We start from the raw sequence: 107,730 nt of genomic DNA on the forward strand, positions 1-107,730 counted from the left end.
TACGATAGTTTGCTGCCTGAGCAAAGGATGAGATGTGCTCTCTCTCTCTCTCCCTCCCTCCCTCCCTCCCTCCGTCCCTCCCTCTCTCTCCATCCTCAACTTGAACAAAAACTCAGTGGACTGGCAACTAGTAGGTCATTATCCTCCCTTAATTAACATGCAAAAAATGGAGGGTAATAAGGTATGGGCTTAGGGTTATAAATTATGCCTCCCTACCACTCTTTTCATTACTCACTGTTCCTAAGTATCTGTTACGTGAAGTAGCTGCCTTAGTCTAATTCAGCAGTCATCAACTGGTAGTCGGTGGACTATTGGTGGTCTGCGAGAAAATTTTGGTGGTCCACATAATTTTTTTTTAATTTTTATATTGCACTAAATCAGGGATCCTCAAACTACGGCCCCTGGGCCAAATACGTACAATGAACGTCTGCAGAGACTCTCCCCTTTGAGGTCTTTTTGTGTAGGTCAGAGGGGGGGTAGAAATTCCAACTTGGGGTCTGCTTCAGCCTCCTTGTGTGGGGCTTTGGACAAAGGCTGGAGGGAAGAGCTGGAGCACCTCGTTCCAGTGGGACTGCCTCATGGCCTGGAAGTGGCTGACCATCTCAGCCCGCTGAGCATCCAGGAGCTAGTACCTGGCCTTGCAGTCCCACAGGTCTTCCCTCTGCTTGGAAAACCTATGCTCCTAGTGAGGTGCTTCTGCTGAGCCTCCTTCTCAGTGAGATACAATTTGAACTGAGCTGTTTTGCCAACTCTTTCTTGTGGTGACTGCTTAGCTCCAACAACTGTTTCCTGTTGGGACACTATGGAGCCTGGGTGGGCAGGTGAGGAGCGGCTGGGAGGGGAAGGGCGAGTAGAAGCCGGCGAGTCACCCCTTAACATGAGTGACTTTGAGTTGGCCATGCCCACCCAATCACATGACCAACTAGCCACGCCCACCCAGCCGGTCATTAGGCAGATCATATTAGTGGTCCGTGGGATTTAAAATTATGAATTTAGTGGTCCCTGAGGTCTGAAAGGTTGGTGACCCCTGGTATAATTGACCATAGGGCTCCCAAGTCCACATCAACATACCATACCCAAAGAGAATGCAAGGATTTACCAGCGGGGCTCAGTGAAGTGAGGAGGGGGCTGCTCATTACTCTTCAAAGGTTTATTGTTTGTTAGATTTAGAGGGTTACCCAACCATAAGAGTTAAGGCATCATGCAACACTAAAAAATATAGAAACCAAAACAATGAAAAAATAACAATGCACCTCTAAGAACAAAATTGAATAACATAAAAATACCAAAAGAGGTGCACCATCCACCCAGACGCAACACCTGTGGGAAAAGTCAGGTCTGCAAAGACTTTTTAATAACAGTTGCAGGGGCCAGGCACTACGTATCTCTCGAGAGATGCTATTCCCGAGATACAGAAAATGCACTTTCTAAATCTCATCATTTAATCTGTGGGACTTGGAACATGCCCACTTTGTCCAATTATACAGAGCAGACAAACACATTCAGAGATAAGCAGGCGCTTAGACAGTCAGCCTCTATGCCATGAAGGGCTTTATAAGTGATAATCAGCAACTTGATTGTATCCAGAAGTTAACTAGCCAGTCAGTGGTGAAATGTAAAATTTGTTACTACCTCTTCTGTGGACGTGGTTTGGTGGGGGCGGGTGGGGGGGTAATGTGACTGGGTGGGTGTGGCCAATTTTTTTTTTACTTTTAAAAGCATTTTTTCTACAACCTCTTCAGCTGAAGAGGTTGTAAAAAAATGCTTTTAAAAGACTCCTCTGATGATCCCAGCTGAGTTGCCTGATCATCAGAGGCTTTTCTTTTCTTTTAAAAGCAGGGTTTTTTTGCCTTTAAAAGAAAAAAAAAGCCTCTGATATTCAGGCAACTCTGCTGGGATCGCCAGGGCCTTTTAAAAACATTTTTTCGACCGAAGAAAAAATGCTTTTAAAAGTTAAAAAAAACCCTCTGATGATCACTTGGCTCAGCTGGGCATGCAGGGGGTGGGCAGAGAGTTTTGCTACTGGTTTTCCGGTTCGAACCGGGAGCATTTCACCCCTGTAGCCAGTGCAATTGCCAACCACTGTTTGTACCACTGCATTCTGAACATCTGCATCTTCCCAGTGATCTTCAAGGGCAGCCCCATGTAGGACACATTGGAAGAGTCAACACACAAGGCCCCCCGAGTTTAAGATCAACTGGAATCAATGGAAAAGTCCATTAGCCTGTCTTCCGGGATTGTGTATGGTCTGTTACCAGAGGTTTTCAAGAAAAATTTGGACAGCCATTTGTTCAAGATGGTATAAGAACTTCTGCCATGGGTAGGGGGTTGGACTAAAAGACCTCCAAGGTCCCTTCCACCCCTATGATTCTATGGAAAGCAAAGCAAAAGTGGAGTTCATTTTACCTGCTTTGTGCTCCTTGAACTATCTCTTTGCAAAACCTCCCTCCTTGACCAAATGTTTGTCTTTTTGTTTCAAGCGCTCCATGGCTTAGGACCAGGATATTTATGAGACCGCCTTCTGCCACCTATAGCCTCCCAACATCCTGTGCGCTCCCACAGAGTGGGCCTTCTCAGGGTGCCATCGACCAAACAATGTCGGTTGGCGGCCCCCAGGGGGAGAGCCTTCTCTGTGGCAGCACCGGCCCTTTGGAACGAGTTGTCTCCGGGTTTACGCCAACTTCTCGACCTCCGGACTTTCAAGCGGGAATTGAAGACGTTACTATTTCATCGGGCGGGACCAGCCTAAGTATATTTTAATGTGTATTTTAACTGTATTTTAAGGGGTTTTAAGTCGATCTTTGAACATTTTAGTTGATGGCCTTGTTAATATTTGTTTTTAAATTCTTTTAAATTTGCTATTTATTTGTTGTATTTTAAGATGGCTGTACACCGCCCTGAGTCCTTTGGGAGAAGGGTGGTATAAAAGTTTAATTATAAATAAATAAATAAATAAAGTCTTAATATTCCATAGTTCTTGAAGCAAACCCAGTCCTTAGGAATTAGTACTTTTATGTCTGGGGTTTATTTTGAATTTGTTTATTTTGCTTTGTTCTTCTACAAACGTCTATTTTCTTCATAGCTTACTAATACCTACCTCTCGTCCACAGTGGTCTTGCTGGCTCTCTGATTTTGTTGGCACTCTGCTACTTGAATTTGCTAAAAGAAGAGATAATGAGTACTTGAAACCATTAAGAGTACTTTCATGTTATTGTTTTTATATTAGATAGTAAAGTATTTGAAAAAGTACGATAGTTTCCAATTAATTGAACCATGACAATAACCAGCTAACATTAATACTATATGACAAATTAGGAAGATAGGAACAAACCTAGCTAAATTCTGTTATACTGTCAATAAAATTAGGCAGATTTTGGTCACCCATCAATGATCTCACCACTAACTGTAATGTACTATTATGTCTTGTTCTGTTCTGCTTTATTTTATTTCAGTGTTTTAATTTTTAATTCTGGTCTGTGACTGTAATGAAAGATTGATGATTTCCATGAGAGGTAATGATGGGAGGGGCCAGAAAGAGTCCATTTCAGTTCTTTCTTCCATAGTGGAATATACTGTCCACAGAAGCATCACTTTCCCTTTCTCTTCTGGTATTTTGAAGTCCATTAAAACCATCTTGACACAGTATATCTTGGCTACTTAATGACGAATTTAGGAACTACCATCTAGTTTTTTGTTGGCTTTTTAAAAATGTTGTGGTGACCTAGTACAGGGGTCTTCAGCCTTGGCAACTTTAAGTCTTGTGAACTTCAACTCCCAGAATTCCTCAGCCAGCTTTGCTGGGCTCTGGGAGTTGAAATCCATAAGTCTTGAAGTTGCCAAGGTTGGAGACCCCTGACCTAGTACACAGCCCAGACATTAAAGATCAAGGCTGAATATAAATGTTAAATATACAACTGGTCAGACCATTTAAAAATGGTCAGAACATTTATAAAATAGGGAAGTAGTTAACTGATCCTTTAGAGAAGATAAAACTGAAGAAATACTGGTAGTTAAAAGTTAAAAAGTAGTAACTGGATTCAGATATATCAGTACACTTACACACACACATACACACCAGTTGTGGGTTGCCCCCGGTTCAGACCGGTTCTATAGAACCGGTAGTAAAACAGGTGGGAGGCTCCGCCCACTGGCCTGAACGTCATCAAAAGGGATCTGCGCATGCGTGGGCATGATGCCAACCGTTAGTAAAGGTAAGTAGAACCCACCCCTGATACACACCATGAGAAATGGGACAAATAACCTTTTCCTTGCTGTTTATGTCTTCATATCCTTCACTCCTTTAGGTCTTTTATTCTTATTTTGAAATTGTGTTACTGTCAGTTTTTGCTACAAACAAATTTGAGAATTTGTGATTACAGAACAGCCACCTGTAACTATTTAGCCCCAAAGGCATAGGAAGGGCCTTATTAAATCTTATCATTGCTATTCAGCAGATTTGATGGAAGGATTAATTTATTTCTCATTTGTTGTCATTTTAATAAACTTTATAGTAATCTGCTGGCATTCAGCATCATACCGTTTGCAGAAGTTGACTGGAGACAAGTGGGCAAGGAGATAAGATTATTTGTTTTAGACAAGCATATTTCATCTTAAAGCCTCAGTTAAAATAAACATACTGTATATGAAAAATTCAGAATAAAATTTTATTCTCACAAGTACATTTCATCGAAACTAGGAAAAAAAATATATAAGTATAAGCCTTTTAATTTGTTTTAAAAATATCTTTTTTCTAACATCAGAAGCAGTGCCTTCAATTTACTAGCTTTTTTTCCTCTTTAAAAAGTCAAATAGTTATTTGATTGAGTTCAGTTTTATTAAAGGATTTGGAGCAGGTGGGGGGCAATGCCATTCATAAATTCTTATGTAGCCTTGCAATGACCTGAGCAGCTTCTGATATTTTTTTTATTCCAGTCATACTGTTTTCCAGATCACCAAATTGTTTTCTAATCCATATCTTGTAATCGGTGCACTTCCCTACTTCCAATTACCAAGAAGATTCTCTCTGTAATTCTCGCACAATGTAATCAATACTTTATTTTACATGCAATCTGCAACCTGCCAGTATATAGAACCTGGGAAGCAACTAAGCCTTTAGGCTTCTGATTTGCTAATATGATACAAAGACTAACCCCGTGCTGTTTTCTCAGCCGAGAACCTGGTTGGTAGCCATTTAAACCTATCGATTTTGAAGCAGACTCTTAACCAGCAGTAGAAATTCATCTGAAGTAACTATAGAAACCACAGCAAGTAGGATACAGATGAAGGTTGGTATATTTTGTTCTACTGCTTCCTTTTTTTTTTCTTCTATTCAGTTGTGTCCGATTCTCAGAGACTGCTGGTCAAGTCCTTCCACTTTTCCTGACAAGGATTTTTGAAGGTGGTTACCATTGCCTCTTTCCTAGGGTTGAGAGAAAGCGATTGGTCCAAGGTCACCCAACTGCTTTTATGCCCAAATTCACAGTCTCCTGGTTTCTAACCTTAATCTCTTAAACAGAACTGGCTTCTTAGCCATCTTTAGATATAATCCATCTCTATAATACTGATTCCTTATCCATCTTCAAACAAAAAAAACATTCCCTCCGAAGTCTCTTTTTCTCACTTCCCTTGCAATTAAAAGAAAAAAGAAAATAGACACAAAATACTTTATGATGTTACCACAGAAAACGTTCTTTCTTGGTGCTTGCTTTTATTGGTGCTGCCTGAACAGCAGGATTGTGGAGATGTTGATCACCTGCATCTGCCCTTGTATGGATTCACACATTTGCTTTAGTGAATTGTAAGTGTTCCAAACCACAGATGAAATCCTTCTTCCAGATGACAGAGCATTATCAAATGTTTGAAGGAGAATTGCACGCAACACAAAAAAGAGATCAAATAGTCCCAACGAAGAAATACAGGGGATAACTTGTATACTAGTAAGTTACAAGTTACTGTACCAATAGGTCACAAAACCACTGTTTTATCTATACCTGTATTATTCAAACTTGGCAACTTTAAGATCAGTGGACTTAGTTCCCAGAATTCCTCAGCTAGTAAAGTTGCCAAGTTTGAGAAAATTTAGAAAAAATTGGCTGGCTTGGGAATTCTGGGAGTTGAAGTCCACAGGTCATAAAATTGCCATAGTTGCTCACAGCTGCAGCATGGAGTAAAAATGAGTGTGATTGTTGATTTGTGTATTACACATACAGCAGTATGTCTATGTGTGTTTGTGTGGTTATATGAATTGGAGGGAGGTTCAGTTTTCAAGTTCCCACTTGATTACAGACCTCACTAAGCCAATCTTTCTCTCTCCGCTCAGCCTGTTCCAATGATTTGGATACAAATGGGTGAGATACACTTAGAAAGTTGAATTAAAGAAATGCATGAATATAATTTCCACAGAATGTCATATACAAAATAATAGAATATGTTAAAAAAATTCCAGATTATCCTATCTTCAGAAAACTCAAGTATGATCACTATATATATGTATATGTATATATAGTGATATATATATTTGTTTTCTAACCAAAGACCTGATACACACACACACACACACACACACACACACACACACATATATATATATACCCAGCTGCCTGAAGATGAGACTCTTCAACGTCATTCTTTCTTACGGGAGAAAACCTGAATAACCAAAGACCTGATATATATATATATATATATTTGTTTTCTGAGGTTTTCACGGGTGTTTGTATATAGGTCTTTGGTTGTTCGGGTTTTCTCCCATGTAAAATTGGAAGTGTCTTGGCGGCGGTTCACGAAGTCTCATTCACATCTTCAGGCTTCAGCTTCGTGCTTCTGGGAGCAATGTGTGATCGCAGCTGTTTCTTCCTTTAACTGCTAGTGGGGTTTGAACTGATTGGGTGGGAGCTTGGCTGTGCTCTGATTGGATGGGGGTTTTTCTGTGCTCTGATTGGCTGGGGGTGTGTCCTGTGTTGGTGGGGGCTTGGTTGTGCTCAGTCTAGTCTGTGCTGCAGGGGGATTTGAGCTGGTGAGCTGCATAGCTGTTGTTTGGCTTTGTGGTCGTGCTACATCTTCATAGTGGGTGTCAGTCTGCTGCAGACTGACACCCACTATGCAGACTCTCTTACACGGGAGAAAACCCGAACAACCAAAAACCTATATATATATATATATATATATATATATATATATATATATATATATATATATATATATATATATATATACACCCCGCCTTTCTCCTTTTACATTGTAATAAACAGAACAATACATGCTCTGTCTTTGGACATGAACCTCATAAAGTGCAGACATTTCTTTCCTTCAATCTCTCAAAGACCATTTTCACATTCTTTTTAGGATCCTGTATAGATAACCTATAACTCAAACTCATACGGCTTTACCCAAATCATCTGACAGCATAACCACAATAATTCTGGAAGCTAAAATTCACATAATTTAAGGACACCCAGACTGAGGAAGGTTGCTTTAAATCCTGTAGGGCTTGTAGGCACTTATTATCCCATTGTCCTCAAAGAAAATGTGAACTTGCTGGTGAGAAGGAACAAATAGGACAAGACTGCCACCTAGAGTAGATGATAAATCAGTGCATAATTCTGGAAGAGGAGCAAGATTTCACTTACAAAGTACCTCAGAGATGAAAAAATATAATTATATTCTAATGAGGATTATGCCCCTTCATGGCTGGGAGTTGAAGTCCATAAGTCTTAAAGTTGCTAATTTGGAGACCTCTGGTTTAGAGTGCTGTTACATTAGACACACAAAATCAAAGCAACTCAGTAGGATTTCATACTGATGGGAAAGAATGGAGTTTCCAGGATTAGTCCCAGGATATAACAGCCTCATTCAGTGTAAGATCTTGCTGTCAATTTTTTTTCCAAGTTCCATAATATAGTGAAACTTCAAAACTTTAATCTAAAACCTGCCCTGTCCTGTTTGGTATCTCAAGCAGTGATTTTATCACCGGTAGTTATTGAACAATTGTTTTTCTTGCAACAGTAGAGTCCTTCAAGTTTCTAGGTTCTATCATATCTCAAGACTTAAAATGGACAGCTAACCTCAAAAATGTCATCAAAAAAGCACAACAAAGAATGTTCTTTCTGCGCCAACTCAGAAAGCTCAAACTGTCCAAGGAGCTGCTGATCCAGTTCTACAGAGGAATTATTGAGTTTGTCATCTGCACCTCTATAACTGTCTGGTTTGGTTCTGCAACCCAACAAGACAAACACAGACTTCAGAGGATAATTAGAATTGCAGAAAAAACAATGGCTACCAACCTGTCTTCCATTGAGGATCTGTATATTGCACAAGTCAAAAAGAGGGCTGTGAAAGTATTTACAGACTCCTCATATCCTGGACATAAATTGTTTCAACTTCTACCCTCAAAACGACATTACAGAGCACTGCACACCAGAACAACTAGACACAAGGACAGTTTTTCCCCGAATGCCATCACTCTGCTTAACAACTAATTCCCACAACACTGCCAAATAATTTACTAAGACTTTATTACTATTATTCTTCTCTTCCTTACTAGTCTAGTATCTATCTCTTCCCACTTATTACTATAACCATGTTGCTTGTATCTTTCAATTTATATTGTTTTTATTTGTTTCCTAGTACAAATTGATAGCTTATTAGTAACCTTGACTGTCACTAAGGGTTGTATCTTTTTATTCTTGATTAATGTATTTTATTCTCCTTATGTACACTGAGAGCATATACATCAAAGACAAATTCCTTGTGTGTCCAATCACACTTGGCCAATAAAGAATTCTATTCTATTCTATTTTGACCAGACAAAGCAAGGGGCCTCTGGTGGCTCAGACTTCTAAAACAGTCTGTTATTAACAGCAGCTGCTTGCAATTAATGCAGGTTCAAGTCCCAACAGGCCCAAGGTTGACTCAGCCTTCCATCCTTTTTAAGGTAGGTAAAATGAGGACCCAGATTGTTGGGGGCAATAAAAGTTGACTTTGTATATAATATACAAATGGATGAAGACTATTGCTTGACACAGTGTAAGCCGCCCTGAGTCTTCGGAGAAGGGCGGGATATAAATGCAAAATAAAAAAAAACAAAAACAAAAAAACAGGTGGTTTGGTAGAGGGATCACTAATAGTCAGGTTACAAGAAGATACCTTGGATCACTCCTTTCTCCAGGTTTTCTCAGGGTTAGACTGGTAGATGTTAAGTGAATAGCTGTTTTCCAAGCTGGCCTATGGGATTTCAATCTTGTGATGGGCTGTGCTTTATCCTGGTGAATAGGGAGGGTCTTGTTGTTCAGCATCTTTGACCATAGCCGAATGAGAGTTTGTTGTCTTCTAATGTGGAGCTGTATCAGTGGTGGGTGCGAACTGGTAGTGGTGGTGGCGAGAGGCTCCGCCCACCCACCCGGACATCATCACGGATGCTCTGTGCATGCGCAGAAGGTTCTGCACATGTGCAGAAGCACCACGCACAAGCGAAGCGAGCACATGCACACTCGCACTCACAGTTCCGAACCGGTAGCGAAGGTAAATGGGACCCACTACTGGGCGGTATGATATTGCTAAGTACTGGTAACCAACGCATAGGAGTTGGATGCAATGTGCCAAAGACAATACACATTGTCTGGCAGAGTTGGACATCAATCATTTGGGTGTGGATGCTGTTAAGCCACATGCTGGCATAATATTCAGCTGTGGAATAAACCAAAGCCAAGGCTGATGTTGGTAGGGAGTTAGCATCAGGACCCCATGATGTTCCAGCCAGTCTAGAAAATGAACAGATAATAAAATGGGAGAAAGTCACAAGAACCCTGACATTTAATTAAAAAATAATTCTTAAACTGAAACCATAGTAAAATGAATCCACATCTATCTCCTCATCTCACTCCATTTGTTGGTTTCTATACAAAAGCCCATTTTGAGGTGAAAGCCAAACCAATACAAAAAAGTAGAATAAATAAAAAAGTGCAAGACAATATGAATGTATTGCATTAGAGATCAGTGTAACTAACTCATCAAAGCAAGGATATGTTTTCTATGTTATGTACAATTTCAATACACACAATACAGCAGAATGTATCAATTTCATGCATTTACATTAAAAAACCTCAAGGTTTTTAGCCCCTTTCTAATGGCTGCTAAGGGTACTTTTGATCGTATACTGCACATTATTTTCCCATTATTTTATTTACTATAGAAACAGCCTTGGCGGCAAGTACTGAAATTCAGCTGAGATCAGAAATGGACTTTTGAAAGATTGAAACAGAATGCCCCCTTTTAATCTTCATTTCTGTTTTTCAACAGTGAATTCCTGATGCATCAACTTTTCGTTATAGAAATTGCTGGTTATTTACATTTGTATGCTATTCAGAAATTTAGAACCGAACATTTATTTCTTGTAATGAAGAATCCCTTCATTTAAGGAGAGAACACTTTTGGATAAGTTGGTAATAGAATGAAAAGAGGTAAACAGAAACAAACTGAGATCAATTAAGAGGAAAATGAATATGCATGGTATTGAATAAACATGGTATTTATTTTATTAAACAAATTTATACAGCCTCCCAACTAGGGGTGATATGCTCCTGGTTCGGACCAGATCGCCCGATCCAGTAGTGATGGCAGCGGGTGGTTCGGAGAACTGGTAGCAAAAATCCCTGCCTGCCCCAGCTGAGCCACGCGATCATCAGAGGGTTTTTTTTTTACTTTTAAAAGCATTTTTTCTTCGGCTGAAAAAATGCTTTTAAAAGTAAAAAAAAAGGCTCTGATGATCGCGCGGCTCAGCTGGGATCGTCAGAACCCTTTAAAAGCATTTTTTCTACAATCTCTTCAGCCGAAGAGGTTGTAAAAAAAAAGTTTTTAAAAGGCTCCTCTGGCAATCCCAGCTGAGTTGCCTGATCGCCAGAACCTTTTAAAAGCATTTTTTTACAACCTCTTAGGCCGACAATATTTCTAGGGATAAATATCTCTACATCATTTTATAGACATTCTCAAGACTACAACAGCTAGTATATCAAATTCTTTTAATTTTCTCAGTAATAATTCCATCCTTTTCAACATTTCAAGCCTGGAATGCACTACCAGACTCTGTGGTCTCATCCCCAAACCCCCAAAACTGTAACCTAAGACTGTCTAACTGTTGACCTCACCCCATTCCTAACAGGTGTGTAAGGGGCATTGTTGTGTCTGCGGGGCCCGAGCCAGGCTTCCTGGCAGAGAGTGACTCGGAGAGTGAGGGGGAAGAGCCGACAGGGCTTCCCTCTGCAGAATCTTCCTCTCTGGCTCCGCTCCAGATTCCAGAAGCAGGCCAGGTGGAGGAGGAGCTGACACAGCCTCTTTCCCCCGACCCCTCCTCCTCCTCCCTGGCAGAGCTCCAAGAGCCAGCTGAGGAGAATCAATAGTGGTTAGACAAGGCAGCAACGCCGAGTGAAGTGTGGGCAGCAAAAGGCAAGGAGGGGCCGGCCCAGGGAGTGCTGAGTCACGGAGCCACACCCCACAGGGTATAAAAGTGGGTGGAGCTGCCTTTGGGCTCTGTGACGGACAAAAACAGACTTTTGGGAGCTTTGGCTGTGCTATTTTGTGATTCAGACTTTGGCTTCTGTTTATTCCTGAAATGCAATTACGCTGGTCTAAGGAGACCTTGGCAGGCAATCGCAGGTTCGTTGCCAGAACTGTTATCTGTCATCGGAGTAAATTGCTGGCAAAGGTAGTCAGCTCGTGTGTCGTTTTGGTTGTGGTTGGGAGGGGACAGAACAGGCGTGCATAAGAGCACCAGCATGCCTGCCCTCCCTGTCCTAATGTTCCTTTAATTGTATTCATTTTATGTATTCAATTCATGCTTATACTTATATATATTATCTAATATGTACTCGACAAAATAAATTAATTTTAAAAAAGGTCTTCTAACACCAACACATCATCTTCAGATGCTCTCAACTTATGAGTTTTTAAATGTTAACCCCAAAACTTGTAAAACCAATCTTAAATGTTTGTGGGAATAATAGGCACTCTTGTCATGTTCCTATTTGAATTTCACAGGATGATGCTAGATCTCAATTTACACTTATTACTTCCAGCTGTTCACCAGAGCTGTTGACAGATGGCACACCCCATTTCAAATTCAAGAAAATTCTTGCTTTGGTGTCCTGGCATAGTTCTAAACAAAACTTTTTTATTTCAAAGGTGTACGCTGTTGGGGGTATATATTCTTTCTAGGCTATCAAAGTCTTTCCCATTGATGATATGTATTGAAACTCAGACGCTGGCAGTATGCACACTCATTAGTCTCAAAATCTACTATTGCAGTAGGAAGAAATCAATTTTAATAAATTAGAATGTGCAGAGATAAAATATTGAGAGTTCATTTGATTAGGTTTTTTTATTGAAAACATTACAGAATATTTTCTGTAAAGGAAACTGAATGAGAGAACTTAAAATAGAACCGTCTAAATGAAAAAGAAACAAAAAGGCTAAATCAAATTTATTGTCAAGTGACAATAACCTCGAAATAGAGTAACAGGGTTGGAAGGAACTTTGGAGGTCTTCTAGTCTAACCCCCTACTCGAGAGGTGACCCACTACGGTTTCGCACAAATGGTTATCCAACCTCGTCTTGAAAACCTCCAGTGATGAGCACATACAACTTCTGGAAGCTAAATTAAACTTTAGCTAAACTAAGGGAATAAAGAATAGAATTGTAAGCCAACCCTGATGTGCAAGCTGACAGACAAGGACAAATTTGAATTTTGAAGGGTATGTCATTCTGAAGATATGATATGTAAATGGAACATATATATAGTTAGTTAAAAACTAAAATAACTGGCATTATTTTGTTTTATATAAACTTGAAATTTAATATCCCCAGCATGCTGTATTGTTGATTGTAGCTTTGGTCCACTATTAGCTTACAACAAAGCAATATTCTGCTTTGATCCTTAGAAATAGGACATTGTTCACCCTGCAACACCACTTCATAGAGGCACTGTAAGAAAGCTTTGTTAGAAATAGAGCACCTATCCAAGAATTCCAATTTTAATGTTGGTACTAATATTTCTAAGCCCTGTGCTGCTGTACTAGCCATTTGATATTCTATTCACATGCAAAGAAGCTTCCTTTACTATTGGTAGACAGCTTGTATGCTAGAGCTGTGATGGTGAGCCTATGGAACATGTTCCAGAAGTGACACGCAGAACCATCTCTCCAGCCACATCAGCTGTTGTCAGTTGCTCTGGCGGGTTCCGATGCGCCGACCAACTGGTCTTCACACAGGCGGGAGCACCAGAAACTGGAAGAGCAGCCGCCCGGTGCACATGCACACACCAGGAAGATGATCTTCTGGTTTCTGGCACGTGCATGCACACCTCCCAGCTGATCTTTGCACATGCATGCACACCAAAAACCAGAAGCCCAGGACGCATGCGCGCGCTGAAAACCAGATCATCTTCCCTGAAAACCAGATCATCTTCCCGGCGCATGCATGCACAACAGGCTCTTCCAGTTTCCGGCACACGTGCACGCACGCACCCGTTTCAGTACTTTGTGCTGAAAAGGCTCACCAACACTGTACTAGAGTATTCTCTGGTTTGTGGATTTTCTCAATTTCTTATAATGTGTGGAGTCTTCACCATATATGACCCAAAGTTCCTAACATCTGCTGTACCATTTTCACTGCCATATAAACTTTAGGTGTTGCACAAAATGAAAGCATCCGAATTCTAGAAAATAATGCTACATTTTATGTGTTCTAATTCTCCAATACTTGATTTAAATTTCTAGTCCTCTCATAATTTGAAAGGACTAATAATACATATAACTGATCTTCCCATCTGGAACAGAAGTGTTAAGATGAAAGACTCATGCTTCAGAATGTTAGTAGCACAATGATATACAGGTAGTCCTCAATTTACAACGGTTCATTTAGTGACCATTCAAAGTTATAATGGCACTTAAAAAAGTGACTTATGACCATTTTTCGCACACATTGCAGCATTCCCAGGCTCATAGGTTCAAAATTTAGATGCTTGGTAACATGTTTGTACAGTTGCAGTGTCCCAGGGTCACGTGATCATTGTTTATAACCCTCTGACAAGCAAAGTCAATGGGGAAGTCAGATTCACTTAACAACCAGATTCCTAATTTAACAGCTGCAGTGATTTGCTTAATAACCGTGGCAAGAAAGGTCATAAAATGGGGTAAAATGCACTTAACAACTGTCTCACTTAACAATAGAAATGTTAGGCTCAATTGTAGTCGCAAGTTGAGAACTACCTGTATAAATTAAAGGAAGAAAACAGTCTGAAATGTAATTGAAATTACACTGCTTTAAAATGTTGAAATATGCAGGGGTTTCAGCCTTTTATTTTCTTTGCCTCTTATCTGCAGTTACGCATAACAAAGGGTAGCCATAAACAGGAAGTGAACTTGATGTTCCTGTTCTTTATCTACACATTTGGCAAGAATTCTATTTAATATTTAAATCTATGGTACAGAACCCACCAGACTCTTTCTTGGGATCTCCAGAGTTATACAGGTAGTCCTTGATTTACGACCACAATTGAGTCCAAAAGTTATGTTGCTAAGTGAGAAATTTGTTACATGAATTTTGCCCCATTTTGCAACTTTTCTTGTCACCTTTGTTAACTGAATCACTGCAGTTGTTAAGTTACTGACACGGTTGTTAAGTGAATCTGATTTCCCCATTGACTTTGCTTGCCAGAAGGTCGCAAAAGGGGATCTCATGGCCCCAGGACACTGCAACCGTCATAAATGTGAGTCAGTTGTCAAGCATCCGAATGTAAATCATGTAACCATGTGGATGCTGCCGTAGTCGTAATTGAGAAAAATGGTTGTAAGTCACTTTTTTCGGTGCCGTTGTAACTTCGAACAGTCACTAAATGAACTGTTATAAGTCAAGGACTACCTGTAGTACCACTGATGAAAGATTCCAGATTCTGGATCTCACAGTTTTCTGCAACTTTCCGGCAAAGATCTCAAATATAGTACAAGCCTTGAGATAGGATTAATATGATTTTTTTTTTGAAACACAGAAATCCAAACTCTCTTAAATTTGCTATTCAAATTTTGTTAAACATCTAAATCCAAAAATAGTTTTTGTCATTAATTTATGAACATTTATTCTTAAACTATGACATGACATTGCATATTGAAGATTTTCAATCTTCCCCCCCGAGACCCATTCTTCCACTATGCAGCGAAATCAGAGGATGATAATTATTTTATTATACATTTACTTGATAAATTATCTCTCTGGGAATAGGTCATACACAGTAATATTGCCACAATTTATAATTACAGGATTACAATGGATTCTTATAATAAAACTTGGGCTTTCTGGCTTTTATACAAACTATGTTATATTTGCCAGTCTAATTTGAGCCTTTGTTGTCATTATTCAGTTATGAATAAAATAATATTCCACATACAACTGACATCTGATAGTTGGCACATATTTTTGTCTGTGAGATACAGTACAATATTTAAAAAGGAAGATTTCATTAAATAAGCATTACAGATACAATAATTTTCTTTGTCCGTCTATGAAAGTCCCAGAAGTTGACAAAGTACAACTCAAATGTATATATTTTAATATATGTGGTGTTTCATATCATATTTGCATCAAAATCATTTTGTAAAAACAAAACTATATGAAAATACATTTAAAGATTTAAAAATATAGGAAAATATTCATAAAGTCCAAAAGATTAACTACAAGACTCTTTAATCTGCTTCAGTTAAGAGGCTGGAAAAATTAATACAACTTGTTATATCAATATGGTTTAATTATCCACTCATTTCCTTATTGCACAGTAAATTCTTTACAACCAAATAAAGAACAAATACACCTAGGATTAGTTCAGTACATCTGTACAACCCTCCTTGATTTGAGAAAGGGTATCCCTTTATAATTTAATCCACAATTTAAAGGCAGGTCTAGGGTATCTGCTTTTCTAAAATGCTACTATGGCTAGAAGGCATTTATTTATTTATTTTAATTCCAGAAAACCAGAACCATAAATCCTTTTGTCTCACTCAAAACATGACTGCATTTTCCTTGTGGACAGAACACTTAGCTATCCTATATGAATAGCAAAGTTCTGGATTGGATTAATTTTTTAAAAAATCAATGAATATATCATATTTTCCTGTATATTGGTATACTTCCTGTATTAATTTTATCTAACTGTGAAATACGTCTAGCTTGGATGGGAGGTGGGAACTCAGAAGACCAAACATATATCTCTTAAAATTAATTTAATTGCTTCCTTTGGCAATGAGGGGACAGTGATAAAATAATCTCCCTTTACATGAGGCAAGTTGTTTTAGTTAAGAAAAATCCAGACCATCCCCTCTAGCATAAGCACCAACAAAAGGAAGCAAAAAAGTGAGTGTGGATTTATTCCAGGAAACAGATTGGCTAATACTACAAAGATCTGGCCTTCAATCCTCTTATATTAGTTCTAATGTCATATCACCTTTTGTTTTAAATATTTCAATTAAATACAGAATTCAGGAGGTAGGGAGATAAAGCAGACATCAGACATTTGAAAAATATAATACACACAGGCTCTATGTGCTTAGATATTTTAAAATTAGAATTCAGCATGCTTAATTTTTCTCTGGATTACATAGTTCAATAGACTATAAAGCAACTTCCACCCAAATGGACACCATTATTCTTCCACAATCCACAATATATATAAAAGTATATGCTTTGTATCCAGAGCACTTTGAGCTCATATTGGCTATATTAAATATGGAAAAAGATCTAGAATTCGTATCACGAAATATACATACAATGAAATTGTTATGCTTACAAAGAACACCTATTTTCTCCAAGCTTTATATGAACCTCAGAAAGAATTTGGTTTTGAGTTTTAGGTAATAAGTATTAACATAAATATATACTTTATAGTCAGCATGGGTACACAAGGTTTATTTTTTCACAAAAAGCTGATGGATGATACCATCTTAAAACATAGGTTGAGAGATACATAACTGACTTTTCGTCACACGGGAAAAATGTCTTGCGTTTCAGGGAGGAAAGATACATGCCTAATTCTCTCTCCTGTATTTTCTGTGGAGTGTTTTCACATGGAGAAATATTATGACACGTAAAACTGTTACTAGGGGACAAGGAGAAAAAGCTGCAAGTACAGCTGAATGTGAGACTTTCCACTCTCAAAATGTTACTCTACATAAAATCTTTCTGCAGGTATTTCAGCTATAAATGTGGATAGTGCCAATTTTAAATTAAGGCTGTAGCAAAACCATGTCAATGCAATCTAAGGCTTAAAATATGTAGCAATGAGAACATCTATTTTTCATCTGTTCAGTACAAAATAAATTAATTTTTAAAAAATCCTTGTGTTACATCCAACAAACAAAAAAAACCCCCACACACAACTGCAAAATCTTTCCAATAAAACTGTATGTGAATTTTAATAACTAGCCCAACATCTTGTGCTACAGGAATAAGGTTAACTCCTACCTTCTGATTTGCCAATTACATCTTAGAAATTACTTCTTTTATTTTACTGAGTATGTGGACGAAAGCAAAAAGCCATGCATCGTTAAGTAGCAGGCATCCAGGGACAAATTAATTTTCAATGCTAAGATAAAAATTAAATTGCTCAAATAAAACAAATGCCAATTGTTTTAAAAGCCAGAAGCATTTATTGTTTTCAAACTGGGTTGACTGCCGTTTATGTGCTTTAGCAAAACCCCAAGGTGAAATAACCCACCATATTCCTTTTAAATAAGCCACAGTAGTTCGCTCCTTCATGTACCAAGACTGTCTCAAGGCAAATGTGTCCTCGTAATTTCAGAGTCAGAGAGTCCATCTTCTTGAAGACAAGGTTCATAGTCTCCAGCATTATTTGCTAAGTCAATATCTGGCTCATCATTGCTCTCAGCACTATAGTCCACTTCTTCAAGGAAGCGAGGTTCATCTTCTTCTAGAACATAAGTAGTGGGGCTACAGCAAACATAAATGCTCTGGTTAATTAAAATGGAATGTAATTCACAGGAAATGCAACCATTTAATATGATATCATTTGCTATTTACAAATGATTCCTATCGTTAATTTCTTTCTCAGGTAGGAATGTCAAGTTTGGGAAAATAACATTTATATACTTGTGTACTGAAGACCTGTTCAACTGTCTGTTTTATGCTAAATTGCACCAATTAATTAAAAAAAAACAAATACTAGGGATGACTAAGCACAACTGAATTTTAGAAAGCTAATCAAAATATTTTTCAATAGCACCAATTTCTTTCATAGTATTAGGCTTTTTCTTCATGGTACAAGAGACAATTTTCTTCGAAAATAAATTTTATAGAAGAGGAATTGTAAAAGCTTATTTAGCTTATTATAGTCAATCCTCCTCACCTTACCCCACCTCCCGAAGTTTATTCACTGGGAGAAAATGAAAATAATGCACGGAGGCAGAGATCGAGTTTGGTGTAGTGGTTAAGGCACCAGGCTAGAGATCGGGAGACCTAACATTATAACATGACCTTGGGCATGAAGACATCTGTGGGGGCTCCTACCCTGTGGAACGAGCTTCCCCTCAGGCTTCGACAACTACCTGACCTTAGGACCTTTCGCCACGAACTTAAAACCTATTTATTTCGTATGGCTGGACTGGCCTGATTTTAAATTCTAAATTTTAAATTTTAATTGAATTTTGATGGGTTTTAAATTTCTGTAATTTTATGGGGTGTAATGTTATTTTAAATTTTTTTGCAAATTTGAATCAGTTTTTTAAGGGTTGTTTTAATTATGGTGTATGTTTCTGTTTGTATTTTATTTGCCTGTTCACCGCCCTGAGTCCTTCCGGAGAAGGGCGGTATACAAATTAAAACATCATCATCATCATCATCATCATCATCATCATCATCATCATCATCATCATCATCATTATTATTATTATTATTATTATTATTATTATTATTATTATCAGGGTGACCTTGGGCCAGTCACTGTCTTTCAGTCCTAGGAAGAAAGCAATCGCAAATCACTTCTGAAAACCTTGTCAAGAAATCTGGAGGGACTGGTTTAGACAATCACCACTTGATGATTGAGCTGAAGGCACACACACACACACACACACACTCTATTTTCATACTGCTGTGCCTCCAAAACAAAAGGCATTAATATATTTCAAATGAATAAATGAATCCACTATTCTCCAAAGCTTATGGTAAGATACTCCAAAATGAGGTTCGATTTCAAAGCATTTTTGGCACCATTGACCTAACATTATATTTCACCAAAATTTATCTCAGGATTTCATTGTAATGTAAAGCCTAACCCCAAAACCTGTAACATTAGGTATTAAAAGAGATTAAAGATTAGAAAACAATTATATCATATCTCACAAAGTTCATATTTTAGAATTCAAGTAGTTGACCATACTCAGCTATCTAGATCAAAACAGTGTGTGTTTACTGTAGTACAGGTGCTGGCCATTCTTCACATGTATGCATAAACACAACAATGTTTATTTAATGTTTAATCTTGGCTACAGTTTGCAAGCAATACTCTGATTTCTGGATCTAGATTCTTATTTCATTAATTTGTTTGAAGTTAATTTACAATAAAAGCTATCTGCCACTATAGTCTTTTTTTAAAAAAATCCAAATAAGTCTCTGGTAAGAATTTTAAAAATGATTCTTTTCTACCTTGTCACTTTGCAACTAGATTCAATCAATTCATTTTCAATGTCCAAAAGAGTAGATGGCAGATTATATTCCAGTGGTGATGTCAACTTTTTCAAACGCAATAAACCAGTACAGAATTTGGCTCCCATCTCTTCCAGTTCACGTGTGCCAATTTGTAAGCCCTAATGAGAAAACATACAGCGTTAAACAGTTCAGTGCAATTTGCTTTCTACACGTATACAGTTCACTATTTACTCAAAACGTGTAACTGAAAGAAAAGAGGTAGCAAATGCTGTCAATACTTTTAATATGTTCAACTTCCTGCACAAAATGGGAACATTTAGAGGGGGATTCTTTGTGAATTTAACTGGATGTGTTTAAAATGCTCTCCAACATAAAAAGATTGTGGGCAGAAATGGAAAAATGGCATATGAATCCCCAATTCTCCACCATGTACACTGCATAATATTTTTCAGTTCCTTCCCCGTCCCTCCCCTGACCTCCCATGACTCATGTGCTGCTTGCACTAGTCCTTCCAGGTTTCCCATGACTCATACATAGTCTGCACCAGCCATACCCTAGCCTCCCATGAAGCCTGCACCGGCCTTCCCAATCTCTCTCCTAGCCTCCCATGATTCATGTACAGCCTGGACTGGCCCGCTTGAGCTATCACCCCCTCCGCCCGCACCTGCAGCAATTCCTGGTGATGCCCCTATGTTCTTTATCTAGGACCCCCACCTCTTCCTGCTTAACAATGTATGCATTTTGAGATTGCTGCAGCAACCAGGACAGCCCAGAATTGCCATCATTAAGTAATGTCATACTTTGCCACTGCATCACTTAGATGCAGATGCACTTAGATACCTGTTCTTATTGCCATCATAACCTGAGGATTACGCGTACCACAAAGAACACTTTTTAGGGAAAACTGAAACTATGGTTGAATAACTTATAATAATAATGACCAAATGAACACAAGGGCATCTTCCATATTTTAGACTATATATGAATTATATGTGAATGCACATTCTAGATTATATGGGAATGGTTTTCTTCATTAGAAGAATGCTAACTATTTAGGATTCTGTTCATTAAATTACATGATGTGCAAAAGTTGACATAGTTCCGAGCTGCTTTGAAATGAATTCAAGTACTAGACAGTACCAATTTAATTCTTCAGGTGCATTAATATAAAATGCTACATTACCTTGTATTTCCCTTGATCACATCCACACAATGTGCTTTCCATGGTGTAGCTTCTTTGAACACCTATCTCTCTCCACACTACAACACGTGCTGTAGATTCCTTCGATTTTTCCACCACAAAACTGCAGCTGCTCATACTGAATGCTGGTGCTGCCTGGCTCAGAATCTTAGGGAGCGTCTACCAGAAATAAGCAACAACAAACATGATAGAAAAATTCTGTGTGGCTTATATACCCTTAAAGTATAAATTTGGGTGCCACAGATCTGAAGACTACTACAGATATCTCCCTCTGAATGATAAGGCAATATATTGTATGTCAAGAGGAAGTGCCAGTTACAAAGCAGTTCTGCATGAAGAGTGCAGAACCAAAGATGGAATAGCTCTGATATCAGAAAGTGTACAGTCTGTCGAGATACTGGAAAATTTATGGACTTTTGTTATGGCATGTTTTTTTAAAAAAATATTTCTGAAAATGCTTTTTTGTCACATGCTGGTGGCCACTAACATAAATTGCTTTAAAAGGGGGTTAGAGGACAGGTGTATCAAGGATTATTAGCCTTGAAGACTTAAAGTTACTTCTGAGTAGGAGGATAGTCATTCAAATGCCATATGTAGAGAAACAAATATGAATCAGTTTCCAGCTTATAAGCATATTACTAATCAAAGTGAGCCCAAAATGCCAGACTAGAATGAGTCTTGGTTGAATATAGCTCTTAAGTTCCTTTCCTTTAAACTCCATGCTAGATGAACGCTATCCAATTAAAGACTTACACAATGTTGATTTTTTTAAAAAAAAAATTAAAAATATTTTAGACTGATTATTTATTCCTCTACACCGCATTCTTCTTTTGCTTCGATGTGAAATTGATGTATACTGAATCAGATATTAGTTCATCTATCCCAGCCATTTCTTGACTATTCATGCTCTCCCAGCAATTAAGATACTGATTTTATCATGCCATTATAAATTCATTAGCCTTTGGGGTGTCTTTGCTTGGTTATTGTAATTTGATTGTTCATGGTACTGAAGATACTGGCAGTTTTAAATGAAAACTCTGGAATATAAAATAAATACTCTGAGCTGAGTTTTAGTCATGTTCCCAAATTTTTTTGTTTAAATATTAGTCAGAATTTAACCTTTTTTCACAATACTGCTAGCAAACTATTATTCAATGAAAATAGTACTGATAAAAGAAACACAAACCATAAACCCTAGGCATGTATCTGCCTTCATACACACACACACATCTACTTACCCTATAGCCAAGGTCTTCAATCAGATCACAAGAGGCAGCATTAACATTAGTATGCCATATTGTTTCCTTGATGCTACAGCCATACATAAATACATTTTTCTTGCGAGAATGACCATGATAGTCACAAAAAACCTATAAAAAAGTATTTTTCAAAAATTAAAGGTGCACATACAACATAAAATGCAATTCAGATATAACAATTCATATCTGATAAATAACCATTTATCTAGAAACAAGCTATAAGATCCTTTAGAAAATGAATTCATTCAGTGACACGAACCCTTGAGTAAAATCTTCCGATAGTTTTATTAATTTAAATTATTTGTATTAACATTTTAAAAAGAATTTTTAATGAACAATTTAGATCAAGCTTGTCAGTTATAGTTCTTCACAAATTTCTTGAAGAATATAATTTCAGAGGGTTAAATGTGAATTTACAACTGAATAAAGTATTCTACATCATTAATGAAGGCATATTTTGTTTAATTTTAAAGAAAATTTAAAAATCAAGTCAGGAAATAGAACATAGTATTGATTGTTCATATATCTACTTCTTTCCACATTTTTAAAATGATAAATATATGAATATTTTTATTCTTAGATGAATGGTCCTATAATAGGAGCTGAATTATTCCTGCCATTGTTACTGTAACTAATTTCACTGTTATTAATTTTTCTTCAGCACAGTTCTAAAACCACCAGTAACACGGACAAGAAGGCAATTCCTTAAGCAATGCTTTTACAAAGAATTAAAGTTGAGGGAGTTTTAACTGCCATTACCTGCACATCCTTTAAATGTAAAGATCACATTTTAAGTGTTTTTTTTCTTAACTAAGGAAACACATGCTTACCAATGGCAAACGTTTTATAGCTGCCAAATATTGAAGCAGACCTTTGGCATGATAAATTGTGGGGTGCAGATCCGGGTTTGGGTTTTGCCATTGCCTATTCAAATCCTCCCCACTTAAGGAACAGCGATGACTATAAAACAAAAATTCAAATCTTCTGTTATAACTATTTCATTCTCCAAGAAAATGAATGTTAAAATGTGGTGGGTGTTAACAATTTCATTGCAAGTGTATCAAGGTAAAGGAAATTCTTTTAAAGCAGGAATGTTCAACATTGGCAACTTTAAGACCTGTAAACTTCAACTCCCAGAATTTCCCAGCCAACATGTTTACAGATCTTAAAGGTGACAAGGTTGGACATTCTTGATCTAAAGTGTTGTTTCAAGCATTTAATATTTTCAGACAGATAAACTGAATTAAATTGGTGGAAAGAAAGACAAAGCTAACACGCCTGTATTCCGTATTCTTTTATCAAATCACCCTTGACAAATGGTCCCAACAGCAGGCACTGTTTTAAACTGTGAATAGGAGACAATAGTTTTTCATTGATTTACTTTCTAGGTTTCTACCAATTTTAGGTTTTTTCCTTTTGTTTTTGTATTATAGCTGGAGTGGCATTTAAGAAAGTGCTCATCTGCAGAAAAAGTTATCTTTTATCTCATCAGCCTTACATTCAGACTTACTGAAGTTTAGAATAGAAACAGTGAAATCGCAGGACCTTTATAATGTTTACTTGATCTCACAGGGTACATACTAAGCATTACTAAATCTGGATTTACCCAAACCTTTTTTTAAATTACAAATTGCATCATTCTGAAGGTATCTGATACACTTTGAAAGGTCAACTGAAACTCTCAATTATATAACATTGAAAATAGGAGTCAGCTCTTTAATTCTCAGAGTGATTCAGATTCTGAATAAAGGCTTTAAAGCTTATTGATCCAAATGGATTGTGTCATTTAGCTTTCTATGAAGTTTAAATCAGAGAGATAAATACTCTTTGATTGTGTGAACTTCAAAGCATGATACTACCGTGTTTCTCCAAAAATAAAGGCCAGGTCTTATTTTCTTTTGACCCTTGAAAAAATGGCTAGGCCTTCTTTTTATTGACTCACCTCGTGGTGGTGGCACTGACAGCTCCGCCCAGCAGGAGCCCGCTGCTGGCCCATTTCTTCTGCGGCTGCTTGCTGCCACTCGCACGCATCACCCCGGCCTCTGTTGACTTTTAGATGCCTGCCGGAAGTAATCTACAGCCGATAACAGAGCTCCGGATCGATCCAGGGCAATGCGTGTGAGTGGCGGCAAGCAGCCACAGGTGGTGAGGCAGGTGTCGGGGTGTGTGAGGCCTGGTAAATAGGGCAGCTCCAATCCACCCATCCCCACTCTAGCTTATTTACCTGTGTGCCTTGCCCCACCCCCTGCACCCTGGGATGGGCAGAGTCTTAATTAGGGCTAATTTTGTGGGTGGGGCTTAATTCGATTGCATGCGCTCAAAAACATGATAGGGCTTTTCAAGATGGGTCAGCTTTTTGGAGAAACACAGTAGATACGGCAAAAGATATTTACTTCACAGAAATGAAAGAAATACGAGCCCTCTGATTCTGTAGAATAATCCTCAGCATTATAAAGTTAGGCCATTTCAGGATAAGAGAAACTTTCCTTGACTTTGTCAAAGCCTAGCAGATGAGGCTTCTGCCTTAGAACTGAACAGTTCATTATTACTTTTAAATAAAAGACAGCTGTGTTAAGTTTAGCAGACTTGGCTGAAATCAGTCTAATAACATGAGGGATAGGATACTTGGCTTCAGTCAGCCCAAGGGAAAAATTATGCAGAGAATTAATCCCACTGAATTGAGCAAAATACACAAAGGATTATACTTAAATCTTAGAGATACTAATACAATATAGGAGCAAGATCCATGGAAGGAAATTCTATAGATTCAGGAATAAAAATGTGCTTTATATTAATATCTATTTGCCTAGATGGATATTATCTCCTACTGAAATTCCCAGATTTAGCTGAAATACTTTTTAATGTTGTTTAATGTTGTAAGCCTCACACAATAGCAGAAGAATTAACTTTTCTGATTTACCTGTCATTGACAAAGAAAGCAGACTGTACTAAGAACTTCCCTGAGGAATTATTAGTACATTTTGTCCATTGAAGTCAGCCTTTACTGCAGATGGGATTGGAACATTCTATGGGTTCTTGGGATTTAATAGAAAACTCAGTACAAAACATGATTTCAACAATTTTTTAAATTAAACAAATAGACTGCATCCTGTTTTGCTTTTCTAGACAAGATTTGTAAGCACAGAGTAATTTATAACCAGAATGCTCATTCCACTGTTCCCTCCTCCCTTTGTCTATCTGAAGATAAACAAGGTGGCTTGAGATTTTTCTGCAATGGAACTATTCAATTGTGTAGCCCAAGCTTCTCCATGCGTATTTATGCTTTATATTTAATACTCTTAATGTGTATGATCCCTCTGTAGTTCTAAAAACTATTGTTATCTAGAATTAAAGAAAGGGTTTAAAGATGCTACTGGCAATTTCTGTCTGTCAGTTTAACAGCTTATTTTCTGTCATCTTCAACCCTCACCAGAGATCATCTGCAAAAGGTGGACCAAGTCTATGATGGGTTTTGGTATACTTTTCTGGATCTGCTTCAGATATCTTCCACCATCCTATAAGCAGTGTAACACTATCCTGTCCATTATAGGATTACCGGCTGTTTATAAGCATTCTGTCAGAAGAACTATGCAAATAAACCCAGAAATAAACTCCATAGGAAAGCTGAAATGTTATACTGTATTGGCTATACTAATATAATAATCTGAGTCTAGCTGTGCTTTATTTCCCACCTACCCATCTCCATACTCATATGAATTAGGGAGATTCTGTTTGAGCCTTTTGCTCAAACCTTTTGCTTGTTTGGGGCTTAAACCACATTTTCCCTCTTATCACTTTGGTAACAGATCTGGCTTGTCAATATTGAGATTATTTCCTTTAATCTCGAACTTTTCTAAGACCAGGCCAATCTTCAACAGCCACCACTATCTAGATCAGCATCTTGGAAACTTTAAGATATATGAACTTCAACTACCAGAATTCCAGGAATGAATGAATGACTCCGCTTACATTTGTCTCTCTAGGATATCACTTTACAGGGTCATCTGGTAATTTTAAGACTCACTTCTGATGTCAACCTCATAGCACTTATTCCTCTTCTAATCTTAGCATTCCTTACTGGCTAAGTAGTAAAAAACACTCTTTCATGCCCCCCCCCCCATTGGTACATAAAAGAACAGCAGGAAGCCATCCCTGAATGTGGGTTGTCAGAAGGAGGAACAGTAACAACACTGTGCTTAATAATAGGTGTATCTTCATTTGGGATGAGTTAACATTATATTTGATTTAATTACACCACAAAATGCCATACAGTACATTTATCTTTGGTTCAATAATTGAAAATGAGAAACTATTATGGAAAGTAGATTCTGAACATGTACTTAAAATGCTATTTTTAAACAAAATTGGACTTACTAAAAAGTATAAATGCACATATGTGAGTGAAGAAAAGTAACTGTTCACTTAAAATAACATAGCTGTATTAGCTAGTGAAGATTCTAGAAGATACATTTGCAGAAAAGTTCTGATCTAGAAAAACTATATTCCAAGTACAGCTACCTCAGGATAACTACAGCAGAATGAACTCTGTTGCTAAATGCAATCAAAAACTTACTTTCCATTGATGACCCCATCAGGATTAAGCATTGGTACAATTTTAAAAATATAGGACTCTCGTAAACTTTGGGCACCAGGAGTATTACTCGTAAGATACTCCAAAGTTCCCTTCATAACCCAACTTGAATTGGTCTCTCCAGGATGTACACGCGCAGATAAGAAAATATAAGGACGATTTCCTAAAAACAGCACAAATAAAATAGCATAATATAGCTATCACTGAGTTGGAAAGATCTTAAAAATACACAACATCCCTGACAGATTAATCACATTACATCTGCTTGTTACAAATTCATAAAGATAAAATACTTTAGTCTTCCAGACAGTATAATAGTTTATGAAAGCACAAGGTATAATCAGCATAATATTATATCACAATATTATAATCGAGATGTTCCTTGAACCAATTCAGTGGAAGAGGGAAGAATCTGTCTTCACTGGCATTATTTTAAAATTCCACTGAATTTTAAATTTTGTGCCAAGGTTATAGCTAATTTTGAAACTACTTGTTATAATACTTTTGCTCCAAATCTATAGCGTTTAGAGTGGACCTCTCTATTGTGAAAGATGCTTAGCCCCACAGAGTGAAGTGTGTAATTGGTTTTCATATTCTTTCACAAGTATCACAAAAATGCCACCTAATCCCACTGTTACTGAAGTATATCAAACTTTCATTCCTCAATTTAACTGAGAACGGTTGTGGCCAATGTTTTCTGTTGTGTGCCTATGAATTATTACAACAAAACAGTAGAAAATCGAAAGAAACACAGGTTTTATTTGATTTGAAACTTTCTGAATATAATCTAAAGGAAAAGGCGATACTTACTGAACTGACAAATATGTTCATAGTAATTTGATTCTGGCATGGCTGTAATAGTTACTACAGGACAGTTATTCCCAGAGAGAGTCTCACATAAAAGATGTTGCCGAAAATATATCTGCTGAGGATTGTTTGTGGATTCTAATTTTTGGAGATGCATCTTCATCATGAAAAATAAGTACATAAATTCAAAGCCAATTTTATCTTTTAATAAAGCATTTTAAAATCCTAGCTAAAATAGTTGATGGAATTTCTAAATTCACCGCTTATAATATTGCAGCTAATGTTTTAAGTATTGTTTAAGTATTGTCCTAGTGCAGAGATGCAATAAAGGGATAAAAATAATTATAGGAGCAAAAATTTACATAAAATAATGAAGTTTGAATTTATCAAACAGCATTGTTAGTACGAAAGAGTTTATGAATTGTACAAGATGTAAACATACATTATATTAAGGTATAAGCAATAGGTAACTCATCATATTGGGACTTGTAGTATCATCATTAACAATATTGTATAAATATACTAAACTATTGCAAGTAAAAGAGGGACGCGGTGGCTTAGTGGCTAAGACGCTGAGCTTGTCAATTGAAAGGTCGGCAGTTCAGTGGTTCAAATCCCTAGTGCCGTGTAATGGGGTAAGCTCCTGTTACTTGTCCCAGCTTCTGCCAACCTAGCAATTCGAAAGCATGTAAAAAATGCAAGTAGAAAAATAGGGACCACCTTTGGTGGGAAGGTAACAGCGTTCCGTGCGCCTTTGGCGTTGAGTCATGCCAGCCACATGACCACGGAGACGTCTTCGGACAGCGCTGGGTCTTCAGCTTTGAAATGGAGGTGAGCACCGTCCCCTAGAGTCGGGAACGACTAGCACATATGTACGAGGGGAACCTTTACCTTTAGTGCAAGTAAATATTTTTTCACAATGGAAAGCCATCAATGAAATTCTCTATGCATTTCATCTAAGCTGGTATAACTACTATTATTAATCATGCAACTAAAAAAAGTATGATCTGTCACCTGAAGGAACCTTTAAAATATCTTATTTATTTTCAGAGCTTGCTATTCATTGTTTCCCGTTTCAGTGCAAATGTTCTTTATCAGCATAAAAAGGTTAAATGTTGGTAAATCCTCCCTTTCTGCAATTTAAATTTTCACTCAGCACTGTAAAAGCCATTTCGTTGGATATTAAGGGGAAGAGTTAAATACAGGTTTTCTATTCTGTGAATGGATAGGAACTTTTCATTTAAAGAAAGGAACTAAGATCAAGTAGATGTTTCCCTGTTCCAGAAGATTCCCTAAAAATCAAGTTCTCCTAATTAGTGAAAAATAACAGTCCACGGTATGCATACCAATATTTTCTTAACAAAATGAAGTTACATTGGAAATAGCCTATGCAATCAGTATTTGGGTATTTCAGTACTCATACAGAAGTCTACTTACTACATTATCAGCAATTTTACATTTATTATTTCTATGCTGATACCACTTGATCATATTTGTCTTTATTATATACTGCACGCTGTTTTAACCATACCTGAAGCAAAGTATAACAAAACAAAAAGCAAACAAACTTCTTGCTCTGAAATTCTTAAAGTCATTGCAAAATACTAAACTTTTTACAGTGTTTGTAAAGTATTGTAAAAGACATTTACCATAGGATTCCATAGGATTATGTTAACATTATTTAACATCAACTTTTATTTATTTCATAATACAGAACTTTACTTTTTGAATGTTGTGATAAATACTGAGCAATATAATTATTTAAAGGTATCATCAGCAAATAATGAAGTTATAAGTTGTTATTATGAATGTATTCATATTAAAATAATTTACCATTAAAGCTGAGTAAGTATAAGGATAATGGTAAGCAAAATAGCAAACATCATCCTTATGATGGAAGGTGACTGTGAAGGTGATTGTATAATACGATTTTCCTTTTTGACCTCCTGCTGCAATTGAACTTCTTGAAAAATGATTCCTAGGAACAAAACATTTATATCATTATAAAGATATATAAAGTGCATCATTTTATGTAGTAAAAATGTAATAAGAAAAAAGAGCCAAGGTGGCGCAGTGGTTAAAGTGCAGCACTGCAGGCTACTTCAGCTGACTGCTAGTTGCAGTTCGGCAGTTCAAATCTCACTGGCTCAAGGTTGACTCAACCTTCCATCCTTCCGAGGTTGGTAAAAATGAGGACCCAGATTGTTGGGGGCAATATGCTGACTCTGTAAACCGCTTAGAGAGGGCTGTAAAGCACTGTAAAGCGGTATATAAGTCTAAGTGCTATTGTTAAATTGGTATTTGTTATTTTAAGCCAAATAATGATGTTTAATATCTCAGTCTTCATTTCCTTATTTCAAAGTGTTCCTTAGCAATGCAGTTAATGCATTTAAGAGCTATTCTATTCTATTCTGTTCTGTTCTGTTCTGTTCTGTTCTGTTCTGTTCTGTTCTGTTCTGTTCTGTTCCGTTCCGTTCCGTTCCGTTCCGTTCCGTTCCGTTCCGTTCCGTTCCGTTCCGTTCCGTTCTGTTCTGTTCTATTCTATTATCAGCTATTACAATTATTTATTCTATTATCAGCTATTACAATTATCAGTTGTACAAAGGGCAAAGAAGATTGCACTTTGGGCCTTCATGAGCCACAAGTGATGTGCCCTATGATATATGATATCACTATTCCCCACTGGGTATATAATGGTAAAATTTCTAACTCTTCTTTTCTTCTGGAAGAAAGCAAGCAAAAGTTTAAAGTACAAAACAGCCACAATGAAATCTCATGCTAGTTTATCACATCTATCTTCTACTTACTGGGGTCCAAATAGGTCACACAATATTATATTAAAACTGGGCAGCTACAAAACAGTTCAGGACTAAATACAGCCAGAGTGCACTCGATTTACTGTTAGCCTTACTTGTAGTAACAGATATCTGTTCCTGTACGAATCCATGAAGGCCGGCCACCCAGAGCTTCTTGAACAGAGTACATAAGGGGTTGCATACCTTTGAGAAAAATGTACTCTATTAGAAAACACAACCCCCTATATTCAGCAAACAAATATACCTATCTATAGACATTGTTCTCATCATCACATGGGAAGATAACGTTTGATAAGAAAAGAAAGCAAATTTATTATTAGAGTTTGATTATTGTAGAATTCATTGTAAATTCAATATTTGAAGGTTCTTACGCCCTGTATACATTATGAGCTGTTAAAACTAATAGTGACAGTCAGATTAACCTGGCTTCTGTCTCTTGTAAACTATGGGGACAATATACAATTACCAATCAGTACAGAAAGCCCTAGCATAATCTGGAGTTTTAAAAAAAAACACCTTGGAGTAATCTCCTTTGCATTCTCTTCTGAACTGGACTACTAAAACCAGTTAGCTTGAAGAAAAGAAATGAGAGCATGCATATACAAAATTAAGTTTTTGTCCTTTAGGGTTATGGACTGGCATAACTGATATTTCAATGCTGCTTCAGTTTCCATGCTAGGTTCTCTATCATACTATCTGCTCCTTAGAAATCTTAGAAATAATTTGTCTATCTTAACTCGATGAACTTTTTTAAATAACAAAAACATTTGTTATATCACTTCTCTGTGCTATTACTGATATTCTGCAATTATCTTTAGTAGTAAATTAACATACTGGTATTACCTACAATTGTCTAAACTATTTCCCATGCCTCTGTTTGTACTATGTGTATCCTTTTTTTTTCCAAGAGAAAAGTAAATTAACTCTTACCATAATTAAACTGACTGTTTGTCTTTTCACAGTTGATTATATTAAATCGGTAGGCACTGCCTGTTCGCATTCCACTGACTTCAAAATAAAACCACTGGTGATAATGATTGCTGTTTATATCAGAATTCAGAATGAGATCATACTCATTTCTAAAAATGAGCAGAAATAAATAAGTCACAAAATTCAGGTAACTGATCTATAATGATTAAATAAAATAATAAGAATATCTTACTTTCTGATCTGAATAACTTTCCGTAAATTTCCTGATTCAAATTTGGAGTTAAACTTCAAGACATCTGCTTCATCAGGCACTAGACAACTGGAAAATAAAATAAAATTACAATGATTTAAAAATGATTTATTTTGTTGTACTGAATTTGAATTTGAAGTAGACTGATTGGGAAAGAATACAAATGAACCAGAGCTCCAAGTCTTATATATTAAATTGGTTTAAATTATACTAAGAGTTTCCCAACATAGTTAATATGAGCTAATGAAAATATAAACTGCAAGCATGTTTTCTAACAGTGGGACTTCTTCACAGAAAAAAATTCAGATTTCTGGCTGAAACATCAACATAATTATCAGCAATTATATAGTACAGGCATTTTTAAATTTTTCTGTCACAGAATTTTCTTGTTTTTTCCTAGGCTGAAACCTTGTTCATATTTGCATTAAGAGGATAAAATGTTAAGTACAGTAGAACCTCTGGTCACGAACGCTTCTGACCACGACCAAATTGGGTTCCAACCAAAAAAATTCACATTTTTTCCCCGCAGCCGATTTCTCCATTTTTTTAAGTGCCATATTTCCAAAATTAGGTTTGGGATACAACCAAATTGGTTTGCGACCAAAATTATGGAACGAATTATGATTGTGACCAGAGGTTCTACTGTATTTTCAATACAGTGAAATCTCACTATAAAGTTCCTTGATATAAGATATCTGACAGATAGTAGTTCAGGTTTTATTGGTATTTACATCATTTTCATCACTTTATGCCATCTTTTGTGAACATTGTGCAAATGACATATGTTTATTGGCTTCATTAGAAAAATGGCATAAATCCTTCCTTTCCCCCTATAGTCATTGGACATTCATTATTCCTTCTTTCCATCAATAAGTCTGTTAAAACAAGCATTATATCAACTACTATGAATAGAACAGATTCTTGTTTTCAGTTGTGCTCTTCCAAACTGTTCTGCGGTATTGGGTGTTCTTGTCCATGAATGTGAAAGCACATGGAGAAACAAAAGGAAACACTGGCTATTATTTTATTTTATTTAATACATTTAGTTTAAAATTTTCAATTTTAATCCAAGAACACTTGATTAAAAAAAAAACACCTGAATTTCTCATTTCCTGGTTAAAAGACAGCAGAAACGTTATTCTTGGTAATGTTCAATAGTGCTTGTACTAGTAGATTAGTACTACTTGTTGACAGATTGGAATAGTTTTTTTCCCCAAGACATTTATAATTCATAGGATACAAAACTGCTCCCTAAAACTAAAAGATCTTGAAAGCTATGTATTAAAATACAGTGAATCCTGTTTTTTTCATTAATAAAGTTATATTTAGTTTTAATTTTCACTGTGTACCAATTATTAAAATTAATTCATCCTAAACATATAGTACTCTACCTCTAGCACTTTTGACTTTTGCAACTTCCTACTATAAATAGCCAAAGTAACTATCATACTCCCATTAATTTATAAGTTTTCCTAAATTATTGAATGTAAAATGGGAAAATAATCATTATGGAATGGGGGATTAATCATTATGAAATAAGGATCTTCATATAAAACTTACCTGAGATTATCAAGATCATATACAACTCTGTCTATAATATCATTAGGATGAATAAGCCTTTCAATATCTTGGGCTATTTTTGTCCTATTTAGAAAAGGAAGTAAGATGCCATATTTCAAAACTTTTACAGTACAGTGCCACATGTAGAATCAGTGCATAAGGAAAGAAAGAGGTGTTTGAAAGTCAAGTTTCTACTTTAATATACAGTATTATTTGTGGAACTTGCCACAATTGTTTTCTGAACAGAAAGAAACTGGCTTCTACATAACACATTGAGGCTTTCAGACCCAATGCTTGGTTTCCTTATTACAGGAAACATGCCCATTATGTATTAGCATTTAATGATTATTGCAATTAGTATTAGTAATTAAAGCTAGTTCAGGTTTGAAAATAGGTTATATTAAAAATTCATGCGATTATAGTTTGAATACATTGCAGTGATTGGGTTACAGTGCAAGCCTCTCACCTCTGGAAATTTCTAATTAAATACGATGAGCCTCTCAATAGAAAAAGAGAGAGATGCTTTATTCAGCTATGTAATCATGCTATTGGAATTGCTTTACTAAATATCTGAATATAATACATATGAGAGAGAAACAGTTTGCAGGTGAGTGGGTATCTATGTGCTTATGTATAGGTCCATGGGCCCACTTTCCTATAAGACATGTTAACCATGTAGAAATTTTCCTGAAGATCACTAACAAGTTGAAATGCCTATGCTGGAAAGTTAAATAGAACAAATTTTAGTCCTTTCAAGAGCTACACAGGAAACCATGCATCTCACAAAGTAATAAAAGAGATAAAAAAAAACCATTGAAATGTTTCTGATAGAAATAGTCTATGTTACTATTGGGAAAACTGCCTCTTATTTCAATGTATATTAACTAACAGATGGCTTCTCTTGTATTGCATGTATTTCTTGCATTTCAATCAAAAAGTTAAGCAATGTCTGGACGTGTAACAGACTATATTTGAAAGCTCTTAAAAGTTGTCTCTTCATAAGGCATATTCATAATGTCTGAAGTTTTCTCAAGTATAAACTTGGAATGACTGACTATGGATTATCTCAAGGAAAATCTTGTTAAAATAAATTATTGCTAAATATTTCATTTCATATATTTCATATCATATTCAAATATTTCATTTAAAAGGTCTGGGAACCCTTGCTACCTCCAAAATATATAATGTACAATATTTTTTGTTTCTAAGACTTTGACTCCTAAAGATATTTCAAAGATATGCAAAATCTTTGTTTTCTAACCTAAGAATATTAATGCTACAATTAATATGAAAAGTCCTAAAGTTTCCGTCAATTGCAATCCTTCATTGTTAGAATTACTTATTTTATATGAAAAATGTTCATGACCATGCTTAATTATCAAAAAGCAGAGAACTGCACTTCAGCAAAGAAAAATATTTTAATTAATATGTGTCCAAATTATTTTCACATAATTCATTTGAACTTAGCTACGGGATAAAGAAGATATCCCAAACATAATGCAGATATAGAATGGAATGACAAACTGGCAATAAGAACATAATGCTATCCCGATTGTAAACTATTGTTAAAATAATTAGCAATCAAGATGAAAAAAATATTTAAATTTGTTCACACTAAGGGACTTGTCCATGATAAAAAAAAATTAGACCTTACTTGTCCAAATTCATAGACTTTACAGCAAGTAAGGGTTTAACATGTCTCACAGGAAAGTTAACTATTTCAGTAATAAAATCAAGAGATATTTTACTTCTTTGAATGTCGTCATTTAAGCAGATTCAGACAAAAGGCACATTCAGAATTTAAAATATAACCACTGACATTTTCAGGACTTGATTATGAAAAAATGATCTATTTCTCCTTATTTCAAGACTAACTAAAATTCAACAGTTATGAAATGTTTTTGATGCTGTACTTGTATATTAAATGAATGTTAGAGTTCTCCTTCACCTAAATTATTATTAATGACACATTTCCATGAATTCTACCTGCCTCTTCACTCAGCAAAACAAAACTATTTCACATACAAAGCAATAAATATATAGGAGCTTTCCACCTGATTTATTCTACAGCTAATTTTATTTTCTCCTCATTTTTCAAAACCAATACAGGCAGTACTCAATCTACAAGCACAATCGGGATCAGAATTTCTGTTTTTAACCAAAGCAGTTGTTAAGTGAATTGTGCCCAATTTTATGAACTTTTTTTTACCACAGTTAAGTGAATCATTACAGTTAAGTGAATCATGTGTTTGTTAAGGAAATCCGGCTTCCCCCATTGATTTTGCCTGTCGGAAGCTGGCTGAGAAGGTTGTGAATAGCGATTAAGTGATCCTGGGACGCTGCAAATATCATAACTACATGCCAATTGACAAGCATCCGAATTTTGATCATGTGACCCAGGGGATGCTGTAGGTTTGAGTACCAGCTATATAAGTCATTTTTTTTCAGTGCCACTTTAATTTCAAATGGTTGTTTAACGAATAGTTGTAAATCAAGGACTACCTGTATCATTAAACTTAGATGGGATCCGAAATATGAATCTCAATGCTATTGTTTCTCTGTAGCCATGCTGCAATTATATTTCTTTATAATGATAGTTACAAATGTATCAATTCTGGCTATGACTTCTGCACAAGCACAACTCTGAAATGACTGTTGGCTTTATCTATTACTATAGAACTAACTTTAGTAATAATTTAAATTATATTAAATTATATTTATTTATTAAATTTATTTATAAAAATAAATTTGTTATTTGTTTATTTGTTTTAATTGTTAAATCAATTTTTAAGAGTCATTTTGATTGAGAAAGGAAGAATAATTATGAATCTCTGGATGAATTTCCCCTCCCCCTCATCAATTTAGAAAGCAAGGTTCAAGGAAAATGCACACACCCATTCACTGCCAACTACTGTCAAAAAAGGAGTTTAAGAGACCCCGATGTTATGGAGAAATATCCAATATTTCTTTCACATACATCAGAGTTCGCATGTGACTGGCAGCCATTCTCTTCTTCCTTGTGGAAGAAAAGGAATAAAACATAAGATTATGCAATATCTGAGAATTCTAAAAGTGTATATTCTTTGATACAGTTGATAATATTTTCAGTATAACATAAAGCATTTTACAGTTTTGAAAGTGATTTACCATTTTATCTCAGTAAACTACACAACATCCATATAAAAAGGTTACAATCTCATACTAATACATATTCTAATATTTAGAATTTTCCATTGCAAATTCTCAAAATGTTTAGTTATTTAAATGTTAAGATACATAAAATGATAGAAAAAAGTTTCATAGATGTATTATGGAAACTCCCGTTTGTTTGTCTATTTGTAACCTTAAATTGGGCAAAATGGTGCATGACAAGGCAACAATTTTTGAGCCAACATACTTCAAATGGGCTAACTTAAAGGGAGCACCCAAAATCTGTAAACCATGATTCTTGTGGGGTTGAAATTTGGCAAAGCTGTGGTCACTTCAGCACTGTTACCGTCAGCCAGTCATATGATCATCATTTCCAATATTCCTTGCCAGCTTCCCACACGGAAAATCAATGGGGAAGCTGGCAGGAAGTTGGAAGTTGCTGTTGCTCCCTCTAATCTTTTGCCCGCCTGTGATAATTTCCTTTCTGTTTAGGTAAGGAACTATCTCTGAAACAATGACCCAACATGTCACAGGCTGTCTAGCAATATATAGAATTCTGCATTTGCAAAATGTTCTCATATATTACCTAGTGATAACAGTATTTTTCTTTACGGACAGGCAAATCAAAAAAGTTGAATCCAAAATTTCTGAAAGGAATTTCATAATTAAGTGGGACCTTTTATTACTTTCCCTTCCATTTTTCAGCATCCCAAAATTTTCTTCAATGATTTGAAGTTCATCTGAAGGGTTATGGTGAGAAGAACTGCAGGGCTGAATGGATGAAAATTGCCTGTCTTTCCTTCATTTACAGCATCAATCTTGGATCCAAATATATTCCATTAATAACTGTTATATTTGAATCTAGTAATATTAATTTTATAGTGAATGATACACAAATATTATATTAAATAATTCTCTAGACATGTTTTAGGGAAGAAAGGTGAACTTACCTCTGTACACCATACGGTCTGTCAAGGATCGGTTCTTTAAATGGAGGTGGAATATGTCCAAAATAATCAGGATAAGCGACTTCTGAATATTCAGGAACAGATCTAGTATTTTTCACTGTTTCAATATAGAGTTCTGGATCATGCAGTTGTATTGTGTCAGGCACTTCAATTGTTACTTGCTCTCCTATAGAAACTGAACAAGACACTTCTTCTTCTTCAGGATCAGGTCCAGAACAGCATAGTTTTCCCAGCTGGACAGACCGTCCCTCAAACAAAACACTTCCACATGTTGGAACATGTTGAAAAGGTTTATTACAGGTAATTTCACTAATGCTAGTTTTACATTCGTTTTTTTTCACGGTCATTTTGGACTGTTCACTTTTGGATGTATTTTGAAGTGAAATCCGTTCAAAGTCTCTTACAATTTCATGATTGAGGCACTGGCATGATGGAAGCAATTTCTTTTGATCACCTTGATGCTGCAAACTATTATCCATGATACCATCATTTTTTACCAATCCCAAAAAGCCTGGTCTTTTATTACAGTCCTCACTTTGTAGATTACTCTCCTCTCCAGGAAGTTGCATCATGTCATTTGTTAAGGATGGTTCCTCTCCAGCAGTGGGAACAACAATAGGTCCTCCTGGAGCTGAGGTGTTTGAAAAAGACTTTGGTTCCTTTGAAATGAGGTCACATTCCTTAATATTAAAGAAAGAAAAAAATGCCGGATACTTGTTAGAGGATTACAATATTAAATGTTGAAGAAAGAGCAATGAATTAGAAAGAAGGATCTGATCCAGACAGAACGAATAAACCATGGAGAAATGGAGACAAATAGTAGATAATTTCCTTTTGAAGAAGCTAAATGTGAAGGGGAAAAAAAGAATTACAACGTGAGGAAGAATTTACATGCTAATATTGAAATTGATATGGTTCACTTTATATGACCTATTAGATCAAATAAACATTTACATTTACCCAATCTGAATCCAAATTATAATTCAGATTTATTAGATACTATGAAGTCAGAAGACAGCCAATTTGGTGTAGTGGTTAGGGCATCAGGCTACAAAAAGGGAGACCATGAGTTCTAGTCTTCCTTGCCAAAAGAGTGACTTGTCCAGGCAGTAGAATATTTTTAGTTCAGGGGTGAACTGTGGTGTCTTTGGTGCTCTTTGAACTTGGTTATTTTCTTGCAGATGTTTCGTTAGCCAAGTAGCTAACATCAGCAGTGCTAGAAGGGAATGGAGTTGGTCTCCAGGAATGTTTTTTGACTGGCTTGGTCTAGGATGTTCAGAATTTCCCAGTTGAAACTATGGCTAAGTCTATCCATGAATTTCATTTTTTCTGATTTCAAGTTGGTTGTTCATGGATGCACTCTGCAAGTCTTCTGCCTGTTTATCTTACAGTGGCTGTTATAGTTCTTAAGTTGTAGATGATTCCTGCCTTTTTTTCTGGGGCTGTTGGGTATTCTGGTTTTCCTAGCAGGTTTTGGAGAGCTTTAGTCAGTTTGTGTGCTACGGTGATACCATGTGGTTGTAAGTCTGTAATAATCCATTGGTGGTCTCATTTGATGTCACAGCATTCTTTACACCCATAGATGTAGAATTAGCAAAAGAATCCATAACAGCACTACTACACAGCACACCTGACCTGACCAAATACACCAAGATGTTTTTTATGTATGGCAGTGTTATTCTTTTCACAGCTTGTGTTGGTTGTGTATATTGGGTTCACTAGTCAGACACTTTTTAATAAAGTTGAATGAATACCCATTTTGTTGGAAGATGATCTTTTTTCTTTTTCTGATGTTCAGGACTGCTGCAGTGTATTTGTACTTATCTAAATAGTGTACACAGCTTGTTGTGACTCGTCCTCCCTCCTCTCCTCAGCCGGGCCCCTCCCATTTCCAACCGGGCCTTTTATCAGACTCCGAGTCTGATAATGAAGATGAACGGCCTGTCATGACTCCAGCCCCCGGCCCTGGCCCCATGCCCGGAGAGGATTCAAGGAGTGATAAACCTCACTCATACAGCATGTGTTCCTTTGGCTCAGCCTTCAGAGCAGGAAGCCAGTCAGGTAGTAGAATTACCCGGGCCTACTCCCTCTGACCCCTCCCTTTCCCAGACGCTGACAGCAGATCCAGCTGAAGACAATTCAGAGTAGGTGGACCCTTGCTTCCGGAGATCCGAGAGGTGAAGCCAGCAGAAGGAAGGGCGGGGCAGGCCTGGATAAATGCTGAGTCATGGAGCCACACCCCACAGCCTACATAAAGGACCTGCTTTTGGCATTCCAACCTTGAGTCAAGCAAAGTTTTATCTAGTTTGCTGATATCGGACCCTATCGCTGAAGTCACAACTTGGACTCCTGCCTACCCTGATAAACCTCGAAAGAACTTGGCAAGCTGCAGAGGCTTTGTTGCGAAGTTTGTTACTGACTTCCTTGACTCGTTGGTCGGAGTGGGGGTGGGACACGACACAGCTTCTCTTGTGGGAAATCGTTTCTTTGATAGTGGAGCACTTTGCTGGTTTGGGTAGTTGTGTGACAGATTTGTGTTTCTAATTTGCCATCATTGCCTCTGTTGATGAAGAGGTATCCAAGAAAGGTAGCATATTGTTGTTTTTGTCTTCCCTTCAGAATATTATTCCTTTGAAAATGTAATAGTTTTATGCATTTTCTCTAGTTGGTCCTTTTTTATTATGACAAAGGTGTCATCTGTATATCAGATCCATACTTCTGGGTTGTATATGTGGCAGTGCTATAGATTCTAAGCATTGCATTACGGTCTTTGCTACGAGTCCTAAAAATGGTGATCCCATGGGCATTCCTTTGATTTGTTGATATATTTGTCCATTGAATTGAAAGTATGTGGTTAGGCAAAGGTTGATGAGGTTCATGATTCTGGGTATTTTAATCTTGGTGTATCTGGTCAGGTCAGGTGTGGTGTGTAATAGTAGTGCTGTTATGGATGTAATTCTACATCTATGGATGTAAAGGGTGCTGTGACATCAAATGAGACCATGATTTTATCTATGATCATGTCTTTGATTCTTTGAAGGCACTCTAGTGGGGAGTTGATGGAATATTTGTTTCCCTCTATTAGGTGTCTAAGTTTTTCTGTCAGTCCTTTAGCAGGTTGGGGTCTCTGATAACAATACAATTGGATGGGGAGATATGTCTGGCTTGTGTGGGAGGACAGGTCCATTTTCATTTGTACTTTTTCTTCTTTAATAATTTAATCTTTAAGGACACTAAGAATTCTCTTGATATATATAGCCCAAAGAATGTTGGCAAGATTTATTCCAGTTAATCTCCAGAATGCTTTCCAAAATATTCTTATTATCCATGTAAAATTAGGCAGAGAAGTGGCATGCTTATCTAAAATTACCAAAACATCACTGGCAAATTAAAATGACTAGATTTAAAAACAGCAGAATCTTTACCTGAAAATCCTCTGAGAGTTCTGGGAAAAAATGTTCATACATTCTCAAATCTTCCACTGGTCGTCCCAATTCCTGCTTTGGTTTCAGTTTACTGATATCTGTCTCAATGTCATCGTTCTAAAGAAAAAAGTCCATAAGCATAATTAAAAAGCTTAGGGAAACTATGTTTTCAGGTAAAATGACTAAAATACTGAATACTTTTGAAAACAAGGTTCTTCTAATGATTACAGAGGAAAAACATCAAAACTTCTGATTGACTAATGGAAACTGGCTACAATAGGACTGTAGGTTTCCCCTATCTCTGAATCAGCAGAAAAACCTTACCAGCATAAAATTGGCTCTTCCCCATTACTAATCCCTATTCTGCCTCATCCCATTTCACTTGATTTTCCACCATGGGTGATAAATTCTTCTGATGTCAGAATATATTGATCTTTGGCTATAATAAAATTTAAGGGAGTGGAATAAGGGGGAAAACATATTGTAATACCAATGTAGTTAAGAATGATTGCAGCTAGCTCACTCAAGCTGGTAAAAGATGAAGGCAGATTCATAACTAGCCTCCTAAAAAAGTGCAACGCTCGTTTAAGCTGTGGTTAGGGAATACATGTAGAATGGAGAGGCACGCCTCCTAAAAATGGGCCCTCCCAGATTTCAGGTGTTGCATCAATGTCATGAGCTGATGCAGCATAACCAGATGCGAGACCCTGTTTATGAGGCTCAGTTGTAGGAATCAGTTGGGACTGCTGCTTGCTTACCTTCCTCTCTACACGCCTATGGAGATTCTCAGTCATCCAGGTCATGGTTGTCTCAAAGGTGCTTTCTCAAGGAGCAACTGGACTTTTTTGTTTTTCTTTGGAGACATTTTGCTTCTCATCAGCTGAAGAAGCTTCTTGGATGAGAAGTGAAATGTTTCCAAAGAAAAAGAAGAAAGTCCAATTGCCTCTTGAAAAATACCTTTGGGATTTCCTCTCTGCATTGTAGCAATATTCCTGCCCAAACTTTTCAACTCTATGGTCAGATTGGTAGTGGAGTACACCAGTATTATGTTCTGTGTCCAAAGAATCTGTCTTTTTTGAGCACATAGTCATATGTGGCACAAGAGTTCATAGTAACCATGGATCTGATAAGAGCAATGAAGTGAGTTTACTTCTCTACTCTTACTGCATCAGGAGATAATCAGTTGGTTGACTAGGTCCCATTTGGGTAACAAGGAACCAGGGGAGCCCTTGCGAGACTGCTTTGAGGAATAGTCTCAGCATGGTTATGGCCACCCAAGAAGTTGGGTCCAAGTGGTGATTATGCCTCATTGTGAGAAGGGATGGTGGCATTTGCCATGAAGGAGGTGGTGGCATAACCCTTTCTCAAGAGGCTGCTCTTGAACCTGATAGTGATGGATAATTTTTGTTCACTCTTCATTCTTCCCTTTTTAGAGAAAATTGCTGAAAGAGTATTAGACACTCAGCTTAAAGGGGCCTTGGATGAAGTGGGTTTTTTTGCCCCCCTTCCAACAGGGTTCAAACCAGATTACATATTGAGTTGTCATGGATTACACTTGTAAATGACCTCTGGAAGCTTCAGGATGCATCTATATAGATAAAGTGACTACCTATCCTCTAATAAGAGGACGGAATTTCTAATATGGATGGACACTGCTAACCAAACACACTCAGCCTGGCCTTTGGTTAGGCAGTTGCTTGCACAAGAAATCTGCTTCTCAAGGTTGCACACAGCAGTTGCACACAGCAGTCCTTGCAAGACCTTGGAAAGAAGGCCTCACTTGGCCAGCAGCTGTCTTGCGAAAGGCCAGGCTGGGCACACTTCATCAGTATGAAGAAGACAGGGGGTCAGCTGGGGTGGTGGAGTACAGGGTGGGAGGGACTTCAGTTTGCAGTACAGTGAAGATGGCTGCAGATGCGGCTTTACACCACGCTGCTGGGCTAGGCTGGTTGGGTCTTTATGCTATTAGGCTGGGGCAGCTGCAGCTTTGTGTCACACTGCTGGGTTGGAGTGGCTATGGCTCTGCACCAATGAGCGGAAGGGGCTGCATGCTGTGACTTTGAGGCTATGCAATCCACTTGGGTCATTCACTTGCTTTCAGAGATAAAGCATGATTGGACAAAAGTCTGGCTTTTCATGTGACTACTCAGGCAGATTCTTTGCTTTTTTAAAATAATTATCAAATTTGATAAAATGGAGTAAGAAATAAACACATGCTGATACAGAAGTGGATTTTGTAGGACTGTATAATTTTCTGAAGTACTGCAATCCCAAATGTACTTATTGTTTTAAAAAAATTAATGTATGTTTCAACACTATTTCCTTCCATTTTGTTTTACTGTAAGTCTACTAAAACGCTCTCTGTAACGCTCTCTACATGGGGCTCCCCTGGAAGAGCACCCGGAGGCTCCAACTGGTCCAGAATGCGGCTGCGCGGGTAATAGAGGGAGTAACTCGAGGCTCCCATGTAACACCTCTCCTGCGCAAGCTGCACTGGCTTCCGGTGGTCTTCTGGGTGCAATTCAAGGTGTTGGTTACCACCTTTAAGGCGCTCCATGGCATAGGACCAGGTTATTTACGGGACCGCCTGCTGCTACCAATAGCCTCCCATTGACCTGTGCGCTCCCATAGGGAGGGTCTCTTCAGGGTGCCGTCAGTCAAACAATGTCAACTGGTGACCCCCAGGGGGAGGGCCTTCTCTGTGGGGGCTCCTGCCCTCTGGAACGAGCTGCCTCCGGGGATATGTCAACTCCCTGACCTCCGGACCTTTCGACGCAAGCTAAAGACCTTTTTGTTTCATTGCGCAGGGCTAGCTTAATGTAGTTGTAATGGGGGTTTTACTATAGTTTTAGTCTGTTCTGGCCTCATCGAATTAGCTTTTTAAAATGTTTCTTAATTTTTGTGATATTTGTTTTTATTTGGCTGTAAACCGCCCTGAGTCCTTCGGGAGAAGGGCGGTATATAAATTAAATTAATAAATAAAATAAATAAATAAATAAATAAATAAAAGAAAATTTAATTTATTCATTATTTCAAAAACACACTGTTTTCTGGTGTCCAAATAAGCAACTTCTCTGAATAATATTTTTAAAATTAAGAATGTATGCTATTTCTTCAAAAGTATTACTAACCTTAAAATGTTGATCTATGTCATCTTCGTTATCATTTTCAACCTCAGATTCTGTGTCGATGTCATCATTGTCATCACTTTCATCTACTACGTCATCCACTGTGATATAAAATGCTCTATAAGTAGGGCAGATGTACGTTTTCTACAATATGTATATCCCAGAAAAGAAATGATGCATGTGAAACTTCTCACTCATCAACTGGAACCTAATACTACATAAAAACTTTACTTTCCATGACACCATGTGCTGTATATTTAATTATACAGATTCTTTAGATAACAAACAAGTTTATTCAGTATTTTACCCAGGAGGTTCATTAGATAAACTACAGAATGACAGTGTTTATGTATATTACATTCTTCATTAATAGTTTATTCTTAGAAAAGTTATTTTGAGAACATGGGAGGGGTCCTAAAGTGGATGAGATAGAGATAGAACTTGCTGAAAACTGGGACACAACAGCTTTTATGTCCTATTCATTATAGGACATCATGAACTGCTGAACTCATGTTCAGCAGTTGTATCTCATTGCAATACACCCTGCCAGATATACTGCAGGGGGACAGAGGATCCCATAGTCCCCAAAAAATGTTTTATGGACGACTGACCTTATTTCCCCACCCCAACTCCATACACACTGATATTTCTCAATCTAAGCCAGAATTAACAGACTGTAGCTATTAAAATTCTTTGTTTACTTATTTTGGCACCTAGCAGTATTTTAATACAGACTTTCCATTTTAAAAAAATTCTTGAAAGTGAGCTTTTTATACCGAGATCAGCCGTATCATACACAATAGTATATGAATTAAATGCTGGCAGCGAAATAACCAAAAGTTGGCTATACAATTTCAGTCCACTTTATTGTGATTTTATGGAAGGAATTGGAGCAATTTCCCTCTGCTCTCTTTTGCCACGTTCCCATATTTAATATCCCCCCACCAAGCCAAAAAAACAGGTCATTCAAAAATGGGAAGGAAGGGAGCAGAGGATGTGCAGGTGGGAAATGGGATCTACTACTGGTCCAACAACTACCTTCAGTGTGAAGTCCCAAGTCCCCAGCCTAGTCTTGTGGAAAATAAGGAGAGTTGCAGTTGATCTCACTTTGTGGGGGACAAGACATTCCAAAGTTGAGTGCCACAGCAGAGAAAGCTCTTCTCTTGGACTCCACCACCAGAATTTCCTGGCCAATGGGATTCACAGCATGCTTCCTCTGCTAGTGTGGGGGGGACGGGCCCACCCCATTGGGGTGGGAAACTTTGTCAAAGTTCTTGACAAAGGACTCAAAGGATCTTGAAGCTTACAAAGCTCACTGTTTGTAAGACAAACCTCTATGTCCTGTATTTTGCTCCCGAGTTGTCTCAAAATAGTAGTCCCACTGTAAACACTCTGACAACACCCAAAGCCATTCGATCTTGCCAGGGTTCAGCTAAAACCTGTTGTCCCCCATTCAGGCCACCACAGCTTCCAAATACCACGATATACCAAGTGCCAAACTCTTCCAGTGACAACATGATCCCACAAGCAGGAAAAAAGACAGACATGAATGCAGTCTCCACAATGCTGCCCCCTAAGCTTTCTGCAGTGAGGCTCACCTGAAGCCAACATTCTTAACATTTCAGAACCAGACAAAGACAGTCCACTTGAACCAGGCATATTAATAGTTTACTTTATTATTTTTAAGCCTCTATCTTGTGCTAATTATTGTGTTTTATGGTCAAGTACCTACAATTATTGTCTAGTCTTCTAACCTAGCCACAATACACTTTTATGTTTATTTATTGCTGTCTTAATATAATTTTATTTTACAGAAAAAGCATATTTTCTATAAGGTGAATAGAAACATAGTTCATCTTTTTAGTTGAGCACATTGCTTATCTACAAACCTATCCATTGTTAGCTTCAAGAGTTATAGAATGACTCCCAAAGTATGTAGTTCCTACATTTGAGAAGCAAGACAGCTTTCTCTTTACTGTATACAAGGGGTCCCCAACCTCTCAGCCGCGGGCCACTAATGGGCTGTGAACTATTTGCCACCAGGCTGCGGAAACATAATGAGCATGCGTACACGCCATCCCTACTTGCTCAAGCAGCATGCAAGCATTTGCATGGGTGCTCCATTTGTATGAGTGGCAGACACACATGCACACATGCACACTGGTTCCACAAATGGAGCTCCACATGCACATGCTTGCCGCCCACTATCGCAGAATCTTCCCCTCTTCCCCCCCCACCCTCGCCTGTCTGCAAAGCCAGACAGGTTGGGGAACGCTGCTGTAGACAGTTACCTTTCACATATGAGAGCAAAAACGATAGGACAACCTATTCTTAAAACAACTGCAGACAGAATATCAGAACTGATATTTTCCTTTTTAAGTTTTAGATTTATAATATAACTGTTTTTATTCTTTACATCAGATAAATATATTCAAATAACGTTTAAAATTTTGAAGGTAAAGAGTATATCTAATGGGTGCATGAGTGGGATATTACTCACTAACAAAACTATTTTTATGTAATTTTGCTCCTCCCACTCACTCCAATGCCATATGGCACAGCTCTTACTATTGAGGAACATCCCCACCCCAATATCCAGAAAGATTTGGGGGAGGAGTTACAAGGAGGAAGTTGGTGAACTATTTCACTTGACAAAAACAATACTGCAAATAAAACAGGATGATGAAAGATAAAATCATTGAAAGTGACTTAAATTTAAGAGTTTGATTTTGGTCAGTAGAACAAAATTAAAAGTACGGTGCTGTAGATATACATTTTAGTTTTGTAGCATTTATATAGTACAGGAATGCATATTAATTTTTAAAAATAGTTATTATTTTACAAGAGGGAATTTTTATTGTGATATTAGGATTTCAGCAACAGGCATCAAATATCCAAATTAGGGCAATTTAGACAAGACCACGAATGTTGCCTTCAGAGGTTGTGGGTGCTTCATCACTGGAGATTTTTAAGAAGAGACTGGACAGTCACTTGCTTGAAATGATATAGGATCGCCTGCTTGAATAGGGGACTGGACTAGAAGATTTCCAAGGTCCCTTCCAGCTCTATTCTGATTCTAAATTAAATAGTTTTAAAATTGCTCATACCTTCAGGAGGCAAACTATACAGCTGATACACTGGTCCATTAACAGGCATAACAGGTAGTTGGAAATGGAAAGCACTTTTAATGGTCGGTAATGGAAGACGGTTTTTAGGATAGCATTTCCTCATTATCAGACTGGAAATGTTGACAAGTGGATCCAGAGTCCTTACTGCAAGGCATTCCTATTTTAGAAGTAAACTCATATATTAAAATTACAGAAGAAAAAACATTTTATGAACTATAACCATTGACGTTACAAAGAGAGTATATTTTAATTCATTTAGAATGGAATAATTGCCTCATTTATGTTCTTACATAAACTTATATGCATGCACACAAACACAATTCTAACAAGTTGCCGCAACGGCAATGCAAATGTTGCAATTATTTCAAAGGGTAGCAATTCTTAGGCATAGTTTCTCTACTAGAAAAACTAAAATGTTGAATGATAATATGAATCTTGTCTATGTTGAACTCCTCCTATAGTAACAGCCTGAGTATATGTAAAGCTCCGATGCCATTTCATTGTTCAGAAGCCCTAAGAACAGGTAAACCACAAACAAAACAAATGAAAATTTCCATGCAATTAGTTGAAAACGGGTGGTGTTTATTTCAGAATAAATAAATAGAGTAATATTTGAATGGCACAGATGCAGCAAACACGAAAGCCAACTTCAAATAGTTTATGTTCTTTTGCATTTTATATCTTTCTTTTTTTTCTTTCATCGTGTAGCTCTTATTAACTCTCAAGGGCTTCTAGAGAGAACAGTTATACCGACAGAGAAACAGATATCCTGCTCATAGGATATAGGATATGAGCAAGACTTGCCCAGTCTTCATTGGCTGACTCTTTTCCTACCCTTTTTATTCTTTCAAATCAGTATCGGTTTATCACCAGGTCATTGCAGCTGGTGAAAAATACAATGTTCAATTTGCTAATAGGCCTCCCTCAATTGAGTGCACATTACAGTACACTAAAAGACTTTGGGGCACAATTTTAAAGTGGCGATTTTAATCTCTGACCTAGGATCACATTCTCTAACTATAATTAACCTGATGAGTTAGTTGTTCTGGAAAAGGCTGCTGGATTATTTCATTTCCATGAAAAGGGGGGATGGGGTGGGATGCAAGGGCAACAAGGGTCTCCCTGTCAGCAGTTGTAGCTGTCTTTTGAAACAGACTGTAATGTAATCTGACTGTAATCAGACTTAGTTCCACATTGAGAAAATGGTTTTTTTTAGTTTACTTTACTGATTAGCCCTTGGGCCATATCAAAGTGCAGTACATACAGAACCACTGAGCTTGCATGCATTTAGAGGATGAAGATTGGACTATTTGTTATATAATTGTATTTGTTTATACATTTCTTATTCTGTTTTGCATTGCTGTATCATGGATGTTTTATGAATATATACATTTTGATTAAGGATTTTATATTATATATTCCATGGACCAGAGGGGGTGTGGTTTCGCATGGTGCCTGCATCCCGAGGATGGGGCTTCATTCATTTGCACGGCCCAGTTTCTGGCATGCCCAAGACTGGTGCCAGTCCACAGACCAGGGATTGGGGACCCCTGCTATACCACATGTCAGTATAGAAGTTCAGTAAATAAACCATTCAGGGTACCTTCTTAGAAATAAAAACTTCTTTGGTCAGAAAGAGCTATGGCTAATAAAATATACTACCGATTAGTATTATAGGTAGTTCTTATTTAGCAACTGCAATTAGTTCCAATGACTTGGTCATTAAGCAAAACTGTTGAAGGAGGGAGAGGGAGGGAGGGAAGGAAGGGGGGAAAAGAGAGAGAGAGAGAGATTGCAAAGATCAGAAAAAGTTCTTTATATAAAGCACCTGTGACTGACCATGTTTTTCCCCTTTCTGGTCTCCTCACAGAGCAGAGAGAATGCTTAAATAAGCTATCTCTTCCTGAGCTGCTTTTCTCTACAGTGCCGCATTTCCCTAAGAAGAGTAACTGCAAGTTAACAAGTTCAGCTTTGTGACCTTAATTAGTTGATTAGAACCCATGGCTGGATACAGCAGCTGCCTGAAAGTGACTAGACATTAATCAATTTCACACTGAAGACTTGTTGATCAGAAAATCAATTTTTATTACCATTTATTATCAACATATTTGTGAATGGTCAGTATCTGAGGCAATTGCTAAATGAGGACTGCTTGTAAAACTTCTAAGTATCAAATATACTAGTTCACACTGAATATATTTTCTTGTGAATCATAATTTTTCAGCTGAAGAATTAATATATATATATAGATAGATTCTATATGTTTATCTGCAAAACATTTATACCACCATTTAAATTATTTAAATTGTATATATACCTCTATAATAGCATAACATTTTTCAAATTTACCTGTGAAGTGTTGTATAGAATTTTCATCCCATCAACATCTAGAAATGCTTTTCTTCCCAGCTTGATATTGGTAATACTTTTAATAGACTGCAAGATTCCCTTGCGGATTAACATATGTCTATGCCGACTATCATGACGGTGCCAATCTACATAAATTGTTAACAGCATTTGGACATAGCCTCTATCCACAGCTCTCCGTGCATTTGTTTCTTGAAGAAAAAAAGATTTAGAGCTGTATTATAATAAATAAATAACCTGATATTTCTTCTGGCAACTATGAGAGCAAATGAATAATTGAGTAATATAGAATTAGAATGAATATAAAATTTATTTCTTCCCTTGCTACTACATTTATGATAAAATATTAAGAGAGAAACATCTGAAATAGGTTTTGGGATCAGCTGACACACAAGTACAAAATAACAGCTATGAATAACCAAGGTTGTATATACAAGTCAAAATAGGGCAGAAATCAAGGACTGACTCAAGTCCCATTCAAAATTATATATGTAGGGTATATCTGTGAGCAACTCATAGACTAATTCATCTTAATATACTCACAAATTTGTTGCAGAATAACTTAGAAACCTCACTGAGATTTCAGGAAAAGAATTTGTGGAGTTATATTCAATTAAGATACTAGAAGCAATCCCCCCAAAAAGGCAAAAAAGTCAGTTACTATTTCAAAATGTAGATAACATTTATCTACTACCAATTCTTCTGTATCTCAAATCACTTCTTGTTTCATGATTTCAGTATACAAAATGAGACAATTTGTATTTTATAGAATATTAATTTTCACTTGTTTCATCTGCAAAATCAAATATTAATCTGGTCACTTTCCATATGCTCTCTAACTGCATCATACACTTACTTGATTTTAGAAGTGCAGTGAGGGTATCTAGAGCAACCCTATAAACAGAACAAACAAGAATGTAAGTGAAAAGTTTTAGAGGTGGTTGTAGAAATGTTTTTCTTTTTTTCCCTTGTACCTCATATTTTTCCCCCTTTCTTTTTCCTTCCTCTAATTTCCTGTTTTTATTTTCCTTTGTATACCAAAGAGGTATTAAAATAATCTCAGCTTTCCCATTTTAACTAATAGATATGATTATATTTTAAAGATTATCTTTAATATTGCAAATGTCCAGATGTTCTACTTACTTCATAACGCCAGTATTTTTCTTACTGTAAGGACCAATTATCTTAAATATCAATTCCACAACTCCGTTCTTACCCAAGGAAACAGCATTTACAGCTAAAAATAAAAACAACAGTCTACATCAATATATAAACATGTGCTGCTGCCACTATTCACAAAAACCACAAAATATTTTCTTTTTCAATTATTTTATTTTAAATAGTATGATTTCAGGTATCAAGTATAATTACTTGATATATTATTGTTCAGGTGAATGGAAAATATATATACATGTATATTTAGTAAATTATCTTAAGTGAAGAGTTTTGGGGAGGAAAACTACATTACTGCATTGTTCACTAGGTAACCTCAGTATTTCTCACATGCTCATATAACATATTTTATTTTTAGAATTGATAAACCAATCAAATGCCAAATAAAAGTTTTATTATACAATCAATATTTAATAATATTTATTTTGGAAAGATGATTCTAATATTCCCATAATCAAATTTAAGAGTCTTCATTTCAAGCCCCACATCTCTGGTGAATGAATCCTAACTAATCAGCATTTTACTAACAGTGTATTATTAATGATAAATGCTGGAGATTTTGGTAACCATCTTCTGTGGATTTAAGTTGATAGTGCAATACTTAGGAAAACCTAAGTACTTGAAGAAAAGAATACCATGCCAACCATCAACTATTGGGGTGGATCTGTTATGCTTTGGGAATTATGTGGCCCAGATATAATACACAGATGGGAAGAACAATGTATTCAACTGAATATCAACGTATCATAGAAGTTAATGTTCCTCAACAGGGCAAAAACTGAAGATGAAAAATGGTTGGCTATTTCAGTAAGACAACAATCTGAAAGATAACCTATACTAATGGATATACATTGTTAAAAAATTGCAACAATACTCACAATTAGTTGAGTACACTCTTAACACTTGAAGACAAGGCAGAATTAGCCTTTGATGCTGCAAGTTTTGTTTCACTATGTTCAGAGTTATATTTAAAGCACCACTAATTCGGGCTTTTACTCCAAATTTTCTATCTGAAAACCCAAAAGGGACAGAAATATGAGCATCTCTCCAATTCAAATTTACTGACATACTGTAACATAGTAACTACGTTTAATTATATGTAGTCCTTGACTTATGGCTGGTGGTTTAAGCATTTCCACCCATTGTAGAAAAAAAACTGTGCCAGGGCCCCACCAGTCACATTACTGCATTTTGGCTGCTTAGCAACCTGTTCATATTTACAATTGCTTGCCAAGTGCCTTATCATGTGATTGCCATACGTAAGTGGAGGGGATATTGGAAGTCTCTTCTCCCAGTGTGTCATTCAATGACCAAGATTCTGGGTCCACTATGTTTTAATGACTGTTGTAATGAAATAGAAGTCATTAGATTGGGATTTTAATTAACTGTTGCAATTCACCACTGACTATACTTATCATATACACAATTATTTCACAGCTACAAATCGCTCTAAATTTTAACGTGTTTTAAATGCCAAGCCACCCTCAGGCTATGTTTAGTATTTACTGAAAAATAAATGTACCCTTCTTGCTTGCTTCAATAGTATGTATTGTAAGAAGCAATTCTTGTCTAGGTGACATTCATAAAGGTTTTTTTTAATTATTCCATTGAGGAAATCTCTTTTAGTTTTCTTAAGGTTTAGCCTAAGTTTGTAACAGCTTCCACTGCTTCTCAAAATGTCAATTTTGTTGTTGTTGGATACAAGCAGTTAGAGCTATATAAAACCCAAAACAAAATAGAAAAAGTGTGCCCAGGTTAATTTTAATGCTTCAGGAAATTATTCTCCTAATCCGTTATTCTGCTCTTCCATTTCACTCTTCTCAAAGCATCCTGTGTAGAATAGAAGGTTTGTAAACGATCAAAGAATAAAATGTTCAGCAGGACAACATAAAGAGTCAAGGCTGAATAAAATATCAATGGAATTAAATGAGAAAAATAAAGATTTGCCTAGGAAATCAACAGAAAGGGAAAAACTCAGTGTCAGGCAATACTTTCTAAGAATCCTAAAACTTTGGTATTACAACCAAATTAAATTATCTCCCATTTTCATATACATCCCCTTTAATAGGACAAAGAGCAGAACATTTGAGCTTGCTGGTTTGGGAGAAAACAATTTTTAGGTATACTGTCTAACCCACCTCACAGGACTATTGTGGGTAAAACAGGAGGAAAACGTATGTATGCTTGCCCTGTTGAGTTACTTATAAACAAATCAGTGTGGAATAAAAAATGTAATAAAGAAATAAATAATTCAATGTACGCATTTTAAGAAAAAAAACACCACCTATTCCAAACATAAGGTTATGTAAGCAACAGTGGAGTTATAACTGCATACAGGAAGTGCTTGACTTACAACCAGTCACTTAACAAGTATTCTAGATTACAACAGATTTTCAAAAAGCTACTTATAACCCATCCTCAAAGTTACAATTCCCCCCCCACGCACACACACAACACATATAGGACATGAAATTGTGTTTTGGATGCCTGGCAACTGGCTCAGATTTTTAAACAGCTGCAGTATCCCATGGTCACACATTTAATGACTAAGTGGATTTGCTTAAAGACTGCAGTGACTTGCTTTACAGCCATTGAAAAATACTCATATGAAACCAGGTCTGGTCACTTGTTTCCTTGACTTAGGATCTTAATAACATGGTCAAAATTCCATAAGGCTCCAGTGTGGTTATAAGTCAAGGACTACTTGAAATTCTAATAAAGGCTCACATTACTTTTACCATTACAAATTTGTTCGTTCTTAATCTTTTGTCTGTAATATTTTGTGGAGATCCTATTCCTTCTCAGTTGGCACAATTCAAGGAAGGATTGCACTTGTGCAAAATCAGCATTTTATTTCAGCAATACTCATCATACTACAAGCAAAAACGTGGGAGTTCACTTGGGTTCAATTTACCTTTGGGGCCAATTTTAGCAAGAAGAGAATGTAGTAGCACCATTAATTCTTCATTTGGTGGGGGTTCTTTGCTTGCATTCACAAGTAATTGTAACAAAATCTGTGTCCCTCCTCGAGAAACGAGAAAACCTGTTCTTCGACTGCTGCCTAGAAATAAAATATGAGCCATTGGCTGCAATCTTAAAATAAACTGATTTTATAAGGGCATAATTTCTTTACATGACCACTGCAAATTTATGTAGGAAATTATTTACTCTCTTGACATTAAAATACTAAACTTTGTATGTTACACTGTAGGAAACTAACAATTCATATATATTAGACAAAAATTTCTAAAGTATATAACCTACAAACGATCATTTTAAATAAATACTTGCCTGCTGCCACCAATTCAATTAAGATATTTAAGATGTTTAATATAGTCTGAAAATCTCTTGTGTTCTGAAATGAACAAACAGAAAGAAAGTCAAGAGTACTTATGTCATAATATATATGAACACAAAAAATGATCACTCTACAGTCTTAAATAAAATTAACAGCCTGAAAAAGTTTCCTCTCATTGTTATACTGAATCTTAATGCATGCAAGTTGTGTGGTTACATAAATCAACTAAATAAATGTTTTATGCACAATATATCTCATATCTGTTGACCACTAATTTCAATACTGTGATACAAAACTTAATTTTTAGGGTTCGGCAATCTACAAATGTGCTGTGGAGTATGTGGGGCTCATCATATTGTACCTACCTATAAGTCCTTAAAGCACCAGGGTTTTTTTCCAGCATGACAGAGCTTCTTTAAACAATTACAGACAGGTGATATAAATGTTTTCATCACACTCCAAAGTATTTTTTTTGCATTATAATCTAAAGTGTGGCACACATCTATTAATTCCATCCATACCTTGCCCTTGGGTTTTCCATGTTAAACAAATAGCACTGTCCAAACAACAAAAGCTGCCAATTGTTTTAACTGCACCTAATACACAATTAATGTTTACATCACTATATCAAAACTCCAGTCTTACACGTTATAGTAGCCCAAAAATAATAATAAAACAAATTACTACACAAATGAGCAAGATGTTTATGCTGTTACCTCTAAAGTTGAGAGAATAACTTCTATCCCTGTTGAACCTTTGGCAGTCATTTCTTTCCTGATTTTTTCTGAAATCAAAGTTGTATATTCTTCTATTAACTGAATAAACTGATATTTAAATATTAAATGTATATGATTTTTAAAAGGTGTAGAAAAGATAATTACACAAAAGCAAAACAAATTAATTTTAGAGATTGTGTATCATCTAGATTTTTTTAAGTCTGAGCTTCCTTAATATAAAATATTATATTAGTCATTCTTTATAGCAAGGCATTCTCTAAGTGCCAATCTTTTTATAACCAGGAAATTCTACCTACCACAAGAAAAATCATTCAAAGAGAAAAACAGTCCAAAGTCAATGTGAATGCTTAAAGACCATTCTGGCTGACCATTGAAAATAAGCGGGGGGGGGGGGGGAATGAAAAGGGGAAAAGGAAGAATCAGGAATAAAATAGAGAAGGGCTGTCAAACTCGCAGGCCATGGGCTGGATGCATCACACGCTGGCCACACCCACACCTGGTTTAGCGAAGGGGGAAAAGTCATGATACACCATGTGACACCACCGTGACGATGCGAGTTTGACACCCCTGAAATAGAGAATGGAATAAAAGGCAGTAGCAAGAACATTTTCAGATCATAACAGTTTGTTACAGATTCTTGCTTATATCCCATAAGAAAAATATTCAGTTTGTTCACGATTAATAGTATACACAAAAGGAAGAAACAAAAAAATTTTTATTCCAGGCTATATGTAAATATTCCTACTTGATTCATGTCAAGTGGCTTATGTTCAAAGAGAACAAAACCTGAACTGTTTTGAGTATTTTACCATAGAGAGGAGTACGAACTCGCTCCATTATTTTTCATCCTATGGCAACAGAAAAGGTTGTGCTGATTGTAGTACCACGATACTAATGTCCAAGGAAATGGGTTTTTTTTAAAAAAGTTTAAACATGTAAACATGTAAAAAGTGGTAGTAACAATCAAGCATTAACTTTTGCAACTAGTGATTGATCCCAAGTGAAAGCTTAAAACGTGATTAATGTAACAAAAACAAAAATACATTTCTCTGATTATTGACTTAAGGTTTCTTCTTAATGTATGGATACAATACAGAATTAGTAATCCGTTCCAAATGTATCACTAGAATAATTATTCATATTGAAAATGTATTTTTAAAGGATTTCTATTCAACTTTTTGATAAGGCGCATGATCTTACAATGCATAAAACTGTAATTTAAACCTGATTTTTTCCCCAATAGATCTTTACAGGGTGATGAAATCAAGGATAAAGAGTGGACTTTTTATTAGTTAATAACATCATTAATAATTACGAGCTAATTAAAAGCCAGGGTTTGGAAATCATGAAGAATAAGTTTCAGGAGATAACTCAGGCCGAGCAGGACAACAATCATCTGTCACTTTTGCTCAGAATAAAATAGTGATGCAATATATGGACAGGAATAAAACTGAAAAACTCTGGAAACTGAAAACTGAACACCTACGATCCATTCTTGATGTTGTTTTAAGAACCACAGGTTGTTGTTTTTTAAATTTCCCTTTAATCCCTTTACCAAGGTGGAGTCGGAGCGACTGAATGGAGCTGAGAATTTCCTGGCCAGATGCCCACCCTGAAGCCTACACAAAGTTTGCAGCAGGTATTTTCTCTGTGCACCCTGATAGAGAAACATCTGCCGCTGCCTAGAATTGAAATCTCAATCTTCGAATGCAAGGTGAGCATCTTCACATTTAGGCCACTGCATTGTTCTTAGAGGTAAAATAATAATTCAAGAAATATACTAGCCAGCTCAGATAGGAGAACAAATAGGAGAAAAGCAAAGTAAATACCAAACAAGGCAGATTAGACTAGCTTTCAACTGCTTAAAATTGTTTGTGTGACTTAAGAATTCGTTTTTAATGGTGTTCTTTGTTTGAGGCTTAATCAGCCATGCTGCAAAACTGCCAGATGCTTGTCCTAACCCATGAAAATGGATTCTCACCTATCTATATCAACTTTACAAAAATACAATTGTTTAAACATTATATAGAATGTATGTGAAACTAATAATACAGATGTATGCATAAACTTCAATTAATGAGTATCTGTAATATTTACCTTGACTCTGAGCCAGGTGAAGAATTTTTGCTGTAACATATCTGGCAGTGTCCACTTCTACCAAACATTCTGCATTGATCTTCTCCAGTTGTGCCAATAGACTTAAAATCCGAGAGTTGTTCGTTACACTGGGGTAAACAAATGCATTTAAGCTGTGATATGATGGGAATTTTTCAGAATAGGGAATGAAATATCAAGCAATTGAAAATAAGGAAAATGTTCCCAAATGTTACACAGAGAAAAATAATATGGAGTTGACAGTTCTTTGCTTTTCCATATTAATGAGAAAGGGAACAGAAAAAAGAGCACTAAACTGAATATATAAAATCAATCCTAACAGTTCCTCAGCAAACAGACTTCATTTATTACTGCAAGATGAACACATACAGGAAACTAGAGAGAAGGACTGGTGAATCTAAATGGCCTCTTTTCCCAGGCCCTTTCTTTGCATTCAAAATTTTCTATGCCTGTGCAAAATACAGATGTGCTTATTTTCACTTTACATTTCAAGATTAAAAATTAACTAAAAGCATAGACAACTGATGGGTAAGAAAACATCAATTTCTACATATACATGCACACTAACTCTATAGGAACTTTACAGATTAAGATCATGTTTCTCAAACTGGAAGTTGTGCATCAGTGGTGGGGGATGGCGCACAACAGATACTAAATTGCAAAACAGTGCCTTTTTGTAAAGTTCACTAGGTAAGTTTGATAAAGAAGTATGTTGAATGCAAATAACCGAAGCACTATACGAAGTCCAGTGTTTTTATTATTTCATTTGCTTTGGAAGGCATAGAGTTCTGGCAGAAAACTCACCTAACCCTCTACAGAACGACTGGGATAAAGCTCTTAAGGTTGCAGTAAGGGAATTCCAAGAGTGGTGGATGGATTTACAAGCATCAAGCAGGAACTGAAAGAGTCTGGTCCTACTTGCTGTCTTGGGAATTCATTACAGCCTGTTTTAGTTTGCAGAGACTTCAGAGATTAACAGGCTGTCACTTTTATGTCAACAGGGTTAACAGCTGGCTATTTTCTGCAAAGATCTATTTTCGTTTAGTTTGAGAGGACTGACTTTTTAACAGTTTAATTGCTATTCTTTAGTTCTGTGTTATGATTGTTAACTGTGTAGAGCAGGGATAGGCAATTAATTTTTCCAAGGAGTCACATGAGAAATTGGGATGTTGGGGAGGGCCAAACCAATGTAACCTTTTTTTTTTCTAACCCTCTCTCTTCCCCTCCTTCTCCTCCTCCTACCCTCTCTTCCTCCTCCCTTCTTTCCTACCTACCTCCCTACCTCCCTTCTTCCCTCTTTCTACTCTTCTCCCCCTACCCTTTCCCTTCTGGAGTGTTTGCTGAGCAGCCCCGACTTTAATAATGTAACCTTATTTGATGTCCTCAAACTCCACCAACTCTACTCCTTCGGCTGCTCCAGGTGATGGCAATATTACCCCGCAGGCACAGAAAAGTGCTTTTTTTCCTCGTCCTCCAATGGCCATCAGCTGACTGAAGGAACTCACGGCAACTGCGCAGAGCTGGACCCAACTCACCTTCTTCTCCTGCCCGCTATGGTGTGCTTACATACATTTGATTTCTAATTTCCAACTGACCTCACATGAGCCGGACACGGACAGCCAAAGGGCTGGATGTGGCATAGGGGCTGTAAAATGCCCAAGTCTGGTGTAGAGTCTTATGGAATAGGCAGTACAGATACAATTAATTAATTGATTAATTATGATATATTTGAAAATGAGCCTGTGAAATCTAGTTTCAACTACATATAGTCCTATAATTGGGAATAGGATTTCCACCACGAAGAGATTCAATCGTAAAACGCAATGTCACATGACCATGACACTTATCAAAGATATTCCAACACTTCCATTGCTGCTGTTAAGCAGAGATATCATGTGGTTTCCATTTGTGACCTCCTGCCAGCTTCTCCATTTACTTTGATTATAGGAAGCCAGGAAAGGCGGCCAGAACTCTGAGGACTAGTTGTGGTACACTTGTCCAGCACCACTGTTAAATTTGAATGGTTGCTGAATGAACTGTCATTAAGTGAGGACCACCTGTACTTTATGTCTATTCAAAAGTAAAAATGACTAGGACATTTGATTATGCTAACTAAACAGCCTCTGGAATCATGACAGCAGAATTAATACAATAAACTTAGTTTTAATGAAAGAGTTAAAGTTTTAATGAGACTTCTATACTAAATTTTCAAAATTAATTCAAATTGTTCTTTATACTTTATAAAAAATCAACTAGTTATCATTAGTGTTTAAACAAAATCCAACATGTTTCAAAATAACTGTGGCATTAAATATTTTTACTGTTAGCAGATGCCTTAGTTTAAATTTAAATTTCATAACTAATTTCAGAATATATGACTAATAAAAGGCCATCCATTATTTTTGTAAATAACTATCAAAACTATTCTGTTCTGTTCTGTTCTGTTCTATTCTATTCTAAACTGTATCTAAAATGATGCAATCAGTATAGAATACACATCTTCAGGATGTCAACCAGTCCTGGTCCAATTCAGAACATTTTACTACAATTCCTTCTACCCAATAGGTCTCTTTTCACTGAATTTTCATTAAATATTTTATGCCAGAGGTTTCCAATCCTGGATCACAGACTGGTACCAGCCTGTAACCTGTTAGGAACTGGGCTGCACAAGAAGAGAAGCTTCATCTGCGCATGCCTGGGATCTAGGTAGCACACAAAACCATTCCATCATCCCCTTCTCCTGTTACCGCCGTCAGTCCATGGAAAAATTGTTTTTCTGGAAAACAGTCCCTGGTTAAAAAAAAATAAAAGGTTGGAGCACACTGCTTTATGTCTAGTAAATATATTTATACCTCATCTACCCATTTTTAGCCATCTAAGCTTTTTCTTAGTAATTTTTTTACTTGTACAAATATAGATTTCCCCAAAGCTGATGATACCCCGTTCCTTTATATTACTTTGTAAGCAACAGTCTAGAGAACCACAGAGAGAAAAATCACATCTAAATAAAATTAGGGAGTGAGTTACATAATGTGTAGAAGTTCAGAGTAATAGCTACTGCATTATAAGAATTGGCAGTGCAAGACATTCCACTTACCATCTTATAAGGATAAACATGATAATTTATTGTATACATATACTAAAATATGGCCAGCCTGAATAAACTGTTTAATAATACTGTCAGTGTTCATTTATTAAACCTATAACAGAGTGCCATTCTTTGGCCCACTATTACAAACCAAATCTACTGCATGTTAGAAATAATTTTTAAATTTTTAATTTTACACAATCATCTCTTTCAATTCAGGAGCACAGTGGGTTAAAATGAACATATTAAAACCTAACTATATTTAAAATAATTTATTTTACAATTATTATATCATATTCACCTTTCTTGTTTGACACATTATTAATTCTTTGGCTAATCTGTGCAACTCATTCTTATACATTTATAGAAAGAGACATAAATATTCATTAGTATCACAGAATCTCACATTAAAACAAAATACACAGTATAAAAAGAATATAGGTGAATGCAATGTAGACTCTAATGCCCCCAGTTTCCCATCTACTTTCCCATTCTGGAGAAGACTGTTGAGAAAGTGGTTGGGCTACATTTTCAAAGAGTCCTGGAGAAAACAAAATATCCTTTTCTTTCAGTCAGGTTTCAGACTAGACATAGTACAGAGAAGTCTTGGTCACTTTTCAGTGAACTCTGGCAGAGTCAGGATGCAATGCAACCATTCTAGTTCTTCTTGATCTCTAAGCAGCCTTTGATATATCATCAACCATGCTATCCTTCTATAATACATCTGATTAGATTTGGGGAACATGGTGTTTCTGTGATTTTCTATGATATTTTCTCCAAGGTAAGTTCTAGTCATATTGATAATGAGGAAGAAGTTGGCCAAATCCCTGTATTATGCAGGGTGCTACAAGACTTGACTCTTTCACTCCTGTTGTTTAACATCTATATGAAGTTGCTAAGTAAGGTATTGTATATTAAAGCTGTCAACAGCACAGGGCCTAGCTACTTTAAGTACTTTCTATCTCTCATAGTGACTGTCTGTTTGTTTGGACACTGTTGGCCGGCTCTGGACCCCATCAATTAAACAATGTCATCTGATCAGGCAAGACAGGAAGTAGGCCTTCTTTGCTACTGTTTTTGCCCTCAGGAACAGCATTCCTGCTGAGATTTATATGACTATCACCCTGCCCTTATTTTCAATAACATTTTTTTCCTCCTAGGCCCTGAACCAATTTGAAAAATGGGGTCCTAAGGATGCTTCTCTACACTGCTTCATTCAATTCTGTATCCATTATGAGTTGGGCAGCATTAAAAAATCTAACTAATTTAATTTAAAAGTTTTGACAGTATATTTCAGAAACAGTTTTCATTTTCCCCGTGAAACTACATTGCAAAACTGGCCATGTAACAAGCAGAAATATTTCATTTCAAAAAAATTGGTTTAATTGTTTAAAATATATGCATATTTTTCTCTTCCACAGTTTAAGAAACAGTATTAAGGAAATTCTGGCCATTATCAGTACTGGTATGAATTAATTGACCATCTGAAAGTTTGCTCAAGTATTTGAGTAATATTTCTTTAGTTCAATACTCTTTCTCTTTCCCAGGCTTTCCAACTTACTGAGAAATATTTCCCTCTTGCCAACACTGAGCGGAATTGTCCAGAGAGACCCACTTTCCAAGTGGTTTAAACATCCTGACTGTAACATGGAATCGATGGCTACGCCTCATTTCTGCATTCTTTCTGCTAAAAATGCCTTCATCCAAACTGAAAACTAAGTGTAACCTATAGCTTAATCATTCCTTAAACAGTGATCTAATTCTAGAGCCAGATCAAGACACAACTGCTATATGGTATGTTACCAGGGCAACCACTTCATGTCATAAGGCCACAGTTCCTCTTCAAGACTAAACTCAGAAAGCTTTGAGACTGTTTTACAGAATTCAGAAGACTGATTCTGGAACTAATACAATAGTAATACATTTTACTGTGGAAGTAAGTTTCCTTCAAAACAATAAAAGTGTCATTTCACAAATATGTCATTGCTTCATGTGAGCATACCTATTTTACATAACTAGAAAGCCATGATTAGACAACATTTCCAGCCTATATTATTATCTTTACGTACAGTAAATGTGATTAGTTTGCATGCAAGTTACACAGTTAACTACAATTATTTCTATCCAATATTTCCTGGTACTTATACCTTTTGTAGTACATAAAACAGCTGGGAAAAGGAACAAATAAAAACAATGATTTTTTAACTATTGTATTTCTATTTTATATTTTTTTATTTAATTTGCAAAGTTAAAATACAACTAACTGTTCTATTTCAAACAATTTGAACAAATGTAGTTTGTTTTAATTCAAGTGTTTTATTTTAAAAATATTTCTTAAATGTACAGACATTGTATTAAGGGTTTGTGACAAAATATGCACAAATACATAGTATTCTTACAGATACTCTGCTACCGGGGCGTGGCCATGACCGTGGTGGGGTAAGGACCTTTCCTTCACTTCACAGGGCTTAATAATGAAGATTTATGAGGATTAATGCTGTTTGGAATGCACCGTTATGGATGAAAGTTAATAAATCATGAAGTGGAAGTGTTAATAGCCCAGCAGACTGAATTTAAAACTGGTAGGTCATCTGAAACTGCTTGAATTAAGGAGTTTTTACTGCGTGGGATGACCGAACTGGCAGATACAATGAGTTTGGAATAAACTGCTGTCTTTTGCTTTTCTTATTATAATTATCGTGTTCTGTGTTAAATGCTGAGGCTAAGGAATATCAAAGATTGAATTTGCTAATGAGAAGAATTTTAATTGAAGAGATCGATTTTTTGTGCTGGACTGACTGGCTGACTGGCTGAAGAAGCTTTTATTAGGTGGATAATTTTTTTTATTATTTTTCTTTTGAGAGAAAATTAATAGCTTGTTTATATTACAGTAAACAAAAAAAGGACTTTGTTTTGAAGTTCAAGCTGGTTTGTTTTTTTTTTTTTTTCTCTCTGCCGACGTGGAGAAAAAATGGCGCTGATTAAACTGTGAGGTAATTGTGTTTCTTTGTGGAGTGAATATGACTCATAAGTTACTGATAAGCTACTAACGAGTGCAAATAAGCCGTTTCGCTTCAATTAAAAGATTGTCGTCCCTTGATCTTCATCAAGACCCTCTGTAAAATTGGTTTGACTGCTGTCCTTTGATCTTCACTAAGACTCTTTGAAAAATTGGAATCCCAGTTTGAGAAATTTTTTGGTTTTTGTTTTTTTTTCAAAATGACTCAACAACTTTCAGAAACGCAGCAAATTGCTGCAGCTTTAAATAAAATTGGGGAAAAAATAGCAGCACTATCAGAGCGTATAGATAATTTGACATTTAAACTGACATCCGAAGTGCAAAATTTAAAGCAAGATATGAATGATAACTTTGCTAAACAAAAAGAGGAAATGACAATGATTAAAGATGAAATGGAGCAGCTGCATGTGCATGAGGCAAAAGTAGATCGGCAAATTGGCAAAATATTTTATAAAAATGAGCAGCAAGATAAGAGAATTTGTCTTTTGGAGGAAGAGATGCGGAAATATAATTTTGTTATCAGAGGAATCTCGGAAGAAAGGGAAGATAAATTGAAACAGCGGGTTTTGAAATGGATTAATGATTTGGATACGCAACTTACGTTCACAATAGCAGACCTGGCAAGCGTTTTTAGAAATGGATATAGAAGGCAAAATGGTTTTAACAGGAATGTGCTTGTCAGGTTCGCAAATCTTGGTGATAAGTTGGAAGTTATGGCCAAGTTAAGAGAGTTGGGAGATGCTTTGAAGTTTGAAGGGAAGACTATTCAAGTCTTCCCGGATATATCAAGAGAAGAAAGGGCATGGAGATTTTTTTTAAAACCAATTACAAAAGTTTTGAGAGATAATGGAATTAAATACAATTGGAGGCCACCACAACAATTGAAATTTTTTTATAAAGGAAGGATGCATAATCACCCCAGATATAGATGCATTATTATATTTACGGAGCTTGGACTGATTGAGATGGAGGATTTAATGGAGATAAAAGATCAAATGCTTCAGATGGGTGGAACATACGTGGAAACATCAATCTCAGAAGAAGAAAAAGGGGCTATTGGAGGCAAGACTCCAAAGGGTTAAAGAGGAAAGAAATATCACCTGTGTTGGTTGAACAGAAGAAGAGTCGTGAGGATACAGTAGGAGAAGAAGCAGATAAGAGTCTTGGAAAATATGAAGCTGAATGCGGTCATCGCTATCTTTTTTTGAGTGATGAATTTAAATAGACAGCCGAAAGAAGTGCCCGGGCATTGGCACGTCCCTCTCCCCATTCTCTTTATAGAGGCGAAACCGATGAGGATGTGGGGGAAGAAGATTGTTTGTACTTTATTGTTTGTTTTTTTTTGTTTTTTTTTTGTTTTCTTATTGTTGTTTATATGGTAGTTTAATGTCGGGTGGTGGGGGGCACAGAAAGGAAGATGCGGGGATAGGATTAAAAAATTTATATTTTAAATGGGAGTTATAAAAATAATGTCATGGAATGTGAAGGGTACAGGAATCAGATTAAAGAAGAAGATTGGAGCTTAAGATTAAAAGGGATTTACCAGACATTTTATTTTTACAAGAAACTCATCAGAAATCTGAAGATTCAAATAGAATGTATATAAAAGGTATGCAAATATATGAAAAAGCATTTGGAACTTCAAAAGCTAGAGGAGTTGCAACACTGATATCAGATAGGGTGTACTTTGAAAAACATAAGGTAATTTTGGATGAAGATGGAAGATATGTAATAATTGTTGGAAATCTTAATGAGGAAAAAGTGACACTTGTTAATTTATATTTACCGAATGAAAACAAAGAGAATTTCTTGAAAAAATAACAAAATTTTGGAGAATGAAAGTGTAGGGAAAGTAATTGTGGCTGGGGATTTTAATTTAATCAGAGATAAAATAGACAGTACTAATCCCACCCGCTGTGGAGGAGCAAATAAACTGGGGATTTTAAATATGTGGATGCTTCGAAACGGCGTGGTTGATGTGTGGAGAGAGGTTAAAGGAATTGAGAGAGTATACACTTTTTTCCCTAAGATATATAATACATATTCTAGAATTGATTATATTTTTCTTTCTAAAGATTTGTTGAATAATGTGGATAAGGTAGATGTGGGAATTTTAAAGATTCTGATCATGCAGAAGTTATGGTGGACTTAGATTTTAATTTTGAGAAAAAAAGAAGCTATTGGAGATATGACGAGAAATTGTATAAAAATGAAAAGGATAAAAAATGGATACTTAAAAAATTGGAGGAAAGTTGGAGATTAAATGATAACGGGGAGGTTAAATTTGAAATTGTTTGGGATGCGATGAAAGCGGTGTTTAGAGGGGAGAGTATTAAATTATCAAGTAGGAAATATAAAAATTATAAAATTAAAATGGAAAGAGATAAAAATAAGATTAAAGAATTGGAAAATCAATTTTGCTTACTAAAGAAAAAAATTCTTCAGGAGCTTAATATGTTAAGAAATAAAATGATAGAAGAAGATACAGAGTTAGTAAAAGAAATTTGAGATTTTAAATAGGAATTTTTGAATTTAGTAATAGAAATTCTAAATTATTGGCAAAGATGGCGAAAGATAAAAGAGAGAAGAGAGAAATTGGAGTTTTGATAGATGATAGAGGTATAAGATGTTATAAAAAATTAGAGAAATGTGAAGTGGTTAGAAACTTTTTTCAGAATCTATATTCAAAGAAACCAATTAATCGGGGAAAATTGCAAAGTTATTTAGAAAAGTATGTGGTGAAAATTGATCAAACATATAAGGAATTGATGGAAGAAGATATAACACAAGATGAGATTAATGGAATAATACAAAAATTAAAATTAGGGAAAGCTCCAGGTGAGGATGGATTACCTGTTGAGTTTTATAAAGAATTTAAAGAATTAATAATACCAAGACTGCAAAAATTATTCAATGGAATATTACATGGTGGGGAAGTACCTTCGTCATGGAATAGAACGGTGATATCCCTAATTCCTAAACCAGATAAAGATTTAGAAAGGATTGAGTCCTATCGGCCTATTTCTTTAATTAATCAGGATGCAAAGATATTTACTGCTATTATAAGTAATAGATTAAATAGATTTATAGATAGATATATAAGTTATAATCAAGTAGGCTTTGTGAAGGGTAGATACATGAGTGATATTGTTAGAAGAGTATTAAATATTATAGATGTAGCTGAATATAATGGTGATAAAATTGGTATAGTATCATTGGATATTTTTAAAGCTTTTGATTCTGTACAATGGGAAACAATTAAAGTAATTGTGGAGGCTTTAGGCTTTGGTAATAAGTTTATACATGTTATTTCAAAATTGTACCAAAAGAGCAGTGCAAGAGTGAAGGTGAATGGAATATTAACTGAAGAGATAAAATTAGAAGCTGGTACGAGACAAGGATGTCCCCTGTCCCCAACATTATTTTTATTGGCTATGGAAATATTGACAAAAATGATAGAAAAAGATGAAGAATTAGAAGGATATAAGGGGTATAAGATAAATTTGTATGGATGATACTTTAATTATTTTGAAAATGTAGAGAAAGATTTGAAAAGATATATAAGCATTTGATAGAATTTGAAGAAATGACAGGATTGAAAGTAAATTGGTCAAAGTCAGAATTATTGATGGATAGTAATGGTAATGAGTCTGAGAATATGCAAGAGCAATTTGGGATAAGGATTAAAATCACATTGAAATATTTGGGTATAGTGCTTTCACTTAAGGTTAAAGAATTGAAAAAACTTAATTATGATGTGGTGATTAACGAAATTGAGAAGAAGATAGATAAATATAAAATTTTAAAGTTGTCTTGGTTTGGTAGAATTGCAATGTGTAAGATGATGTTGCTGCCCAAGTTCAACTTTTTATTCGAGATGCTACCACTAAATCTGACAGAGAAAGATATTGAAGGATATCAGAAAAAACTGGATAAATTTTGCAATGGTGGCAAAAGACCCAGATTAGTGAAGAAAATGTGGTATCAAAATCAAAAGGAAGGCGGATTAGGAATCCCCAAATTATTTAATTATTACTGTGCGTATGGTATCCGGATAGTGGTAAAAATACTTAAAGGTGAAGATAATTATTGGAGAGATTTAGAGTTAAGGGATATAGAAATTTGGATCAAGGTGGTTTTAGATAAAGCAAATTTAAAATGTGTAAGTAGAAGTTATTGGTTAAAGGGATTAAGTAAAATGTGGAACAAATTTGTTAAAATTTTAATTCCGGATATAATCTTTTTGGGGGAGACAACTGGAATTTGGCCGATTAAAATAATATAAAATGTGATGAAGTGATTAAAGAGGAAAATATAGAAATTATTAAAGATTGGATAAAAGTTATGGGAAATGAAAGGAGGAATAAAGAAATTATTGAAAAATTAGGGTTAAGTTGGTTTGAAAAATACAGATAGAAAATGGACAAAAAACTAAAGGAAAATTATTCGATAAATAGATGTGAAACTGAATTTGAATATTTAGTATCTCGGATTATGAAAGATGAAATTGGGCTAAAGGGACTCGTTAGTAGGGTTTATAAGATTATAAATTCTGATGAAAAATTACAAAGAGTGATGAGGACAAATTGGGAAAAAGATCTTAATATTGAAATACCAGAATCAGATTGGAATGTGAATTGGAAGAGTAGAATTATGAGAACTTTATCTATAAGGATTAAAGAGCACAATTATAAAGTTGTTTGGAAATGGTATTTGACTCCAGTAAGATTGTCACAAATGGATAAAAAAACTAGTAAAAAATGTTGGAGATGTGAGATGGAATTGGGGACTTATGAACATATGTGGTATAATTGTGATAAGGTTAAAAGTTTTGGCAACAATTGGAGAAAATGATATTTGAAATGATGGGGAAAGTAATAACATTGAGAGTGGAAACTATATTATTGTTGGTAATTAAGGAAATAGAATTAACAAAATATGAAAAAGAATTGATTAGAATTATGATTATAATAGGTAGAATTATAATAGCTAGATATTGGAAACTAGATGTGATTTTTAGAATAGAAGAGTGGAATTCTGAAATGTGGAAATTAGCTTTAAATGATAAAATGACATGTGATATTAAAATTAGAAGTGGTGTGTATAAAGAAGATATTTTCTGGAAGACTTGGAAACCATTTGTGGACTTTGCGCTTGGAACATTGGACGCCTCAGTACCTGTACCTCGAGAACGTGGATTTTGGCAATCATGAGGATATATCCGAAGACCCAAATCTTCCTTTTATGTATAGCACAAGGGTGTAATAATGTATTTTCTTTTTGTTTGTTTGTTGCAAAAAAAATTAAAAAACTAAAAAAAAAAACAAAAAAAAACAGATACTCTGCTACCTATTATGTCCCACAGAGTACCCTCACAAGATGATGAGTACACTTAACACATAAACTTCAAAGATTAAAATCAGGATATTAAAAAAATGGAAAGAAGACAAGAGAAGAAAAAAACACAATCCAATTCTTACAAATCAGAATTTAAAAAATGAAATCATTTTTACTGATTACCTTTTTTCTGATGCCATTTTCAATTTATTCATTCTGGAGAGATTTTTGAGATTTTATCACAAAAAGATGCTCATATCAACATATTATCTGAAAAAGAAGAAGGCGTATACAAGTATATGTCCACAGATTATTTGGTAGATTAAGTTGATGTAATAAGTATACTTAATAAGTAATGTGAAAATGGGGCTAAAAAAACCATAATTTGTAGACAAATCACTAAAAATTGTCAAATTGTCATTAAAATGGCCCTAGAAATACAGATTAGGGCTGTAATTTTAGTTACATTTAATTAGTGATTAATTATTGCAGCTGGTTAGGAAAAAAGGAGAAGAGATGCAAAAATTCCTAAATTGGAAACTGCATATGAGCACTCATTTCTTCATATAACATGCATATCTACATCCATTTCGTATTGGAAGGAAACCATAAATCTGACCTCACTAGTTGGCTAATTAGACTCCTTTCTATTTCGTGGTTTGTATCCCTTATGGGTGGTCCTCGACTTAAAACCGCAATGGAGCCCAAAATTTCTGGTTGCCAAGTAAGACATTTGTTATGTGAGTTTTGCCCCATTTTATGACCTTTATTGCCACAATTGTTAAGTGAATCACTGCAGTTGATAAGTTAGTAACCCGGTTGTTAAATGAATCTGATTTCCCCATTGACTTTGCTTGTCAGAAGGTCATAGAAGGTGATCACTGATCCTTGAGTCAAAGCAACAGTAAATATAAACTAGTTGTCAAGCATCCGAATTTTGATCACATGATCATGGGGATGGTGCAATGAGAAAAACAGTCATAAGTCACTTTTTTCAGTGCTATTGTAACTTTGAACGATCACTAAATGAACTGCTGTAAGGTGAGGAATACCGGTATAGCCAAAGGCTGCAGAAATAATCACAAAGCATAAGGAAGATAAATGAAAAATGAACAAAAGATGATTACTGGTACACTTGCAAATATAAGAGTTTGAGCAGCCTATAAATGCATACAAAATCCCTAAGAAAAAAACTGGTTTGGTTTCAAGATTTTACAACATTTATTTTTAAGTAGAATTTCAAATTGACAAAAACTATTCTTTAGGAGTATCTCACATGAAACTAACTAGCCTTAAAGTTGCTAACTTAACCCAATCAAAATAAATTTTCTTTTTCTTCTGGTTTGTAGCCTAATGTCTTATCTTTATATTTTGTATACAGAATAGTGTATATTCTTTATATAAAGAGTTAAAATTCTAGAACTGCCAAATTCTGTCTTCAGAACATTTCTAAAGGAGACAAAATCTGTGTAAACAGGAATAATTTCTTCTATGTGCTAGGTGCGCTGGTATAACCTTAGATTAGATTTTTATTTTTATAAGGTATTATGCTTTTCTTTCACAATCACTACTGTATTTTTACTCAGCAAAATACTTGCTTATATCTCTGACTTGAAAACATTTTAAAAATTATTTCAAATCAACGCTCGAACTGTACTTTTGTGGCATACATACTATTTCTGAAATTTCACTAGAGTTTCTATAATGAACTAGAACAACAAAGAAACTGTCTTCCTTAGGTAATACGTAAACTTCTGACTGGAAAAATGGCTGAAAATGACTCCTTGGCACAGAATAATTGAAATGATTTTTTTCAATTACCAGTAGCTACTATTTATTGATTTTATTGTAATTCTTTCATAATCAGACACTGAAGGAGAGTTGGACAGTATACAAGTTTAATATTATTTAATAATATTATTTACTATTACTGCCTCTATTACTCTTTTTTTTTTAGCTATTCTAGGAAGCTTCCTTTTGTCAATAAAATGAGGGTAGAAACTAAGAGTAAAATATTGATGAAGATTCTTGATCATCCAAGTAGACTTCTCTGGAAGTAGAACCATGGTAACTGGACTTTTTTCTTTTTGGGTTTGAAACATTTTGCTGCTTATCCAAGTAGTATCTTCAATCTTCAAGTCAGACTTCAGTTCTTTATAAAATTCTAGTTTCCAGGTAATCCTTACTTACCAATCATAATGGAGACCGGCATCTCTATCACTAAATGGTGGCCTTATTAAGCATGACATCATGCGACAGTGACTTGGGACTTTCTGTTGGCTTTTCCACTGACTTTGCTTCTCAAGAGCCTGCTGTGAAGGTTGCAGTTGGTGATCATCTGATTACAGGAAGCTGCAATAGCCTCAACTCTGAGGACCAGTCTAAGTCTTACTTTTCAGTGTGTGTAACTTTGAACGGCCGCTAAACAAGTAATCAGTAGCAAAGACTTACCTGAACAGTCTTAAAGAATACAGAATCAAATGTGCCCCTCCATGCCGTGGCCCTCATTATAACTGCAATATTAATATTAAATTAATATCTTTAAATCTAGGTAGTCCCAACTTATGACTGGTGATTTAATGATTGTTCAAAGTTATGATGACCTCAAAAAGTGTATTTTACAATCTGTAAAGCTCTTCTGGTTGTCATAAACATTGTGCTTCTTCTCCCATCCCATGGACACATGACTGCATTTTGGACACTTGGAAAATGGCTAACTTACTGTAGCTGCAGTGTCCCGTGGTCATGTGACTACAATTTGTGACTCTTTTGATGGTTTCTGCCCCAAAACACCCATCAGGAGAGTTTCACTTTCACCACATGATTCATTTAACAATAACCATAAAAACAGTTATAAAATCATCTTGTCACATGGGTGCTTCAACTTAAAATAGTCATGACTTACAACTGAAATTCCAGTTCCAATTTTAGTCATAAGTTGAGAACTACCTGTACATGACTAGGGATCAAATTTAACATTATAACTGAATTAAGACATAGAAAATAAATCTCCACACAGAAAAATGATTTTATATTTTATATTTCTAGTAAGGGGGAAAAAATGAAGGCTATAATTATTTCCTAGAAAGCACTGTTAATATCAAGTGTCATTATTTCAGCCAAACATTACTATATTAGGATAAAGCAAGCAAGCAGTCAGTGCTACTATCAAATTCACTACAGCACAATTGTATTTCTGTGTGTGTCTTCAAAAGTGAGTCACACTAAGGAGAGTGAAATCCATCTGGCTACTGCATTACAGCCTCACATATTGCATTTTCTCCATTCTTTTAAAGAATCTGAAACTATTTAAAGAATAAGGTATAAGATATTTTTCACAATTACTCCAGACAAGCTTCACTGTTGAAATATCTATTGCATAAGATTATCCCTTTGTCCAAAAGAGGGAAATGAGGCTCTTTAATTTGTAAGAGAAATTTGTTTGTTATCATGGATTTATTTTTCTCAAGTGATAAAATAGGATGTGGAAAGAATTCTAAATATTGCAATACGTATATTAATCTCAAAAGCCATTTTAGTATAGTAATTAAAGAAACCAGGCTACAAACTAGGAGAGTGAGTTCTAGTCCCACCTTAAGCATGAAGTGTCTTTGGTCAGTCACCTTTTCTCAGCTGTAAGAAGATGGCCCTGGCTAATCACTTCTAAAACTACTGCTAAGAAAGTTGCAGGGACTTGTGCAGGCAATCGCCCAATATCAATACTGATTCAAACACACAGACCCAAATCTCTATTTCCACCACCTTACGTTGATTATCCCACTTTTTCAGTGTTTACAAATGTACATTTTGTAATGTAATTTTATTTTTAAAAAAATATTATGCAAAGAATTGCAGGAGCCCATGAGATCCAAAAGATGGACGTCACCAATTACTGGTTCTATCAATTTGGCCTCTCACTCATGGAAAGCTCCCTGAGCCAACTAAAAATTCCATAAATGGAAGGAACAGAAATGATTTTAGTTGATTACTACTTCCTTGAGCAGTTCCCCAGAGTTTCTCCTCTCCCAAGAATAACCAAGAACACTGATGACTACTGAGTTTTACCATATAAATTTACATATACATTTACATTCATGAGAAAAACTATTCGAAATAAAATACCTTCTACTTATGTTGAAGTCAGCATATGATTTATTACAAGGAATATTTGCCTTGCAAGTAATTGTCACCAAAGCATGCAGTTGCTTAAAGACTCTATGCAAACTAGAGGTTCACCAAAGCTTTTCTAACCTCTCCTTATTGTGATTATCAAGCAATATGAATCTTAAATAAAATGCGGTATTTGTAAATAAAGGCTTCTGTGTTTGGCAGATGAGATTCAAAAACCTCCCTCAGAAATGCTTTCTATCATAAATATGCAAAGATATTGAAGCCATGCTACAGTTGCTATTTCAACTGGACCAACATCTGCTTAACATAAATGTTTTATAGCAACATGCAGTATAGAAGGTTAAGGCTTTATTCACTCTATGTAAACTAACTGTAGGAATACAACAATTCTGGATGCAAATTAAGACCATCTTGTGTTATGCACCTTCAAATGATAACAAGAAACAGATGTTTGGCTTTTCGTCATGCTTTCTTTTACCTAGAAATGTCTTATATGGCTCACTTCAGCCATGTTCAGTTAAAGGAATACATCAAATGAAACCATGATTTATTTGAATCATGGTTTCTTGAACAAGAATATAAAACAGAGACATAAACTAGACTTCATACATTATAATATCTGAGTGTGCATCTGCTGAGTCAAAGCCGAGCACATCAATAGCAGGATTCTTTCACTGTATCTAAGCAATTGCAGCTAGACATTAGGAGAAACTGAAAAACTGGGCATTCTTTACACACTTTTCTCCAGTTCTCCCTCCCACAAATGCATAATTGTGTCATGCTTCATAATACTTATAGCAGGCATTAGGCGAAAAGAACAGTTGGGTTTGCATGGGAAACACCTGCACAAACATCCATGGGACCAAACTGGGTTTTACTGAGCTGTATTGGAATCCTAACCATATACAATTTCATGCTGCTTATCATCCATACACACTGAAGGCTGCTGTGTGTCAATGATAAGATTTGTTTTGAAAACATCCTTGGCTTCCATTTGGACTGCTTTAACTATTTTAATTGTATTGCTGTTTCTATATAAATCACCATATATTTTTTGTGGCAAGGAAAAAAAAGTAAAAACAAAAACAAAACAAATGGGCTATTTTTAGAAGAACCTCCACCCCCACCCAACTGAGTGTGAAAAACTAAGTCATGCCTGTTTAATAAAGAGAAATGCCACCAGACATTATTTCACTGCCAATCCTAATCAAGCGCAATGCTGTAAGGTTTCAAATCTAGTCTAGTTTATCCCAGCAAAAAACCGGTACAAAAAAAAAAAAAGACCTTGTGACACAGTGATCTAATGAAGGAGAACTCCTCTAAATAAACGTTGATAAATATCATACTCCTTGGAGAGAAAAGTAAGCGTGTGTGTGTGTAGGGGGGGCAGCCATTCCAGAATTACAGCTTCTATTCTAGCGAGATAACCACCATGACGAACCTGCTCTTCAGTGTCCATTTCCAGAGACCACCAATTCCCTCGACTAAACTGCCCCCTTTCCATATTTATCCCTTTTGCTTCTGTTACCACCGCCGCAGCCGCCAGAGGTCAGAAACCATCGAAAAGCTCCGTCGACAGGCAAAGCTTGTCAAAGGGACAAGTCAAGCCGAGCGTCCTTCCACCACCCCGGGCCATGTCAGTCACCTTTTTCAGGTAGAGAGCGGCGATCTTCCTTAAGGTCCAGACGCTGGTACCTCAGCACTGCATCACCTTCGGTGAGAAGATGGAGGGAGAGCGGGCAGGCCGGGTTCTGGAGGGAGGCAGGTGAGAGAAAGCGGGGCCAGACCCAGCGCCAAAGGCGCCGACCGCCACTCCCGCCGAGAGGCAACGACAGCGGCCGCCGCGGCTCCGGTGTCGCCGAGCCCGGACTCTCCGCACACGCCCGATGGGAGAACGAGGACGCGGCAGAAACCTGTCCGCATCCTGGCGACGTCACCGCGCTCTCCCGGCCTCCTCCCCCGCCGCGCGCGTGCCCAGCCGCAGCGCGCGCATGCTCCCCGCCCAAGGCGGCCCGAGCGGCCCAACGCCCTTCCCCTTGAACTGCGGTCTTTAGTCTCTCCCGCCGAAAGATGGCGGGCAGGGGGAGGATTGAGCCGTTTTCTCGCAGCACCTGCTGCTGGTCGCCCGTTGTCTTCTTATTTTCTTTTTTTATATATACATAATCCAATAAAGTTGTCCTTCAGCTGAAGCAGGGTTATATAGAGATCCCGGTTCCCAGTCGTCTAGTTAAAATGGGTGTCTTAAACTGACCTGTAATCTAAATTTAGTTTTCAGAATACATTCTGTGGGGAAAACCTTTGTGAGTTTTTCGAATTTTTAAGTATGCTTTCCACGTTAGACGCCTGTGAGTGCATTTCGTGTTGCCTCAAACAAGAACCCTAAAGTCATGGGGCATCTCATGTTCCAGTGTGAAAAACAACCCCCACCAAATTAAATAACTGCATCATTAGTTACAATAACCGCAACCAAATGCTGTCCATTTAGTCACTACTTTATATCAATGTCTTTATTGTTGATTTTATTTCTGCTTAATTTCATTAGCTAAGTCATTTAATAGTCATTATAATTGACTCTTAAATTTGAAACCATAATCTCCTTATGTATTGTTCTCCCTTACACATGACATAACTAAATCCATACAGCAATAATAATAATTACAACTTTCCACTGCTTTCAGTATTATAAGCCGGTTTGGTCCAGTGATTAAGGCACAAGCCTTAAAGCAGAAGATCATGAGTCAAGTCCTGCCTTAGACATTAAAGCCAACTGGATGACTTTGGGCTAGTAATTCTCAGCCCAATCCATTTTACAGACTAGTTGTGGGGAAAATAGGAGGAAGGTGCTGGCTTTCATGGCTAAGGCAGGACCTAAATTCATGGTCTTCTACTTTCTAGCCTAGTGCCTTAATCACTAAACAAACCCAATATACCCCTGGAATATGCAAAACGTGGCCTTCACTGGAGTGAGGGTGGACAAAGTTACAGGATTGGTTCAAATCAGGCTTGTTTGATGAACATAGCTGATACCACAAAAAAGTAGTAGTTTCTTGGGCAATGAGTTCATTAAGCATTGTACTATATTAATATATAATTATGACTTGTATTTAACATTGTTTACTTTCATTACCTTCTAAGTCTTTACTTCCACTTCTCAAATGGTATCATCTACATAACGGTATATCCTATTGTTACGTGCTTTGACCTCCATTTTTAATTCCATTTATTTCTTTCAATGTTGTCACTTATCTTTACTGGATAAGTTAAAGACATTATGCCAGCATGCATCTTTGTCTCTTTATGCTACACATCAGTGGTGAAATCCAATTTTTTTTACTACCAGTTCTGTGGGCGTGGCTTGGTGGATATGGTGTGGCTTGGTGGGCATGGCAGGAGAAGGATATTGCAAAATCCCCATTCCTTCCCCATTCCTGGGGGAAGGATATTGCAAAATCTCCATTCCCACCCCACTCTGGCGCCAGCCAGAATGGTATTTGTCAGTTCTTTGAACTACTCAAAATTTTCACTACCGGTTCTCCAGAACCTGTCAGAACCTGCTGAATTTCACCCCTGCTACACGACAAACTATAATATACATACTGGTATGTACTATAACGCTGTCCCAAATCATTCATCCATATCTACTTTGTATAATGTGTTTCTCTCATTAAAAAGATACTTGAGAAGACCATTGTAATCAGGTGTTCTGGCACCTTTATTAGCTTTAATATAGTCTATATTCTAGCATGATCTCTACAATCAGAAGTCTTGCTATAGTTGGTAAAGCAAAGATAAACCTGCTTAAATTTTCTTGCTGTCCAGTTGATCCATCATATCTTAGCTATCTGAGTTATCCCTTTGCTTTTTAAAAATCTATTCATTTGCCATTTCCTTAGAGGATTCCATTTTTCTTAAGTAAAACATTGCTTGAATGAAGAACTAGTGTAGTGGCTTGATAATTTGCACATTCTCTTGCATATCTCTTCTTTTATATAAGTAAGTACTGATCTTTTCCAATCTTGAGGCACACAATATTGTTCCATATTTTTGCATCGACTTATTAGTATTTTAATTGCCTTTTCCCCTGTAGATTTAACAGTTAATTCAGCATTTCATCCATTCCTGCTGCTTTCCTGTCTGACTACTTTTCTATTGCCTCTTATATGCCTCTACTGACCTCAAAAAAACTAGTGAACAATCTGGAGAAAGGTACTCCAGACATCCAGTGTAACCAAGGCATTTAATGCCAAAATTGTTAATCAAAGTCTGCATATTTGTTTTTTCCTTCCAAGTGTTAATGCCAAAATATGTCAAAAATGAAGGCTGTGTCTGCATAATACACTGAACAACAAACTAGCTACCTTTTAGCTTACCCTGTCATGCAAACTCAGCCCATATGATATGGTTCATTTTGACGCGTGAACTCAAAACACTAACAGTAAACCATCATTAAATGATCCCTGTAGAAATGCGTAAGCACAGCACACTTGTAGATAAGAGCAATTCATTTACACGCATACTTTCAGCATGGTTCTTATCAAGCAACCAGCACACTACCACAGCCACAATATCACTGGTTCAGCATTCACAAATCCCTCTGATATGGGAAAGTAGAGTAAGCATCATCTGATGACACCTTTTTCCAAATCCCTAGATTCCCAGCAGTTCACAAATTTAAAAGGAATGAGATGGAACTGTACCGAATCCCTTAATACAAGGTATTGGAAGAAATATCCATCTGGTTCAATTCCAAGCTGGGAGAAAGACACTGGAAACATGGAGACTGATTGGAAAGATGGTTTAATGATGAACAGAACCATCAAGCATGTATGATTCTGGGTAGCTGACCACATTTCTCCTTTAGGGAAATATAATATTCTGCCTTTTTAATATTTCCTAACATATTTAATTCTTCTAGAAGAGGGGTGGGTGCTAACTTTCTACAAAGAGTACGATACAGTAGATCTTCCCTACTCCAATTTGCTTTGTGAGACTGACTCATCATATAGGAGGCATGTACACATATAGTGGTTCTGTCTTGATCTACCAGAATACCGGTGAAAACAAAGTAACAAATGGCATTATTCCCTGCTGAAGTCAACACTTTAAAATGTGCTGCTACATTTTAGATCACCAACTACCTAACAACTGGTGCTCACTTTGTGCTTTGAATCATGCTTGCTTATAATAGGCTTTAACTGCATTATTGTTACCTTCATTCTTATTTGGTATAGATTTTATTTTTTGGAAAACTTCATTTTGCTTAGAAGTTTCCAATGTTGTTTTGGTTGAACTGTAGCCACCTTAGAACCTTCCAATGTTAGAAAAACAGAACAAATCTTTCTAAAATTTCAAGAGTTCCAGAATAGGAAAAATGGTAAAGAATAGTCCAGCCTTTGGGGATAAAATGGTTGTATTAATAATAGATTGTAGTAGGTTGTCTTCTTTCCCACGACTGTACATTTTTCTTGGATCCTTTATACATTCCTGATGTTCTAAGCAACGTGTTTTATTTTTCTACAGCTATTCTTTAATGTTGCATTAATCTTACTAGATGATTCAGCTTTATTTCTTCTTTTTTGAATAAAATTCCACAGGGTAATCAGTGTGATGTCTGCTTGCAGTAGTAATATTAGTAAGAATGAAGCTCTATCAAATGTAGTATTTTGCTTACATGACTGCATCGTACAACTCATCAATACATTTGTTTTTACTGAATTAGTTTACATGCTGGATTTTGAAAAATAAAAAGTCTGTTTCTGTAACTCAGAATCATGTTTTAGGACTTCCTGGCACACAGTCTATTTATACATCATTGAGCAATTAATATCAGCATAAGTTTCTGAAATATTAAAAGTTTACAACATATTTAAAAAAGATGTTGCTTTAAAAATTATAACAGTGCTTTGACACCCTCCAAATCATTTCCTCTCCCAACCAAAACAAAAACTCATGATTTCATTATGGTTAGAGTTGGGCATGAAATATAATATTCAAGAATAGCACTCACACAAGTTTGGAAAATGTCCACTACACTATAAGACTATGTAATAATCCGGAAAATTTTTGAATGTGCAGAAATTGACAAACTTACTATAGAATTAAATAATAATAAGACTTGGAATACTACTCAACTTGGGAAAATTGGTATCAATGAATAGAAATTAAAAATAGGAAATGTATAGAAGAAAATAAGACATAAATTGTATTTACATATGTTTGATTAAACAGGAATATTTGGGAATATATGAACAAAGTTAAGAATTGTGTACTGTCAGATTGACGTTGAATTCTAGAATTATTATGGATGTATTTGTGTTATAGATGTATTTTTATTTTTATTTGAATTTTAATATTTTAAATGTTAATAAAGGTTTTTTTGAAAATAAAAAAAGAAATATAATATTCACTTATAGTAATCACAATTTATGAAATAAAATAATAAGACCTTACAAATTCATAATATAAAAACTTTTCACTACAAATAAATTTAAAAACATTTTACATGGGAAGTATCTTAATATTATACAATTCCTGTAATCTGTTGTCAGGAATGTTCAGACTCATTCATTTATTTTGAACTGCTCTTTATAGCAGCAAGTGTAAAAACTTCGACTTTGCTATTTGATTTTTTTAGGCACAGCGGGAACAAACGGTGATAGTAATCCATGTTTGTGTGAGCTGCAGTTCTATTAGAGCTGGGATGAGATGAACAATTTATGGATGTGGGAGGTGTTTTTATATATATATATATATTAACCTTTTGGTTTGCCTGCACTCTTTTATCCTTAAAATTATTGCACAACAGCACTATGAGCTCTTGGCTTTGAAAAGGTTAATGGCATTTGCTCAGAAGAGAATGCCAAGCTAATTTTATTTTCTAAGCTTCTAGCTCTTTAAAGTCACATTACAAATACTTTTAGTATTATTCCCTTCATCTATTTAAACTTCCAGTCATTTGCACTTTATTGTGGTGTTACACTGAATATGTTTACATTTAATTGTACGTTATATGGCAGCTTCTTGTTGCAAGTAACGTTATAAATCTTCCAAAAATAACACATTATTTATAGCTAGCGATAACATATCCAATTGGATTCACAGAGTTGGTTATGTTTGTATTATATAATAGGGCACAAATCAGCCAATTGCATTTAAATTAAGTATGTGGATATATGGTTAGAAGCAAAGAAAAATCAGAACTAACCAGCCTGTATCTTAAGCTACCCTTTTCAGTTTCATCCTCTATGATTTAATGATTATACTAGATTTTAATTACTGGGTTGTCATATTATTTTCTCTGCTTAACACCCCCACACCTGCAAAATAAATATAATAGTTCTAGATTACATTAGAAGCTGGACTGCTTCACTTTCATCCCCATTCATAGTTGAGAAGAAAACACTAAATAGCACGTTACTAATCAGATAATGAAACATCTGCAGGCAAACAATCAAGCTTAGAAAACACCAAAACTCTTTACAGTTTACTGTTTTCCAAATGTGGATAATATATAAAGGCCATTAACTAAACCCTGGCTGAGTTTTTACAACACAATAATAAATGTAGACAGCTGGGTAAAACCAGCCAAAATGCCTTTTTTATAATACAAGGAATTGTGAAAACTGAGGTAAGTAAATCAGGGAACAATTAACCATAGGGTAGCACACATCATGCAAAAAAAAAGCAAAATTCCCACAGGCTGCAACTTACAATATGCGGGTGGAAAACTGTTTAATTATGAGCAGGGTTCTCATAATTAAATCAGACAATGCAGTGGTGCATAAAGACTGCAGAGTTGAAATACGACTTTTGCGCAGGCATAAAGGTTCAGTTGGGAAAAAACCCGAGAATTTCTCTATTTTCTGAGTTGGTTTGTTGAAAAGAACAGTAAAACTTGGTATTTCGAAACTATTACACTAAAAGCCCCATTTTCCTCTAAGCATTTCAAAAAGTTGCCGGCGCGATTTTCTAAAAAATGACTAAGATTTCGTATTCAAATAAACCCAACTCAAATAAGACCAGATTCTACACGCATTTTTTTTAAAAAAAGCAAATAAAATCCAAAAAAGCTAAGTTTAAAACTTCATTATTTTACCTACTTAACCACATAAAATATAACGCATTGAAAAATTTATAGTACATTACATTTTAAAGTGAAAAAACCTAGACAGGTATAGACAAAAAAAAAAGAAATCGAGAGCTGAGTTTGAAAACTCGGCACTGCCAACCGTGGTTTACCCATTCAGAGGAGCGAGAGTTCCAATAAAGAACAGCGACAGGAAATCCGGTCTGTATTCTGCGGCTCCTTCTCTTCTTTTTATCTCTATGGAAAAACGAGGTTCCACAGACCCTGGACTAGAGTCCTCTCATCCGGGGTTCCTCAAGTAAATAGAATTCTGCGCAAGCGCGGTAGCGGCGAGTTCTGCCTCCGCTGTAGCTGTATGGTTTACGCTGAGGGGGGGAAAGGGAAGTAGTTGTGTGTGGGTTTTTTGTTTTTTTCCCCCCTTCAGCCGGCTGCGCGAGACCGGAGGGCAGAGGCTCGGAGGCGACCGAGTAAGCGACGCCCACCTTTCTTCTCCTCCCCACCCCGCGTCACGCGCTGCCGGCGAGAGAAATAGCAGTTGCGGGGCTGAGCAGCAGCATTCCAGCGTGGCCGCCGTCTCCAGTGGACAGGCAGGTGAGAGGCCGAGTCCTTAGACTCGGTTTGCCGAGGAATCCTTCCTTGCTCTCTCTGGGATCGCTTGCCTCTGCTTGGGGTTTTGATCGGTCACCTCGCCGATGTGGGTATTGGTGGCTTGTCCCAACAAAGAGGCTTTCCCCAACTAGCCTCGCCCGCTCTCAGCACAGCCATAGGCTTTAAAAACTTACTAGATCGGAGTATTTTAAAGTTTCAGGCTCTGCTTTCTGGATACTCTGAATCAGAAGCGAGGGCTGGTGACCCAGCTGGTGGGGGGCAGTCCATTGTACTGGTAGTCTTCGACTTAAAATAGTTCATTTAGTGACCGTTCAGAATTGCAATGGCAGTGAAAAGAAGCCACTTAATGACCGTTTCCCCCCCCCACACAGTTACGACCTTTGCAGCATTCCCCTGCTCATGTGATCAAAATTCAGATGATTGGCAACTGGTTCATACCACCATTGCAGCCTCTGGGGGTTATGTGATCCCCTTTTGCGACCTTCTGACAAGCAAAAGTCAGTTGGGAAGCCGGATTCACTGAATAACCGGGTTACTAACTTATCAGCTACAGTGATTCACTTAACAACTGTGGCAAGAAAGGTCGTAAAATGGAGCAAAACTCACCTAACAAATGTCTGGCTAACAAATTTTGGGCTCAATTGTGGTTGTAAGTCGAGGACTACTTGAATAAATGCAGAAAATTGAGTTAAAACGCGTCCTCTGTCCTTTGACTAGACTGCTAGAGTTTCCAGGCTTAATTTTTAAATGTCCTAACACGTGTGCAGGTTTAAGGCCATGGTTATGAAAGCTGCTGTAGATGATGATGATTCAGGATGGGAGATGAATATAGCTGAGAAGATGGAAAAGGGTAACACAAGCTGGATAGACATCACCCAAGATTTTGAAGAGTGCTGTAAAGGTAAGTCATGCTGAATACGGGGTTTAGATCAGAGGTTTCCAACCTTGGCAACTTTAAGACTTGTGGACTTCAACTCCCAGAATTCCTCAGCCAGCTTTGAGTTGAAGTCCACAAGTCTTAAAGTTGCCAAGGTTGGAGACCCCTGGTTTAGATGATGCTCCTAAAATAAACAGGAATTGTGAGAGAGTATTATGAGACAATTTGCAATATCTAACCAAAGATTTTTCTGGAGAGGATTGAGTGGTATTATTTGAAAGCATCAAATACCATATTTTTCGGACTATAAGATGCACCTTAATTTTTGGAGAGGAAAGCAAGAAAAAACAAATTCTGCTTCTGCCTACCAGCATCAGGATCAACAGCGTCCTCACTTCCACTTGGATTTTGATAATGAGTAGCACAGATCTTTTTATCCGTTTAAAATAAACCCTATCACTCTACGTGCATTTAACTGGAGTGGGTGGGGTGCGGTGGGGGATGATTTTCATGGGGGCAGAAGAGGGACTTGGCACCGAAGGCTCCACTCTCAAGAATCCCCCGTCTTCCTACCTATAGCCATAGGCGTTGAAAGCTTGGCTTTCTCACAGCAAAGCCTGATAGAGACACAGCACTTCAGTCCTCCTGGACGCTGCTATTTCATAAACACAGTGCCGGGCTTCCCGGCAAGTGCCTTGCCTTATGCCCCCTGTGCAGCGCCCACTTCCCCAACCGAGTCCTGACCTCTGTGCTTTCCTGGGCTGCTTCCGGAATCAGGCTCCAACCGAGGCAGCAAAGGTGCAGGGAGCTTGCCATAAATGCAGGCCGATTGCCAAGTGCCCCAAATATGGTCATCAGATCACAGGTGGGGAAGCAGTTGTTGAAACTACAAAACAGGATCATAAGTAACTTTTGAGGGTTGGTTGTAACTTCACATGGTTGTTAAGCAACTGGTTATAAATCAAGGATTACCTGTCCAAATATATACTTTCACTGTGTGAATTTATTTTTGATTATATGATGTATATGGGGGGAAAAACATTTGGAGTGTTTTCTAATTAACTCATTTGTAATTTTTTTTTTTTAGAATTGAAGTTAGGAGAATTGCTTCATGACAAACTGTGAGTTTATCATAAGAACAGAAGTTTATACTTTATATATATATATATATATATATATGTATTCAGATGTGAAATAAATGCTTCATAGATCTTTCCCTCATTTCAGTGTACATTCTGACATGTTGGGTATAAAAGTGTATGTCAGTATATGAATCGTATGGACAATTAAAATTTATACATCTTAAATCAAACTTAAATTCTATATAAAATGCTTGAAATTAGGCAGTATTATCTATTAATTTGTTTTGGTAATGTTTGGAGAAGAAAATCTGTTAAAGCTTGAAATATATTTCAAGCTTTAATTTTTTCCATCTGTCATAAAAATAGACTTAGGTTCAGTGATTTTTGATAGCGTATTATAGAAACTATTAGATAATTTTTTTTTTATTTTAATACATTGATCATTTAAACATTGGACTTTGTAGTGAATTTCATTGAACTAGTTGACATTAGATTTTCATATGAATCCTTGCTGAGGCAAAACTGGCATTTTTCATTGATGTTAATGGCTTGGGGTTGTTGGGGTTTTTTTTGTTTGTTTGTTTACATTTATATCCCGCCCTTCTCCGAAGACTCAGGGCGGCTTACAGTGTATAAGGCAATTGTTGAGATTATTTTTTGAAATGTGCTTCTTGGTTTAGGATATGAGTACTAGAAGTTACAGAAAAAGTTATGAACATACTGTGTTAAATCTGGTTATGACAACATATCCCATTAATTTCAATGAATCTTATGAATTTGAACCCAAACCATTATAAATAAGGCGATAATGCTACTAAAAGTGATTTTTAATGGAAGTGGATAGCTTTTATTTTTATTTATTTATTTATTCGATTTTTATATCGCCCTTCTCCCGAAGGACTCAGGGCGGTGTACAGCCAAAAATAAAAACAAACAATACAATATACAATTTAAAATACAAATTAAAAAACTTATTTTATAATTGGCCTAAAAAACTTTAAAATATATAAAACTAAAACCCCATTAAAATTAATAATAGATAATTTAAAATCAATAAAATTTAAGCCAGCCCCGCGCGAATGAAAAGATGTGTCTTCAGTTCGCGGCGGAAGGTCCGAAGGTCAGGTATTTGGCGTAAACCCGGGGGAAGCTCGTTCCAGAGTGTGGGAGCCCCCACAGAGAAGGACCTTCCCCTGGGGGCCGCCAGCCGACATTGCTTGGCGGATGGCACCCTGAGAAGTCCCTCTCTGTGAGAGCGTACGGGTCGGTGGGAGGCATGCGGTAACAGCAGGCGGTCCCGTAAGTACCCAGGCCCTAAGCCATGGAGCGCTTTAAAGGTAGTGACCAAAACCTTAAAGTGCACTCGAAAGGCCACAGGTAGCCAGTGCAGTCTGCGCAGGAGCGGTGTTATATGGGAGCTACGCGTAGCTCCCTCTATCACCCGCGCAGCTGCATTCTGGACTAACTGAAGCCTCCGAGTGCACCCCAAGGGGAGCCCCATGTAGAGAGCATTACAATAATCCAAGCGAGAGGTAACGAGCGCATGAGTGACTGTGCACAAGGCATCCCGATCAAGGAAGGGGCGCAACTGCCGAACCAGGTGAACCTGGTGGAAGGCCCTCCTGGAGACGGCCATCAAATGATCTTCAAACAACAGCCGTTCATCTAGGAGGACACCTAAGTTGCGCACCCTATCCTTTGGAGCCAATAACTCGCCTCCAACAGTCAGCCGCGGCTGCAGCTGACTGAATCGGGGTGCCGGCATCCACAGCCACTCCGTCTTGGAGGGATTAAGCTTGAGCCTGTTTCTCCCCATCCATTAAGCTTTGCTTAATGTTAAATTTAGAGACAGATTATTTGCCCAAAGTACAATAATCAGTAAACTTTTCTCTGTGTATTCCTGTTCTCACAATTAAGGGTATGGTCAGTAACAAATAGAAGGGAAGCACATTTCAAAATGCTACAGGATCATCTAACAGACTATAATGCATGTATGGGATGCTGCCTATTTATGTTAGCATAAATATATTTGGGTCTGATTATCTGTTTTCTCAGTACAAAAATGGGAAAAGTAGATGAAGATAAAAATTATGGAAAAGAAGAATTATATTCAGGCTCTACATTTAATACCTAGATTTTTTTTTTACTGAAAATAGCTAATATTCATTGGTAATTTTTCACATTCTCTATTTCTATTTGCTTAAGAGTATCTGAATGTACTTTTTAAGATGGATATTTAAGCTTGCACGATACATTTAAACTGCATAAGCATTAATTTTTGTTTAAGTTGATAATACAAACTTAATTATTTCTCTTTTCTAAACATCCTTAGTTTTGGTCTGTTTGAAGCCATGTCAGCTATTGAAATGATGGATCCTAAGATGGATGCTGGTATGATTGGAAACCAAGTTAATCGTAAAGTTCTTAACTTCGAACAAGCTATCAAGGTTAGTTTTAGTGTTAACTGTTTAATGAATCATAAAAATAACTCATTGTTATATGAATACAAATATTGTAATAAGTGTGAATTTCTTGCATTAAGAAACAGATGAAGGACTTTAAGTTCCTCTTTTTTTCTTCCTTATACTACACTGAAGATCCCTCAACTGATTAGTAGGAAAAAACAACCAATAATATTTAAAAACACATGGCTTCTGAGAACACATTCAATTTAAGAACATTATAGCGGTTAATGCTGAACAATTATGAGTTGGTTTTCTGGTGTAGAGCAAATCATGCACATTGAAACTTAATCCTAATTAAAGAATGTATCTTGTATCATAAACATCTTAAAAGCACCCAATGAAATAATTCTGTTGGGGGTAGATGATATTTATATTTATTTTATAAACTGTACCCTGCAAAATAAATATATTTAAAGTAGTTTAAAGTGTTCTCAAAAGAACAACAATAAAAGTTTTTATTAAAATTGGAATTATAAGGAAGAGCGTTACAAGTTAAAAATGAAGTAAAAACTAGAAATGCCTGCTAAAATATTAGATTTCAAAAGCTAGGCAAAGAAATATGACCTTTGTCATCTTCCTAAATATGTGGGTGAGTGAACCATCCAATCCTTGGGTGGCAAATTAGTCCAAAATTGTAGGACAGCCAGAGGAAAGCCCTGTTTCTTTCCTCCCACTCTTCTAATCTTTCAAACAGTGGGACTTTGAAACTCGCTTCCTAAGTTGAGTGCATAAAACAGGCAGATTCTGCATGAATGTGATCCTGAAGATACCCCGGAGTATTTGTAGTCTCTGAATCTTTGAAGATAGGCTTATGTAAAATGTTTCACGGTAACTGAAACTGGAGGAATTAAGGCATGAATTATTGTGACCTTTGTCCCCTAAACTGGGGATAGACAAAGCTGAGGAAAGTCTCCCCTATAGATGCTATCAACTATTTAAGCAGAACCTTGAATCCATGAGTTCCCTTAGACTATAGACTCACTGCATAAGGGGAATATAACTCTTATCTAGGGCCACAATGATTTCCCCCCCTATTGTTCTGATTTTCAGTTTGAGCAGGGTTTGTCCCATTGAGTCCTTCAGTATCCCAGGCTTTGAAGAAAGATAATTTACAGCATCTCTGATACCAGAGCTGGGCAGCATATACATTTAGATTAAAAAGTGAGTGTAGAAAACGGACTAAGTTCTGTAGCAACCCGCTAGGAGGAGCCGGTAGCTATTTTTTTCTTGATTGCTCTATCTAGATCCACCCACTCAGAACTATAATAATGATGAATGATACTGTGTGCTGCTGAGAGGTTTAGCAGGATATGTGATTGCCCTGCGCTCATTCAGGTGCTGATAGTCATCCAGTGGAGCAACAGCAGTGCTGTTTCCATTCCATCCTGGAGCCTGATTGAAAGGCATTAGGATAATCCATTTCATTTAGGATTCTCTTATATTATTTTCTTATTACTCACTATTTAGGAATGTAAAACATCTTGACATTCTCAGAATGATTTACAGAGTAATCAGGAGTTAGTCTGTCCTAATCAAAGTCATATAACACAGGAAATTAAAAAAGGAGCGAGCAAAATGAAAACTGTAACTCAAATACCTATTGTAAATAATGTCAGTATTCATATTCTGCAGGATTAAGCAACCTTCTGCAGGAGGGAATTGTAGTTATGTTTGTTGGGGGGAGTAAAGACCATATTGGTCTGACCCAGCCTTAGCAGAAGCAAGAGACAAACTCCTTGTCCCGAAAAACCTCTCTTCTATTTAGCTATTGTGAATTCATGGCATTCACACACACAAAAGTCCAGGCAATAATCCTTCAAGGGTTAATTGCAGTAACAGAACTTATCATTCCTTAGATAATTGCCAGGCCAAGAACTTCCAGTCCCAAAGCTGTAAATTAATTCCTGGCAAGTCTCTGAGGTACACCATGATAAGCAAATCTTCCGAAAGAAATACGAACTGTTTTCTCCTGCAACCACCACTCCCCTTTTGCTCCTATTTATTCCCCAGCCAGGGAAGGGCCATTCAGTGTCCATGTGTGCCTTTCTTCCCAAGTCGGCTCCTTTTCCTCAGTTGTTTTCCTCTCCTGACAGCTCTGCGCATATGCACATCTGGAGCAGGCCCCAGCTGTTCTTCCCCACTTATCTCGGACTCAAAAAGCAACTGGGAAATCTCGTACGGCCGTGGCTCTATCTCTGCTTCCGACACAGAGCATCCATCAGAGCCTCCAGGACTGGCCTAAGTTCTTCCCCAACCTCCTTATTGTCCAAGTCTGGCAGGCCACAACAATATGTTGTGATTCAAAGTTGAATGCCCACATCCCCCTAGTATCACACTAGGGGGATGTGGGCAGAGGCAGGGTTTTCTGGGCTTAGGAAGAGAGTTTTTGTTTATTACACCCATTTTAGGGCTTTGGGTTTTGTATATTTCCCTCCTTAAAACAATAGGAAATAGAAACATCAAGTTTTCAGAGAGATAATTGGAGAGAAGTCCAGGGATCAGAAAAAAATATGTTAGGGAGCACACTGAGGCTTTAAATTACAATAGTTACTCTGATGAGAAAAACTGCTAGAGTAGTAGATTGTCCTTTTTATTTTCCTTCATAGGTCAGTTAGTTTTGCCTGTCAGGAGAGAACCAAATCCCTTGTCTCAGCTAGTAATTGCAACAGTGAATGGAAATATTTCCTCACAATTTTACTTTCACTTATTACTAATGGAAACCTCATATTTTCCCCCTTGTTCTTTTAAAGGATGGGACCATTAAAGTTAAAGACTTATCCTTGCCTGAATTGATAGGAATAATGGACACTTGCTTTTGCTGCTTGGTAAGAATGTAATGTTTTTAATGTTGCATGAGTGGAAATAACTTCTTTCTTTAAGCCTATAAAGTAGGTTTTGGATAAATAAAAGTAGAACTGAAGTAGTTTGTGCCCTTGGTTCTAACCAGAATATTTTAATTCTGAATAAGTCCAATTTATTAACTCACTTTCAAGGTTGTACCTCCAAAAACCTGATTTAGAGAGTGGATTTTATTAAAGATAAAAAGATTACTTGTGATAAAATAATCTTCATTGTGCATTTTTCTGAAAGAAATAATTTCTAAAACCATTGTGTTTGGACACAACTTTAATAAAGTGGAATTCCTGTTTTGAACGTACAAAAACTTTTCCTCTCCATATATGATAATAGTATAGGGTGGGTGCAACCAGTTTCTTTTATAATAAGGGGCCAAGAAGCATAGCCATATGTCAGTGCAGCCCATGAATAGAATTGGAATATCAAGGCACAATAGACTACAATATTCTGGACAGAAATAGGAAGAAATTAATCTGGCTATTTTTTCCTCTCAGATAATGGCACATATTACAAAAGCCCTGGCTAGAGCAGGATTCTCATGGCTGTACTAGAACATGGCACCATAACATCATCAACCATTTTACCCTAATGAAAGTAAATGGAATCTGGTCGAAAGCTGTGGGGGCTACTCTGTGATATAACTATAATGATGATAATCATTATATGATTATCATTATATGATGATAATGAAAATGTGTGATTTTCTTTTTTCCTTTGTAAAGTAAAGTTATAAATATGCATAATTAATTTTTGTTATTCTTACGAACCTCTTTCAGATTTGCCCCTTTTTCAGGTTTATCTTTTGTTTTTCCAAGAAAATATGGTCACCATAGGTATAGCTGTTATCATAGTATTAGATAGGATATTTAAGTAGATACTCAATGAGAGGGGTTTGTATCTGTGCATGTTATATCCATGCATTATTTATACCAGGACTGTGAAAAATATTCCAGGCTCAGAGTAGCAATTTCAAGAGTTCTGTATGGATAGCAAAGCAAGACATTTTTCAAAAGTTCCTTATTACCTACTCAATATTTCCAGATAACGTGGCTAGAAGGCCATTCCTTGGCACAGACAGTATTCACCTGCCTCTACATTCATAATCCTGACTTTATTGAGGATCCTGCTATGAAGGCATTTGCACTTGGTATCCTGAAAATTTGTGATATTGCTAGAGAAAAAGTAAACAAAGCAGCAGTATTTGAAGAGGTGAGTTCTTCTTGGTTTAATGTTTTTCCCTCTTTCAATAAAATTGCATTCCTTCAAGATGTAGTTGGCTATTCTTACAGTTTTTATCCATTATTTCTTATCCCTTAGTATCTTTGTCTTTTTAATTATAGTGGGCTCTTTCTCAAGGTATTAGTTTTGCTTTTACATTTTATTTGCTATAGTTTATAAGCTTTTCCTCTTTAATTTTCAGTTAAAGATACACTTTCTGGAACATCTCCTTCCATAGTTGTAGGGTAGCTTACATGTATAGATGCAAAACTCTTCATTCCTTTGTGCTTGATATATCCCTCATTCTTGTACTGTGCTATTATAACAGCTTTGCCCTTCCTCAGTTGGAAGTATTTCATATAACTGAAAACACCAAGAAAACCTGTGAGTGAGTTAGGTGGCCCTACAAATTTTCTTTAAAAAATATATGCTGTTTTTTATTTTTATTATTATTATTATTATTATTATTATTATTATTATTATTATTATTATTATTATTATTATTATTATCAAATCAAAGTAAGAAAGGAATGAAGAGTTTTGCATCTATACATGTAAGCTACCCTACAACTATGGAAGGAGATGTTCCAGAAAAACAACTAAATCTCTCCTTCAGTTGAAAACAAGATTTCTTGTAATTTTTGAATGAGGAAAATGCAGTTCATTTAAACTATAGTTTCATAAATTAAGCCTGAAGTCACTAGTAAAGCTTCCCTTTTCATCAATGTTTACAGTATTGTTTAGGAAACTATATACATAAAATGTGTGCTGCAGAACAAGACATACAGAAGTGGGAATAGTATTAACTCCTAAAATTTTAAATGTTAAAACGTTATCTTCCAAGTGTCTTGTGAGTGTTTTCTGAAAACAGTGGTACAAATGCAGGCTAACATGCTTCTTGCAGAAATTCTGTGAAGCAAATTGCTACTTGTGGCAAATATCTTTGACTGCAAAACTCTCTTCACTCTTCCCACCCACCCCGCTTTTGTGTTTAGGAAGATTTTCAGTCTATGACATACGGATTTAAAATGGCAAACAGTGTGACAGATCTTCGAGTTACAGGTAAAATTAAAATTCATTGTTTCTTTTCTGGAAGAATATAGACATTTGTTAGTTTGAGTGAATAAAGTCTACCCTTATTTCCATGAAAATAAGACCCTGTCTTATATTTTTTTGAACCCCAAAATAAGTTAAGTGCTTGGCCTTATTTTCAGGGCTGTCTTATTACTTTGGGGTACATGGAGCAAGATGGGCTCCTCTTGCCGTGTTACCTGATTTCCAGCTCTGTCTCTCCAACCCTAACCAGAGAAAATGGCGGGGACTGGCTGTGCGTGCATTTAAATATTTTCAGAGAGGGCTTATTTTGGTGAGGGGGCTAATTTTAGGGGAAACAGGGTAAGTTGTATGTACTATCATGCTTTTTTGTTTTGTTTTGTTTTATTTTTTTCTATATTATGTTTCTTTGTTGGTTGTTAGCCGCCTGGAGTCATTGTGTACAAGTGGGCAGCTATATAAATTTTCTGAATCAAATAAACAAATTTCAAAGTAGTATTACAAATTGTAAGAGTTCTTAATTAGTATAAAGAATTAAAGACAAGGTGGCCTAGGACCACACTGAAAACCAAAGTCAGTAATTTGGTGCAAATTCCTGGCCAGATGTATTAGGGGTGTTTTTTTTCTGAAGCAAGTTATTTTTATCTGTATCATTGCCTGTCTTCAGTACTGTTCTTAGCAGAAGTACAATATATTGATTAAATTCTTCATCTTTGATCGGTGGCTAAAAGTAATCTTGCCTCCTGTCCTTTCCGAAAAGTTTTCTAGATTGCTTTGTCCCCAGAGACGTGCTAAAAAAATTAGGGGTATAGTTTAAAACAGCTGGGAACCAAGCAGTTGATGCTTTACCAAAACATGGTGTCTTTCTTTCTTTCTTTTTTTTTAAAGTACAAAATTAGCTTTCCAAGAGTCTTGGAAAACACCAGGATCTGTTTGTCCTGTTCTCAGACTTTTGTATTGGTTTTTTTCCTAGTAACATTCATATTGCTGAACTGAGTAATATTTTTCCATGCTAAAGGTATGCTAAAGGATGTTGAAGATGACCTGCAACGGCGAGTTAAGGTATTTCTGTTGGCTATTTCATAAGTTAGGTATATAAGGCTATTTCTAGTATAATGAAATATGGACAAATTGTTTAAAAAAACAGCATTAATATTTTGACTGTATAACATACAGAATCAATAAAACTGTTGAAGTGTACTTAAAAATATAAAAGTCGTTCCCTGCTGTATGATATATTTGGCACAGAGATAGTATGAATGGCAAGAATTGGAATATTGGTAGGCATTTGGCTTGTTATATTGTTAATTTCTGTCCCAAAATGTAAGGTGCTCATTTAACTGAAATTTATTTTTGAATTACTTTATCAGATAGGAATGAATATAAGATGATTCTAATAAGATATCAAACTAAGAGAGATGGTGCAGCTATTTTTATTCACTGTTCTGTACCGGGTGGGGGGGTAGTCTTAATCTTCTAGAAAGGAGCTTTGACCACCATCACTTCAACTGCAGTTCATTGTAGAGACTTGATCTACAAATACAGCATTCCAATGAAAGTGTAAATCAAGTCAGAATATTAGGACTATGAAAGGATGTCTAGATGTTACGCTATGGATATGAATGGGATGGATACACATTTCATAAGTACTTCGATTCTGATTCCATAGGTGAATTAGAAGTTTAACCAAGTGTTTGTAATATAGAACATATTTTTGCACAAAGATGTCATATATGTGACATTGGACTATGAAGTTATATAATACTTCATTAAATTGTTGTAATGCCTTTTATTTTAGAGCACTCGAAGCCGACAAGGAGAAGAGAGAGATCCAGAAGTAGAACTTGAAGTAAGGATGCTCATATTCTATACAAGATCAGATAAAAAGCATCCTAAGTTGAAAAGGGGATTAATGATTAATTGGTTAGAACCATAAGATTCCTTGGTGGGGAGATTGTTTGGGTCTTGATTTTGGCAGGATTGAATTGGGCATTGCTTTTATTGGTAATCATGCACTTTGATCATATTTAAGGTACAATTTTAAAAACTGCATTCTTATACTATTATTCTTTTTAACTAATCCAGAAGGGAATCTATTTTTAAAAAATTGTTTCAGTGTTTAGTGTAACAACACAACTTTTTTTTTTATAAAAAAGTTTTATTTTTACATTCATATCCAACAACTCATCCAATGAGTTGTAACAACACAACTTTTATATGCATAGATAACAAACAGTTTAAGCTAGAAACCTTCTCTTATATAAGGTTTTAAAATTATTAATTTTGAATTTGATTTTACAATAGCATCAGCAGTGCTTTGCAGTTTTCAGCAGAGTGAAGTTTACCCGGATATTACTGACTGTATTAATAGCCTTTACCAAGAAAGAGGTATGATTCATTGAATATTCTTAAACACATTTTAGTTGCCTCAGATTGTTTCTTTATATGTTCATTCAGTTTATATGTAGAGCTTCTACATTTAGAAACTACCATATATGCTCACAGATAAGCTGAGAATATTAGTGACAAAAAACATTCAAAAAATACAAAATTTCAGGCACCAGGGCACACACCTACATGTTAAAGTGAGTGCTCTTGTCATGGCTGAAATGTCATGGGATCTTAAGCTTGATATTTCAGTTTTTGCATAATGTTCATTATAGCATTTCAACCTTTTGAGGTAGATAGACTTCTTGGAGGAATGAGGGGCCATGTTGCCACTACCCATTTTAAAAGCTGTCATTTTACTTTAAAATAATCAAAATGCAAGATTGATTTTGAATTTTTAGAACTGAGATGCATCTTTAGATCTAACATGCATAAGCAAGGATATGATATGATATAATATAGTATGGTACACCAATATGTTATGCTTTCTCTTTTTTGTACAAATTCTTAACACAGGAGTTATTTTATTATACATAAGCTTTTAAAATTTGTTTCTGAACAGACTAGTGCAGTTGCAGAAGCTCAGAAGTTGCTAACTCAGGCTGCTGATTTGCTGTCTGCAATTCACAACTTAATACATCATGGTATTCAGGCTCAGAATGATACCACCAAAGGAGGTAAGCATTTATTTTTAGGAATGTTCTCTAGCTCTTGCTGGGAAAGAGGGTTATTTTAAACTTTTCTGTCTCAGTTAGGCATTCTTCTTGAGACACAGGCATATTGAAAACTTTTTATTAGTACAAAGAGGTACTTGTCTAGAAATAGAAATATTTAGTAGCCTGTTAGAAGAAGATTGTCATTTTTGTGTGTCAGTGAGAACAGCCATAGAATTCTTAAAATGATTTAACAAAATCCAGACTGTATGAGCCATTCTTTCATCCTTTCTCACTGGGGATCTTCACTGAGAGTATCTTTAATATAATCTCTTATCTCCTTAACAGGATAAGTTCAGATTTCTAGCTTTCTGTCATTGTATATTCAGATTTTACAAATCATTAGTATTTCTGTGTGATTTTCAGAATTTACTTTCTTGAGACTGATCTTATGCACAAAATTTCGTTTTGCCTCCTTATTACCTATGCTGTACGTGAATGTTTTGCTATTCAATAAATTTTGATAAGGTTAATCTTAAATTGCTTAGCTGATAAAATTAATACTTTGAAAGTTGTTCCTTAATTGATAAACTGTTCATTGATTAGCTAACTATTATATAACAGAGAACTTAAATAGAGAATCATAACTGAATTCTTTATTACTTTTTAGATCACCCTATAATGATGGGCTTTGAGCCACTAGTTAATCAGAGATTGCTCCCTCCAACTTTTCCTCGATATGCAAAAATAATTAAAAGAGAAGAAATGGTTAACTATTTTTCAAAACTTATAGAACGAATCAAAACTGTATGTGAAGTCATCAATTTAACCAATTTGCATTGCATACTAGTAAGTATGAGTACTTTTAACATATATATTAATTGCTAAACAAAGATATCCTTTTTGAATAGTTCCAATGGCTTTTTCATGAATGCTTTTTAGACTTAAAACAAAATCTCATTTCATGTTTTATATGTCAATTTAAAAAAACTGAAAACTGAATGAAGAAGAATTTTCAGAGAACATTGCAATAGAATTCTGCAATTACTGAATTTTTCAGACTATAAGACACATTTTTTCCCCAAACAAAGTGGGTGGAAATGTCGATACGTCTTATAGACCAAATACAATCCTGTTTTTGGCCTCCCGAATCCCCCCGCATGCGTCCCATTTTTGCCAAAAACGGGATGCGTAGAGGGTTTGGGAGGCCTGCAGAGAGCTCCTGGGGGCTAGGGAGGGCAAAAACTGGACGCGTGGGGGGTTTGGGAGGCCTGCAGAGTACTCCTGGGGGCCAGGGAGAGCAAAAAAAGGACACGCGAAAGCCAAAAACTATTTTTTTCTTGTTTTCTTCTTTGAAATCAAGGTGCGTCTTATACTCCGGTGTGTCTTATAGTCTGAAAAATACGATACTTTTTATAATTGCTCCCAAAGACAGGTCTTAAATATCCTGTTGAGAAAAGGGTGGGGAATTCTCTTCTGCTGATGGAAGATATTTTATATCCAAATATATTCAATATCTAATGAGGAGAGTTTGACTTTATCTTTATACAAAATATTAACCATGGTTTTCTTACTCTCTTTATAAATTAGGATTTTTTCTGTGAGTTTAGTGAACAATCACCCTGTGTTCTTTCAAGATCACTGTTACAGGCAAGTTGGAAATAGTACAATCAAAGATTGAAAATTATTTTCATAGCCATGTAAAGTAACAAAGAAACACTTTGTTTCAGACCACTTTCCTTGTGGACAATAAAAAAGTGTTTGGTACTCACCTTATGCAAGACATGGTAAAAGATGCCCTGAGATCTTTTGTCAGTCCGCCGGTACTTTCACCAAAGTGAGTAGCAAAGTCTATTTGGGTATGAACTTGCATATTTATAGTTTCTTTCAAAATATCTTAAATACTTTAAGAAGTATACTATATAAAGTATATCTTTATACTAAGGACACCTTGGTATCTTTAAGGAACAGGTGTTGGTAAAATCACATCTACTTAGAAGTAGACTTCTCTGGTAATTCAAAAATATCTAAGTATTATTAAGGGAGAAAAAGTATCTGGGAGTTCTATGGCATAACCATTGTTAGGAATACAAGTCATGTGTTTCACCTAAGGATAGAAGGAAGCACTTGATTTGTTCATGAGTTATACTTTTAAAAAAAGCCTCCAAAGACCAGAGGATAGTGATATGATAACATCAAACAGATACCCAAAGTTTTAGAGGCGATGTGTGTGTGTGTTGTATATATTTGGAGTGGGGTGTCACTGAGGATACAAATTTGTGAAAAATAATTGGGGGGACGGAGTGCCCACCTCAACTTTAGGACAATGTACATCTTTAATTTTTATTCAAAATAATTTCACTCGTTTTCTCTTAGGTGTTGTCTTTATAACAATCACCAGGCTAAGGACTATATTGACTCCTTTGTCACGCACTGTGTTCGAGTGAGTATTGATAGCATTATGAAATATTAATGCTTTTATTTTAATGCCTACATACCGTAAGGATAAAACATAAATTTTCTCTATGTGTGACCTGTTCAAAGTTGGATTGTTAGATGCTTTTAACAAAAAGTCAAACTGCTGTTTGAATTGAAGAAATATTATATTAATTTGAAAAAAGTATTTTTTAAAGTGCCTTGTAAAATAGCAAGGGAAGTAGTATAGAGGGTCCTGTTAGGATTATGGACAAAATGTTTTGTCTTCAAACTTGTTAAGTATGAAATTTCACAAAGTTTCCCATTCCAAGTACATTGGAATGGCCCATTTCTACAGCTAAAATGCATTTCACTAAATGTTGTGCTTGAAACATTTCAAAATGAAATAATTTCCAGATACCTGGTCCTATGGTTCTTCTGTTATCTTTCTAAATTTCTCAGTTGTAATGCTGTAAGATACTTTCATAGACCAATAGAAAATGATAAGAAATTATTGAAGGAATATTCTGCACTTCAAAAAAAAGGAATGTATTGCTTGTATAGTGATTGGAAAACATTGGAGTAAGATGCATATTACAATCATTTTTTAGATTCACCTAAACAGATGTGCCAGAAGTGAGCTAAGAACTGATTGATTTTGTATTTATAAATCACCTCAAAGTACACTGTTGCCACCACAGTGTTCTTAAGATTTGCTGTGTAAAGTCTCAAATATTACAGACTGGTTCTTTTTTTTTCCAGCCATTTTGCAGTTTGATTCAAATTCATGGGCATAATAGAGCTCGGCAGAGAGATAAACTTGGACATATTCTTGAAGAATTTGCTACTTTGCAAGATGAGGTAATATAAACAGGTATCAAACACTTTATCAAATCTGTGATGAAGGTGGCTTGCATTTTCTCTCTAGTTGATTTGGCTATATAAGAATTATTTAAAAGTACATTTAGTATCTGTTGAAGTGAGAACTTAAGGAATAGTTTGTAGTGCTCAAGCAGCATGCTTTTGTTCTCTATGCTTCCTAGAGCTACATGCAATACATGTATTTCTGTTTCTATTGCCCTTTCAAAAAAAAGGGTTAATATCGAGTAATATAGGATTTAAGGAAAACCTTAAATTTGGAGAAACTAACTTTTTCTTTGTAACTAATGATGCTATATTTATTAATTTATTAATAATAGGTTGTCTAATCAATTTGTTTTAAGGTACCCTGTTTCCCCCAAAATGAGACATCCCCTGATAATAAGCACAATTGGGCTTTTGAGCGCATGGCAATAAGGCCAAGCGCTTATTTTAGGGTTCAATAAAATATAAGACAGGGTCTTATTTTCGGGGAAACACAGTATATGATACCATACACTAAAGCATTAAATATTAGAATATCCAATAGGTTTCAAAGGTGAAAGTAATTCATTATATGACACAAAATTCTAAGGTGTGTATGGAACACAAAGTGCTCAATTTATTACCATCATTCATATATAAATTACACCTAAATTAAATAAAACTATTTTGATCCTTACATGTTATTGCATACATTTGGGTTATTTGTTTTGATGTGAAAGAACAGCAGTTTTGGGATCCTAACTGTAAATGCAGATACAAGCATCGGTTGTTTTTTTTTTGATTTTTTAAAAATATTCTTTTTAATCTCACCTTTATTATTTTTATAAATAACTCAAGGTGGTGAACATACATAAAGATCCTTCTTCCTCCTGTTTTCCCCACAACCACCACCCTGTGAGGTGAGTTGGATTGAGATTAGGTGACTGGCCCAAAGTCACCCAGCCGGCTTTCATGTCTAAAGTGGGACTAGAACCCACAGTTTCTAGCCTAAAGCCTTAACCACTAGGCCAAACTGGCTTTTTTTGTTAGAATTGTTTTTGTCAGAATTTTGTTAGTGTAATCTTAGCACTCGTAGTTGCATTAAACTGAATATTTGTTTTTCGTTAGGCAGAGAAAGTGGATGCAGCTCTTCACAGTATGCTCTTGAAACAAGAACCTCAAAGGCAGCATTTGGCATGCTTGGGAACATGGGTCCTATACCATAATCTCCGCATTATGATACAGTATCTTCTCAGTGGGTTTGAACTGGAGCTCTACAGTATGCATGAATATTATTACATATATTGGTAAGAGAAGTTAATTACTTGCAAATTAGGAGAGTGTGCTATCTAGACCCAACTCTAAATATAGCGAAGCATATATGTGTTTAACAGATTCCTTAGGTACAATTGCATCAGTGTTCCCCCATTGAACATGATTTGGCAGAGATTCCATAAACGCCTATCACTCATATTTAACGATACATTCAGTGTTTTTGATACTTCACTGAATTTGTTAATTTTTTCTAAGCATCATGCAAAATTAATGAGTTTTGCACTGCTTAAATATTTTTGCCTATGGAGATATTTGCATTAGATATTCCTTTAGCTAAAAGACTACTCATCTTGTTTTGTAATGCCTGTATTTGCCTGAAGTTTTCTTTTAAGAGCAGTTAGTCTTAAAGCTTCAATAGCTAGAATTGGAATATAGTCATCATTGGGTGTGGATGTTAGAGAGTCATCAGACATACAGTCATATGAAATAGTAAGTACATGCCATATATATTTTCCCTTTTTTAACATACGCGGACATACCAATGTTTTATCTTCATTCAAACTATATAAGACGATAAATATAATGTAATTGAACAGAAAAACCCAATGAAAAACTGACTTTGAAAATATTTATTCAATAAAAGTTTAACAGAAATAGCATTTTCTTCTGTGGAAAAAGTAAGCAAAACCTGAAATTTCCCCTTTTGACCGAAACAAACTTTGAGTAGAACCGTCCATTTCCTCTTTTTCAGCCAGTTTGGTGGATTTACTAGAATGTTTATGGTTGCTGCCACTTTCTTTAAAGCTTCCATCTTCTGCCTGGTGATTTCCCATTATCCTCTAGCACCTTGGAAACAAAAGTAGATTCTGTGTTGGTGAACTGCTCAGGACCTGATATAGCAAGGTAGCCCCAAACCATAACATTTCCATTGCTATGCTTTATGCTTAGTATCAGGTTCTTCTGGTAAATGCTGTATTTTCACCAAATGTGTCTCTTGGTACTTATCTGTTTCATTATCTTTGCCTCTTCTGTCCAGAGCACAGTTTCAGAAATCCTGTTTTTTACTTACCATATTTTTCGGACTATAAGATGCACTGGAGTATAACATGCACCAAGATTTCGAAGAGGTAAACAAGAAAAAAAGTTTTTGCCCTCCCTGGCCCCCAGAAGCACTCTGTAGGCCTCCCAAGCCCTCTGTGCATCTCATTTTTGAGGAATGAGATGCACAGAGGGTTTGGGAGGCCTGCAGAGGGCTCCTGGGGGCTGGGGAAGGCAAAAACATGACACGTAGGGGGTTGGGAGGCCAAAAACGGGCCCGTTTTTCATGAAAACAGGCACATTTTTTGCAAAAACGCCTGCAGAAGGTTTGGGAGGCCTGCAGAGTGCTCCTGGGGGAAGGGCAAAAATACTGTTTTTGTAAAAAAAACCACCATGTGTCACGTTTTTGCCCTCCCCGGCCCCCAGGAGCACTCTGCAGGCCTCCCAAACCCTCTGCACATCCCATTTTTGTAAAAAAACTGGCGAAAACAGGATTCGTGGGGTGGGGTTTCGGGAGGCCAAAATTGGCTGTATTCCGTGTATAAGACACACCGACATTTCCACCCTCTTTTAGGGGGGAATAAGTGCGTCTTATACTCTGAAAAGTATGGTAGGAGTTCACAAGTAAACTGTAGTCTTGCCTTTCTGGACAGCAAGAGATTTCCTCTTGATATGCCTCTCATGTAAATCTAATTTGAGCAGCTTCTTTCTAATGGTAGGTCCATGCAATTTGACTTCAGTAGTGATGAGAGCTGGCTCGGGGTCACGTGATGAAATTCTGGGATTTTTAGAGGCTTTGTTCAGCATCTTGTGTTCTGCTCTAGGGCTGAGCTTGCTGGAATAGCTAGACCTGGGCCAGTTGGCAGTTGTTTGAAATCTTCTCTTGTAAATGATATTCCTGGTAGTAGAATAGTTGATGACTAGTTGTTTGGCAATCTTTAAAATCCCTTCCCAGATTCACAGGCATCAATTATTTTTTATGAAAGCTTCAGAGAGCTCTTTTGACCTAGGCATGGAGATACCATCACAATGAATCAAACTAAATGTCTGAGGTTTCATTAAGGTTTTGCCTAGATTTGCCTATATCTGATACGTATGATTCTAATTTTTTAAAATTCTAATTTTAGGTGTGGGGGGTAGTGACAAATGCAGAGATATATATATTTTCCCATAGGTGACATTTGTGTTTATGTTCATTTTAAGTTACACAATGGACTACAAGATGCATTTGTTACATCCCTTTTGTCAATATTGTTGAAATGAAGATCAAATACCTGTATGTCCAAATATGTTGAAAAAGTCAAACATTTCAGTTACTTTTTCACATGACTTTAGCTGAAAAATGTCTAGTTCCCCATAATTTGTCCATTGCTTCATGCAATGGGAGCCCCTATACTGATCAGTGCTTGCAAAGTTCTGATAGTACACCTACGGCTGTCCCTCTGTTAATATCTTTTCTTAAATTGTTAATATATTGATTGGTCATAAACTTTTATGTTCCTAATTATTTTTTAATATTTTGAAAATTACGTATGGATAATTTCAATTAATAACCTATTCAGGGTTAATACAACACAGGCTTGTGACTCTGGTGATATGTTTGCTTGAGGATCTTCATGGCAAGAAAGTATTCTCTCCCATTAGCATCTACTGTTATGAGGGTGATCTGGCATGAGGGGAAAATTAGGCTAGTTTCATAATAAACTAAAGTTGTCAGAGAGAATCTTACTGTGTGACTATTAATTTTAGTAAGATAGTGCTTGAGTCTGGGCTGATCAGTTTTCTTTCTTCTATTCTATGCTTTGAGAGAGAAAAAAGAGGACAGTTAGTGAAGAAAACAGAAATTCATTTAATGATAGCTGGTGTATAATATGATTCAATAAAGGATCTATACATTTAAATTATAAAGTTGTCTAGAAATACTAAGTATGATTTTTATTTTAGTTATCAACTTATTTGAAAATTAACAATTTTCTCAAATGGTTACATTTTTTCCTACCTAAAGTCTTATATAAATTATAACTGGTTATAAAATTAGAACAAATAAACTGATTTAAGGTGCTTCTTTTAACCTTTAAAGCCCTTTGTGGTAGAAAGCTGAGTTATCTGAGAGACTGCCTTTCCCCAGTTATATCACCTCAGCCCATTAGATACGACACAGGGCATGTTGTGGATACCATCTACCAGGGATCCATATTTGGCAGGTCCCAGATAGCAGGCTTTGTCTGCTTTGGTGCCCACCTTATGAACATTCTCCCCACTCCACCCCTCAACATTAGGTTAGCTCTACCCCTTTTAATGTTCTAGAAGTCCCTCAAGACCTTGTTACATCACCAGGGCTGGGGGTCCCAGGGAACTGCAGACTTGTTTAAATGGCTCCACTATTGAGGTAAATATATTTTTTCTCTTTCCCTATTTGGGGCTTGTATATATTTTTAGTTTTAATTATCTCCATTTCTAATGCTGATTTTTCTATTTTTAAATGTCTATTTTAATGTGTGTGCTGTTTTTTTAATTGACAATTGCACATCGCCAAGAGTCACTTCACTTGGAATGGGCATTTATATAAATTTGATTAATAAATGAACAAATAAATAATCAAAATTAATAAATGTCCTACATTTAGAAAGTACTCTTTCTACATTAGGTACCTTTCTGAATTTCTGTATGCATGGCTAATGTCAACACTCAGTCGTGCTGATAGTTCTCAAATGGCTGAAGAAAGAATAATGGAAGAACAACAGAAAGGCCGGAGTAATAAAAAAACAAAGAAAAAGAAAAAAGGTATATTTTTGAAACAGGTCTCGAAATGCTTCATTGTTTTGCTTGAGGCTTCTTTTATGACATCTGAACTTACGGTTGCCTTTTAAATGTTCAGCTACATGGAGCCATTGAAATCTAAATTATATACATTCTTCCAAGTAAGCAGTTTCATTATCTCCAACCTCATTGTTCAATAAAAATCTTCATTAGACTATTTGGAGTTGGAGAAACAACAGTAAAAAAAACCCCATGTATATCAGCTAAGTTTATTTTGCAGTATTAGATTTGTTCTTGCGCTAACCACATTTTGTCAGCAGTTAAAAATAGCCTTATAGTAATCAACAATACATTTAAAGTATGACATAATACCCATAGCATAGACATTGTAAAATAAATTATTAAGTAATGGTAATAATAATGGAATATGATCTTAATTTCTTACTGTGTTCTTGAATATGTTTAGAAGTTTGAACTTCTCTTATCACTAACTGCATTTTCCCATTGAATAATTTTTCCAGTTTTCATTATTCATTTGTCAAGCAATGTAGCTTGCTTTTATCATTAGAAGAAAAAAGTAGGTCTACCCCCAATTATATAGTTTTAATTGTTTACAACTTAAATGGCTTATAAACCTGAGCAAATAAACAAAAATATTTTTCCATTTTTACTATTTTTGTCACCCAGCAGTATATTAGAAAGTGGCCTTTTTGAGAGAATATTTAGCACGGATGTCTCACAGCATAGGTTCTGTAGTAGGACCATTGCAAATTCTATAGAGTAATAAATATACTTCTGAGATCTGCCTCATTTTTCAGATTATATAGATTTTTAAAAATGTTTCAGAAGTTAGCTCAATTTTATGATCATGTTTTTCTATGCATAAAATTTACAGCTCGTCCTCTGAGCAGAGAGATTACAATGAGCCAAGCCTATCAAAATATGTGTGCTGGAATGTACAAGGTGATGTATTTCACATGTAATTCAATAAGTTTTTAAAAAATATATGTCTATAAAGGGCACATTTGTATACCAAATTGGCTGGGGAATTCTAGGATTTGAAGTCCACAAGTCTTAAAGTTGCCAAGGTTGGACATCTCTGATCTAGGGCTTTAGCATAAGCACTTTGAGTTGAACCTGGCAATTTTTGGTAACTAATCCAACAAGCAATGCATTGGTGTTAAATTGCTAAACCTCCTTGTAACAATAGCAGTTGGGCTACTACATTTTGGACTATCTACAGTTTATTTGTACATTTCACTAGTATAGTCATGTGTTAGTAGTATGAATGGCTATTGAAAGAGCTAGTTCCAGTGATACAGTTATGAATCATATTTCATGAGATAATTACTAGGATGGAATGTCAAGAGTCATAGGCAGTTGTAATCAGAAATACAAACCATTTTTCCAATTATTTCTAACTAGTATGTACATATATTAACATTTCCATTGCTGCTATTGTAACAAGCTGCTTTTACTTTGCATTTTCCTGAAGACTATGATTGCTTTTGACATGGATGGTAAAGTGAGGAAGCCAAAATTTGAACTTGATAGTGAACAAGTTCGATACGAACATCGGTTTGCCCCATTCAACAGTGTCATCACACCACCACCTGTGCACTATTTGCAATTCAAGGTGAATCATATTAAATCCATGTTATTTACATGCTTTATTTTAAAAAAAAAAATTTTTTAAAACTAATTTGTCACAAATCTTGTTAATATTTTCGTCCTCACAAGCAATGAGTTCCTGGTAGTATATATTTCTTTTCCTTGAAGGCAAGAAACAGTAGTTTACATCAAGTCACATTCCAAGCCTGTCTTTAAAATATGAAAAAGCATTTCATATGCTGTGTTACTGGTGTTGAAAAATATAATTTGTTATCTTTACAGTACCAGAAGTGAAGAAACCATTACCTATTTAGTTCTAAAATTATATATGAACTAATAATTAAGAGAGTTCTGTATGCCTTTTCTTTTCATCAAACCACAACTTATTGTTTTAAAAATGTATAAGGATATTTTATTGCTTCAATTTGAAATGATGTTTATTATTTCATGTTTAGGAAATGTCTGATCTAAACAAATACACTCCTCCGCCTCAGTCTTCTGATCTCTACATGGCTGCTAGCAAACACTTCCAGCAAGCTAAAATGATACTGGAGAATATCTCTAACCCAGATCATGAGGTAAACATTGACTATAGAACGGAGAGAATAAATTGAAACTTGCTTATGATATTCAAACTCCATTGAAGGGAGTTTATAAACACTATTTAACTCTAGCAGTTTATAGAATGATGTTGCTGATATTATAGTTCACCTCTCTTCAGCTCCTTTCAGATATTCCATAGTGGCAGTTTCTGCACAATCTTAAATATTTTTAAAAAATTATTATAAACTAATTAACAAGAAAAATCAATTGTATTAACAATTTAATATAATTTCAGATCAATCATAATAAAGAAAAACGGCCGGGGAAATCATTATAAATAGAACTGCTCCCCGGATTTGAAATTCTAGATATTACGGTTATTTCGGTGTTTATTGCTTTACCTACTAGTTCTTTCCTGTTAATTAGTCAGAAATCTGCTCTGCATCCTCTTTTTTGGTAATTTTGTTACTGGTTTACTTAAAAAGAACCAGAGGATTTGATCATTTCTGAATATGGAAAGAAGTTCATCTTTTAAAAGATGTTGACAACAGCCTAGCATTTGGCATGCTTCCCCAGAATGCTGCAATATACCCTGGAATATTGTCAATATTTGGAAAGCATGTCACTGTGCTTATTACTTATACAGTAGAACTTATACAGTAGAACAATAAAGCACATTTGTTAGTATACAACTAGGTTAATAAATAAGCCATTATGGAGAAATAAATATAAAAACTGTAAGGATTATTAAGTCTTCACTTCAACTGGTCTTTTAACTATGCACACATAATATGAAACTTGACTATCTCTGTCTAGGTCAATCGAATTCTTAAAGTTGCCAAGCCTAATATCGTTGTTATGAAGCTGCTGGCAGGAGGTCACAAAAAGGATTCTAAAGTAAGCAAATTGCAGTTAAGTTAAAGCAGTTGCCATGGAAAACAAACTGAAGTCTGTCAAATGGGGACTGTCATATTGAACTGTATCTAGCAGAAATCTGAAACATCTGTAATGGAGATTCTCAGTCATCCAGGTCATGATTGTCCCAAAGGGAGACAAGAAGTAACTGCACATTCTGGTTTTTCTTTGAAGATGTTTCACTTCTCATCAAGAGCTAAAGAAGCTTCTTGGATGAGAAGCGAAACATCCTCAAAGAAAAAACCAGAAAGTCCAGTTTCCTATTGAAAAAGCACCTTTGGGACATCTGTAATGGAGGTTTGGGGCCTGGCCAGGAACAAATTTGGGGTGTATAGTGTGGATCACGGGTATCAAGCTCACTCATTGTCATCACGTGACGTTTCACGACATTTTTCCCATTCACAGAGCTGGGATGGGCATGGCCTACACATGATGCTTCTGGCCCGCTTGACACCCCTGGTGTGGATGAAAAGGGGATGCCCTCTTGCATGACTTGTACTATGTACAGTAATACTAAAGTACCCATTGCAAAGGTACCAGTGCAAGTTCATATCTGATTGAGGTACTCAGTTACATGTGATGATCTAAAGTTACGTTAATGGAACATATTTCTACAATTACAAAGAATAAGTGAAGAGTCTATGTTTATTCAGAAGCAGCTTCACTGAATTTAATAATATGTCCATCTTTCCCTCTCGCCTACCCCTTTGGAATTTTTCTGGTATACTTGATATTTTAAAAATCCACTTGGAATGACATAATTCTTGAAAAGCTATTTTAAATTGACACTAATATGTATATATATTTATTTTTCCAGGTTCCTCCAGAATTTGATTTTTCTCCTCATAGATATTTCCCAGTAGTGAAACTTGTTTAGGAGAACAGGTAAATTATAATTTGCTCAGAGAATCATCTTTATGCTGTGCTGAAAAAGGCAGAAAACTCTTAGTCAAAAGTACTCATATCAGGAACAATTTCATTCAGTCCTCCTAAACAGCTGGAATAACTGCTGTTTTAAAATGGTTTGTCTAATGTTCTGCTGGAGCTGATTTGATAAGTACATTGTTGAACAGTTTTTGTTTTTTATTTTATTGTAGATTTATGTATAAGCCGTTTTTATGAATGGTGTTGGAACATTTCATTACCATGCTTGACCACTCTGAAAATACAATGCAATAAAAGAAACTGTTTTGTTTTGATATGCATAAGAATTCATTTGTAAAGAAAACAAATTCATTGGTCCTTCTGTCTGTTTGCCTCTGATCAAATATTAAAGTTCCACTCCGAGAGCTTGGCTCTATGTTACTGTTACTTCTAATCATCATTCTATTGGACCAAAAAAAAAAAACTTCAAAAGGAAGTATCTGTTTTTGTTTCGTGTTCTGATCCTGGATAGATTATATATCGAGAAACACTAGATGGATTCTACACCTCTTTACTTATTGTATTTTGATAACTTGTCACTCTTGCTACCCTAGTAGTTAGCATCTACATTTAGATCAGTTTTCATTGTTTTCTAACATTTCTGCAAAATGTTTTGCTAGCCTCCTCAAAAAGAAAGGTAGAGGTGCCAGGTTTTGAGATGTAAAAAAATCAGAGCAAGAAAAAGCACTCCGATTTCCCCCCCCTCTTTTAATACAAAATATAAATTGTATAACTTAATTGAAAAACAAACTGAAATCTTTTAAGGGGGAAATATATACAATAACATGGTTGCAAGTGCACACATCCTTTATAAGTATAGATGTGGCTATGTTCAGAATTAACCAACTGCATTCAAACTGATGTTAAATAATAGTACATACCTGCCATCAATTAAGGTGACTGCTCATGGCCATATAAAGTTTAGCTGGTCTAGTACGATTTTTCTGACATGTACAGCAAAAGCTATGATCTGCAAAGACCTTATAAAGCACCGAAGTGATTTCATTATTGGAAGGTATCAGTCAACATAAGGGTAGAAAATATGGCACAACAGTGATGTTTCCAAGAATTGGATGTCCCTCCAAAATCAGTGAAAAAACAAGATAACTGAGACGAGAGCCTGCCAAGAGGCAACATTAAAGGGCTGTAGGAAGTTCTTGCAAGTACTGGTTATGTACAACATTCAACAACCGTCTCCTTCATATGTGTGGTAAGAGTGGGAAGATGGAAGCTTTTTCCTAAAACACACACACACACACACACATCCAAGCTTGGCTACATTTTGCAAAAAAAACTAGATCAGGTCTCACCAAAGCATGTGTCTGATGAGACCAAGATTGAACTTTTGGGCTTTAATTCCAAAAAGTATGTTTGTTGCTAAAGCACTGCATCATCAAAAGTACACCATATTCAAAGTGAAGGGTGGTGGCCACATAATGTTTTGGGGCTGCTTGAACTAGGGTTATAGTCAAGATGAGGGAATTATGAACAGTTCCAAAAATGAGTCAATTTTGGCACAAAATCTTCAGACTACTAAAATATTGAAAATGAAGAGGAATTTCATCTTTTAATAGGACACAACAAGCATACCTCCAAATCAACAAAAGAATGGCTTCACCAGAAGAAGATCTAAGTTTTGGAATGTCCCAGCCAAAGCCTGAACCTAAATCCAATTAAAAATCTGTTGGATGACCTAGAAGAGGGCTGTGCACAGGATATGGCCTCGCAATCTGACAGATTTAGAGTGCTTTGGTAAGGAAGAGTGGGCAGATTCTCAAGGTAAGATGTGTCATGCTGATAGGCTCCTACTCCAAAAGACCGAATGTTATCATAAAATCAAAAAGTGCTTCATTTAAGAGTGTACAGACTTATGCAACCAAGTTGTGTTTTTTTATTATTCCCCCACCCACAAAAGAGTTCAGTTTGTTTTTCAATTGAATTGTACA

General features: G+C 36.0%; 2 protein-coding genes across 8 annotated transcripts; one reads left to right on the forward strand and one right to left on the reverse strand.

The window, feature by feature from the left end:
- Positions 1 to 16,925: 16,925 nt before the first annotated feature.
- On the reverse strand, positions 16,926 to 80,541 carry AGTPBP1 (ATP/GTP binding carboxypeptidase 1). 5 transcript variants are annotated; one of them, XM_058165820.1, is made up of 27 exons: positions 80,412 to 80,541; positions 68,226 to 68,312; positions 56,581 to 56,708; positions 54,463 to 54,530; positions 53,736 to 53,803; positions 53,363 to 53,505; positions 51,327 to 51,458; positions 50,419 to 50,512; positions 50,132 to 50,169; positions 49,258 to 49,466; positions 46,888 to 47,065; positions 43,784 to 43,881; positions 40,653 to 40,769; positions 37,210 to 37,907; positions 36,087 to 36,125; positions 33,110 to 33,193; positions 31,532 to 31,618; positions 31,300 to 31,448; positions 30,465 to 30,552; positions 29,387 to 29,531; positions 27,557 to 27,710; positions 26,729 to 26,909; positions 22,986 to 23,115; positions 22,135 to 22,266; positions 20,879 to 21,055; positions 19,693 to 19,853; positions 16,926 to 17,982 (listed from the first exon to the last, which is right to left on the reverse strand). In XM_058165820.1, exons 2-27 carry the CDS (start codon positions 68,255 to 68,257, stop codon positions 17,805 to 17,807), a joined length of 3,708 nt encoding a protein of 1,235 aa, XP_058021803.1. In that variant the 5' UTR covers positions 68,258 to 68,312; positions 80,412 to 80,541; the 3' UTR covers positions 16,926 to 17,804. The 5 variants fall into 5 exon arrangements, 4 of the variants coding, with proteins under 4 accessions (XP_058021803.1, XP_058021802.1, XP_058021804.1 ...); XM_058165819.1 differs by lacking the exon at positions 80,412 to 80,541 and adding an exon at positions 73,819 to 74,148; XM_058165821.1 differs by lacking the exons at positions 36,087 to 36,125; positions 80,412 to 80,541 and adding an exon at positions 73,819 to 74,148.
- A 58-nt stretch (positions 80,542 to 80,599) lies between these two features.
- NAA35 (N-alpha-acetyltransferase 35, NatC auxiliary subunit) lies at positions 80,600 to 106,059 on the forward strand. Of its 3 annotated transcripts, none has more exons than XM_058165825.1 (23): positions 80,600 to 80,726; positions 81,636 to 81,769; positions 82,833 to 82,866; positions 85,160 to 85,274; positions 88,043 to 88,117; positions 89,190 to 89,357; positions 90,362 to 90,428; positions 91,438 to 91,481; positions 92,218 to 92,268; positions 92,724 to 92,807; positions 93,370 to 93,484; positions 94,131 to 94,309; positions 95,051 to 95,110; positions 95,191 to 95,297; positions 95,837 to 95,903; positions 96,638 to 96,736; positions 97,847 to 98,025; positions 101,679 to 101,815; positions 102,687 to 102,754; positions 103,287 to 103,427; positions 103,858 to 103,980; positions 104,762 to 104,842; positions 105,678 to 106,059. In XM_058165825.1, exons 2-23 carry the CDS (start codon positions 81,646 to 81,648, stop codon positions 105,735 to 105,737), a joined length of 2,178 nt encoding a protein of 725 aa, XP_058021808.1. In that variant the 5' UTR covers positions 80,600 to 80,726; positions 81,636 to 81,645; the 3' UTR covers positions 105,738 to 106,059. The 3 variants fall into 3 exon arrangements, with proteins under 3 accessions (XP_058021808.1, XP_058021807.1, XP_058021806.1); XM_058165824.1 differs by having other exon boundaries at positions 80,633 to 80,846; XM_058165823.1 differs by having other exon boundaries at positions 80,634 to 80,850.
- Positions 106,060 to 107,730: the final 1,671 nt, after the last annotated feature.

Source organism: Ahaetulla prasina, chromosome 2 (genome assembly GCF_028640845.1).
Source record: "Ahaetulla prasina isolate Xishuangbanna chromosome 2, ASM2864084v1, whole genome shotgun sequence".
In the NCBI taxonomy this organism is placed as follows: Eukaryota; Metazoa; Chordata; class Lepidosauria; order Squamata; family Colubridae; genus Ahaetulla; species Ahaetulla prasina.

What these genes read in the sequence shown, in the direction of transcription:
- AGTPBP1 (XM_058165820.1), bottom strand. Translation starts at nt 68,257, where the DNA reads ATGAATAAATTGAAAATGGCATCAGAAAAAAG. An exon ending in AAAGTTATTCAGATCAGAAA is followed by an intron (nt 31,449 to 31,531) that starts GTAAGATATTCT and finishes GCTCATTTTTAG; the next exon opens with AAATGAGTATGATCTCATTC. An exon ending in AAACAGTCAGTTTAATTATG is followed by an intron (nt 30,553 to 31,299) that starts GTAAGAGTTAAT and finishes TTTTTCTCAAAG; the next exon opens with GTATGCAACCCCTTATGTAC.
- NAA35 (XM_058165825.1), top strand. Translation starts at nt 81,646, where the DNA reads ATGGTTATGAAAGCTGCTGTAGATGATGATGATTCAGGATGGGAGATG. An exon ending in GACAGATCTTCGAGTTACAG is followed by an intron (nt 90,429 to 91,437) that starts GTAAAATTAAAA and finishes TCCATGCTAAAG; the next exon opens with GTATGCTAAAGGATGTTGAA. An exon ending in TAGCCTTTACCAAGAAAGAG is followed by an intron (nt 92,808 to 93,369) that starts GTATGATTCATT and finishes GTTTCTGAACAG; the next exon opens with ACTAGTGCAGTTGCAGAAGC.